The sequence below is a fragment of the Eucyclogobius newberryi genome, unplaced genomic scaffold, assembly GCF_026437365.1.
Source record: "Eucyclogobius newberryi isolate DKJ021-1_F unplaced genomic scaffold, fEucNew1.0.hap1 SCAF_22, whole genome shotgun sequence".
Classification (NCBI taxonomy): domain Eukaryota; kingdom Metazoa; phylum Chordata; class Actinopteri; order Gobiiformes; family Gobiidae; genus Eucyclogobius; species Eucyclogobius newberryi.
Genome location: NW_027315857.1, coordinates 7,626,474 through 7,770,652, shown reverse-complemented (window position 1 = coordinate 7,770,652; position 144,179 = coordinate 7,626,474). Strand labels below are relative to the sequence as shown.

Sequence of the window (144,179 nt, the reverse complement as noted above, 5' to 3'; positions counted from 1 at the left end):
TTCACTGTTTTTTGACACTATGAGTCAGAATTGATCATCTGTAATCATTGTAATTATAAGAAAGCAAGTGTCAAAGCGTTTAGCCACATATTATCTAAAAAGAGCTACTTCCAAAATAGATTCAAAGTTGGCTTTTTCCGTTTGGTTCTTCTGAATTGAAAATAAGCATTGATTAACTTTGAAGGACTCATTATATCACAACTCACACAATTTATGGAATCGAAGACACGGTCTGTGTTAACATGCACACCGAAATCTGATCTTCATCTGATTTGGGGGCATTTAGGATTATTTTAAATCCAATTATATGTAAACTGCAAAAACTGTGCTTCGTTTTCACTTGACTAAAGATATCTATCTATCTGTAACTCTTTTTGAACTGTAACTAAAATCAGATTATAACCAGATTTGTGTGCATGTAACCACAACAAGTGACAGAAGGACGCGATAAGATTTCCCTCTCCCCAGACACTTCTTCTGCTTGTTAATCCTCAATTTTAAACTTTTCTGACACAGTTTGCATTGATTGCTAGTTTGGTTTGTTCCCAGAATCCCAAGATGATTTCAAAAGTGAACTGTGCACCGAAACTCTCATTTGAATAAGTCATTTTATAATAATGAATTACAAGGTAGGATTTATTATTCCTGCTACAGTACTGTATATTCTCACAAAGGTCAGTGAAGTTTGGTTATGTAATTTACAAATGATCGGGGCTTGGATTGAATACATTTTGTGACTCATTTCATAGTTTTCTTGCTAAAAAGCTAAAATTCTGTTGATTCGTCATATTAACCTTTGGGTTGTTCATTTGTGACTGTTATACAACAAAGAGTTGAGATCAAATACCATGGACGTGTAATATGTGTAAAAGGCCTGTTTTTAAAAGCCATATCATATACTTGTATCATATCATATACTTAAAAGTCATATACTTGTGCACAATGTTATACAGGGCAGCGTGATGTCGATTACAGAGTCGTTGTTTTTGAGGGCCTTTTAGAGTGCATCTTTCCCTTTATGCAGTCTCTAAGTGTCTAAGCCATAATTAGCCCAGATTAATGAGTGGGCCACTTCAAAACGGAGTCCATGAATATTAAAGGTGCTGTTATGCAAACTCTGTTTCATCTGTTATTATACGCAGTGCTCATGTGGGAGCAAAAAAGAGGTAATGTCAAATTTAGTAGGTCATGCCTGCGGTTAGCATCAGTAAATATTGATGAATGCATGAATATACAACATATACATTTCTTTCTTCTTTTATCCAGCTGTGTGGAAGAATCTCTCCAACTTACATCTTACATTTAGAAATGAATAGCTCAATTGGAAGTGAAAATGCCTTTCAAAAAAAGTTAAGAAATGCAAAGAAAATTCCTACTACACCAGTTATACACTACACTTTCTTACCATTATCTTGTGTTATTTTTATGACTTCAAGGGTCCATAACTACCTTAAACTCCTTTGAAACGGCGGAATTATGCCTCAAATCGAAAATAAACATACCGTTTTCCATGTCCTCTTATGGCACAGAGTACATTTCTAAGACTGAACCGTTTTAGAATGAAATTGCATTCCTCGTGTATCTTCTCCTGACTGACACTGTGGGCTTGGATCACGATGCCTTCGCCTCAGTTCTGAACACTTACAGATAATTAAACCTGTGGGGAATCATTGTAATTCTTATGGGACGTCAAAGTAGCTTGGGGTAGTGGAAGTACTCAAAAGAAATCGTATGCAAACAGAAGAGGAGGCAGGACTCCCCAAACGACTGTCATCACCATTCTTTGTATTAATCATTTTCGAAGGAGGAATATTTAAGTAAGAGCACAGAATGCGTCTTGTGGGACATCAGTGTTGTTAATTGCCAAACATTTATATTCCCGAACGCCTTAACATGTCCAATTACTTAGGTACTTACGTCTTTATCCTACTTATCTAACTGTTTAACAAGAAGAAGAAGAAATAGGCAATTTGGGACGCACGCTTCCCCCACGTCTAAGGTCTAACTCAGACAGGACAGCAAATGAAAACCTCCTCATTTTAACGCTTTTAATACTTCGTTCTGAATCTGCAGAATTCCACAGTCATGTTGGTTTAAACTTAAAATAATCATACAGTCCACGGATTGGCTCCATCTGTCAATCACATCTGTCTTTATCTTTATAAGGCAAGGCAAGTTTATTTGTAGAGCACAATTTGTATACAAGGCAATTCAAAGTGCTTTACACAACAGGAAAAATGCATTAAAATCACAAAGACATGACAAAAATCACAAAACCTTAATTTCTATTCATCCAATTTAACAATTTTGCTGACGTGAATCAAACATGTTGTCCGTGCTTAGTGATCTGCCAGATGGAAAACCAAATCTATTGGACCACACTGGCAGTCACACCCTTTCCATATTTGTTTGACATTGCCAGCGTGGCAGGTGTCTCCGGAATGGGCATATCGCTTTTAGATACGTTCTTTCCCATATTTGACCGTCCCTAGACGTCAGCGCGCTATCTGCCTCTGCACACGTCTGTGCTGAGTGTATGTATCTTTTATGATTCTCTCGTCGACACGTCACCTTATATGTGGCTCTTTTGTAGCTTTAACGACTCATTGTATTGTATAGAAATCTTAATCTATTTGCCTGTATTTAAATGTTTACATTCTTTTATTAATGATGTTGAATGCTGTATGGCTGAATGCATGCATTTTGATACAGGTGTTTTGCTGCTTTGTTATTCTGAAAGTAGTACCAGTTTTACCTGACCAGCCAGTCCCTCCCACATAAAGTAGTCCGTCAAAATGTGTTGGGAATGGCTGGTCAGGCAATTACCAGGTCATGAGAGGGTCCACCAAAGATAACAAATTGAACACTAATAATAATTTTCAGCATTTCCTTTTCTTTTTCTAAGGATGTCTTGGCCCGCAGGCTTAATTAGCTGGAGGCTGGATATCTTTCTGTGGCCTGGGAAAGCCTTGTGATCCTCCCAGAAGAGCAGGAGGAAGTGTGTGCGGAGAGAGTCTTGACATCCCTGCTCAGACTGCTGCCTCTGCGACCTGGCCCAGATAAAGTGGCAGAAGATGGAGGGATGGAGCTCAAAATGCTGCCAATGACAGTTACGGTCATCGCTAGGCACTTGGGTCAGTGATGCAGAAATGGGTTTCGGAATTACCGCTTTGAAGTGCATTTGTGTTAAGCTTTCCAAAAAATGAGCAGGATCATCATTCATAAACTCCCCTTTTCCCCATCACGGGTGGCTTTGTACTGTGTTAAATTTAGTATGACGGCATGAAAGTTAATTTACACATTAAACAAATGTGCTGATCGCTGATACGGGAACAACAACACGCCCGGGGAGAGAGGCGGAGAGGAAAGTGCACGGAATAAACTTTCTGTGTAAATTTGGGCCAAAGCTTTAACTTCAGCGCCCCGGAACACCAGCAAAGCTATGATCGTTTGAAGTTAACCCACACTAATATTTTACTTTTAATTGAGACTTCTTAAAGAAATGTGTGCAATGGGGAGGAAGGAGATGGAACTCTTCAAAAACAAAGAACAAAGTGGAAAATTTGCTCTCAAGACAGCCAAAGCCCCTGGCAAGTGTATCCGAGTGGCAGAGGTGAGAAGATTTGCCAAAAGATATCCTCAAAAAGGCATAATCGGCTTTTACCACTTACTAAAAAAACACAATAACAATAATACTAATAACCACAGTGCTAAAGTGAAAAACAGATCAGTAATTGGCAGTTTCTCTGGTCTATGTAAATATGGGATTTGTTTATCCAAGGAACATAAAAGTACTGACTCTGACGAGGGTTTGAACCAGTTACCCTCTGGTTCATTGGTGAACATTCGACTCATTATGCCACAAGTGTCCAAAAGCAAAGTGTCACGGATCAATCATTACTCAGGTAATGTTTATTCCACTTCGACATACTAAAAATACATGGAATATACATAATGAACCTCTAGGTGCATGGACACAAACAAGTCATGTGTTTGGCAGTGTGCCCCTAGGGTCTTTGGCAGTGCACCACCAGGCCTGTTTGATCTATAGAGAACAGTCTGTATTTCGGATTTGGGGAAGCAGCCAACAGGGACGGCGCTGATCCAAGAGGCTAAAAATACATTTGTGGGCGACGGCTTCAGGTAGAAAGTCGGATGTATGTAGCAAGAGGCTTTGAAAATGTAAATTGTCTGTCAAGAGTGAACCTACATATTTCACCGTTTTACATCAGTTAGATAAGAAGCCATGATTATGTTCAATTATATAAGTATCATTTAGCATGATTGAAAAAGATGGGATTATTGTATCATATAATGCTAAAATGAAAGTTATTTTACTGTGACCAATTCCATGTGCTGCTTTCAGATGTACTTTCTTCCAAATGCCACAGAGTTACATGTCAAGTGAATGTAATGCTTAACGTAATCTAAAAAGCACCTAACAAATGGCTGAATGGGGCAGATCTTCTTTTAAGCAAAGACGCATACGTAAGGTAAGGAAAGTTTCATTGTAAAGCACATGAAGTCATTGAAAGAGCTTCACAGGTCAAGAAGGTCACGCTAAAATCACAATACAAACTGTTAGGTGAATGAACACGTAACAGAAGAGTGCTCGTTTCAATCATGGCACAGCAAAAAGGAGAGAGGTCCTTCTCACATCTTCAGGAAGACCGGTCCATGTTTAGTCCTGACTCTGGGCACCAGCAGGAGGCGGTCCATGTTTAGTTCTGACTCTGGGCACCAGCAGGAGGCCGGTCCATGTTTAGTTCTGACTCTGGGCACCAGCAGGAGGCCGGTCCATGTTTAGTTCTGACTCTGGGCACCAGCAGGAGGCCGGTCCATGTTTAGTTCTGACTCTGGGCACCAGCAGGAGGCCGGTCCATGTTTAGTTCTGACTCTGGGCACCAGCAGGAGGCCGGTCCATGTTTAGTCCTGACTCTGGGCACCAGCAGGAGGCTGGTCCATGTTTAATCCTGACTCTGGCACCAGCAGGAGGCTGGTCCATGTTTAGTCCTGACTCTGGCACCAGCAGGAGGCCGGTCCATGTTTAGTCCTGACTCTGGCACCAGCAGGAGGCCGGTCCATGTTTAGTCCTGACTCTGGCACCAGCAGTGTGCCCCTAGGGTCTTTGGCAGTGCACCACCAGGCCTGTTCGATCTATAGAGAACAGTCTGTATTTCGGATTTTGAATGGGTTTTTCTTTGGGGAAGCAGCCAACAGGGTCAAGAGTGAACCTACATATTTCACCGTTTTACATCAGTTAGATAAGAAGCCATGATTATGTTCAATTATATAAGTATCATTTAGCATGATTGAAAAATATGGGATTATTGTATCATATAGTGCTAAAATGAAAGTTATTTTACCGTGACCAATTCTATGTGCTGCTTTCAGATGTACTTTCTTCCAAATGCCTGACTCTAAGATGGTTCACCAGTGCTAACCAGACCTGACTGGCCTTTCCTCTATGACAAATTTAACATATTTGACTGAAAGTCAAAACATATTCTGGCTTCAACACTTCATTAGCAAAAAACTTGCATCATTTCACACATGAGTGTGCTGAGTGTGGGGAGGAAACAGATTGTTTTATTCTTAGACCTGTGAACACCTCGCCTGTCTTCTTTTATGCTATCTCACTTTACCTTTTTCAAAGTTTTTTCACCAACAATATCAGCAGCTATTGACTTCTTGCCAAGTTGTCTTCACAGTTTTACACCTCTTCTTTTCGCCTCCGAAAATAGTTATGGAGGGACTTGAAAAATAACATCTACGCAATTTACTTGAATCTGCAGACCGGTGACTTATGTAAGCACGAGACCTTGAATTGCATTTTGCAGCTCGCACATAATGCCACCCAAGGGAGATAAGTTATCTTTTAGTTCCTCCACCCACAAGGAGGGTTTTATCATCCACCATATTGACATGTTTTTGCCCTCTTTCCAATGACAAGTCACCGGAGTGATTCTTCTTCCGCCCTGATCCTGGTCAGATAAGAGTGTTTGGTCTTTTGTGTCCGGAGCCACTTCTGATCAACAAAAGGTGGGAAATGGGGAGAAGTTAGAAAGTCTCGCCAGATAAGATAAGAAAATACACGTTTACCTTTTCTGGTAACGTTACTCTCTCCGGAGACGAGGTGACAAATCGAACGTGTAAAACCTACGTCACCAAATGATGCACGCCAAAGTGCTCCGATTATTAAACACACATTTGGACAATGGCTTCACAACGCCCTGCCTAATAAAGAATTAATGAAGTGTTCCTCCAGCCTGATGCATATTAAAGCACGTTTAACAGTGTGTCAGCCGCACTCCTGACAGGCACTTGGTCGAGGTGATAGATTTCAAAGCTCCATGAGGCATCAATCACTGTCCACGCGTGATTGGTTGTTTGTGTGTGCGGCGAGAGGCCCTCCATCTTGGTGAAGGCGAAGGTTGGTGCTGATTGCCGACTCCTCATTCATTGTGGCCAACTGACAACATGTTATACACCCAATGCTGGAGCTTGGAAATTCTTATTTACACTTGGCCGGTCGAGCCTTCTCGTGCAATATCACATGCCAAATAGGTTGGTTGGTGCGCTATCGAGAAACGGTTTTGTGATCTGCCGGCTTTTGCCCATTTATTCCGAGATGGGTTATAGATGGAGGAGTGCTGGTTGTTTGTTTTGCCGGGCATGTTTCTCTTCTGGCACCGCGGCAACGGCGGCTGACTGACAAGTGGATGAGATGTCTCTTTGTGCTTATCAAAAAGTTAACACGTAGAGGTGGAAAGCGATTTGCTCTTTGTACTTCCAGGCTCAAGGGAAATAATATGTTAAACATGTTAAACTGCTGGCAAAATACTGCAAAATGTACTCAAATTAAATGCTAAATACATAATATATAACACACATCACATTTTATTTCAGGTTGAACCAAAACAAAGATTTTAAAGTTGATTAAAGGAGCACACTGTACACCACCACTGACTTGTCGCCACATAGATGTTAAAGCTTTGCCTGGAATATTCCACAGTATGGCATTATCTATCTCCATGGAGACAACAAGGCGACTACTCCAAGCCAAGTTACAGGTGAGATCTGTTGAGAGGCGAGCCCCCTCACATTTCCAGTACAATAACAATGCTTGAATTGAATATATATATATACGTTAATGCCATACTATGGAACATTCCATGAAATACTTTCACTTAACATTAAATATTTAGATGGAAACACACATATATAAACATGTCATTTGTTTGAATGTGTGGAATATTCACATCATATACTATAATTCTTGTTATTATGCATTAATTTAACCATATTTGAAACAATATTACACAAGAAGCGTGTTTTTATATTTTGGCCTGTAGAGTAGCTAATGTTCTTTTCCAAATTAATTATTCAACATAAAAACTTATGATGGAGTATTTCTCCTGGCTCTATGTCTTTCAGATTTCCCCCCCAGAATATTCTAAACTCTTCAAAGTGTGCAAACTCAGCGTGATATTGTCTTTGTATTGTTTCCCTGATGATTTTTTTTTTTTTTGTCATGCACAGAGGCAGTGGCAATGCCTTTGGTAGTAAAACAGCAGTAAAGGCAGTTGAAGTTGTTATCAAAGTAATATGAATGTATAGGAGGAGCAGCAAGCAGTCAACTGTAGCATCACGACTAGCAGAGGTTTTTTAAAAAGCAACAATGTCGAAAGTTGAAGCAGGTTCCTTATAGATTACTGATAGAATTTTCCAGTGTTTTAAACAGAACGTGCCCATTCTAAAGGCTGGAACTGGGGTTTTTTTGTTCTTTTTTTATTTTAAAATATATATATTGTAAAAAAAAACACAAAGAGAGCAAAAATACAAAATACAAAAGAAGCTCAAAGAAGAAAACAAGAACAAAAGGTCACTTACCGTATTTCCCGCACTATAAGGCGATTATAAGGGGCATTAAGCGAGACAAAACGAGTACCACACAAAATCGCTTTGAGGTCATTAAGCACAACCAGAATGAATCCATATATAAGAAGCTCTGGATTATAAGACGCACTATTGTTTTTTGAGAAAATTAAAGGCTTTTAAGTGTGCCTTATAGTGCAGAAAATACGGTACGTCCCTCTATGTATCTGTCCAAACTGTCTCAGTGTCGAATACATTTGTCCATATTCAAATTAACAATAAAGGATTATCTTATCTTATCTTATCTTATTTTGTAAATATCCAACGTTTTGTTTTGTCTTTCAGCCAAAAGTACTTTCTACAGGTATCCATCAAAATGTCCATTGTTGGGGTTATATGCCCCGTATACATGGTTTAAAAATCAATTGGAACGTCAATGTTGCAATGCCTCGCCAAGATTAGGGGGCGCTATTAGCCACCACACATTACAAACTATGAAAAACCACGGCTGTTTTGGTGACAACGACTCGATAACACATTAGAGCTTCATTGGAAAACATTATCACGTGCAGCAGTATTTATTTGACATCACGAGCAGCACAGATTTTTTCGTTCATCATTAATATTTCACAAATTTAACGTTATGCTAAACAAAATACACCATAAATATTGCAGCCCACCACAGATGAGACAGTTATTTCGGTTCAAGGCCGTGTGTGCAATTAAAAAAGTCTCTCCTGTAAGGTTCTATACATTATGGGTTACATCAGGGTATTCAAATCTGCTTATTTGTTTGCTCTTGATCTTTTTGATACCTTAAAAGCATAAAAGCATTAATGTGTTCATAAATACTTCTATAGGTGCTAATCTTCCGTATGTCTGAGTAGCTGGCTCTTGTCCAATGAGATGTGCACATTTGCTCTTCTGTTGTGAGGCCTTAGCTCTAATGCCTCGTCCAGATGGTCGTTTCCAGTGCTGATGATTTCCACCGTGAAACCATGCGGGTGTTCAGACCCTTGACACTACGGTAGTTTGGTGTAGCTTGTTTCCGTCGGTCTCTCACAGTATTAGTCATATCGCGGTCAAATTATCACCCCGCTGTGATGGAAAGCACTTAAAATGATGGAGGTATATGTAGCGATTGTTCAGAGGGATGTCATGGCAACCTGGAAATGTCTTATTCCTTAACTATTTTCTTACGATTTGTGTGCAATGTGGCAAGTGCTGTGGAAATTGATATTGATTTATTAGTGAAAATAAATCAAGGTTGTTGGGAGGTTTACTTTTATAACTATTTGGTCGCTTACTTTTAGATCTTTAGGCACTGCAGTAAGTATAATTTGTCTACTTTCATGTCCAGTTGAATTCAAGACTCACTTTAATGGTATTTTGGCTTGACGTTTTAATTCATCAAGTGGTTCAGAAGTCCATATTTGTGCTGTTTGTGTCAGTGAAACCCAAACCAGCCGAGAATACAAACAATCCCCTCCAATAGTGGTAAAATCACATACAAATCAAGTGATATACAGTGTTGTAATAAAAGTATCCACTGGAAAAATGACCAAAAAAATCTATAATTCCAATTAAAATGGATTATCATTACAAAAATGTCTTATTATTCACAGGATGCTTCTTTGTCAGCATTTGCTAAATCAAAATATCAATGTTGTTTGGTTGTGATCATTTTCCCAGACCTCGATTCCATTCAAGTAATCTAATTATTAACATTGACCCCTTAGTCAAAGAAAGGGCATCGCAATCGGGCCGGCATCACGCAGAGATGTAATTCCAGCCGATTGTCAATTCGGATGGAGATGGAAAAAGTGAATCTAACGGCCATAACGCGGCTCCCGCTGTGCTCTGCAGGTGGGCGCACGCTTGGGCAGATGTTAGTCAAGGTTTGTTTTCTCAGACTGGAACGGTGAAGAGACAAAGTAACATAGAACCGTCACTCAAATGCGTCATCGTTACTGCCATCAATACTGGCTTAATACTGGCTTATGGTCTTGTTAAAACTGAGTGTGACATAACGCTTCATTGTTAGGGACATTTTGACAATTGATAGACAAAACTCTTTAATGTATTCATTTTGTTTGGACTTCATACTACATACATTGCTGTTCTTAACACTGCTTTGTACATACATTATAATTACAACGCATAACCAAGTCAAGTACCGTATTTTCTGGACTATAAGTCGCACCAGAGTATAAGAAAAATGCATAATAGAGAACAAAAAAACATATATAAGTTGCACTGGAGGTTGAAATGCGGTTGCAAGTGTGAAAATAACAAAAAATATCACATATAAGTCGCTCCTGAGTATAAGTATATAAGTATTAGTCGCACCCCGGCCAAAACTATGAAAAAAGGTGCGACATATATGGTAAGCTCTCTGTCTGGTTACATAAATAGTGTAAATATAATTAGAGACCCACAACATGTGGTGGTACATGGTGGTTCCCAGAGGAATTTGAATTTGAACATACTCTGACGTATAGTAGAATAGTCATTACTTTTATCTCCTGCATCACCTTTTAGTTTGCCTCATTACGTGCCTTGATGTTTTATGCAGTTGGATAAAGACATTTCTCTTTGATCCAAAATGTTAAAGCTCCCTAAAAATTGACAGCACATCCAAGATGGAAAAACTCTGATGGTAAAAATGATGGTTTAAATAACTGTATGCTTTAGTCAGAGCTTTAGTCATAATTCAAAAATATAAAACAACGCGAGCTGTGTGTATTTCCGTACTGTGGGTAAAATTGGCCCATATCTGGCACCAATATTTATGTATAAATTGATATTCTCTGAATGCTGGTCTGCTGTTCCCAAGATACTTTTTTAGAGTAAAGTTACCTTACTTTTTTTCCTCCAGGACCAGACTTCTGGAACCTGCTCTCTGGGGCAATAAGTTTATTTGGATGCTGGCAAAATAGAATGTAAGAGCTTACGTCCAAAAACATCTCCAGAGCGTTTGCACAGAAGGAAAACGAGCAGAACATCAGCAATTCAGATTCATTTCAAGTCTGAGCTCTTTTGTAACTTTTCAACATTTTACTATCAACACTTGATTGCAAATTTCCTTTCCACTTGCTAGATAACTTTCCACTTGCAAGTAAAAAGATTCATTTTTAATACATTTCTGAAGGTTAAAACACACGTTCCAATTTAGTTTGAAAAATTTCAGCAAACTAATTAAACAATCATTCACAAAACACAAAGAAACGAGTTATACCTGATATTTTTCAACTGACTTCATTCATTTTAAACTCACTGATGTTTCTTACATCATGAAAAGTGCATGGCTCTGTTGTAATGACGGCCCATAACCTGCAGGGGCGCTAGACCAAGATGCCCCTGATTTTCCCATGACAAATCTGCTGTAGCTTCTGGATGTTGGGACCATTCAAATTCCTTAGATGAGTCTTGGCCTAAGCACAAAACACTTTAAAGTGCATGACGTGACACTTTTAAATCGAGACACGTGACTTCCTGTACAAATAATTTGTCGTATTTCGCTGGCTTACTTGTGTCCCTGCTGAGTGGAGCCACCTTTGAGCATATATTCACAGCTGGTAAAATATGCAGCTTTCAATTATACTTTGAATGGGTTATTGGCGGGGCGCCTGCTGGGAATGAGAATGAAAAGGTGATGTCTGAGTAATCATGTCAAGGCAAAAGTACACGTCTGAACACCTGCAGGGAAAGCAGTGGCTCTCAGTGGAATTGACTTTCAGTTGTTCAGGTCATCTGAGAACTGATGTAGTGCTCATTTCATTTCAATTTACTCGTTCTACCCAATTAATTGCCTCTGTAAGTCATGTATTGAACGTGGAACAACAAACTTTTCTCCAAAACAATCATGTGAATGGCAGTAGACATTGACGCTAAAGCTAGGTGAGGCATTTTGTCACGATGTAATCAGTTTAGGCACATTTTAATTTAACCATATTGGAAATAATGTGAATGTAATGAAAGATGAAGTCCTTCTGTGGAGTCTGCCAAGCAATAAAGGATTGTTTGATTCTGATTTTATTGTTTTTTGTAGCATTCTTTGGTAGAGTGCGACAATTTTGTGATAGTATTTTGGTCGCTCCTTTTTTTTATCAGTCCTGGACATATCTAACGTTTATGGATCCACATTTTTAACATGTTTTACCCCCTTTTTCTTAATAACTTTGTCTTTTTTGTACAAAAGGTTTTCTCAGAGTGTTAACAAGGGTCTAGTGTTGTAAATATAATGTTTGGTTTGTACGATATTTAGTTAATCACTCTGGTTTAGTCATTAGTTTACTCTTAGTTCTAGACATTTATATTTCTATTTTTTACTATCTGGAGCCTGAGCTCCACTTCAGCTACAATTCAGCCAATCACACCTTGAGAATGTAAGTCGATTTGTCCTCGTGCCTCGTCTTCGTTTGGTTTAATCGTGTCATTATGCGTCGTTACTAGGGGCGCTCTCTTTTCTTTCGTTATATCAATACATCACCAATAGCCAAATTGTGTTAAACCGTCATTGTGTACCGTAACCATCCATAATGTCCTAAACATATTGCACCCATATTTTGTCGTAATTAGTCCCATTATTCACCGCGCCCATCTCGGCAGTGTAACCTTCGCCCGTGATGCGTTCAAGGACGCTCGGAATTTCTAGTTTTTGACGAGATTGTGTCTTGAAGTCATCGCTAACTGTTGTGTTTTGTGAATGCTGTGATTTCATGCTTAAATACTGTTTTATTTGAACTATATAGATTATATTCATGTATTATTGAGTGTCTGCGTGATGTCACCCAGGCACTATATGTTCTTGTATTTCACGTATTTTTTATTAATATATTTTCCATGATTTTCCATTTAGACAGTTTCAACTCCTTAACGCTTCAACAACCGATTTCAACATGTTATACCTCATTATGATCTCTTTCACAGTAGTACGTGTGCTATTACTTTTGACATTTGAACAACTTGTAATTATTGCAGAATCTTCAAAAGTATTAGTACTTTTTCCCCATTTAAATGAATTTGGGCATTATGAGTGTCTGCGGAATTCTTTAGCCTTTAGTCTTCAGAATTTTGTAACGGAGCCAGTCGAGCGAGAGAGAGCGAGAGAGAGGGGGGAGGGAGAGAGGGAGGGAGTGAGAGAGAGGAAGGGAGGTAGGGAGAGAGGGAGAGAGAGAGAGAGAGAGAGGGCGGGAGGGAGGGAGGGAGAGAGGGAGAGAGGGAGAGAGGGAGGGAGGGAGGGAGGGAGAGAGAGAGAGAGAGATGGGGGGAGAGACGCAGACACTCCAGCAATGGAGATTTTCTAGTTTATACATTCTATGTGTCAATATTCATTCCATTATTGTGATTCAATTCATTTAATTTATACATTACTCACTGTACTTTATCTGTATTATAGAAACCAAATCCACCCACACGAACTTTAGGATGAATCCTCGTTAATAAAGAGTGGTAAAGTGTACACTAGCGTCCTTCTCTGGGGAGATTGAGGATTATCAAATCAGAAAATATATAGTACATTTTAATTTTATTTTTTTTAACCTTTTTTATTCATTTATTTATTCGTTTTTTGAATTAATGATTTAGTGTATTTATGTGTGTTATTATATTATATTATTTATGATTATTTATATATTTGTTTATTTTCTGTATAATTTGTATGTTGCTATTGTCATTATTTGTTTGTCTCACTAAAATGCAAAAATATATCAATATAAAATGTACAGTCCATTCATAGGTCCTAAGGTCTGGTCTCCTTCCCAATGGCTGAATTACACAGAAATTCATGCATTTATTGCTCATGTGCAGACGGATAAATGACTCCTGCTGAGCGTACGGGAACGTGTTATGGAACGAGTCACATATGCATCCTGAACTGTTTATCCTGTCTTCTGTTCCATTTGGATATTCATGCAGGAGAAGTACTAGTTCTCCCAAGGATATACTGCAAAGATGTAGGATCAAAACAAGCCTGGCTTAAAGCAGCTCAGTCTCAAAGAGGACTTAACCTTGTTTTTCCCCTTGATCTGATTCAAAGTGTTTCGAAACAAAGATGTGAAGGTTTGGAAACTTCCCTGTACAGTAAATCCTATTATTTTGTCCTTCACTTGAGAATTTGGAGTTGTTTCTTAAGTAATTTTGTTTATTTGGCTAATGAGTTTTCATCTACTAAATCCTGTCAATTAAACATGTCAATCTCACATTTTCATTGCAATTCAAGTTTTTATTGCCAAAAAACAGATACTAACATAATGAATGTTCTCCTCCCCACAGATCTGACCCATAATGCAGCCTCGTGGCACCGTCTTGTGTCATGGAGAAAGCTAAATTGAATATTGTGGTAGATTCTAGGCGAAAAGATCTGAATGGAAAAAGCACCAGAAAATACTTGGATAGCTTTGTTTGTTTAGAATACATTGATCAGATTCTGGAGTATTTGTTGGCTTTCAATATCAAAAATACATCGTCACATCACCGCTTCAAAGCCTGCCTTGTGTTCCTATTTGCTCTTCGCTCTAATAGCATAATATGGGGAGTCAAATGGAAAACCCACCTCAGAACAGAATTACCATATCCGAACGTGAACATGAATCGACATTTCCTCTTTGCGGCCGCTGTGTCCGTTTTTGTGTCATTTTCTTGTGTCTACTTTGGATGTTTGAGTATTAGCAGTATTTCAGCTAAATGTAAAAGAACTCACAAAAAAAATGTATGTATTTTGTTATTTCTATCATTTTTTTAACTCCAATTTAAAAAAAGATTGGAAAAATTCGATATAATGTGTACATTATTTAAAAATTCTTGTCTCGACTTGGCGGACTTGTGAATAATTTAAACGTACAATTAGAGCCCAGTCTTAATCAACGGGTGACAATAAACGGACCGAATACAAAAAGTACCTTCAAGATACTCTAATCAGGAACATCATGGCAACAATTATGAGGAGAAATACTACTACTTCCTACACTTGGCAGTTGGTATCCAAGTGTTACATTACTGCCATCTTATTGTACATCTTATTCTTTAGACTTAATTCATCAGACTTCACTCTTTAGACTTCACTCTTTAGACTTCATTCTTTAGACTTCACTCTTTAGACTTCACTCTTTAGACTTCACTCTTTAGACTTCATTCTTTAGACTTCACTCTTTAGACTTCACTCTTTAGACTTCACTCTTTAGACTTCATTCTTTAGACTTCACTCTTTAGACTTCACTCTTTAGACTTCACTCTTTAGACTTCATTCTTTAGACTTTACTCTTTAGACTTCATTCTTTAGAATTCACTCTTCAGACTTTACTCTTTAGACTTCACTCTTTAGACTTCATTCTTTAGACTTCACTCTTTAGACTTCACTCTTTAGACTTCATTCTTCAGACTTCACTCTTTAGACTTCACTCTTTAGACTTCACTCTTTAGACTTCATTCTTTAGACTTCACTCTTCAGACTTTACTCTTTAGACTTCACTCTTTAGACTTCATTCTTCAGACTTCACTCTTTAGACTTCACTCTTTAGACTTCACTCTTTAGACTTCATTCTTTAGACTTCACTCTTCAGACTTCACTCTTCAGACTTCACCCTTTAGACTTCATTCTTTAGACTTCACTCTTTAGACTTCACTCTTTAGACTTCATTCTTCAGACTTCACTCTGTAGACTTCACTCTTCAGACTTCACTCTTTAGACTTCATTCTTTAGACTTTACTCTTTAGACTTCATTCTTTAGAATTCACTCTTCAGACTTTACTCTTTAGACTTCACTCTTTAGACTTCATTCTTTAGACTTCACTCTTCAGACTTCACTCTTTAGACTTCACTCTTTAGACTTCATTCTTTAGACTTTACTCTTTAGACTTCACTCTTTAGACTTCATTCTTTAGACTTCACTCTTTAGACTTCATTCTTCAGACTTTACTCTTCAGACTTTACTCTTTAGACTTCACTCTTTAGACTTCACTCTTTAGACTTCATTCTTCAGACTTCACTCTTTAGACTTCACTCTTTAGACTTCACTCTTTAGACTTCATTCTTTAGACTTCACTCTTCAGACTTCACTCTTCAGACTTCACTCTTTAGACTTCATTCTTTAGACTTTACTCTTTAGACTTCATTCTTTAGAATTCACTCTTCAGACTTTACTCTTTAGACTTCACCCTTTAGACTTCATTCTTTAGACTTCATTCTTTAGACTTTACTCTTTAGACTTCATTCTTTAGAATTCACTCTTCAGACTTTACTCTTTAGACTTCACTCTTCAGACTTCACTCTTCAGACTTCACTCTTTAGACTTCACTCTTTAGACTTCATTCTTTAGACTTCACTCTTTAGACTTCACTCTTTAGACTTTACTCTTTAGACTTCATTCTTTAGAATTCACTCTTCAGACTTTACTCTTTAGACTTCACCCTTTAGACTTCATTCTTTAGACTTCACTCTTTAGACTTCACTCTTTAGACTTCATTCTTCAGACTTCACTCTGTAGACTCTAGTCACAAAGACATATCATGACCTCATGGGCTTTGTAACACCAAAGCAATGGAAGGAGTTCTTTTACGGACTACGACAGTCTGAGGAATAAAGTCTGGCGGTAATGCAACAATTGGATGCCAACCGCCATAAAACAACAACAACAACAACAACAACAACAACAACTCTGTAGACTTCACTCTTCAGACTTCACTCTTTAGACTTCATTCTTTAGACTTTACTCTTTAGACTTCATTCTTTAGAATTCACTCTTCAGACTTTACTCTTTAGACTTCACTCTTTAGACTTCATTCTTTAGACTTCACTCTTCAGACTTCACTCTTTAGACTTCACTCTTCAGACTTCACTCTTCAGACTTCACTCTTTAGACTTCACTCTTTAGACTTCATTCTTTAGACTTCACTCTTCAGACTTCACTCTTTAGACTTCACTCTTTAGACTTCATTCTTTAGACTTTACTCTTTAGACTTCACTCTTTAGACTTCATTCTTTAGACTTCACTCTTTAGACTTCACTCTTTAGACTTCATTCTTCAGACTTGGAGGCCCCACTACCCATTGCTTCAGTGCTGGACAGAACAAATTGATTATCAAAAATAGAGAAAATCGTACCAATATAGAAAAATAGCACAGCTAGTAATACATAGGTGTGTTTTTAGTGTGGATTGAGCCCTTTTGGCTGATCTAACGCTGCAGGGTCGAGCGGCAGCAGCAGTGACGGCCCTATTTCTTGTCCATTCACATCTGGACATGTTTTGTTTGTATAAAATGAATATAAATAGTCAAACAGAAGACGATTTTCAAACTTGGTGCATGAGTTGTGGGAATAAAACTGCTGTGTGTGAGTTGCAGCTGTGTGTCGCACCGGCCTCCACGAGTAGGGCAGCTGCCACCTACACTAAGTGCAAATGTGTGTAACTGTGAGACCCTGTCACGCTAAAACACGCTCTCAAACTCCCAGTAGACTTATGATTGAAGTGTGTTTTTCTAACTTATGAATTATTGCAAACCCTGGTTAGTTTGTCACATCCAATACATCCATCCATACTTTCAAACGAATGTCCCAAACCAGCAGTTTCTTTCAAAAATAACGTATACTTCCAAAAACCTTTCTCTGAAATCTTTCATGATTATAAGGAAAGTCAGAGCTGTTGCTGTACTTTGGGTCCGAAAATGCTGCCAATTGAGCAAGATAATGGTAGAAGTTGTGGCTGTCAATCCGCACCAACGACCATCGGAACTGCTCGGCAATCGCTCACACAAACATCACATTCATCGGCGAGTGAAGGACCAAACCGCGGTGTGCTTTGGCCGGGATCAAAGACCATGACGTGGGTTACGGCTCATGAACAAAACGCTTTAGACAGTCGGAGCGCGATTACAATCTGATGAAAGGCTGACGGGGGGAGAGTGCTAATAACACAACAATTTTCCAATCGCCATAATGTACTGAATACTTGTTCTTTGGTCAAATCTGCCCGGCAGTCTTCAAAGCCACGGTAATCAAGTCCTTTGTGAAGATGCCAGGAGACCAATTACACTTGCGAGCTGCTCTTCAGTTTTCTCATTTACCCAGACCCCGCTGCTCAAACGTTGTTACGGCCCAGATTTCGCTCTCCACACCGAAGCAATAGTTGACCTTGACAAACGGCAAAAAAACTGCGCGGAAACAGTATGCAGAGCAGCTTCTTGTAGGAAAAGAATAGAAATTGAAGCTATTGTTGTCAAATAAGATGGAGATTTTCTCAAGGTTTGCCTGTACGTTTTGAAAAATACATCACTTTGGCTGATTTAGCTTGTCAATGATGAATGAACGAGATGCCTTGAACTTTTGAGAACGCAAACAAAGCAGGTTAAGGATATAATGATGAAAACAACAGCTATTATCTTGTGTATTGACAAGGGAGTCGAACATTGCGTATTAGAAAAATACAGCTTTCGGTTTCGGAATAGCAGAGGAAATGGTTAAAAAGAAAGTTAGCAGATGCGGTGAGAAACTGGCCCCGCAATTAAGTCGAGTCAATAATCCATTTCCGCTGCTTGTACGTGATCCAAGTGCAAAATGTTCACTCCGAACGCCCGATAACTTTGTCAACAACCCAAGGTCACTTTGATCCTATCCGCCAACCGAGATGTGGAGGCGGGCGTGCCAGTGGTCCTTCAAAGGTGAACAGATGTGGCATGAGAGATGAGCCCTCAGTCCATGCAGCTGTTTCCTCATCTCACCTCTGGGCTGGAACTGAGAACCAAAGGAATCAGTCACTAGTGCGAGAAAAAAAAGAAAAGTGTGTTCCCAATTGGCATTCCGCAACCCCAGCTTTTGCCACATGCCTTAATCATCATCCGTCCATCCATCTGCCGCTAGATTGATGCGCCCCTGGATGTCTCGCAATGCCCCCGCGTAGCTCCTCGCTCGCGGTTTTTCCCCGTCCTTACCTCGACTGGCAGTGCATTCCGTTCACACCGGGATAAACTTGATTTGACCGGAGGGAGGCTCTTGTGATTGATGATTCAGCCACATATCTTCGGCCACGGCAATCTGGACCGGACTGACTGCTGAGCGAGGGCTGGAGAGAGTGTGGCCGGAGAGCGAGTGTGCGCGGCGCAGAAGGTGAGGGCTTTCATCAAGTTCTGCTCGCCGGCTTCAGAGCAGATTTGGGTCAGGTGTCGACAAGAGGCCTGGATTATGCGGCGGACAGTATTCAGATATTATGCATACCTCTAAAACATGAGCGAAAATGTGTCGGCAAATGTGTTGAATGTTTGGTTTCGATCACAAAAGCAACAACTGCCATTTGTCTTGATGACTTGTGGCGGTTTCTCTAAAGTATTTTGACTCTAAAGTGTGATCAACGCATTTCAATCTGGAAGGGTAGTGGTCCAGCAGCTAAAGGGGTCCCTCCACAGTTATTAAGTTATTTATTTTTTGGCTAATGCATGTAATATGGACATGCAAGGTTCAAATGCCAATAACTGCCAACTGCTAATAGCTTGGCAAAGGCGGTTAGCGCTCTTGCCTCCCAAGAAGGAGATCATGGGTTCAATTACCGGGCCAGACCAACATCACATGATCTCTCTGAGTGGAGTCTGCATGTCCTCCCCGTGTTACCGTGGGTTCTCTCCGGGTTCTCCGGCTCCTCCCACCGTCCAAAGACATGATGTGTTAGGCAAAATTGGCAACTCTAAATTGGCCCTAGTGAGTTGATGTGAGAGTGAATGTTTGCCTGTAACGTCTATGTCTCTGTGTTGACCCTGTGACGAGTTGGCCACTGTCCAGGGTGTACCCCGCCTAAGGCCCAAAGTCACTGGGATAGGCTCCAGTCACCCACGACCCTGAAAGGGAACAAGCGGTAGAAAATGGATGGATGAAAATCAAGCATCACATCGTTGCACTGGGGACAGTTTGAGAGTATATTTTGGACTGGTACAAACGTCCCTTCCTAAAAACTGTTTGCCAAGCTGTAATCTCCAATATCGCTCAAAATTCGACTGGCTTTTCTCTTTTTTATTGTCCATCTTCAGCCGGGGCGGTAATCAGCAGTGACAAATGCAACTCATGCACCGACCAGAATCTTTCCAAACTTTCTTCTTAAATGTCATCCCACTTTAAGCTCAGCCTTTCTGCAGCTCCTAACACTAACAAACACGGAGACATTAGCAGCTAATGACATTCTCTGCACAGCTCGTCGATTCCTGCTTTTTATGGTTCATGGATCTTCAGACATGAAAAGGATAAATAAAAACACCAAGCTCCAAAAGTAAGGTGTGACAGATGGTATTTTACAACACAACAGAACTTTGAGGCATTGTATTTGGATGTTAAATAGCATTATTTAAAGCATCTTCACACTGGCTAAGAAATTGTGCCTGAAAATAATGAAGTACACAGAAAGATTATTGTATTTCATTTATTGTTTGGTTTTATTTGGTGCACGTTATTGAACACGCTTGCTGTAAAGACGCTGGGTAATTTTTCACTGTCACTCTTACAAACACGCTCTCATTCATACACCAGCATACACGGACACAGGAGAAAAGGGGGGTGAAGTGTCTTGCCAGAGGACACAATGGCAATATGCAGTAGCGCCCCCCTGTGGCACCTGGCAGTCCAGTCTCCCATCCCAGTACTAACCAGGCCCATCCCTGCTTAGCTTCTGATGAGTTCTGGTATTGGCAAATTGGTAAAGGATATGTGACCGCAATACATTTTACTGATTAATCTCTCCATTTTCAATTACATCCGACAATTTTGCAAAACACTGACCATTGCTAAACCAGTTACTTTTTCACTTGTTTGTGTTACTTTGGTGACAGGGGGTTTATGTTAATAATGATGAACAAAAAAATACCTACATTTCTACTGTAGTAATAAATTGGACTGATTGGCTAATGATACAATAACAATAAGTAAAAGGGCAAAAGTTTCATGTTTTTGGGGAAATGGCAAAAAAAAAATTTAATTGTGTGTAGGTAAGTGATACATTTGTTCAATGTCAGTTACACAACAGCTTAAAGCAAACTTTCACGGAAGAATTTCTGTGCGTTTGGCTCACACACTTCTCCTGAAATGTGACATTTAAGGATGGGTCGAATGGAAAGGACAGTTTTCTATTTTTGGATTATTTATAAAAATCCCAGGACTAAACTTGGACTGGACGAGGACAAAGACAACAACAAACAAACAAACATCAGGACTAAACTGCTCAGTATAAACGCACCCTATACCTTGACTTTTATATGTTTCACTCTTTACAGTATAAGCTCTGGTAAATTAAGTTCAATGCAATGTCCACATGAAATAAACTAAACGAACAACCGCCATAATTAGTTGAGTTTTGCTAAACGAATCTTCTGCCCGTTCACATCCTTCTGTGGAGTTTGTGTGTGAAAACTCCCTCACACGCCGCCACACACAGCCACCTTAATGACATAAATGGCATGTAATTGTGATGACACAGAGCTGGGGGGGCTTGGGGGGAAAAAAATCACTGATGCAACGTTTCTGGCGGATGGGGCCGGCTCATGACGCCAGGGTGAACAGCTCCCTCTGCTGTTCACTCCGGCAAACGTCACATCTCACGCCGCTCCATCACACCTCCGAAGCAATTCAGCAATGAGTCTAAAAGGCTATATAATTTATGTCCCTGAATTATGAACGTAGCAGGCGAGCGAAGGCCAATATATGTTTTATACTACGTTCAATTCATTTATTTTGGCAGGCTTTCGAACATGATAGCTGGCAGTTCTATTATGATGGACTCCTTGATTTATCTGTATGACATGGATTGAGCTATCAATTAGAATGGCTTGCCAAGGAAGCGCTGTCACCTAAGTGTTATTTATAACCTCGTCGGGGCTCGGGCACCGGACTGCTTCTCCACTCCTTTTTGACGACACCGTAAAACCGTACAAATCGACTGGCTGCAATTTGTCTCGAGTCAATTTCTTGATTTTTCAATATAGAAATCAAAATGAGCATAAAAATGCAAGGGAAATCCTATCCGGTTTGTTTTATAACTTGCGGAGACGAAAGGGGGACGTATCATTTCTCACCAATGATAAATACACTACAGTCCGTTCCCCTTGAAGCCATCGCTTGCTATTTCCTTTCTCTTTCATCATTCTAAATGCGGCTAAATGGTTCGGGTGGGGTAGGTGCGCCAGCGAGAGGGGTAGAATCCAACTTCAATAACCACAACTTTGAGTCCGGAGAGGAATTTGGAATCTTTGATGCTCCCCCTGGCGTCAAATGTATTTACTAACAGCGAGGTGGGGGCCAATAAAAGGTTTAATATTTAATTAGGCCTAAGGGCATCTCTTCGGAGCAGGCACACAGCTGTGATCAATGGAGTGATGGAAGAGCCTTCGTTCACCGTCAGCCCGTGCGGAGAGAGAGGGGCAACCTTTAAACACTGCTTTCACCTTGATTGCACTGCGGGGGGGATGGCGTTATTAGACTTTGCCACAGAATTTAGCAAATTACAATCATGAAGGTTTTGGCCAGTCTCACATCTCTACGGAAAGTGTTAGCGTCGGCCTCATTTGGATGTGAATTCATATTTTTACAAAGCCCAAACTAGTATATATATTCCATAAACAAAATCTTACATTTCTACGGGATACACATCAACCTCAAGGTCTTATCATAATACAGACAGTTGGACTATGCAAAGTAAAGGCTGCATTCACACACTCCCCTTTAAAATGGGGACAAGCAAAAGGGTGCATTGCAACTTCATTTAAAAGTACTTGCACCCTCATTTCAGGCGCATTAAAAAATTACATTTAATGGGAGAGTATCCTCTTTGCACCCCTTTGACACTCGGTTGCATCCTCAGTTAGTTTGTTCTAGACCTGGGCCTGAACCAGTTCTGTGTCAGGTCTAAACTGGGATCAAACCATGAGCAAAGTGTGTTGGTCTGAATTCAGCTAAAACAATTAAAGTATTTGAACATGTACTTGCAAATAGTACATTTGAGACCAGCTCACAAAAATTCATGTCAATGCTTAAAAACAATACCAGCCTAAATGTGTCTTGAACCATATTCGAACGGGATAAGTTTTATCTATGGACGTCTGTCAAATCTAAATGAGTTTTTTGGGGGGGTTTTGTGGGCATTTGCGCAGAATGAGCCATGTCCGTGTTCAGGATCAGCAAAAACTGAGCAGATCCGATCAGCGCTGCGATTTCCGGTTGAACCCTATTGGTCTGCACAAGGCTGCTTTTCTACACTCTTATTGGACACTTCAACTTTCATCAAATTTCAAAACGAAGCACAGAAAAACACAAAGGACACTTGTTTTTACAGACTTTATTCCGGAAATGGCAGACTGGCTAACACATTGAAACCAGATACGAACCTTTTAATGTTTAATGTTACCAATGTTTCTTCTATTTTGAACAATTGTAGCTTTGTTTTTAGCTTTGTGTAGTGATATGCTACCTGTGCTGTAGTGCAAGACCATGTTGTTACGTCAAATTTCTCATGACAAGCTAACCCTCTCCTTTAATGCATTCATGTTGACACAGCCACTCGATCCAAAAGCAACCAAACTACCCCAAAAGAGCCTTTATACTGCTCAGCCCACGGTTGCTATGACAATGGGGTTGTACTTCCAGGTGTCAAGTTTTTACCGCAGTTTGTTTTGTGTCTTTTTTACTTTTTAATTGTAGGAAAAACTATGATTGGATTGGCGAAGGCTCCGTGCAAATTAATAATATTAATCTAGTTGAGATTCAGACGTAAACTGGATTTTGAATCAATATAAGCTTCAAAGCACAGACTAAAACAACCAGAATCACTGACATGAGCGTTCGCACGGGACTAGAATTATCTGAGGACCTTTAAGTTTGCTGAAATACAGTCGGTAAAAGCTAGGGGCATTTTTATGGACAATTTCATAGACAGGGACGATTCGCACAAGACTAGGAACACAGATGATGTTCGTAATTATTACCCGTGGTCTCTAATTAAAACTAACCCCGTCCGAAAAGGGCTTTTGTTGTTAGGAATGCTATAATCATTCCGGGTAGTGTACCTTTAAGGCAAACGACAAGATCTAGTTTGCGTTTGCACATGGATTGTTTTTAGTATTTGATGATTTGCATGAATGATGAATGGGGGAATGAAAAATGTATTTGGCATTGTCTTTGTGCCAGTGCTGATAAAAGTTGCATGATCCCTGTTGGGAGCCTGGGCATGTCACGGAGCGCGAACACAGGGCCTATGGCTGTTTTGAAAGTCAATTTTTTTGTTCTTTTCAAGCAGGATAATAAATACTTAAACAACTGAATCATACAATTATGCCATCCACAAGGTGTAGATAAAAACAAAGCATTAAGTTTGCTAAAGTTACTACATTTAACTAAGATATGAACACCGCTATAGTGCTGTAACACTGAGAAACAACACAAGCTCAGACATGGAGCGACTGCAGTGTGGCGGCCGCAAGAATTCCTAAGCATTAAAAGTAATAAGAGTCGCTCAGATTGCTTGCTTGACCAGTCAGTCCCTTCTACATTCTGTTCAAATGCAGAAGGTACTGGAATTGAACCATAGAAGGGTGTCAAAAAAGCCCTCCTAACTTGGGATGGTCCAAACACAGCCGCTAATTGGTAACATGTGTCTCTCAAATGTGGAAGACATCTCCTCTGAAATATTATACATTAACATTCAGAACAATAGAAGTATACAGCTTTACTGGTTGAGTCTGCAGAGATGTGCGCCGTTTCTCAACCCTCCGCGTTATCGTTTTTTTCCTCGTTAGCCGCCATGTTCGTTCAAACATGACCATGCGTTTCTCTGATGGCTCGATCCGCCTGTGAATCACACAAATACTACATTTGTATAGTATTTTCAAAGGGTGTGGTCTGGCCATCAGATCGCCCTCCGAACGCTGTGCAGGAGGCCGCGGAGATGCCACTGTGCTCCGGATGAATTTGGTTGGGAAAGCGTGGTCTGTGCAAGTGCAGCGTTCAACCCCCGTGACCTCAAGAGCGCAGCAGCTGTGTGTGCAGTCTGAGGTGCAACAAGACTGATCCAACACGGCAGTAGCAGTTGCACCGCATCCTGTTTGATCGTTTTTTATATCGTCTACGCACAAAATGTAAGCTCATTAAGAAAATATTTCAGACTATATCAGAATAGTTCATCGTCATCTAACATATATACATGTGTAGTTGACAATTCGCTAACTTGGGTTCGGGAGCAGGACCACGCCTCAACCTCTTCCACACCTGCACTCTTTAACCACACCTCTAACTACTCAGAAGCTCTCCTCTTATCAGTGCATAGGAACGCAACAAGTGACAGACAAGGGGGCGGCAACGTATGTGATCACGTGGTTTTGTGACGTCGGTGAATGAGCTCTATATACTGTAAATACAGGCCAATCACAGCATCTTTCGTCGTCTCTGCTCTCTTGACCCCACCCTCCCACCCCATGTCTCTATCATCTTCACTTTAACACATCACCATCTATGGAGGGGGGGTTCTGAGTCTCTACACACCCATCATTGAGCCATCATCGATCCTCGATCCATCATCGATCCATCATCGATCCTCGATCCATCATCGATCCATCATCGATCCTCGATCCATCATCGATCCTCGATCCATCATCGATCCTCAATCCATCATCGATCCTCGATCCATCCTCGATCCATCATCGATCCATCATCGATCCATCATCGATCCATCATCGATCCTCGATCCATCATCGATCCTCAATCCATCATCGATCCTCGATCCATCATCGATCCATCATCAATCCTCGATCAATGATCGATCCATCATCGATCCATCATCACTATTATCAATAAACATTCTTTCCTATTCCATTGTTGTGGCGTGGTCCTTGCTAGTGAAACACAGTTAGTGAAGGGGGCCAGTCCTGTAATTTTAAAAGCATCTAAAAATAATAGATACAATGTTACAATGCTTTTTACGCATAACCCTTTTACTGGCCCAATTACTCATACGAATTGTCGCAGTTCTAATTGTAATCTGCCCTATTAATCTTAACTTTTTTGAGACTTGTTATAGTTGCCTAACCTTGCCATTCCTTTTAAACAAAGCCATGTCACCATCACTCCACTTTTCAAGTATTCTCAGTTCCACCACTATTCCCCCTTCGGTACATTTTTAGACACTTGAGTTAATTTGGCAGCATTATCATGTCAGGGTAGAGGAGGCAGCTTCATACGAGCGTTATTGACTAACCCCGCACTGTAGTGTAAATTAGCCCACCTGCTCTTAGCCGTCGAAGTCTTCAATGTTGCGCTATCAGAAATACACAAAGCTTAACAACAGCAGGCTCTGTGGCACCTGTCAACAAGTCAACACATTTTTGCTCCACTTCTCCTCTTTGCCACAAGACTTTGGAAACTTTTTAAAAGGAAAATCGGGTGCGTCACATTTTGCGTTCCCCGCGGTAGATTGAATTCGGGTTTAATTTTAATCTGAAGGGATCCGCGCAAATGTGTGCTCAGCTTGGGATGTGGTTGTTTTTCTGCCATCAGCTAACGTCACAGAGCATTAGAGACACACATAAATACTCATTTAGAGCTGCTTCAAAGAAAGATGTGTTTAAAATTTTATAATGATGGGAGCGTTGCATAAGATCCATTGTTATGCAAGAGGCCTAAATAGAAGTGGTGTTCATTTGGGAGCTATCTCTTCAAACAAATATGGTAATTCATTCAGACATTTCTATTTCTGAAATGGGGCATTTTGCAAAAGGTGGGAATTTGGTCCCATTTGGCTCCTGGGGGTTGGTCTTTGTGCCAGAATCATACCTGCATTAGAAGGTTAGCGTTTTTGACGATTGAAAGTATATGATATGAATATTGTTACAGAAAAAAGAAACAAATATATCACTTGAACTATTACCAGCAAACTAAAGTATGCTCCATTTCAGGGCCAATTCTGTAAAAAGGTAAAACAGTTTCTTGCTAAGCCGTTCAAACAAACTACAGCTGAAACCACTATAATAATGTCTTTGTTTTTCTCTGACAAATCTTACAGCACAAACATCTTAAGAAAAAAGGTATAATGGCAAAATGTGGATTGAAGTGTTAATCCTAATTTGTATATGCTATTGTTTTATATTCAAGGTTCTTTTGGATTAGTCATGACTCTTACTTAAGTGACAAAGAGTCAAATTAAAGGTACACTACAATTGCTTTGCCTGAAATGTTCCCAAAAATGTGCATTCTTACTCTCACTTCACCCCAGAACTGACTTGCATCTTTTATTTACATCTATTTTATAAAACAAGTATATATTCTAAAACCTAGAGACCTTTGATGCCTCTGAAGCATGAGCAAGTGTGAGATGTAATAACTAATATCAGAAAATATAACGATAAACGATCATATTGAATAATACCACTTTATAACACTGAAACAACAACCCTAAAGCTAAAAAACATAAATAACGCAATTACACATGTAGTTAGTGTTGATAATGAGTCAAAAAATGTTACTACAAAAAGATTAGAAAAGTTGCCCCATAAATGCAAATTAAAGGGACGGACAAAAAATATAAAGCCTCAAAAAAACTGTTCCTTCTAATACCTGTGGGCGCTACGAAACTGTCCCTTCTAACACCTGTGGGAGATACGAAACTGTTCCTTCTAACACCTGTGGGAGATACGAAACTGTTCCTTCTAACACCTGTGGGAGATACGAAACTGTTCCTTCTAACACCTGTGGGCGCTACGAAACTGTCCCTTCTAACACCTGTGGGAGATACGAAACTGTTCCTTCTAACACCTGTGGGAGATACGAAACTGTTCCATCTAACACCTGTGGGAGATACGAAACTGTTCCTTCTAACACCTGTGGGAGATACGAAACTGTTCCTTCTAACACCTGTGGGAGATACGAAACTGTTCCTTCTAACACCTGTGGGAGCTACGAAACTGTTCCTTCTAACACCTGTGGGAGATATGAAACTGTTCCTTCTAACACCTGTGGGAGATACGAAACTGTTCCTTCTAACACCTGTGGGCGCTACGAAACTGTCCCTTCTAACACCTGTGGGAGATACGAAACTGTTCCTTCTAACACCTGTGGGAGATACGAAACTGTTCCATCTAACACCTGTGGGAGATACGAAACTGTTCCTTCTAACACCTGTGGGAGATACGAAACTGTTCCTTCTAACACCTGTGGGAGATACGAAACTGTTCCTTCTAACACCTGTGGGAGCTACGAAACTGTTCCTTCTAACACCTGTGGGAGATATGAAACTGTTCCTTCTAACACCTGTGGGAGATACGAAACTGTTCCTTCTAACACCTGTGGGCGCTACGAAACTGTCCCTTCTAACACCTGTGGGAGATACGAAACTGTTCCTTCTAACACCTGTGGGAGATACGAAACTGTCCCTTCTAACACCTGTGGGAGATACGAAACTGTTCCTTCTAACACCTGTGGGAGATACGAAACTGTTCCTTCTAACACCTGTGGGAGATACGAAACTGTTCCTTCTAACACCTGTGGGCGCTACGAAACTGTCCCTTCTAACACCTGTGGGAGATACGAAACTGTTCCTTCTAACACCTGTGGGAGATACGAAACTGTTCCATCTAACACCTGTGGGAGATACGAAACTGTTCCTTCTAACACCTGTGGGAGATACGAAACTGTTCCTTCTAACACCTGTGGGAGATACGAAACTGTTCCTTCTAACACCTGTGGGAGCTACGAAACTGTTCCTTCTAACACCTGTGGGAGATATGAAACTGTTCCTTCTAACACCTGTGGGAGATACGAAACTGTTCCTTCTAACACCTGTGGGCGCTACGAAACTGTCCCTTCTAACACCTGTGGGAGATACGAAACTGTTCCTTCTAACACCTGTGGGAGATACGAAACTGTTCCATCTAACACCTGTGGGAGATACGAAACTGTTCCTTCTAACACCTGTGGGAGATACGAAACTGTTCCTTCTAACACCTGTGGGAGATACGAAACTGTTCCTTCTAACACCTGTGGGAGCTACGAAACTGTTCCTTCTAACACCTTTGGGAGATACGAAACTGTTCCTTCTAACACCTGTGGGAGATACGAAACTGTTCCCTCTAACACCTGTGGGAGATACGAAACTGTTCCCTCTAACACCTGTGGGAGATACGAAACTGTTCCCTCTAACACCTGTGGGAGATACGAAACTGTTCCCTCTAACACCTGTGGGAGATACGAAACTGTTCCCTCTAACACCTGTGGGAGATACGAAACTGTTCCCTCTAACACCTGTGGGAGATACGAAACTGTTCCTTATAACACCTGTGGGAGATACGAAACTGTTCCCTCTAACACCTGTGGGAGATACGAAACTGTTCCTTATAACACCTGTGGGAGATATGAAACTGTTCCCTCTAACACCTGTGGGAGATACGAAACTGTTCTCTCTAACACCTGTGGGAGATACGAAACTGTTCCCTACAACACCTGTGGGAGATACGAAACTGTTCTCTCTAACACCTGTGGGAGATACGAAACTGTTCCCTCTAACACCTGTGGGAGATACGAAACTGTTCCATCTAACACCTGTGGGAGATACGAAACTGTTCCCTCTAACACCTGTGGGAGATACGAAACTGTTCCCTCCAACACCTGTGGGAGATACGAAACTGTTCCCTCCAACACCTGTGGGAGATACGAAACTGTTCCCTCCAACACCTGTGGGAGATACAAAACTGTTCCCTCCAACACCTGTGGGAGATACGAAACTGTTCCCTTCAACACCTGTGGGAGATACGAAACTGTTCCCTCTAACACTTGTGGGAGATACGAAACTGTTCCCTCTAACACTTGTGGGAGATACAAAACTGTTCCTTCTAACACCTGTGGGAGATACGAAACTGTTCCCTCTAACACCTGTGGGAGATACGAAACTGTTCCCTCCAACACCTGTGGGAGATACGAAACTGTTCCCTCCAACACCTGTGGGAGATACGAAACTGTTCCCTCCAACACCTGTGGGAGATACAAAACTGTTCCCTCCAACACCTGTGGGAGATACGAAACTGTTCCATCTAACACTTGTGGGAGATACGAAACTGTTCCATCTAACACCTGTGGGAGATACGAAACTGTTCCCTCTAACACCTGTGGGAGATACGAAACTGTTCCCTCCAACACCTGTGGGAGATACGAAACTGTTCCCTCCAACACCTGTGGGAGATACGAAACTGTTCCCTCCAACACCTGTGGGAGATACAAAACTGTTCCCTCCAACACCTGTGGGAGATACGAAACTGTTCCCTTCAACACCTGTGGGAGATACGAAACTGTTCCTTCCAACACCTGTGGGAGATACGAAACTGTTCCCTCTAACACTTGTGGGAGATACGAAACTGTTCCCTCTAACACTTGTGGGAGATACGAAACTGTTCCTTCTAACACCTGTGGGCGATACGTCGATATACAATCGTAAGTATTGTTGCAGGGCCAGAGATCATCAGAAGAACGAAAGGATCACCTGCCCCGGACCTCCACAGCGCAGCTCCTCCTTTGTCACGCTGCGTTCGTACATCGCTAACGTCTAACGTTATATCCTCTTAGCTATGCATGAGCCGCACTGAGATTTTGTTCTCTTTTTCGCCTTTGCTACGCCTGTCTGCCGCTTTTGTCCACTCCGCCACCAGCAAGTGGCGCTTTCTTAATATTCTGTCTCCTCCTGCCAAAAAAAAACGTACAGCACTAACTCATTTAAATCCTCTTGCTTGCAGAAATGATATATCCTTTTTCATGGTTGACTTTTTCCGAATACAATTGGGGCCTTCCCTGAGACACTCCTCCGTTAATCCCTGATGGCTGAGCAACCTCTTTACCTCCAGAGACCAACTACAATCCCAATTAAGAAGAACTGTGAGTGGGAGATAGGCAACTGTCACAGGTCCCGTGGAAATTTCGTTTTTAATTAATCTCTGGTAGAAATTGGTTGACACAGACGTTGTGACACTCATCTCGGCTCATCTCGGCTCCCCGAAGTAGATCCAATTTTCTGTCTCAATAGGCATTAAATTAGCAAGAACACTTTCACGTTCGTCACCCTGGCACGTAAAACAAATGAAATACATTTGGAGACGTGGTACGAGCGGCTGATGCGTGCGGAGCGGGGTACATCCAGGTGGTGTCAGGTGAGAAGTGTTCACAGATGGCTCCGAGGGGTCGACGTACTGTAACCGTAACCATGTCCACGGCTTTGTGCATGAGTCAGCAAGTATTCGGTGAGTCAGAGCCGGAGCCTGACTCAGTCCTGGAGGCTGATGTAATAACTAAAAGGTGTTACGGACCCACTACTGATAGCATGAAAGCCTGTCTAACATTTTGCTTTATCTTGGTAAATTCTTGCACAGTTACAAAAGAGAGCTTGTGATGTCCCTGTGTGTGGTTGGACTTTTCATCACAGTATGACAGTCAATAAAAAACTTCATAAAACACTATTATATGATGCAGTAGAGATGGGCAGTGAGCATGTTTTTTAAAGGTTGCAAATTTGTTACCAATATAAGTGAATTGTTTGGTGACCTTTTCGAACCAGAATGTATTTACCCATTTGTGAATCCCTGTTTGAAGGATGCACGTCATGCACCAGCTTTTTGGAGCTGTTGTTACAATGCTGACTCATCAAAAACATACATAAACAACTGTAGTTTGATTCACACTTGTTTTATTAATCCTGTTTATGAGCTTGTCTTCTCTGAACGCTCATAAATCACTCAGTTTGAATTTCCCCCCGATGGCAGCGTCACAGGTAAATTAATCTGCAGAGCATTCACCTTGCCTTATCAATACCAATATCAAGGTTTGTTTATAAAGCACACTTACAACTTTAAAAACCCAAAGTGCTGTACGGTAAAGTGCAATAATACATATGTTCAAACCATTAAAATACACACAAAGTTAAAAATGATATTTAAGTTAATGATAATACAAATTTAAACTGCTTTAGTGTCTCAGCAGCGCTAACATGCAGAGGCTGTTCCAGAGAAAGCTCGGCCCCCTCTGTTTTTCATCTTTGACCTGGGACATCCAGGAGGAGCCGAGAGGAGGACCGCATGGTACGGGCAGAAACATGGTGGGACAATAACTCCTGCAAATAACAGGGAGCCAGACCATTTAAAGGCTTACGTATCATGAAAAACATTTTAAATTGGATTCCGTGGATAACTGGACGCCTGCCTAAGTGCATAATCTATTCAAACAGCTGAATACATCTATAGAAACGGAAGTGTTCAAAATGCGTTTTCCAAATGTAGATATTACTTTAAGTTACAAAACATTACCACAAATTCTTATCCCAAGGTGACCAAAAGCATGTTCAGTTAAAAATCACATAGTTATTGACCTTTATATAGTCAGGAAAGTCCCACTGAGATTTAGCATGTTTTTCAGAGGGGGCGGAGCCTATTGTATACATTATTATTAGAAACCACCCGGAGGAAACCTACGCAGACACGGGGAGAACATGCACTTGTCAGGACCTTATTGCTTTGCATATGTCACACAGTGTGGCAATACACGTATTTATGTTCATGTAGACAAGCGGGCACCAGGTTTACGAGTCATAACTGTGTAGAGGCGAGCCCACTCAGTGCAGATGACCATCGTGCCCATGTGGGTTGGTGAGCTAGATTCATTTTCAGACATGAGTCAATAAAACGAATGAAAATGACATTAGATGTGATGATAATTATGTCATAACACAAATTAAGAGATGGAGAACATAGACACTGCTTTCATATTACAATACTGTCTTTTTGGGATATTTTTATCTCATTAGCCAATTTGTCCTTGTCCGATCTTACCTTGTGTTTGCACATGCCACACTGGGACATAATTAGCGCCTTTACCCTCTCTTTGAATTACCCGTTCCTACTTTTCCAAACGCTCCTCTTTATTCAAAAGTTGCTCAGAATTAATTTTCAAGTCAGAAACTCTTCACACCGCACTCGCGAGTTTATTCAGTGTTACTGCTGCACGTCCTTAATTTGCATTGAGGGGCTGTTGAAAAGTGCATCCAAACTTTTAGAACTCTATCTATCAATGCAAGTGGATTGGAGTATTTGTACATAAACATGCAGCATTAGTGCTGGTTGTATTAAACTGTTAAGAGTACCCTGTGCTGGCAGATGACACACTTGTGGAAGTCTCACCACATCATCATCGCTCCTCTCTTGTCCTCCCACGCCCAGTCGAACCACGAGGAATAACTTGGTATAAGCAGCGCCGCGCCACATCATTAGCAGACATTTTTTGGGTAAATCAGTGGAGCCGAGTCCTCGTGTCTACTCGCTGTTTAGTGCGCTCGGTGACTCACTGCTCTCGCGCACACTGTTGGTGAGCAGGATTCACAGTGACAAGTCTGGAGTAGTACTAGGCCTGTATATTGTCAAAAAAAGTCCGCAGAGCTCTGGGAGTAAGCATATTTGTATGTTTTTGTTAAAACGCTGGACCCTGTTGCAGCTACTGTGGGTGGGCTGCATTGTGGGTGAAATGGAGGGACAACAGGACATGGACATGGAAATTGGGCAGGGCAATAGTGACAAAAATTAACAAAAAAATGTTTTCATCATTTATTTTATTTTATTATTTTTGTTATTTATTTTTTTACTTTTTAAAAAAAATATTTATTTATTTTTCTTCTTTTTTACATTTAATAGAAAAGGGACCAGAGAGAACAAAAAAATAATAATATTTTTTTTAAATTACTATTATTCCTGCCAAATTGCCAATTGCCAAATCCATAAATCAAGTCTCATTTATTCCAGAGTCTGTCAAATGTGCCCTTTTCCAGATAAAGTCCACATGCATTTCCCCCTTTTCTGTACATCAATGATTATGTCAGTCCAGTGCCTGATTGTCAGCTCAGTTTGTGTCATCCATTTTTTTGTCATGGCCTTTTTACCATTCCACCAGGAGTATATTCCAAATATAAGCGCTGATTGTGTTCATGGTCGGAGTTTTGAGGCCTAAATACATTGAAATTGAGCGTGATTTCATGCCATAAATAATCTGTAGTACTTTATTGATCTCAGTCTTATGAAAATGTGCTAAATTATAAAATGTGCTGTAAATGCCTTGATTGGGGGTAAAATTAAAATGTCTTGCACACAGCTTTTTTTTTGTTTGTGCATGTTTTATTTAAAACAAGTTGTCGAAAAGACCTCATTCATCCAGGAAAAGTTTCAAAAGTTTTACTATGTTTTTGTTTTTAATTGAACTTCCATCCGAAAATAATGTTCAATCTGATGGAGCTGGTCTGAGAAGAGAGTTGCCAGATTGTCAGATTGTCAGAGCGCAACAAGCAACTAAAAAGCCCAAAACAAGCAACTCCTGGTCCACAAAAGTATTAAGTGTTGTGTGTTACCGCTGAACAAGTGCTACTGAGCTGAGCATATTTTAAAAGCATACTTAACATCAGTAATGGCTTTAAAAGATTAATTAACATTATTTATTAACCTTTATTTTACCAGGTGAGAACCCATTGAGGCCGAGACCTCTTTTTCAACCTAGAGCAAGTGAAAATATGACAGCACAGAAATGTAATGTCTCTTTAATGTACATTTAAGAAAACACAATGTACATTGTTACAATGTAAGACGAGAACTCTACCAGTAGCTCAGTGGTAGAGTGCTCGTCTTCTGATCCAAAGGTCGGCGGTTCAACTCCCCGCTCCCAGAGCGGTCAGATCCACTGGCCCGCAGGTTGGTGGTGCGATCGCAGCTGCCTCATGTGAATACTGCCGTTGTGTCCTTGGGCAAGACACTTAACCCCCCCCAGTGTCTGCGTATATCTGGGGTGTGAATGGGTGACTGGTTCCTTGATGTAAAGCGCTTTGAGTACCTTGACGGTAGAAAAGCGCTATATAAATGTGACCATTTACCATTTAAAAGCACTGAAAGTTCATAAGTCATGATCGGATATCATCTGATAAAGCGCTGATCATGGCTTTTGTTTTGTCTCAATTCAGATAATAATAATAAATATTTTATTTTTATAGCGCTTTTCAGGGACCCAAAGAAAAGTTCAGGGACCGCAATCGAGACTCCGACTGTACTGACTCAGTGGCTCGTTATGGAGAAGTAAAATACCATCATCTTTATAAAAATGATGAAATATATATGAAATTTGACATCTTAACAAAATCAAAAACTATGTCACCACATTCTGCCAAGCAAAAAACTGCAAAAACAGAGAAACTCCACACGGGATGAAAAGGGACCTAATTGAACATAATAATGAGATTATTTCTTTATTCCTGGTTTAACAGCTTCTATTAAAACCACACATCAAACCATGAGTGAACTTATGGACTCCTTACACCAAAACATGTGATGATTTTATAATAAAAGTCAAAGCAAAAGCATTTGCTGTGTTCACGTTAAATTATTCATTGATTAATATCATCCAGGGTTCTCCATGTTGGTTTTAGTCCCAAATAAATAACATACCCAGTATCATTCACACACACACAAACTCACAGACTCATTCTAAAAGGCATGGGGCTGAGTACAGATGAACCAGTTTGAGGAAGCACCATCAGAGGCACCAGGAGCAGACACGTTACTGACACAGTATCATTCTGGAAGTGACTTTGAGGATGTTAACCACAGGCTAGATGACAAAAACACCTCCTGGACATCTCAGTGGCACCTAATATAAAGATGGATTAGTTCTTGGGCTAGGCTGATGTCTACTGTAGGCAACGTTCCGGCGAAACTCTTATGACAACTGACACAAACAGCCAATTGAAATCAAAGTAGCTGACCCCGCCTTCAAACTACCGCCACACATAATTGACCTTTTAAACGTCACTCATCCATTTCTTCACTTGTTTGTCTCCTTTTACACAGGATTCAGCAGTCTTTGAGAGGCTATTTTTAGCTTTTCCGCGCAGGCTCCAGCATGCTAATAGCGAATGGGAGTTTAAACAGTAAAGCTACTAACGATATATCATCCCTAAACAACTATCACAATTATGCCCATTATTCTCCTCTCTCTCTAACACTGCCTCATGAAACGTTCTTTTAATAACAAGCCTCCATCTTTAACCTCTGTCACTGTCATAATGCAACTCTCCGCTATGCATTTTAATTGGTTTCGGGATGACAGCGGTGCTTCAACCGGCTGTGTTTTTCACCACATCCCGGCGTTTCCCCCGCTAATTACCTCCACTGTCTCTGGTTCTGACGCGCCTCACCACAAAGCTCCAGCACCGAACTCGCTTCCCCTGTATACCTGCCAATATCGCCCTCCATTTCGTACATCGGTGGGGGAAACCACCGGGGACACTTCCGGCGGGATGGAGTTGCACTGCGTAAACTTGGACTTGGAAAAGAGCGAGGGAGAGAAAGCGCGCACAAGACTAATGACTGTTAAAAAGCAATCAAGTGCTAGAGCGGCGGTCTGGGCCGTAGATCCGGGAGTTTTATTGGTTGCAACACCCCAAGCAGTTTTAAATGATCGCTATGTAAATTACTTGCAGTGCTCGGGTATCGGAGGAAAGCAGATTTAGGGATGCTGGCGCCGGCGCTAAGTAGACAGTATCCCGATATTTGTAGAAGGCTTCATTTGAGAGGTTAACTCCAGCTATTCATCAGCGTGTCAAGGCCACCACGGGCTGGCAGTAAAGCTCAGCCGGAACAAATGAAAAGCTCTTTTTGTCAAAGTTGGAAATGCTTATTCTGTGTTTTTTTGTCTGCAAAAACTGAGTGGAAATCTGGTTCATGGGCATAATTTATAATAACTGCACTTTCAATAGCCTCAAAGTATGAATAAAGACTCAATGCATAATGAACAAATTGTTTTCTAAGAATGATTCAGGCTTAGTAACTACTTAATTAAAACCATGGCCACTTACATTACAAAACCTGGATTTAATCATTGTTTCTTAACTCTAATTAAGGTGCATTCATTATGAAGTGAGACTCTTATAAGGTCACAAACATGAAAATGGCACCGCCTTTAATATTTGAAAACAATAGCATACATTAATACAAAAATGCATATAGCTTGACATTTCTTGCACACCGTAGTTCCAGTGTCTATTATTTATACTGATTAAAAAATTATAACTCAGATAAGGTCAGAAAACAACGACTGATTAGAGGTGACTGAAAAATAACCAGTTGTATTGAATTATTAGCACATAATCTTTGATCCTCTCTTGAGCCTTCACTGCCATCTGCTGGTAACATGAGGCGTTGCAGGTAAAGGCAGCTGCTTTGTCAAATTTCTTCACTGTTTTTAATGAAATTGGTTCATTGTTCGGTTTGAAAATTGAATTGATTTGACAGCGCAATTGTTGTCTCGGCCTGAATGAGCAAATGTACTTCTCTTATCACTGCAAAAGCACCACTGCGTTTTATAAATTGTGTAAAACCCTCATTTACAAAAACACAGAGAATACGACATTTATACAAACCCATGTTCCCTGCTTCCTCCTCGTCTCTGAAACAATTGGAAACTTAATTAACTTTTTCTATTCAAATGCATAATCTTCTTCTTCTCAATTCTCGGCAGCAGGAGTTCGTATAGAAGTCAGTTAGATTTAATCAAGATTTGAATTTTCCACGCATTTTACCCTGACGTTTAAAATAAGCACGCGGTTCTCATATGGAACGTTTGTAGAGACGCGGCGGTGAAAGGGAGAGCGGACGCTATTATTGAAAGGCCAAACTTCTTAATTAAAAACTGAACGACTTCTGAACTGAAACCAAGGTTATTTAAAGGTGCATTGTGTCACTTTTCTGGTGAAGGGTCAAGAATGAAGGATAAAATATGAAGATTAAAGTATAAAGTATGAAGAATAAAGTTTGAGACGCGCAACTACAGTAGGTGGCGGTAATGTAGAAGAAGAAGAAGAAGAAGAAGAAGAAGACTGAAGAAGAAGAAGAAGAAGAAGAAGAAGAAGAAGACAGAAGAAGAAGAAGAAGAAGACAAGAAGAAGAAGAAGAAGAAGAAGAAGAAGAAGAAGAAGAAGAAGAAGAAGAAGAAGAAGAAGAAGAAGAAGAAGAAGAAGAAGAAGAAGAAGAAGAAGAAGAAGAAGAAGAAGAAGAAGAAGAAGAAGAAGAAGAAGAAGAAGAAGAAGAAGAAGAAGAAGAAGAAGAAGAAGAAGAAGAAGAAGACAGAAGAAGAAGAAGAAGAAGTAGAAGAAGAAGACAGAAGAAGAAGAAGAAGAAGAAGAAGAAGAAGAAGAAGAAGAAGAAGAAGACAGAAGAAGAAGAAGAAGAAGAAGAAGAAGAAGAAGAAGAAGAAGAAGAAGAAGAAGAAGAAGAAGAAGAAGAAGAAGAAGAAGAAGAAGAAGCTCAAAAACATACCTGTATAAAAGTGCGGTGAAAGTTACAGATCTTACCTGTAACTTGGCCATTCTGAAACTGAGCGACAGCATCTCCATGGAGACAAGGAGAAGGTGTATTCTCCAGAAAACCAGAAAAGTTACACAGGGCAGTGTTAGTTTAATCTTACAACGTTCTTTCCCCTGCTCCTTGTTTTCGGTGTCGTGATGAGTTTAGAAACTACTGGATGTGCCAGTTAGTGAACCGCAAGCAGCGAGCGGAGGTCAGAGGTCATCGGTGTCAAGTACAAACTATCCCCATCATCACTCCTAATTTGGAACAGCCAACTTGAAACAACAACAAAAGATGATTTATCTTTGTATATTGTACTTTTTTCCCTTTTTCCTGTTTTTAATTGATCGGGACGGAGCATATGAACGAACATCTGTACGAGTTACAGTGTAATTATGCCAGATTATAGTCAAAAATGCTCATTTCCATCTGCCAGGAAACACTTTGACTTACAAAACAGTGAGTCCATGCAGAATTAAAAAATAAAATATGTGTTGTTAGGTTTTTCTTTGTTTGTGAGTCATATTTTCCATGTCTTGTATGTTTTATTGCCTTTTGTGTTGGTGTATTTTGTTACTTTGGGTCATTGTGGTGTTTTTAAATGTTGACAATGTTGAAAAATGAAAAATGTAATTGAATGTGCTTTATAAATAAACTTGACTTATTTTAAATGATCACACAGCTAAGACAAGACCCAGATATTTGATCTACATGAATTAAAAAAATAATAGTATGGTGAGAGCTTAATTTTAATTCCAGTATACCATATCTCCAGTTGAAGGGGTGTGTCCATATAATACTTTGTACTCACAGCAATACTACAATGTCACCACCACACCTTCTGCAAACATAAAATAAACCTTTTAAGCTTTTGTGTCAATGCTATCCACTTTTGTGCCGTAACTTACTTTCATGCTCTTATCAGGGAAACAGATAATATAAATTAACACGGATGTTGAGTGTAACAATACGTACGAAATGGGTTTTCAAAATGCCCCGGGGACGAGGAAGGCAGACAAGTCATGAGAGAAGCCGCTTTCTAACGACTCCAAACGTCTGTGTCATTTGTGTTGTTCTTTCTATCCAGAGGCAAAGGATTATCTGTGTAAGCTCCAGTCACATCTCTCCTCACATGATTCTGGCCTGCTCACACACACCTACACATACACACACACCTACACACACACACACACACACCTACACACACACACACACACCTACACACACACACACACACACCTACACACACACACACACCTACACACACACACACACACACACACAGACACACACACACACACACACACACACACAGACACACACACAGACACACACAGACACACACACACACACACACAGACACACACACACACACACAGACACACACACACAGACACACACAGACACACACACAGACACACACACAGACACACACACAGACACACACAGACACACACACACACACAGACACACACACACACACACAGACACACACACACAGACACACACAGACACACACACAGACACACACAGACACACACACACACACACACACACACACACACACACAGACACACACACACAGACACACACAGACACACACACACACACACACAGACACACACACACACACACAGACACACACACACAGACACACACAGACACACACACAGACACACACACAGACACACACACAGACACACACAGACACACACACACACACAGACACACACACACACACACAGACACACACACACAGACACACACAGACACACACACAGACACACACAGACACACACACACACACACACACACAGACACACACACACACACACACACACTCACACACACACAGACACACACACACACACACACACAGACAAACACACAGACACACACACAGACACACACACACACACAGACACACACACAGACACACACACACAGACACAGACACACACACACAGACACACACAGACACACACAGACACACACACACACACACACACACAGACACAGACACACACACAGACACACACACAGACACACACACACAGACACACACACACAGACACACACACACACAATCGTGAGCGCTCAGTCAGTGGCAACAGGAGTCACAGGATTTAGACCAGCCCTGATCTTTTGGTACCATTTTGCAAAATATCAGCAGTAATGCATTGTGGAGCTCACGTGGGATCTGTGACCTTTCAACTCTGTGAAACTATTTTTTTTTTTAATTATTAGTCAATGTTTTATTTTATTTTATTTTTCTATTTTACTCTTTTTCCATTTATTTATTTATTTAATTTATTGTATTTAATCCATATTACTTATTTTTTATTTATTTTATTTATTTTATTTATTTTATTTATTTTATTTATTTTATTTATTTTATTTATTTTATTTATTTTATTTATTTTATTTATTTATTTATTTATTTTATTGTATTGTTGTATTTTTTTGGTGTATGTCAATATAATTAATTTGGCTTTTGATCGGAAGTATTCAGCACAGTATCCGGTATCGTATATTAAATGGTGCAACATTTTTTGAGAAACTGTGAGACAAACTCTTGAGAAAACGTAACAATACTTCAAATCTATTGCAGTTTTTGGTATTATAACTTAAAACATTATAACAAAGCTGTAACGACATTGTACAGATTATACTTTACTTTCATTGTAGCGTTACATTGAATTACAAATATTAGAAATGTATCATTTTTACGTTATTCCACAAATTGAGAAGTATTTGCTATAGAAGGATTTATAAATACCCGAGTCGCACTGAATCCTGCAATAAAATCACACACAATATTCCACTGCACTTCCTTTTTGTAGCATAACGGAAACTACAATGACCTTTAAAGCAGAAGATGGAAAGTACATTATGTTATTGGGTTCCTGTGTCGTCCTAATAGCTTTTTATTAGCTCTAAATCACGTCATATCGATGTCGTGGCTTAAGTGAACATTACAGACTTTTGGGGCGAAACGTGGTGCACGTAAAAGCTCCCGCTGCAAACGGAGCCTAAAACCTGGAAAGCCCATTTAGAGCTCGATACCGTTGAATAATTAATGGGCTCATTCACAAAGTTAGTTTCCTGCTGTCTCTAAGGTCTCTGAGGTCTCTAAGGTCTCTGAGGTCTCTAAGGTATCTGAGGTCTCTAAGGTCTCTGAGGTCTCTAAGGTCTCTGAGGTATCTGAGGTCTCTGAGGTATCTGAGGTCTTTAAGGTCTCTAAGGTCTCTGAGGTCTCTAAGGTCTCTGAGGTATCTGAGGTCTCTAAGGTATCTGAGGTCTTTAAGGTCTCTAAGGTCTCTGAGGTCTCTAAGGTATCTAAGGTCTCTAAGGTCTCTGAGGTCTCTAAGGTCTCTGAGGTATCCGAGGTCTCTAAGGTATCTGAGGTCTTTAAGGTCTCTAAGGTCTCTGAGGTCTCTAAGGTCTCTGAGGTATCTAAGGTCTCTGAGGTCTCTGAGGTCTTTAAGGTCTCTGAGGTCTTTAAGGTCTCTAAGGTCTCTGAGGTCTCTAAGGTCTCTGAGGTCTCTAAGGTCTTTAAGGTATCTGAGGTCTTTAAGGTATCTAAGGTCTCTAAGGTCTCTAAGGTCTCTAAGGTCTTTAAGGTCTTTGAGGTCTCTGAAGTCTTTAAGGTCTCTGAGGTCTCTAAGGTCTCTAAGGTCTCTGAGGTCTCTAAGGTCTCTGAGGTCTTTAAGGTCTCTGAGGTCTCTAAGGTCTCAGAGGTGTCTGAGGTCTCTAAGGTATCTGAGGTCTCTAAGGTCTCTAAGGTATCTGAGGTATCTAAGGTCTCTAAGGTAACTGAGGTCTCTAAGGTCTTTAAGGTCTTTGAGGTCTCTGAGGTCTTTAAGGTCTCTGAGGTCTCTAAGGTCTCTAAGGTCTCTGAGGTCTTTAAGGTCTCTGAGGTCTCTAAGGTCTCTGAGGTGTCTGAGGTCTCTAAGGTATCTGAGGTCTCTAAGGTCTCTAAGGTATCTGAGGTCTCTAAGGTCTCTAAGGTCTCTGAGGTCTCTAAGGTCTCTGAGGTCTCTAAGGTCTCTAAGGTATCTGAGGTCTTTAAGGTATCTAAGGTATCTGAGGTCTCTAAGGTCTTTGAGGTCTCTGAGGTCTTTAAGGTCTCTGAGGTCTCTAAGGTCTCTGAGGTGTCTGAGGTCTCTAAGGTATCTGAGGTCTCTAAGGTCTCTAAGGTATCTGAGGTCTCTAAGGTCTCTAAGGTCTCTGAGGTCTCTAAGGTCTCTGAGGTCTCTAAGGTATCTGAGGTCTTTAAGGTATCTAAGGTATCTGAGGTCTCTAAGGTCTTTGAGGTCTCTGAGGTCTTTAAGGTCTCTGAGGTCTCTGAGGTCTCTAAGGTATTTAAGGTATCTAAGGTCTCTGAGGTCTCTAAGGTCTTTAAGGTCTCTGAGGTCTCTAAGGTCTCTGAGGTCTCTAAGGTCTCTAAGGTATCTGAGGTCTCTAAGGTATCTAAGGTATCTGAGGTCTCTAAGGTCTTTGAGGTCTCTGAGGTCTTTAAGGTCTCTGAGGTCTCTAAGGTATTTAAGGTCTCTAAGGTCTCTGAGGTCTCTAAGGTCTCTAAGGTCTCTAAGGTCTTTAAGGTCTCTGAGGTCTTTAAGGTCTCTGAGGTCTCTAAGGTATTTAAGGTCTCTGAGGTCTCTAAGGTCTCTAAGGTCTTTAAGGTCTCTAAGGTCTCTGAGGTCTCTAAGGTCTCTAAAGTCGTTGTAATTGATGATGATATTTCTTGGATCTGAAAAGCGAGCTCCAGTCAATGGCGTCGCTTACCGTGAGGAATGTACTTTTGAAGAAGAAGAAGAAGAAGAAGAAGAAGAAGAAGAAGAAGAAGAAGACGAAGAAGACGAAGAAGAAGAAGAAGAAGAAGAAGAAGAAGAAGAAGAAGAAGAAGAAGAAGAAGAAGAAGAAGAAGAAGAAGAAGAAGAAGAAAAAGGAGAAGAAGAAGAAAGACTCAAGAAGAAGAACAAGAAGAAGAACAAGAACAAGAAAGTTAGTCACAAAGTTAGTTTCCTGCGGTCTCTAAGGTCTCTAAGGTCTCTGAGGTCTCTAAGGTGATTGTAATTGATGATGATATTTCTTGGCTCTGAAAAGCGAGCTCCAGACAATGGCGTTTACATGGGAACTTTCCGGCGTGAGGAATGTACTTCTGAAGCGTACATGAGACTGAGCTTAGTGCTGGGCTTTGAGTAATCCTCGCAGTCACGCCCCAATTATGAAAAGGCTGTGCGGAGGCAGGCATCACGACGGCCAACGTGAACAGCATGTGATCGAGGGAAGAATCTGGGCCTTACAGACGGGACGGTCCCGCAAAGGCAAATCTGCTAACTCCAGTGTCTGTATTTGTCAGATTATTTTAAACATTCACTGGTAATGTGTGTATGTTATAAATAAAACCTATAAAATTAATAAAATGAAATAGATGAAATCAATTAACTTAAACAAATAAAATAGATATAATAGAAAAATAAAATAAATAAAATAAATAAAATAAATAAAATAAATAAAATAAATAAAATAAATACAATAAATAAAATAAATAAAATAAATAAATAATAAATAAATTTTTAACATATTATTAATCAAATCCATACCCCGGCTCAAACTATAAAACATTGAATTTACCCTGTCTAATTCATAATTGCGTCTCTTTCGAATGTCTTCAGGTCGTACAGCGGTGCACAGATTAATCCAGAGTTTGCCACGGGTGTTATTGTGAAATCTATTGAAACTGCGGTAATCAACTCTCATTGTAAACACAAGACACAAAAAACTGAAAATAAAACAACACTGGGAGCTTGTAAACAGACTGCTAGACAAATTAGTTTGAAATAATTGTTCCGAACTATATTATTTGGACTAAAGCGTTTGCCCTGGGCCCTGTTTTTAATTCACATTTCTACAATAAATCATATTTTCATGCATAAAACAACATAGAAAAGCTACTTTGTCTTTTCATTGTTCAGATGTCGCTCCTATTATAAACATATTGTGTCTTAATAGGTAATGTTACTGATGTGTCGTGCCCATGGACACAGTGGAAATATGAGCCTCTGCACTCTGCACCACAATAACTCAGTGGCTAGCAATCTCGCCTCACAACAAGAGGGTTCAGCACCCGTCTCTGTGTTTGTCTGTGGAGTTTGCATGTTTCCCTGGTTGTGGGTGGGTCTCTGAAAACATGCACCGCCAAGGTCCTGAATGAGACCGGTTCATGATCTGGAGATGTGTCCTGCTGGGTTTGGCTCACACTGCTCCTGACTCGCCCCTGACTCGCCCCTGACAGGGTGCTCCAGCGGCATTCAGGGACGGGTCAAATGCAAAGGACAATTTTGACACAGTAATTTGTGATGGTACATTTTTTGGAGATATTCTTTGCGAGATATTAGTGTTAAAGACACATGCTGCAGTATAAGCCTGGGTCGGTAGTACTCATTTACAGTTACAGTTACTTGAGTAACATTTCTAAGAATTTTTGTTTTCATTTTTCTGTCAATCCCTTGAAAATACCAGGTTTTGTGTTTAGTCCTTCCATAAACTTATAAATTATAAATCAGATGCACAGACAGTTATTCTTAAAGTGTCTGTTACTTGAGTAATATTATATATTTGGGGATTATTAATAATTCCCTGAAAACTGTTCAACTTGTACTTTCTATTACTAATTTCTTGGACCACTAATTTGCACTACACGAGTATGTTATTTTGAAATAACTTTACTACTTGAGTAAAATGTTTGGCTATTCTATCCCACCTCTGAATCTAAGTTATATTTTTTCATCATCATTTACAATATTTATTACTTGTTCTTCTTTGTTCATTTTTTATTTTGAGACTGTAGAAAATGTCTTTTATTTTTTATTTTTTAAATCAATGTATTAACAGCAGATGCCTCGAAGGGCAAATTTTATGAATAATGATCTTTATCATAACATCAACCCAGCTGGTAAAACCTGCACACACACACACACACCCTACACACACACGCCCTAGACACCCCCTACACACACAAACACACACACACACACACACACACACCCTACACACACCCTACACACACACACACACACACACACACACCCTACACACACACACCCTACACACACACACACACACACACAAACACCCTATACAAACACACACACACACACACACAAACACACACACACACACACACATACACACACACACACACATCTACACACACAGACAATGACACACACACACACACACACACATCCTGCACACACACACACACACATCCTGCACACACACACACACACACCCTACACACACTCACACACACACACACACACACACTCACACACACACTCACACACACACACACACACTCACACACACACACACTCACACACACACAGTACAAAGCGAATGGGCGATGAATGGAAAGGTTACTTATTTGGATGCCTGAGTCACACTAATGGCATAAAACAGTGTATTGTTAATAAAGCAGTCTTTGTGAAAATGGCGTCAGAGCAGAAGAGTCTGCAGTGGGCCTCACATGCTCAGCCTGGAGGTTAAAGACTGTGAGGGGGATGTGTGGGTGATGTGTGGGAGATGTGTGGGTGATGGTGGCATTCTGAGAAGTCAAGTGACTGGAAAAGAGTCTGTAATGCACATATAATGCTTTTATATATTTTTACATAAATACAATTCAGACAATTCTCAACTTAACCAATTCCCCAAGTAAAGAATTTGTATTTGGTGTAATTAATTGTATTTATTTATGTAGTAATTTATTTGATTGGGATAAATTTGCACATACATTTCAGTACATGTCTCTTTAAATCCGGCATAGGTTTATGTTTAAAAGCCATAAGTGCATAAAGCATTTGCCTTACAACGTTTTTTTTTAAACACATAGAAATGTGTTTTACTACTTTATTTTTCTTACAATCTACAATCAAACCTGACTTTCGAAAAATAAAGTCCATAAGTTGGCCTATTTGATTCTTTTCACTTTCACTGGCCATCAATTTGGTGCTAAATTTTGCCAATGTTTGTCCTTTTCTACCCCTTATTTTGTCCTGATTTTGCAGATTTTGTTTGGGGTTTAGTCCTGCTTTAGTTCCAATTTCGATGTGTTGAAAGGAGGAGTGAGTCCAGAGTTTTGAAAGCTTTGACTGTACATGTTATAGGATTTTTAAATACATGTTCATAATCAATACCTTGACAATATTTTAGTGCGCTTTTTGGTTTATGACTAAGTTTGTGAGGGAGAATAATGGTGTGCATGACCGGATCAGCCTGCCTGCTTCTGAGCCTCATCCTCAAGAGGAAATATGATGTTATGTGAGGGGGTCACGCGGGAATGAAAATCCTGGGAGTCATGCGCTAATCCGCTATAAAAGACTCTGCTTGGGGGGGACACTGCGCAAAACGAACTCACATTCTGTTTGTTATGCCTGTTCATTAACTATTTTGTGAAAGTGAATAAGTGTGTCTAATTGTCTTGTTTGGGTCATGTTGCGGTGCGTTTTTTTTCTGATTTTGGGGAGCTGCTTGCTGCTGGTGAGCGCGCAGTTCCCCAGAGAATGCGTCACACCGGAGGGCCTGCGGAGCGGCCAGTGCTGCCCCACACCTCCAGGACTGGAAAATGACCCTTGTGGTGCCGGTGCGGGCCGCGGACAGTGCGTGTCGATAGCGGCTGACGCGCGTCCACACGGCCCGCAGTATCCTCACGACGGACGCGACGACAGAGAGAGATGGCCCGTGCGCTTTCTCAACAGAACGTGTCAGTGCAACGGAAACTTCAGCGGCTTCAGCTGCGGGAGATGCAGACATGGATTTACGGGAGCAAACTGTGACGAGCGGGTGACTGTTGGTAAGCTTAGAATACGTGTGGGATGCCAATTAACCGCGTTATCAGCCGTTTACGCGTGGACAAGGCTTTTAGCGGCCATGCGTAAAGATTGGATAAACGTTTTTGCAATGGGCATTTATACATCAAAAATTAAACTAGTCATATACAACATTTCTGATAATTTAAGCTTAGTGTATTGTCCTTGTCCTAATTTTTTTCATTTTTTTTTTGGTAGACTTGGGCCTATATTTCCGCTAAATATTCTTACATTTCAACTGTCTTTTCACGTCTGCTTTCTTTGGGTTAATTTAGTTTGTTGAATTATTGTGTTTCGTTACGCTATAATGACCTGGTTAATCTGATAATCCCCAGTCAGAAGAAACGTGATGCAGCTCAGTGCGGAGGAGAAGCGCGCGTTTGTGAGCGCTTTGGACCAGGCCAAACGCACCGTGCACCCGGATTTGGTCATCACCACGCGGCGCTACGAGGAGGTGTTTGGGCCTGATGGAAACACCATGCAGTTTGAGAACATCACAATATACAACTACTTTGTGTGGACCCACTACTACTCTGTCAGCAAGACGTTTCTCGGCGCTGGACAGGCCAGTTTTGGAGGAGTGGACTTTTCCCACGAGGGCCCCGGGTTTCTCACGTGGCACAGGTTCCACCTTCTTCAGCTGGAGCGGGACATGCAGGTGACAAGCCCTTTCCTTCCACTGTGTGATTAAGTGAAAATGCCATGGGGTAATTGGTGTGGATAATGTAATTGGTTATGGCGTGTGCGTAAATGGGAATGTGAAGTGCAACCACGAGCCACAGAAAGTTATGCCAATCAGGGCGCGTAATGCGTAATGAATGCGTAAAGCAACGCAATTAGATACATCGTTTACGCGCAGATTAGATTTAATCCGTGTATTTTTTTAGTCATTTTAAGAGTAATGAGGCTGTGTGGATACTAACAGCAAGACTTAACGTATTTAATTTGCTATATGTCTACACAATATTGAATAGATGCTATACTTACACGTACATTTGTGCACAAGTCGTAGTTTACAACCATTTTTGGCAATCTCAAACGGTTAAATATAATGTATAGATATTTTGGAGAGTTAAAATAAAATAACCTATACACTAATGAACCAAATCTTCTCACCAGGACATGCTGCAGGACCCCTCCTTTGCCCTGCCCTACTGGGACTTCGCCATTGGGGGCAGCACATGTGACATTTGCACGGATGATCTGATGGGGGCTCGCAGCAGTTTTGACCTGAATTCCCTGAGCACAAACTCTGTGTTCTCGTCGTGGAGGGTGATCTGTGAGAGCGTGGAGGATTATGACACACTGGGAACTATATGTAACAGTAAGTCTAAATTCCTGCCCAGCCAAAAACATTTATTCTCAGTGTTTTTAATCCACCAATACGATTTATTATGTTGACCATTAAAATAAACCTGATTCTGCATTCACCATTTAAAAATACTTGGCCCAAAATGTTGTGCTGTAATTAAAAGATGACCAAAATGTTCTTACACTATTACTTCCATTCCTTCCAGCGTGACTGATGTTAAAGAATGTTACTTTCCTGTCCAGGCACAGAGTCCGCTCCCATCAGGAGGAACCCAGCAGGAAATGTGAACCGTCCCATGGTGCAGCGCCTCCCAGAGCCCCAGGACGTGGCCGCTTGTCTCCAGGTCAACACTTTTGACACAGCCCCCTTCTACTCCACCTCCGATGAGAGCTTCAGGAACTCCATTGAAGGTGCTTTGCTTTTTCTTTATCTCTCCATCATGAAGCTCATATTTGCAGTGAGGGATGTTAGTTTTAATACGTTTTATATGATGTGTTTTGCAGGCTACAGCGCCCCCCAAGGAAACTACGACCCAGCGGTAAGGAGTCTTCACAACCTGGCCCATCTGTTCCTGAACGGGACAGGGGGGCAGACCCACCTCTCGCCAAATGACCCCATCTTTGTCCTGCTGCACACATACACAGACGCCATCTTTGACGAGTGGTTGAGGAGACACAGTCCAGGTGTGTTTGTGGAAAATAATCATTATTATTTACTTACTTGTCTGTCATTATCTGAGTGAAAAGCCAACAACATACTATTGTATTATATCTACAATGACATCATTGTGTAGTATTGTATGGATTGTTTGTGTTTCTTCACAGATACAACTGTGTATCCAGATCAGAACGCTCCCATTGGCCACAACAGAGGCTACAACATGGTGCCTTTCTGGCCTCCTGTGACCAACGTCGAGATGTTTGTCACGGCTCCAGAAAATCTGGGCTACACTTATGAAGCTGCATGGCCAGGTAGATATTTTAAAACTTTAATAACAAAAAAAGGATATAAAAGCAGTGGTTGATTTTCTTTTTAATTTGTGCAGCTCAACCCTTTACCGTGACTGAAATCATCACGATGACCATTGTCACCGCCCTAGTGGTGGTTGCTGTTGTCTTTGCTGCCACTACGTGTGCAGTCCGGGCCAAGTCCAGGAGGGAAGGCCACCAGCCTCTGCTTTCGGATCATTACCAGAGATATGATGATGACAAAAGCCAATCTGTTGTTTAAAACGGCTGTTTAATTATCACATTTACCGTAAAATACATATTTTGTCAGATTAATGTTATTTATACAGATGCAAAATCGTTCTGTATCTTTAGGTTATCTGGTGGATAATAATGCAAGTTAAAAGTACGTTTTGCATTGCGTGGCCACCAGGTGGTGCTAATGTTACACTGTATGAGTTCAGTGCCTGGACGTGTGTTTGAGCTTTTACGCAATTATCTCTGAAATGAGGTAGATGATTCAGAGATATAATGGTGTAAAATGCAGTATTAGGAAGTAGAAGTGGAAATCACTTAGCAAAAAACATTCTGACAGAGCCTTAGCAGCCTCTTGGGGGCGCACTAATCCAACCTTTGAAGCTGGGTGCAGCATCACGGAGACAGACGCTACATTTCCCTTTTAACTTGCTCATCTTTGTCATATTATTTAACGTTTTTGGACAAACTGAAATGCTTATAAAATGTTTTTGGACTTTATATGGCTTGGATGCTACTTTTTACACAAATTCCTTTATTGTCTCGATTCTTGTTTGGAAAAAACTCCCCCAAATGTCATGCACTTTTACACCTCACAAATTCAACTGTAACCATGCATTGCCTTCGTGTTATTAAATGCTTTGCTATTAAATAAACGATGTCTTGATGTGCACCTCTCTCATACGGAGCGCCCTGCCGGCTCCTTGTGCGTCAGGTGTCTGGTTTCAGAGGGACGTCGCTCGTGGGGCGCGGCCTGGAGGCAGCGCGTGGTGGTTAAACAGTAGAGCTACTGGTCTAAAGCTCCGGTGGGAGGTCTGGGATGAGGTAATGCCAAATGGTTAAGTGTTTTGACTCGCAGTTACGCATTGTTCTGTCAGATGCTCGAATGAAAAGGACCGGAGCGCACTGGCCACTCCTGAGCGCGTCTTCTGCTACTGACGCGCCTCCTTCTATCCCAAGACCCTCCATCCACGTTTTTGGGCTTGGCACGTCTGCTACTGTGACTTTTTTAGACCCCTGTGCGTAAAACCATGGACGAGGACAGCAGCGTTATGCCCGAGTTGAAAGATTTGGAGACAAAGTTGGGACGGAAAGCGCCGGATAGTCTCGTGCGCTCGCTGGTTGGGGGGAAACCGCACGACAAGGCGCCGCGTTCAGCCAAGTTCTGTGCCAAATCCGCGGACTTTAAACGCCTGGAGAGCAGAATGTTACTTCTTAAACAAGAAATGGTAAGCAATCATTACATCATTAAGTAATCAGTTATGACATTTCACTTGGAAAAGAACATTATGCGCGTAATGCGTCCGTGCGTAATAGTAACAGTGGCGCAGATGCAACCGTTTTGGGACATTCTTGCTTAATTAATTAGCAAGTTGTAACGCGTTGGTTAAATACACAGGAAATGTCTGTCGTTTCTCTTTTTTTTTGTTTTTGTCAAAAGCAGAATACACGTTGCAGGTAGTTGTTAATTGCAGAAGTAGTGTATTTGGCGTCTGCGTAAAGCATGAAACTTGGGTCAGAAGTAGGTGACATTCATTCACACCTGCCCCTCACAGACAAACAGAGAGACAAGTCGCCTCCTTTCCTCATCCATCCTAACCACCAGGAGCATGCATCCTCCTTTGCCATTCAAAAACACAGCGGGATCCAATTGTCTCTGTGTTAATTGCCGTCACGCGACTGTTTGGTCTGTGGAATGGAATTACCTTAACGTAAAGTGCTTATTTTTAGCTCAAGCGAGGTATTAGGATGAGATGACTGAGCAGATGGCAGAGTTGACCGAGTTTCTCAAGCACCATTATCCCTTTTCTGGTCACTAAGTTCAAAGGTAATGAGGGCTTCTTCATGTCAATGTGTCAATTTGTTTGTTATTGAACGATAAGTCGATATATCGTAATAATCGTGACATGCAGACTTGTGTTGTCCTAATCTTGCATTAAAACACCTCCAATTAAATGTATATAGTTAATTTGCAAAAACAGCTAAGTGTCATTTAAGAAGAAAAACAACTTTACTTTATTTTATTTACCGTTTTTGTTTAGTAGTGTTTTCAAAGCCAGCTCTATTTGGCCTAGTGTGATAAAACATGCGACCGCGACCCCGAAAGGGAACAAGCGGTAGAAAATGGATGGATGGATGGATGGATGGTGATAAAACATTATTCCATCTCGTCTGGTTGGCTGAATAATTTGTGTAGAAGATGGTATCAAAAACAACTTTATGACAACTGTGTCTTGGTATTGTACTTGCCAGCCAAGAAAACACCCTTCTGTAATATACAGGTAGGATCAGTCTGGATCCTAAGCAAATACTGTGCATCATTGGTCAAATATTTGCATGCTCGCCTTAAGAAGCACATGACAAAGAGAAAGCTGCAGTAATTGTGTTTACGGTACTCAATTACATTTACAGTTAGTTTGGTGTCATTTCAACACTGCGTAGCAATTTGGGCTAATGCTCTCTCCTTCTGCTCCCATGTGTGTCTACAGCAGGCGGGTCGACTGTACACAAACGCACTGTCCAGTCCAAAAGAAAAGCTATAGCCAGCTGTCTGGAACAACACACCATTTGAATGTCATTTGACAACAACAGGTTGCTGCAGCTGTTCATTTGGTCATTTTTCACCCCGACTAAGCGTTTGTCAGCTTCTTGGAGATCGGGGAATCCCTTTGATGGACTCTAAGCCGGTCATTTCCTCCTCCTAAATGCAACAGTTGTCATGGCAGACTTGAGTCAATGGCTGTACTGTGTGGATGGTCCACAAATCATTCAGAATACTGAACGCATGCTTCCTGACGGCTCTATTACTGGGATAATACAAGTTCCTGTTTCCTTTGTTCACTTTGGGAGAAGAAGTCCATTGTGCAGTGGCCATGTGAAAAGAATGCTAACATTTGTTGAGTTGTCATTAGCATTTTTGTTTGCGTATTACATACTTCATGCTCATAGAATGTATGAATACTTATGAGGCACAGTGACCCAAATCCATTATATTTTTCATCAATGGTGGTAATGCTTGTAATTGCTGGGAGGAGCCGTTGCAGTAGTAGTAGTAGTAGTAGTAGTAGTAGTATAGTAATAGTAGATCTTTTCAACATCCTACTACGTAATCAAAATGTGTGATCAAGTAAGAGTATCGCTACTTTAATATATTACTCAAGTAGAAGTAAAAAGTAGTGTCTCAAGAAATGAGAATAAAAAGTATTAGGAGAATACTAATTTCTAAATATAATGGTTGAGTACTGGGTAACAGTTTAGACATTTTGAATATTTAGTAATTTGAATATTTAAACAGATTAACAAGTTAGTGTGATCAGAATGACAACAATTATGCATATATTATTATTATTTCCAAAGAATAGAGACAAAAAATACAAATTTAAATCCTATCTGAATGTAAGGTGTGAGAAGTGCAAATGTTGGAATAATTTGATGTTGGTCATGTCATAAACTTTTACTCAAAAATATAACTCAAATAGAATTAAAAGCATTGAGTCAGAAAACGTAAACTACCCTAAAAAGTAACTAAACTAAACTAAAAAGTAAACTACCCACCTCTGCCACCAAAAACAATCACCTCTTATCAAAATGTACCGTACTTAACAACCCATTCACCCAACCCCTCTCTTTTCTACTTCCCAGGCGAACTTGCGAGCCATCGACGTCAAACTGATGCAGCAGCTTATGACCATCAACGAGGGCATCGAGTCGATCCGCTGGATGATGGAGGACAAGGGCGGCACTGCCAGTCAGGACGGCAGCCTGTCGGGGAGCCTGTACAGCCTGTCCGACAGCCAGGACGGCAGCTCGTTCCGGGGCAGCGCCAACAGTCTGAACGACGCCAACAGTGACAATTTGGACGGCCTCTCCGTGGGCTCGTATCTGGACACTTTGGAGGATCTCCCCGACGACCCTTCGCCGACGGACCTCAGCTCTTACGTGGACAAAGCTGTGATCAATGGAGACTTGTTCAGCAAAACGCCGTTGAAACTCAGGGTGGAGTCGGATGAGTACTACTGTTTTGGATAGTGTGGTCGCCCAAAAAGGACGGGTTTGATACCGTTTTGTGTGACAGTTTTCACGTTGTTTTACCATGAAAGTAGGGCTGTGCAGTATATGCCCAAAAAAGTCATTTTCAATCATTAATAAGGAATAAATTCAATGGTAATTACAATAAAGGACGTAAAAGTGGATTGTTCCTTCCATAAAAGAAGTAAAATTTGCTGCTCATTCTGAATAAAAACAAAACCAGTTTAAATTGTATGCAAAGAATGCTCTAGTGCAGAATTTCTCAAGCCTTTTACGCTAAATACAACCAAGGGAAAGATTTAGCCTTCCGAGTACCACTAGATCTAAATCGGGTTAATAACAGGACAGTTTCAGGTCTAAATTAGGGCTGAACCAGGTCTTAAGTAGGAATAAACCCTTACCACAGAAAATACTGAAGGAAGAGCAAAAGAGTGAATAAAGTGTACTCTAAATCAGTGGTTCTCAACATGGGTGTCGCGAAATGCTGGATGAAATGGGAAACAGTTGAAAAGTTAAGCAATAATCTTAAACAAGGCTTGACACCCTTTGCACGCAGTGGTTAGAAAAAAAATTAAACATAAGACACATATAATGTTGCAATTAAGCTACGTTTTTGTTTCTGTGGGTTGCGAATGCCAACGATTGTAATTTTGGGGCCATGACTGAAATGGGTTGAGAACCACCGCTCTAAATGAAGTAAACACAAGAACTGAAGCTGTGACCACCAGAGGACAGTTTGAGAAACTCTGCGCTGGTCCATTTTCACAGTATTTCATTATATCAAGTTAAGCTAATTGTACATCTAAAGAATGTCATACAAATATAAGGTAAAACTCAAAGATAAAAGCATGAATAACATGACACAAAATAACGTAACCCACAAAAATGACTCATATATTGTGCAGCCCTACTTGAAACGGCCATTTAATCGTCAACACAGTACTTCCTTCCGCATTACTGTTCAGTTTAGTAAAAATCCATAACGCCTTTTTTCAATGCAAATACTGAAACCAAAATGGTACTTTTTTTTAACGCATTGTATTTATTTTTGAAGTAACTGCCTGGACAATGTTTGAGCTGCTCAGAAACCTCAGCACGATGGAAAATACAGTTTGAACTTTACCAAAGAGGTCGAACCACAATCTGCCGTTCTGAGGGAGTGGATTAGCAACCGTTTGGGGAAAGTAGACATTTTCTGTGCTGAGCGATCCGAACTCGACTGTTTGAAGTGGCCAAGCGGCTCGTTTTTTTAGTGTTACAGCAAGTGCAATCCTCCTCCATGCCAAATTCTGCGTACCACTGTGTCTGTAATGATTTTTTTTTTATTGACTGAAGCTAAGCCGTCTTTAGCAATAGTCTTAAATGCAAGAGATTAGCTGCACATTGAACGACACATATGCTTGACTGAATTAATTTGATGGTCTTGGGTCTTAAGAATTGACTAAAACGGATCGTTGACTGTGGACACGTATGCGAGTGGGCATATTCAAGTTAATACTCTACTGTATTGTCAACACCTTTAAACAATGACATCATTTTCACCCCTGTGACTTATGTTTGAAAGGTTTTATTGATGTTTCGTGATTTTGTTTTGTGTGAAAATTAAAATAATATATGGACATTTCTTCTTCTGTCATTTTTCATCTACAAATTGATTGTTATACATGTGTTTTCTGGATTATAAGTCGCACCTTTTTTCATAGTTTTGGCCGGGGTGCGACTCATACTTATATACTTATACTCCGGAGCGACTTATATGTGATAATATGTGTTATTTTCACACTTGCAACCGCATTTCATACTCTGTGTTCTTTTCTTCTCTATTATGCATTTTTTGGCTGGTGCGACTTATACTCCAGCGCGACTTATAGTCCGGAAAATATGGTACTTGCAAAATTTGACACACACAAAAATACAAACCCAAAAACTATAGTATCCCTCAACAGTACTTTTGACTTATACTCCAGTGCGACTTATAGTCCAGAAAATACTAAAATATTTGAAGACTTGAACACTATTCCTTTTGAGTGGCAAACCGGACCTGATACATCCTGTTTAAATGTATTATGCCATCATTTAATTACTTGATGCAGATCCAAGGCAAATAGTTTACATTTGAACATGTCTGTTTATCTTTTTAAAATATATTGACTTAACATTAAATGATTAAATAATGTTTTAACTGCAGTTGCAAACCAGACTTGATTGTTTTATGGCCACAGTCACGTTCAACAGGTTCATAACGACATATTGGCTTCTGTTCCTATGTTGGCATAACAAAGCTTTTCAAATTAAATGTCGGTTAAAAAATAGTCATCACTGTTTACACTTAATAATGGTTTGACTAATGAAAATATTAACCGCTGACTCATCGATCATTACTAAAATAATCGTTATTTGCAGCCATGCGTGCACAAAACCTCATGGCCTTGTGGTATTTATGTAACAGTAGTAGTCTTATCTTCCCTGTGTAATTGTGCTTCCAGACCGGAAAAGTCATCATGGGAAAGATGACACTGTTTGGTTTGGAAATTAATGGTGGCCACAGGGCGCTGCATTGTTGTTCCTCAATGGTAGACTTTAAGTGCATCTTTGCTATAACTATAATACCGGTAGTTGTAGGTGTGGGTACTAGTAGTTACATGCAGAAGTCTACAGAGAGTGTAGTAGTAAAATGTGTATCGTAACGGCTGCATGGTTGTTCAGTCATTAAAGTATTTCACTGATAAACATACATTGTGTCATACTTGTGCCTACTTTGTGATGCAACACTGGAATTTCCCCATTGCGGGACAAATAAAGGCTTATCTTATCTTGACAAAAATGAAAAATAATTGTATCAAGTTCACTATAAATTAACATATATGTGTGGGCAAGATTAAAAAGTCAGAAAATACAACTTACTGGTATAGTCCTTACTGGTATAGTACTTACTGGTACAGTACTTATCCAACTAACCGTAAAATGATGTTGTGCATTGCTCATTGATTATGTTATGATAATGTTTCTTTATGTGCTCAGTATGTCACCTTGAGTATTTTTGATACATAGTTTATGTTTATACTCAGCTAATCTCTCTCGTGTCCTTTTGAACTCTTTTACTTTTTTTTTTTCAAGGATTCCAAGGATTTTTGCGCCCAAAGGCTTCATTGGACAGGACAGTTTCAGCGTGAAATGAGGATGAGAGAAGGGTGGGACATGCAGCAAATTGTCAGAGCCGGGATTCGAACACACAATGCAAACGTCAGTGCCGACTGCACACGGAGCCTGGCACGGAACCTTCACAAATACTACATGAAGTACATTCCACGGGCTATTACTTGAATTAGCGCCAGTTTGGATATAATACGATCACTATATTCAGTCGCGTTAAGAGCGTATGCAACTTTGGCCCACTCCAAGTGCAAATCAGCTTTATTTGGTTTGCACTGCTGTTCCTTATCTCTACCCCCACAGGCTTTAGGCAGCTTAGCCCCTCGTCAGCCTCAACCAGACAAGAGCCAATAAAACTAATGAAAGAGAAGCACTACTATGTCAGCACTTCATGTTTAACTATGCGGACTACACTGTATAAGAGTACGCATAGGAGTAATGTCAGTAGTAGTAGAAAATGTACTGGTACGGAGGAGGTAGTATGACAAAAGTACTGTTGAAGGATACTATAGTTTTTGGGTTTGTATTTTTGTGTGTCAAATTTTGCAAGTACCGTATTTTCCGGACTATAAGTCGCGCTGGAGTATAAGTCGCACCAGCCAAAAAATGCACTGTAGAGAAGAAAAAAACATATATAAGTCGCACTGGAGTATGAAATGCGGTTGCAAGTGTGAAAATAACGAATAATATCACATATAAGTCGCTCCGGAGTATAAGTATACAAGTATAAATATAAGAATAAGTCGCACCCCGGCCAAAACTATGAAAAATACGGTATGTTTTTTATATTGGTGGTACAGTTGGGTGTAGTTGTAGTAGTAGAAGTAACATAAGTAGCACCATGGTTAAACAAAACAAAGAATCTCCACTTTTGATGCAATTTTAAGACCCAATATAACTGTGAATTAGAAACACAACAAACAACAACTAAATCGATAAAAGACATAGAGGACTACACAACTGACAATAACGGCAACAAAACAATGTTGCACTTTGGTATTTAACTGCTATTTTCCCACCACACGTCGTGACAGCTTTCAGCATGTCAAGACTAACCGCGGCGTGATGTTTCTTTAAGGTGAAAATGTTAAGTCTGTCGTCCTACCGCTTGTGGCCTCGGTAATTGGACGCACTGAACAGGTTTTGTGAGCGGATGGCGTAATGAGTCAAAATTCCAGGGACTTACATGGTACACTACGCTTGAACAGAGGTTGCCTTTTGCCTTATAAGTATACATTTCAACATGAAAGAGGGGCAGAGTTGATACTGGCTTCGTGCCCGAGACAAGTGGTGTTTTGCACTGCCTTCCCTCATGTGGGACAAGTTAATTTAGATTTAAGTAGAAGGGGATCGGAGCTTTTTTTAAACTCATATCCGCCGTATTATGTAACGCGGGACAGAAAGTTGACGTTTTACTTTTGTGAGTTTCCCTGCAGCGGGGTGAATGACACAGAGGGATGTCAACAAGAAACTTACTCTGAGTTTGATGCAGAAAGGAAATGCCCAGACCACCATGATTACTGCTACTACTACTACTACTACTACTACTACTACTACTGCATTATCTCCCCTGCTGCATTCCATATAAACTGCCCATTCATTTACCCCTGTTCATAATCTAATTGACACCGCTTCTGGAGGATGAAATGTGGTTGTAAGTGTGAAAATAACCAATAATATCACATATAAGTCGCTCCGGAGTATAAGTATATAAGTATAAATAGAAGTATAAGTTGCATCCCGGCCAAAACTATGAAAAAAGGTGAAACTTAGAGTCCGGAAATTACGGTACATTATTTAGAGAAACAGCCATGACGCTTCATTTTTAGTGTTGATCCTAATCACTAAAACACCAAACATTCCATGTCAAGCATTGGTTTCCTTCTTTGTTCAACTCGAGACTAAATCCACATTAAGAATTTACACTTGTGGCTAAGGCCCATGTTCCAAGACAAAAGTATAGGGTCCAATATCGGAAACTCAACTACAAAAGAAAATTGGATACATGATACCGGCGTTTGCAGTGGACCTCTCATTTAGAAACCCACAGAATGAAATGTCCTGGGCACGTTTAGTACTGCATTATCCCATAAAACACAGGAAAATATGTCTGATCGTCTCGTCCCACAGTCAATCATGTCTAACGATATCACTGTTGTGGCCTTAATATTATATCGTTGATGGATGAATTACATGGCATATCCGATGTTCCGGTCTTATTACATTTCCAGACATGCTGTGCGCCATGTTGGGAGGTTTATGAAGCCGCGGAAAACCTAATAAGTCTCGTCCGCAAATATCTCATTTCGTCTGGGGAAAAACGCGTAGTGGTTTTTCAATGGGGATCGTAACTTTATGCTTTAAGTAATTTACTAGGCAAGGTGGATTTTAGGTTGGGAACTGACTTGGAAGCGTCAATAAAGGTTGGATCAACATTACTCTTCACGATGAGTGTTAGTAATAGTGTTTGGTTGGAGTAGGAGCAGATTACTATTTTAAGTATAGTCCTGGAGGTACTGCAGTAGTAGTAGCAGTTCATTAAGACAAATTGCAGTCAGATATTCAGATAATCAGATATTGCTTACAGTGATGAAAGTAGCTCGATGAAGTATGAGTGGAATGTTGTCCGTCGAGTCTGAGGGGCACAATGTTCTCCGTCTGGCCTCTTTCTGTGTTTGGGTTTCTTATGGTTTTAGTGCCGGCCGAGCGCACTAAAGACCAGCGAATATCTGCACGGACGTTACTGCAACTTAAAGCAGCGATGCAATACCAGCAGTAGAAGCAGTAGTCTATTATTGTATGGCCTGCCATGTGGGTTTGAGTTATGTAATGATGTCATCATGTGGCACATAGGGGAAGAAGTGGGGAAGTACTGCAGTATAAATACGCAACAGCACAACGTTTTCGAAGCAAAGTTGAATCCCTATTGTAGCTGAATACATTATCATCATGTTTGCACGCTGAATATTCACAACAAAAGGATGTAGAGCTTCTCGTGTCCTTTTTGTGTCCGTATTGTGCAGAGATAAAAGATAAACAGACTTGTACAGCCTGTTCTGCTCATGTGCCAGTTGCTAATGTCAATATGTACACGAGCTTACAGCGTTAAACCACGGGACGCGTCTGCTTTTAATAACCTCTTTACTTTAACAAGGCCGCAGGTTTTTTCTATACAAATTTGCAGTCAGCGGCACAATCATTCGTCGCGCTGCACACCATCTGTTTTTCGGAGGTCTGGATGAGGTTCCGTCGATAAGATGTCAGAGGTCTATAGCAGCCAGGAACTGAGCAGAGATAGAGAAGAGAACAAAGCGAAGCTCAATCCCACTTGATCCTCTGCCTTTTCACTCCTGTCTGCCGTTCCAGCCCGAGTCAGGAAGCGTTTTCGAATCAAAGAAATCCCAGCTAGGTTGTTTGGACTTGTAATTTACATGGTACAGCCTCTATACATGCATGTGCTGGCTACTGGTTTAATTGTGACACGTCCGGGATTCCCCAAGACATTAAAATGGTTATATTAGAGGGCTAAAAGCAATATACAATTCTTCTATATTTCTTGAATTGCAATATATTCTTTCTTATCAACAATATTCCAGCCAGTAAATGCTATTAAATGCCAATGCACCACATTCACATGGCTGGAAAAAGAGTAATCAGATAACACAATAATCACTTGCACATGTAAAATCGGATAATCCCACGTGTCTGGTCATTACGTTTTATTTTTAATTTTTTATATATAGTTACAGTGATATTTGAAGGTTAACGTATCAGTTTTTAATTTTTATATATTTTGTTCTTGATTTTTCAACCTTTCTACTGTATTTTCAAGTGTGAAATCTGCTTTGAAATTAAGTTTGGATGTTTACATGTTTACGTCTCCCATCAAGCTTTTCCACGCTCTGATTTAAACAACTACGTCCCTCAATCCTCTTCTCTTCTCCTCTTGAACAGTAGAATCATGAGCCACCTCAGCCTTTCCTTTTCCTCTTCTCTACTGTGTTTTTTATAGCTGATGTATGATATATGTTGAAATCTGATCACAAAAAAAATCTTCACTACACTTCATAACAAATTATATAACAAATATAAAAAAAGCCTAAAGACATTTTTATTTAAAAAAGCCTTTTAAAATTCTCATGTTTTATCTGTGTGTATGCTTTATTGTTTTAACTTGTTTTAACTGTAACTTGCTTGTTGTTTTTAGCCTCTGTTAGCACTTTTAGGTTCCATTGGAATGCATAGTGCGTTATAAATAAAATGTATTATTATTATTATTAAATTCTAAAGATCATATTTATTAAGAATTAAGTTTCACATTTAACAACTTCATTTTCACGTTTTAATGAGGTTTTTTTACATTTCAACCACTTCCTTTTCACACTTTGACAACTTTCACTTCACATTTTAATGACTGTAAAATTTAAACGCCCTTATGGCGCATAACTTAACTTGTTATATTGTGCATATATTCTCGTTTCAAATTATCTAAAGAAAAAGCCTGAAACACCACACTTTACCATGCTTTTTTGATCAAATGTTTTTAGTGAAAATATTTGCCTAAATTTGAATTATATATTGGTTTGCATTAAAAAAATGCTGAAAAACTGTCCCTAAAGCGTCTCTGCTCTCCAGTTCAAACTGATGCTAAGACTGTAAGGTCATGCTGTTAATGTTGATTTCAAGCCTGAATTGCTCCGTGTGAAACCTTCCCAGCGGAGTGTCCAAAAGGTCAAAACGGCCTCTTTAAGTGTTTCCTGGCAACCACATGTTACTCAGGGGGGAAACGGGTAAAGGCAGTGTCATTTTGCAAACACGCTGCAGTTTAGTGTCCCCTCGACGGCGGCGCCTTGTGGACCTCTGCTTAGTGACTCCCTGGATACTCACTCAGGTCAAACAGGGCCAAGCTCAGGTCAACAGAGAGGAAATACAATGGACTGACCTGCACCGTGGCTCTGAAGAGGATTATGACGATTAATGGGTGTTACTAATGCTTCCACTGCCACGGAAACACACTATTTTACTATAACTACTTACTAATATAATCGTTTACCGCAATAACTACTGCTCCTACTGGTACAACCCCCAGGAATTATGGTACGTGTACTACCATTTTTGATGAAGGATGCGTTCACATTTTCACATAGTCTACATAAAAAACGCAAATTAAGTCGGACTTAATTCTAAACCTATCCTGGACTTGACTAAGACTAAACCAGGACTAGAACAGGACCATCCCAAGTTAACATTTGGACTAAATTGGACTCAAATCAGGATCAAACCAGAATAAGAGTGAATGTATTCTAAAAATAAAAAGGAAAATAATAACAGGTACTTAAAATAAAAAGAAACGATGCAAACAAACAACAAAAAAACACTCACTACAATTACATGTTTGACAAACGCACCAGCTCGTTATTTCAGACTCATCTTTCAGCATTCCTCCTTTCACAAATGGGTGGCTTTCAGTTGTATTTTCTCCTTTCATCTCTCTGAATAATATGTCTTCCCTCAAAGACCGCCACCCTTTCTTGTCAATACCAGACTTCCCCAGCCTTTCTGCCGTTCGCACCCTCATAAATTCTCCCCTTTATGTGAATGAGACACGATCCTCTTGGGAAAACCAAGAATCCCCCTTTTCTGTCATTGTCAGGCCAGACCGCTGTGGCGAGCTGTTGACTGATGCACATAATATTACTGAAAAACTATAGCCTTCATCTGGCTATCTTGATATACTCATCTTTCTATATCCTTGTTTCATCAACAACAGCGTATAATCTCCTTTTCTCTTTATTTGACCAGTTCATGAATAAAAAAACATCTGGTCTTGTCTGTGATATTATCCTAAAATTGCAGCTCTTGGTTCATTCTTTTTTTATGCAAGCTTGTTTTAACTAAGAAACAATAAATGTGACAAAATAATAAGTTAAAGCTACAAGATGCAATATGTATTTGCTGATACAGTGGTATTAGTATAGGATGAAGAACCATGGCACAAGAGGAGAAAAAGAGACTCATCCCTTCACATACTGGATTCAGACTACTACCCAAATCGCGCTGAATGCCTCTAGTTCAGGCATGTCCAAACTATGGCCCGGGGGCCAAATGCGGCCCTCAGACTCTTTTTTTGTTGGCCCTCCGGCTTCCTGCTGTTGGTCCAAACAACAAAAAGTAGTATTTTTACTGTAAAAGTTGGAAACATTCAAGCATTGTGATGTTATACCAACCTAATATTAAAGTTCCAAGTCTTATTAAAGGTGTGGAGGCGCATCGAAACAAAACTTCACTATAATAAGTAATTCGACATTGTCATGTTGTTTGTGGCTCTCTGCTCCGTATAAGTTTTAAAATGCGGCCCTCGGTGAAAAAGGTTTGAACATCCCTGCTCTAGTTGGATGTAGACAGAAGTTCCAGTTGTTCAACGCCGCGGCAGATGTGTGAAAGCTCAAGAAACATCGTGGAAACGCTGGACGGCCTGCACGCACGTCCACATTGACTTTGCATGTAAACTCGCCTTAACACCACGGCACATCAGGCAAAGCCATAAACATCCTCATGGAGAGTCATTCACAATAACAACAGGTTTGAAATAATTTGCACGTTTACTATAACAGAATGTTCTTGCGATATATAGTGCGGCTCAGACTCATCTCCAAGTGCGTGCTCATTCTTTGCGGTTAGCGCTGTGATTCATGCTGCGCTCCCTGGAGATGACACATTCAGGGCCACAGAATTACAGCTTAGGCCATAACCTGCATTTAAACCGGGGTTAACTTTGTATTGACTTTTGCCGGTGGTGACTAATCTTCAGGTGTCAACAGTCTTTATCCGTCAAAAGGCTTACTGATATTAAACAAATAGAAATAATTTGGCTATGTACTGAACGCATGATGTAATGACAGAAAATCGCTCCTTTTTAATTTTTATAACTGTTTGTAACAAAGAAAAGCCATTTTACTCTTTAGGGCTTTGTTGCTAACATTTACTATAAAAAAGTCAAGTTGCAACAGCTGACTTTGCACATACAATAGAACATTTTAAAGTTAACTTTAACAATCGTACAAAAAATGACAGTAGCCAGTGGCGTACAAGGAAACAAATCCATGTCTCGACGCATTACATTGCCTTGCACACCACTTTTTACCTGACACAAATCTCATGTTTCCCGGCTGCAGTTCTGATTTATAGGATGTCCCGCAGGGTGAGGCAGTTAGGGCGTCTAACTCGCAACCACAACCACAGCATGCTGAGTGCAAGCCTCAGCAATGCTTTAAGACCTGTTTACACGTCTCTGGCCAGGAGAATGTCTTGGACGTTTGCTACGGGGCTGGTCACACGTAAAATATATTTATAACTAGTATTTACAACCAGAAACAAAACACAACTAAAAACATACTGCATAATGTAAGAGTTTGTAAGTGTAAAAAACTAAAAATGGCATATCCAATACAGAAAAGTACCTTTAAAAAGCTGTGATGAAGCTAAAATAAGTTAGAAAACAGAATGTAAGATAAAAAAAAAAGTTGTAAAACAGAAAATTGCCTCTACAGGAAAGAAAGAAAGACAGAAGAAAAAATATAGAGACAAACAGAGACAAAGAAAGACATACAAAGAAAAAGACAAAGACAAAAAGAAAGAAAGAAAAGACATCCATGAAAGAAAAAAAAAGCATATTTCTTCCTGTTTATTTATTTTTTCTTCTATTTATTCCTTTATTTATGTTGTATCTCTACATGTTAGCGTATTTTCAAAGCGGTATTCCAGTTTCATTTAATGTCTCTATTTTGCTTGACACAGTTCGATATTGTTCATCAGTTTCCCGTCTTCACGAGATGGAGTGGAGTCCTCGAGCCGTTATAAAAGCATCTTTCCACAATCTGTTATCTGCTCTGCCGTCACCTTGGAACAACTGCCAAACATGCACCAGATTCTACTGAAGGTAATCTCAGAACACATGATGTAAATGTCAGAACAACAGGCAGATGTTTATAGCAAAGAACATAATTCAAGGATGGTTGTTCTGCCAATGAACCTGAATGGACGATTTTGGAGTTCATAAATAATGGCCTGGGCAAAGTCGGTGTATTTTAGTCTTTTTCTTTGCAACCGGACTCAAATAGATGAACTTTATTGACAAATGAGGCCAGAATTACAAATGATCCCACTTTTGCAACAGTTCTTCACCATTGCAGGACAGGATCATTACATTTACAAATCCACTATTTTCTTAACAACCACTGCACAAAACACTGCATCAACTCGTCTGAGAGCTAATTACTCTTTTTCGGACAGTGCGGTTTAAATTATGACCAGGGACAAGGGGTGGTTTAAAAGTGGAGTGAAGGAGGCTGTTTTATTCCCTTCCTTGAAAAAGAAATGGAGGCCTGAGATATAACCTCCCAGCAGTGCACAGCAAACTTTTATTACCTTGGCAGAAAACCAACCAGTCAAATGCTAATGAGGTATTTGACTGCTCAGACCACAGACCCTAACGACACACGCTGCAGGGTGAAACTGGCTGACCAGTAAACAAGGCTCCTCCCAATTGGGCAGGACCAATTTGAGCTCAGGAGAGTATAAATATTAGCTTCTCAGACCATTTTCTCCAGATTGAAAATTACTTTGGGTAGGACGTACCCCGCCTAAGGCCCGAAGTCACTGGGGTAGGCTCCAGTCACCGCGACTCTGAAAGGGAACAAGCGGTAGAAAATGGATGGATGGATGGATGGATGGAAGTTAAAATGTCTTGTGTCCAGATGACGAGCTTTGAAACCGTGGACCCCTCCTGGACAAATGAGGCATTACATCCACAGGCCCACAGCAGATACAAATCACCAAATATGTTCAATTTAGAATTGCATTTATTTTTAAGATTAGATAAAATAATCCTTTATTGTCCACACATGAAGAAATTCCATTGTTGCAACGCAGGTAGATACAGGGGAAAAGGACAGATAACTTAATAGAGAATTAAATATAAAGAACTCTTATAAACAAAAACTCCTATAGACAAAACTCCCATTTTCCAACAAGGGATGGAGGGGGGAAATAAAGATAAAATAAAAATAAATAAATAAAATGTGACACCATTGCATGTGAGCACGACAGTAATTGCACATGAATATGACGGTATTGCACATGGTTAGGTCAGTGTTCAGGACTAGCAGTGTTTGTTATAAAGTCTGACAGCAGCAGGAAGGAAAGGGAAATGGGGAACACCTAAACAAATGTACAGTAAATATTCCAGATTATAGATTTAGGCTTATTTCCATGTATCCCCTGGCAGGTTGCCAGAAAGATAAAATATACACACTATGTACACAGACTATGTACAGCTGGACAGAAACAGGCAAAAAGGATTGATCATGTTAGTACAAAAATTCAACAATAAATAACAGAGAGTGACAGATCACTATTAGAACAAAGGTCATCTGTATCACACATACCCCACAGTGCACTAATTCTTACAGAACAAATCTACATTGCACTATAATCCGGAGATTTGTTTGATAATATTGCATATTTGTAACTTAATCATACTGTTTTTAAGCTCACATGTTTGCATCTCTCTCAACCACAGTTTGAAATGTTTCTTAAAGAGGGAAACCCGTGCTCATGTCGTATGATAGTGCTTTTCTGTACCACATTTACAAAAACTGCCCTTCAGCTACACACTCCTTTCTGCTGGATCAGGAGATGATTCACTGAGGATGCCTGAGAAAGTATCTGAACGAAAAAAAGAAAAACTTAATGCAACATTTTGAAGAGCCCCCGAGCAGACACATAAGCCGCTAAGTATTCAGACGAGCACAAACATGTCACTCTACAGCTCTTGATTTATGCAATCTCCTCGTGCTTTTCTAATCTACCTCATTTCCTTTAGAAGTATGTCATTATTAATTGTTGTTTAATATAATCAAGCCTGATGTGTTTTGCTGTCCTTTAATAACCCTGATGACAAATTCTATAATTAGCGCCATGTTTTGATGTGGGAAAAGTAATAAAGTCAACTCAAATGGACGCGCTGACAGCTGTTTAACATGATTTTGGACGATGGGATGATGTGCTCCAGATGAGGAAGAAGACAACCGAGAACTCTTGTCACAAAACTAGAATTTCACACAAAATGTTGGTACTAACACATATTTATCGTGACTTTTATAGTATTGATACTGGGTTTACTTGTTTTGATCTTAGTTTTAGTATCGATTAATCTGATTTTCAAAACTAATAATTGAGTTAGGTAGTTGTTTATTTCAATAATCAGTATTTAGCTATTTTACGTTTTTCACTCATTCTTTCATGTTACACTATATCACCAAGGCAAGCTCCTAGTTTGTGAATCTTGTTCAATGACAATGAGATCACTTGCAGATCACTCGCAGATCACATGCAGATCACATGCAGATCACTCGCAGATCACATGCAGATCACATGCAGATCACTCGCAGATCACATGCAAATCACTTGCAGATCACTCGCAGATACTCACAGATCACTTGCAGATCACTTGCAGATCACTCACAGGTCATTAGCAGATCACTCGCAGATCACATGCAGATCACATGCAGATCACTCGCAGGTCACTTGCAGATCATTCGCAGATCACATGCAGATCACTTGCAGATCACTTGCACATCACTCACAGGTCATTAGCAGATCACTCGCAGATCACTTGCAGATCACTTGCAGATCACTCGCAGATCGCATGCAGATCACTTGCAGATCACATGCAGATCATTCGCAGATCACTCGCAGATCACTTGCAGATCACTTGCAGATCACTCGCGATCGCATGCAGATCACTTGCAGATCACTCGCAGATCACTCACAGGTCATTAGTAGATCACTTGCAGATCACATGCAGATCACTCGCAGATCACTTGCAGATCACTTGCAGATCACTCGCAGATCACTCACAGGTCATTAGTAGATCACTTGCAGATCACTTGCAGATCACTCGCAGATCACTTGCAGATCACTTGCAGATCACATGCAGATCACATGCAGATCACTCGCAGATCACTTGCAGATCACTTGCAGATCACTTGCAGATCACTCGCTGATCACTCACAGGTCATTAGCAGATCACTTGCAGATCACTTGCAGATCACTCGCAGATCACTCACAGGTCATTAGCAGATCACTTGCAGATCACTTGCAGATCACTCGCAGATCACTCACAGGTCATTAGCAGATCACTTGCAGATCACTTGCAGATCACTCGCAGATCACTCACAGGTCATTAGCAGATCACTTGCAGATCACTTGCAGATCACTCGCAGGTCATTAGCAGATCACTTGCAGATCACTTGCAGATCACTCACAGATCACATGCAGATCACTCGCAGATCACTAACTCCAGCCCATTGTGGTCCGTGTTTGACAAACGTAGTTCCCAGTTTCACATGGTTTCGCTCACAAACACTGGTGGAATGACCTGGAGCTGCACCACTGAGGTGTCCGGCAAAGACAAACTTCTTGCGGATTCTTCCCGCTGACCCGTGGCCACAGAGCTCGACAGTCAGTCTGACCGAGCGCATTGATTTTAAGCCCTTTCTAAGTCTGAACCACACCCTGATTGTAGTCTGTGTGCACCCGCAGTTAACCACAGGATCAGGCGAACACCAACGAGCTGAGAGAAGAAATGTTTTAGTATTGACAAAACAGCTTTGTGATGTTTTAGCCCAGAAGATTGGACGATAACCAAGGTTTTTGGTGCTACAGTGTTTTGTCTGAACAGTGAAGGCTGGAGATAAAATGCCTTTGAAAAGTTGTTACACCAAACATCTATCCTCCTACTAGCTTCTGACGTGGATTGGAGTGGAATCCCAGCTATTTTGTTCTTGCTGCCAGACAAAGACAATAAAATATGTGAGACTATATACAGTTATCATTATACAGCAAAGTTTGAAATCCATGGAAACAACTGTTGCTTTTGCTTATGAATCAGTTGCCAATTTGGATTGTTAGTGATGAGTAACTACAACTTTAATAACCTTAATAAAGCGTGAGCAAATTTTTAATCCATAATGAACATATAGTTTATGAAGAATGATTCAGGACTAGTTACAATTAAATACCATAACACTTAATTATTTCAAACAAGTGATTCCTAAATTATCCTTTGCTACGTGAGAAGAATCAATAGTGTCGTATATTTTTTTACTTAAATTATTTGTAAAATGTGACTGGAGCCAGCAACTATGGTCCATAATGATTTACTTGATAAAAGCAGGCCTAAACACGACCTAATTAAGATAAGATAAGATAAGATATTCCTTTATTGTCCCACATGGGGAAATTTCATTGGTGCAACGCAGGTAGATACAGAGGTAGATACAGAAGAACAAATTATTAAACTATTTTAATATAGTGGCAACATAAAATAAAAAAAGGTGAAAATAAGTATGTTTGTACAAGTAAATAAAAATATATATCTAAATGTCCCACTGTAACTTGCCCTATATCTCTCTTTCAATAACGCATGTCCTCTTTGTGTCCAGCCACAGCCCCCCACAGAGAGGCCCTATTATCCCACTGCAGACAGAGTCGGTGAGGGGGGCCCCAGACTGTTCCATAATGTTTCAGTATCAAGCTAATCATTAACTGCTAGAGGCTAATGTCCTACTGGGTCATACCAGGCTGGTCAAAACTGGGATACTTTCCATTATGTGCGCTGCATTGCTAAGTCACAGCTAACAGCAGCCTACATTAGCCTCATGAGTGCGGATCTGACAAGGGCAACAAGATAGAACAATTAGAAGAACATATTTTGTTTACCTATATTTAAAATATTGTTAAAAATGATACAAATTTTGTCCCAGGATGGCTAATATTTATTATTTTACTTCCTGTTTGTGATTGATGACGTCACACTAGAAATCACCTAGCAACCACTGGGCGAATAAAAATATATAAGAGAACAACTTTATTTAATTTAATTAATGTTTAGAGGGTAAAGGATATCTTAACAGGATGTGATGTCACTACATATGTCTTCACCGTTTGCATCTACAGAAATGTTCAATAAATAAATATGCCAAAGAAACTATTCAAACATCATTATTTTACATGTGAAGAGTTACATACCCTACATAACTTTATTTAGCTTTAAGTCATGAACAAAGACTTTCTGATTAACAAATAGTTTATTAAAAGACAGGCCACAACCGGCGTGCCCTCCGGGCTCTCTTGGCCCGAGCGCGCCGCACGAGGCGCAGTGTGTTCTCTTTGTTTTTCTGGAGCTGACTCCAGATTCACTTCCTCTGTTGTCCTGCAGTTTCCTAACAGGTTTTCCCGCTGTAGATCGAGAGTGCACACTCACCTGCTGCTCTAGTCGCTCGCGTCCGGTTCAGTGGGACATACATCCATGGGGCAAACCTATGGATCTATTATCATATCGGGCAAACCTGAGCCAATTCCTGGTCTTTCCATATAACGTAGATTGGCGCGCTCCCGTACATGTCACGTGACTAGAGTTGATTTAGCATTATATGTCCTGGCCCTTTAGGAATGATTCAGGCTTAGGGATAGGAGTTTGAATGAATTACTAATTAAACCTGAATCATTCTTGATAAACAACTTATTAATTATCAATTAAGTCTTGTTCATGCTTTATTAAGGCTATTAAAAGAGTATTTACCAATGTTTTTTGTATAATATAGCAAAGATACAAAAAGTTTATTGCCTCGTGATCCTTTGTAAGTAAGTACCCTATATACATTGGGAAACTTTGATCATTTTGCACACATTATCTGATTTGATTCCAGCCTCACTTGAAGCCCAAATCTCTCAGGTCCAGGCCGGCTGCTCCGAGGCATCAGCCCCTCCTCCCGGCACAAAGGCCCCTCTGAGTCCACACAGGCATCCAGGGAGGCAGCCTGGACAGGTGCTATCCCCACAGGGCGTCCGTGTGTGTGCGTGCGTGCGTTCGTGCGTGTGTGTGTGTGTGTGTGTTCAGGCAGAGAGTCGGAGACAGAGGGAGGGAGCAGTGTCGTAATCAGAGACAAGTCAAGACAAAAGCGCGGTGTTATTTCAGCACTGCCTTTTCCAGCGTGTCAGCAGAGTCTGGGTTATTTGCTGCGTGCAGATGCTGCTCATTGCACAACAATTAGGATAGGACTTACATTTTTTTCGAAAATGAAAACAGCTCTGGTTGTGTTGTTCATAATCTGGTTGTGTTGTTCATAATTCCTTTCTGTGCATTTTAATTATATATCCATTATAGCTACACCCAATTTGCTCATTTTATTCCAAATCATAAATGAAGAATATATTAAGAAAATACCTAGTTATCAACATTGAAAATATTGATGGGTTTAAAAGCACCAGAGTCATACTGACTTTTTTTTTCCAGTTATTAATCTTTTTACAAGCAAATCAGTTAATTAAATAATCTTGAGTGAGTAATCGTTCTATATGACTACATCAAATCAGTTTTGTCTATAACACGATCAAGATTTCCTCAAGTGGCATCACAGTAGATGTATTTGGGTAAAAAGATTAATTGAGAAGTGAAATAATTGCTCTCAACTCTGTAAATTATGCATCCATCGTTAACATTTGCACATAAAATTGTATTGTATATACTAACAAAAGTGTATTTCATCATCATTGCCTCTTCATATAAAGCCAGATAACAGTCAGGACTTAACTGCAGTCACCCTTAAGTAGAACTGAGGTATGAGAGTTATTTGACTTTGTCCTTACTTAGCACTGGGTTTAAAAAGCACATTATTTGTCTGAAGAATGTTTCCATGAACGCTGGCTCCGGCAGACAACCCCGAGGCCGCGTCCTTACAAGGTCGGATCTGCCAATCACGTCTCCACACTTGCAAACACGCGCATTACGTTACCCGGGCGATCATAAAACTACACCTCTGATTAGACTGGGGTTATCGGCCCTGAGTGGAGGTGATGTAATGTGGCATTGAACCATGGGCAAACATACCAGGAAGTACACGCCATGCGGTTGTCAGGCAACATATGGGCTCATTATGGGATGGCTGAAGGGTGATTGGGTAATGCTTTAGCAACAAACATAGTCAGCATTTGGAGTTGTCTATGGAGCAGGTGCTTTGTGGATAGTAAACAACAGTGTGAAAAAGTGCTTACAGCATGTTCTAATTAATAATACTAAATATGAGTCACATTAGTGTATAAATATATTTGTATATATTACATAGAATTACATCATTTGCAAGATTTGTTACAAGCAGCAAGCAATGATAATAATTTCATATTCTACCATCATTGTAACTGCTACGGTACTACTAAAACATTACTGCTACTGTAATTGTCACATCACTACTGATTAGTGGATTGGTGTTACTTTCTGCTACTTAGTATTTAATAGAATCTTGAGTATTAAATCTTTGTGTTCAAATGCATTAAAAACATCTCTACTATTAAGAATTTTACTTTGTCACAGAGTTATTTAGTTATTTCCTCTCCACCACAGATTTAACTGGGAAAATAAGTATATGCACTGAGCAACTAAAATATGAACAATGTATTCCAAAAATCACTTTCATTATCACTTACTATTCATATTGTTCTATCTAAATCTCTACTAAATTTAGGGTTTGTTCACACCTGCACAAACACTTTATTAAAATTGGGACTGAACTTTGACTAAACTTGGATTATGATGGGATCTTTGTGCAAGTGTAGACTGAATTCCTATCATTTGATGCCATTTAAAACCAAGTTGAAAGCCTCGATAGTGCCTATTTGTTTTTATGTGCTTCATCATGTTATTTTTACGTTTGTTTGTTTGTTTGTTTGTTTGTTGTGCCTGTGTGTCAAACTTTGCTGCCTCTTACCCTGGACTCCCTTAATAAAGAGGATGTTTTAATCTCAATGGGACTCTCCTGGTTAAATAATTAGAATTTTCTAAATGTATGAAACGCCCTCAATCAAAATCAAACTTGACTCAAACCTGAAGTAGTGAACACACCCTGTAATTACATAATTCTTCTGTTACCATGCATGTAATAAATCCACTGCCTTTCCTTCTACTCAGTGCAATTCAATAATGCACTAGAGTAGCACAATATGAGAATAAGTGTGCAGTTACTTCCCACTTGGTTTACAGATCTGAAATACTATCTGAGGTGATGTCAGCGTGTGTCCACTCTCTGCTTTGTGCTGCAGCGTCAGGAAAACCTCACCGTAAATCATCTGATCACGGTGGGTTTGGAGATGACGCAAAGTACACGTTTGAATGTGCAAGAATATCATAGTGCCGTCTATAAAAGGGATGCGCTTTTGTTTGTCTCCAACAGAAGGAAAAATGTTAAGTGCAATGTAAAACCAATCCGATCATGCCCATTTGACATGCAAAATCTATTTTCTGAACTCTGTACTTTCAGAGCACTTTTAGAGAAGTAGAAGTATCCACTGTAACATGCAGTACAGTACTTTTACTTATGTACTTTGTTGCTTTCAACCACTGTATACACACAACTACTGCAGTACAAGTTAAGTACGTTAATGATATATAGTGAAAGCTCAATTAAATTATTCTGCAGTAGTGAATAGTAATCGTACAATGTTGTTTCTAGTATTAAATAGTGTTCATAGTAGTACTTTTGTTTCTTCAGAGGGGATATTAGCCATAAAGTACAAAGTTATAAGTATGTTGACCTTTGTAGTACACACATCATCCGCAGTAGGCATTGTATTTCGAAGTAAGTCACTTGACCATGTTAACTGTAATGGTAGAAGAAGGTAATGGATTACTTTCTTTAGTCACATATAAATACTTTAAATGAGGTACTAATAAGCCACTTTACGTTGATGTTGATACAACTGTAGTGACATTATCAGCCGTTTTGTGACGCACGTTTTGATTTCAACATAATTTCCTTCACACCGTTTCATCTGATCCTCACCCATCGTCAACCAGCACACGGCCATTTCAAACATTCCGATCTTTATTAGTCTGGTAAATGGCAGAGTTTAGAAACGCCTCGAGATCACCACAAGATTATGATGATGATGAACAGTGTTGACACATGACACAGTTGACTCGACCGCGTTGTCACCAGCCCACACCCAGTTTGAACACAATTACCTGCATTGTCTGCAGCGCGACAGCAAGTGCACTGCTATTTCAAGCATGAGTGTAAAATGTGATGGTTTCAACTGATAAAAGGAAGTGTGTTGTAAATACTGTACGTTGTGTTACAAGGGAAGAGCTTTAAGTTCTTGTCATGTTACTCTTTTGAACCGTTCACTTGTTTATATAATAGTTTATGGGTGTGAAACAAGAAAGGTGTATCACAAATGGATGAAATAAAATGATAGAAGTAGAGAACAAAATAAATAGTGTTGTATTTTAACTGTACTCTTTATATTAGATGTTCAAACTGTGGCTTTGGGGCAAAGTACAGTTCTCAAACAAATCATTCTTGGGCTTCAAGCATTTTTAAAACTGTTTTTTTTTTTTTTTTTACCCATTATCAAACATTTAGAATGCTTTTGAGCAGGGGTGCCCAACGTTTTTTCACCGAGGGCCGCATTTTGAAACTTGTATGGAGCACAAACAACCCAATCGAATTTGAAAGTGAATCCTTCAAAATTTTGCACTTGACATAGTTTCGATGAGCCTCCACACCTTTAATACTACTTGGAACACTAATAATAGGTTGTTATAACATCAAAATGCTTGAATTTGTCCAATTTTACAGTAAAAAAGTACTACTGTTTGTTGTTTGAACCAAGCTGGAGGGCCGCCAAAAATTGGTCTGAGGGCCACTTTTGGCCCGCGGGCCGTAGTTTGGGTAGCTTTTGAGGATCCAAGCCAGAATAAAAGTCTAATGGCTCGGTTTAACCTGTGGTAAATGCAAGTATTTGAATTATTGACTGTATTTCTCTGGAATATCTCTATTGGTCTATGTCATACAGAAGAACCTCCCTACAACACATATGTACATACAACCTAATCTTAAACCTCACTAAGCTGATAACTGTTGTTACAGATAAGTACGTGTTGACACATAGTAAAATATGTAAAGAAAATACTGTAAACTAAAGTGTTACCAACAGGCTCGACACAATAACACAAGTGCAATACATTTCTACATCAAAAGATCATGATATACAGTCAACTTTATTTCTAAAGCCAGTAAACCCTTTTCTAAATGTAAACATGTTGTTGTAAATGTACAATATCTTGAGCTGTAACTAAAATGTATATTTGTCATAGAAGTTACTCGACTCTCTAAAGCTCAGCTCTTATTGTACTACATAAAAATCACATCAGCAAATCTCACTATAGTGCAAAGAAATGTACACTAAAATATTGAGCACCCAAAAATATATTTCCAGCCTTTATTTATTGAACGATAAGTTGATAAGTTGTAATTGTCGTGACAGGCCTAGTGACCAACTTTGCAAATGTTTTGATTTTAGATGCTGTATAGTCATGGTTACAGCTACAACTACACATCTTAAACGTTTGGCAAATTATAACACATGAACAGATTATACACGCATAAATCCTTCTCATGACTTGTTGAGCGAGATGACCCTTGACCTTTGGCGCAAAACAAAGATGGTTGTCACTGATCATTTCAATGAGACATGACCGCGTTGGACAGGTGCTACAAAGACACTATGTTCTTTTCCTCATTCCTCCAGACGTGGAAACTTTCATGAGAAAACGGACTCTGTGGCGTCTCTGAACTATGCTGGTGCCGGGCCGGCATTTGAAGTCTGCTATCGAGCCATGCTAACTTGTGTGATCAAATTCCTTCTCTTGGTTCAAAGGAGACAAAATATTTCAACTTAAATTAACCTCTAAGAACTCAAAAAGCCTATTAAAAAGTTCAAATCCAGTGGCAAGAAGATTAGATAATACTGCAGTAATGGAGGTAGTTGCACTGTTTTGTGGTGTTGCAAATGATATGCCCATGCCAGGAATAAGTAGGTTGTGGTAAGTATTAGCTAGTAGAAGGTAGCAAGTAGGTGTTAGTGTATTAGTGGTCGTTTATATAGGTTATATAGAAAAAGGTGGGAATAAGATACACAGAAGTAGTGGTAGTAAGACAAGCAAAATGTGTTTGTAGAGCACAATTTGTACAGTGTAAGTAATTCAAAGTGCTTTACACACCAAGAAAATATGCACAATACAAATGAATAGATAAATAAATAAATGCATAAATACCAATAAACCATTTCTGATTCTGAAACAAAAATGTCTAAACAGAGCACTTTTGAGCCTAGATTTGAACGTTGTCATAGATTTTCTCACACCTTCAGGAAGACTGTTCAAGATTTGTGCTGCATAAAACTGAAACGCGTATTCCCTTAGTACTAACTCTGGGGACCAGCAGGACCCGGTTGTACAAGTAGTAGCAGTGGCAGCCGGTAGAAAGTACAGTATAGGTAGTAGTAAAACGTGGTGTCAATCATTCAATCTTTCTTTATAAAACATCTTTCATCCAATGATTGTATTACAAAATGCCTTGTTTTGTCACACAAAAACAATCTTTACCCAGCCAACCACAACCCGCAACTCCCCATGTATACACCGTCACGACCCCAGGAGGTGCCGTGGTTATTTCATTGTTGCCTGACTTTCCCGGTTCATCCTCATGTCCACAAAACTGGTTCATTTGTGTTTTGTGTTTTCTTGAGTCTGGTTATTGTCACGTCCTCACAGATTAAAATAGTGCGCATGAGGCTGAGTACGGATGAACCAGTTGAGAAAGCACCATCAAATGAGCCATCAATGCAACAGGTCCTAATCATATAAAATACCATAAACTATATAAAATGCTGTAAGTACAAATACCAGTTGGTCATTTCTCACTGTAAGAAAAGATCTGTGGCACCATTCTACAGGAAACACTACACCATGTTCCTTTTATTGTTAAGCGTTTGTCGTGACTGAGGGGCAACATATAATCTTACATGAGACGGGCAGGTTCAGACAGGCCCCGCGCTTATAGCAGTACCGCCCCCTCGGCCCCCGGAACCCCACCGAGACCATTAAAGCAACAGGTGCGCTGCTGCTGGTTGTCATGTGCCACGGCAGCTGCAGGTAACCGTCACCTCTGACCTCTCTGCAGCACCGGCGGCCGAATCACCGAATTGGAACCAAACTATTATATAGGAATTCGGTTGCCATAACTCCCCAATGTTTGGAATAAACGGAAGAATGACATGAATCGAGACAGCTGCGCTTGTCGGACAGCTGAGACGCCACATTGAACAGAGCACGTGCTCCAAACAGGCTTTAGTTTCAACACAGAGCCCTATTCAAGTAAAGAATACAGCCTTTTCTGAATGCATCTTGATTATTACCCTTCATGCAGTTTGGTGTTGCTAGGGATTTTTTTGTGAGAATCATCACAATTTTATATTTATTGACAGCAGGACAAAAGAAGGAAATCCGTGATTCTTTCATTGGTTCATTTGTGTTTTGTGTTTTCTTGTTATCTGGCTATTGTCACGTCAGTGCATAAAGCTGAGTACGGATGAACCAGTTGAGAAAGCACCATCAAATGAGACATCAATGCAACAGGTCCTAATCATATAAAATTTCATCAACTATATAAAATGTGTTAAGTACAAATACCAGTTGGTCATTTCTCACTTTAAGAAAAGATCTGCGGAACCATTCTACAGGAAACACTACACCATGTTCCTATTATTGTTAAGCGTTTGTCGTGACAGAGGGTTCATCCAGTTTGGTGTTGGTAGGGATTTTTTGACAAAAGAAGGAAATCCATGATTCTTTCATTCACACTGTCTAATAGAGAACCATTCGTCTGTGCGACAAACTTTATGATATGAAACTTTCTGAAGCATAAAGCAACGTTATTGTGATGCAAACAGCAAAGGAGTTTTTTGGAGTACTACAGTTGGGACTCAAAATAATTTTTTGTTGTTCTAAAATGGTCACAATTCTGCTTTAATTCTCATGATTATTGTGTGACATGAATAATCAGGTATTGATAGCTTTGTTTCTTTGTTTCACCAGCAACAGTGAACAGACAGAGACACAAAAGGCTCAATTCAAAGGTCACTTTTATTTCTTACGTGTGGAAAAAAACACCATTGACAGCGTTTCCATCACGTTACAATGTACAGCAATGTTTCTATAGGTAGACTCCCACCTTGTGACATCTACACACACATTGATCAGCTTTGTTTTCACACATAGTCAGGTCAAAATGAGCTCACCGCCGTTACATAATCCTTCTGACAACTTCAACCTTTGTTCTTTCTTTTCTACAGGAAAGATCGTTTCACTGTGTTCTTTTTAAACAAGTGAGTAATACTTAGCAAAATCCAAATACTGTGACATTTCATCTTTAGCAGCATTATTGAAGAAAATCACAACTATATCCCTTTAAAACACTTATAAACAATATCACACCAAGCTTTCAGAAAGGAAAAGACTTTTAAAATATGAGTGTAACATATCAGCAGCAGTACAAACTACTGCCATTTGTTGATTTAGCCCTTCTGCTGACCTGCTGCTGGCATTATACTCACTGCTGCTTAAGGATATTTAAAAGTACTGACAGCAACATGTCCATATATATCCATACACACACAGCCTTTAAAACAAACTGATAATTACACAGCATTTCAAAATAATAGTGTAAAGAAGTCGCAGCAGTGCAATTCTCCCATTAGCTGTACTGACTGACTGCTATTGGTGTGTCACTGTTTTTAAGACTTAAATATCCATGTAGTATGTCTGAAAGATACAAAAAGTACAAAATCAAAAGTAAAAATATATTGTTTTCCAGTGTAATTAGCAGATGTGGAACACTTAATACTCAACTTCAATTGTTTATGTACATATGTATTTTGTACTTTTTTCTGGTTCTTAGTAGTCAACTGTGCCATATTTTTTAAACATTTGTTCATTCTAACATTTGTATAAAATGGCTTATAGAACTGGGACTGTTCCTGTGAAATAATGCAGGATTAAGTATCCCGGCCTCTTTATAGTTCCATTTCACTCTAGAAAGTTGTGGATTGGAGCCTCAGATGTATGACATATATATCCTACTCAAACATCTCTGAATCAATCAAAATACTGACTTTGAGAAAAAAGAATGAAGAGAGAACATTGCGATAATATGGTTAAAAGCTCAAGTTGATTGAAGTTTACTTAAGTACTTTACTTATATTATGTTCACCTAGCATCACACTCTGCAAACCAGGTCACTGTGAATTAAAATAGTATTGTTCTGTATTTACTTTGCTTTTCTTTCATAAAAGTTCACCTCTTCTAACTAAAATGAGAATATATATGAACACTATCTCTATATAAAGTGGAAGGCCTGATATTTGCATACATCAAAGTGATCAAAGCTACATTGTGTAAAAAACAAACACAGTTCCTCATTCTAACGTGGGTGTCATTTACAGGCGTTTCCTCTTCTTTAAACTACCGTATGCCGATTTGAATACAAAAATAGTGCCATCAGTCCCATGTTCCATCCTTAAACCTTTACGAGAGCACGGTGAGCGTGACGGTTCCTTTGGTCCTCTTCAGAATCCCCACGGCCTCTTCGTGCGTGACTCCGTCCAAACTCTGCCCGTTCACGGCCATGATCTGGTCCCCTCTCTTCAGGCGCCCGTCCTCCGCCGCTGCGCCCTGAGCAAACACAAGCGCCTTGTTAATGACTGTCCCGACGACACACGTTTCCTGGAAAGTAGTAAAGATACGACGGGACGTGCCTTTCCGAATACTGTCTTCACGTAGATGGGCAGGTCTCCGTGTGGGCTGCCGTGACCTCCCACGATGCTGAAACCAAGTCCGTCAGGGCCTCGTTCTAAGTTGATGGACTTGAACTGAGGCGGGCTGAAAAGACAGAGGAGGTGAATCAAAGGTGTGGGACGGGGCTTGAAATGCGTGCCATGGACACAATGAATGGAAAAAAGGCCATTACAAAAAACAATGGATGACACAAACCAATATAATAATCAAGGACTGGGCGGGGTGTATAGTGGACATACAGAAAATGGAGGAAAAAAATCAACATTTGGACTCAATTTGGAACTGGACAAATTTAACAGACTTTGTACAAGGTGGAACCACTATTTGGTCTTTAATGTGTCATGATTTTGATTCTATAAAGTTTTGTGCTACTTGTATTTTTTTATTCTGTCTATTGATCTCTGGTTCGACCGTATTTTCCAGACTATAAGTCGCACCGGCCAAAAAATGCAAAATAGAGAAGAAAAATGTGTAAGTTAATGCGGTTGCAAGTGTGAAAATAACAAATAATATCACAAATAAGTCGTTCCGGAATATAAGTATAAGTATATAAGTATGAATATAAGTATATAGATAAGTCGCACCCCGGCCAAAATATGAAAAAAGGTGCTACATATAGTCTGGAAAATACTATAATATATGTCATATATATATATTTTTTTTACTATATATTAAAAAAAAAGAAAATCAAAGGTAATTAAGTAAGCTAATTTTATATTTTCTAAGTAGTTCTCATATATCATATCTCTGAAAAGCATTACAGTCGGTCTTTATTCACGCCACAATTTTCTTATGAATTCAAATACTCATTATAAAAAAGTTTGTATTTGTTTGTACCCGATGTCGTCCTGGAAGATGGAGCTGGGAGTGAGACCTCCGGCGGCCTGCTCCTGAGACGAGGGCCCCGTCACTGTCGTGTCGCCCCCGGCAACCACCTGCAATCCAACACACACCATTTTTATTACGACTGAAAGGATTTTTCTTTGCACTCTTCTCTTTTATTTCTTAAACTGTTGTGTGATTTCTGTCATTTCTTTGTGATTTGAATGCATGTTTTGCCTGTTGTGTGAAGCACCTTGAATTGCATTGTGTATGAAATGTGCTCTACAAATAAACTTGCCTTTCCATTTACACACTTCACAATCATTTATAAGGGCAATTTGTTTACTTCAAAGGCTGCGGAAGATTTGAAGTAAAGGTGCAGATTATGAAGTCCATCTATAAAGTATTATCTAGTCTGCTGGTTATCTAAGTAGAGCAGAGACAGTGATGTGAGTAGTGACCTCCAGTTGTATCGAGCCCGTGGCGTTCTTCAGCAGAGAAACGGCCTGTGCGTGGGTCATGCCTTCAGCAGACGTCCCGCAGATACTGAGGATCCGGTCCCCGATCTGGGCGGACACAAATGTGGAATGCAAAAACAACTTGAAGTGATTAAACTCATAATTTGACTTATGTTTTTGCTGTCTTCACTTTCTGATTATAGACATAGTTTGGCCAGGGTGCGACTTATACTCCGGAGTGACTTATACGTGATATTATTAACACATTATGATATCATTTTGTTTGTTATTTTCACACTGGCAACCGCATTTCACATGTTGATTATTTTCACATTGACAACCACAAGAGGGCGCTCTAGGCTCTAAGCGACGCAGAAGAAGAATCTGCACTTCCTCTTCCTCTGGAGTTTGTGGAGTTGTTTAGAAGTGACACAGAGGAAGAAGAATTCAATGGATTTAGTGATTTGGGGTAAAACTGATGCTTTGGTAAACTTGTTAGCATGTTCTTTATGCTATAGTTATCTGAATAACTGTTCATATGTTACATTAACATACCAGACACTTACCACAGTTCTGTCTGTGCGTCATGTAGCTGAAGGTGTTAGCGTTAGCATACGTACACTTATTCACCATGTTCTTTAATCTGTTATTTTAAATTGCATTTCAAGATGAAATGTCTGTTCTTGGTCTTAAATTTTATCAATTGCATTTCCCAAAAAACGCGACTTATACTCCAGTGCTGTTTTTTTCTTCCCTACTATGCATTTTTTGGCTGGTGCAACTTATGCTCTTATACTATTGGAAAAGAAAACTTGCAGCAGAGTTATGCTAATTCTATGTGAAAAGTCTTACGATTATGACAATAAATTCCAAGTATAATACAAGTGTTGTTTTGGATTTGACGCAAAACACTATGTCTGAAATAACTGTCCAAAATAACAGCTTTTTCTCACACGTGAACAAATGAAAAGCGGTCTTCTCTATTGAATCCTTGGTTTGTCTCATTCTTTTGTACGAGGCTGTGGTCTGACTGATTTAGTAGGAGATTTATTATCCACGTCAGCGGCGGGGATTGTCTTCTCACAATGGGGTCATATTGTCAATTGTCATTTTAGCGTGAAAGGTCACTGCCAACATTCGTAGGCTCTTGACCTTATCCTGGGGTCGCAATCCGGTCAAGTAAACTGAATAGGACAATCTGCTGATCAGTCCTGTGTTTAAAATATCACCTTGAGTTTTTGGGTTTGCGCTGCGAGGCCAACGGGATTCATCATTGCGATAAATATAGGGATGTCTCCGAGAGGGCTGCCCACTCCCCCAGCAATACTGATGCCCAGAGTGTCCGTGGGACCTTTGGTGAACTCCACGGTTCTGGTGTCAGGCTGGTCCAAAGCTACGAAACAAAAAAATGAAGACAAAAAAACAATTTCTATAGAGAATTAGCAGTAAAATGCGTAATAAGTGCGGACATATTTGCGTCATAAATATTGCCCTATCAATACAATTTCAACTAATTTAAAGGTGGTATGGAAAGGTGGGATTTTTTTCAGCAAATTTTTTATCATATTTCCTCGTGGCGTGGATAAATCATTTGTCCTGCCACGTATCAATCGTAAAACGCACCTACCGCTCACCTGCAGCCGCGTCAGGCTCGTCCCCACGTTTCCGCGTGCCTAAGCGCATGGATCTATCATAATATAGTTCCCTCAGTGTACGGGGCAAAATGAAGACGGAGAAAGACAGTTCGAGCTGACGCAGAAGTGGACAGAAATCTACGGAAGACGAGCGATGCGATGCGCTCCGTTGCGCTAATAAACAAACGCATGTGTGTGTTGTATCAGTCCACACGGGGGAGTGTGCATGCGCACTTCCGCCTGCGTTCTCAAATCGCCGAAAAATCGTCCATACCGCCTTTAAAGGGGCTGAACCCAAATCCTTTCCTATAATTAAGTAAAATTTGTTTAGGGTCAAAATAGGACCGCTGTTTGCTGTTTGCATCCAATTATAAAGCGTAGTTTTCGTCCACAAACCAGGAAGTAACACAATGGTGCACTGTTGGCATGCTAGCTGTTGTTACTGATGGCAAAACTCTGCTTTGGCCTTTGGAAGTTGTGAAAAGCACCAATAAACTATTTATATAATTAGAATGCTAAAAATGTGTAAGGCAAGTTTGGACCGCTGTTAATTTTTTAGAAAATTATTTAATACAGCGTTAATAATTTAAATAACATAAAAAATCACAGAGCGTGTTTCACAACGTTACTGTATATACTGCTGTAAAAATGACTTTTTTTCTTTTCAAATAGTGCTATATCATGGGTTTTCATACTTTGATACTGTCGATGTTGTAAATCCTATTGTACTTTTGTATTTTATTGCTCTAAATCAGGCATGTCCAAACTAGGGCCCGGGGGCCAAATGCAGCCCTCAGACCAATTTTTGTTGGCCCTCCAGCTTCCTGCTATGTTGGCCCAACAACAAAAGGTAGTACTTTTTACAGTGAAATTGGGAAAATTCAGGCATATTGATGTTATACCGACCTAATATGAAAAGTTCTAGGTCTAATTAAAGGTGTGGAGGCTCATCGCAATTACCTCAAATGCAATATTTCTAAAGATTCACTTTGACAACTTGACAAATTCGACATTGTCAAGTTGTTTGTGGCCCTCTGCCCCGTTTAAGTTTCAAAAATGGTGAAAAAAGTTTGGACACCCCTGCTCTAACTGATGATACTTACATTCCAGACTCCTACTGGGTTTGTCGGTGTCGCTGGGGAAAATGCCCGGCTCCAAACCAGATTGCGGGCCCACTTTGGCGCTTGCTTCATTCTGCAGCAATGAAGGACATGTTGTTAGTTGCCAGGAGATTACATTTTAACAAGTAGAATAACGTAGAATTATTCAAATTTTCCGCGTCTAACTACCTGACTGGTCTGAGAGAGTCTTCTTTCAGAGTGGAATGGACCAGCTTTGAATCTTCCTACTTCCATTTTCAACGTCCCGACGCAGCACTGAAAAAAAGCACACAGTGGGACAGTTACGCGTCACTTCTTGTAGTCGTTTTATGCATCCGTTTAGTTAGTAACGCATGGTTGTCAAAAACAGTTACTTTGAGCAGAGCAGCCACAGCTTCCTGGGTGGCAGAGCGCACATCGTCCCCGTTCACCGACAGAATCTGATCCCCCTGCATCAGCCGACCGTCGCTTTCCGCCAAACCGCCTTTCACGATATCGGACACAAAGACTCCCGTGTCGTTCCTGGGAAAAGACGAAGGGAAATTGTTTAAAAGCTGATTTACAATTGAATTCGCAATGGATTTTAATATGGATGCTGGATGTGTAACTCATTTCCACGTGTTTCGACATTAACCCCCCAAAAAAGCTTTGACTTAATGCAACGTGTCAGAATGAGGGATTTTTTTGGCTGTCACACCTCACCACTAATTACCAGTCTGCACTTTCCCACTTTTACCACTAGTTTTCAGTTTCCCTTGTATATTTGTTCCTCCACGTGTGCAGCAAGTGTAAGAAGATAGGTTTTTTTTATAGCTTTCTACACCTAAAACCAAAACCGGTTCTAGTTTATATCAAGCCAAATGCAAGTCCTTTTTGACTTTCCTACAAAGGCTGAAATCAAAAGAGCACTCTGCAACTTTTCTGGCAGGAGATCTGGCTCTGGAGCTGTTATTATTGTGTCTGGAATGTTCCACAGTATGGCATTAAACATGTCTTTCTTGCCTTTTTAATTACTGGGGTTTTTCATGCTCAAAAATGCATTTAAAAACTTTTTACGCCTTCATGGGACACATCACTCCACCGATCTGGCCTGTAACTTGACCTGTCATCTGCCTCAACAACCACCCTACACCAGAAAAGTTACATAGTGCACCTTTAATTCAAATTGACTACATCAATTCAGCTTTCAAGGCGGCAACTGCAAATTCCATACATTTAAGACCAAGCAAATCACACTTTTTTTTTTGTTCTTTACCTGTGTTCCCGCGATCTGCATTAAAGAAAAACAAGTTTAACAGTTAACATATGTTTCCTTATTGAAAACATATTAAACATACTGACGCTACACCTACACTACTCTCTAACGCTACGTCAAACCCAAACCCAAAGCGGAACGTGGCTGACCTCCGGCCCACGATGCTCAGACCCAGGCCCTGTCCCGGTCTCTTCTGCAGCTCCACAGAGAAGGAGTCCCACAAGTCTTCCTCTTTGTACTGGGCCTCGTCCCTGTAGACCGAGAGCCGGACCTTCTGCGGGGTCTGGCGCAGGACGTTTATGGCTTCGTCGTGCGTGGCCGCTCGCAAGTCGATGCCGTTCACCTGGAAGCGCAAAGGAACATTAAAAAAAACGGTGTGTGAATGTGGAATTTAAATGGAAATCGTAATTTGAATGGGCACAATTAAGAGATTGTAAGTGAGAGCTGTTATTCAACAAGTTCTCTGCGCCTTCTAATTACAAAATATAAAATGATAAAGATCTCTACAAACATGTTCTTCTTGTGTTAGCTTAGCAGTTCATATTTCAGACTATTTCAGCAAATATTAAGGCTCCAGGACATGTTTGTGTCACTTTAAAGCAGAAATAATCACAAATCTAATCACAAATTGTAATACTGGTCAAATAGATAATTTGATTGGCAATTAAATAATTTTCCTAAATTGTTCATCCCCATATGGATTAATATGTCAATATGACACGTGATTAGTGTGCTCTTTATAAGACTTGGCTGTGTTTAAATCTAAGCTAAAGACCTATGACTGAAATACTTTTACCTGATTTTTAATATTTTAAATACCATGTCAATTTGTTTTTATGTTTTTATTCATTCATTTTGACATAGACTGATTTATATTTTTTTACAAACTATTTTTTTTATTGAATGTGTTTTTAACATTGTAAAGCACTTTGTACTCTATAAATACATTTAATTGATTGATATAAGAAGGTCCATAGTTTGTGGGAAGACTCATGCATTCATAGAAAAATACAGAGCAAAACTGAAAAAGCAAATGTACAATGTGTGTTGCCAAAGTACAAGTCCTGATGTGTTTAAAATGTACTCCCGTCTTTATTTTAAAAACTAAATCTAATGGGCATCCACGTCAGAAAAATCACTATTTCATCTTCATTCAGCCCAGACCAATGACGTGTTTAATATTTCGTCTACTTAACTGGAACATTCTCTTCCCACAGAACACTCACGTACACAATTAGCATGTTTTTTTCTGCCTACTTCAGGCAAAAGGAAATAGCCCATTAAGCCATGCACATTTAAAGTATTTTTCCCTGTAGTCGCAAATAATGCAATGGGAAAGTTCTTTTTTTCCGCAAACTTTTCTTTCACAGCAGATGGGCTTTGGCACATAAATGAATCGCAAAGGGCAATAAAGTCAGGAGTTTGAGTGTGCATGCATGCGTGTGTGTGCCCTTCAGTTCACATCTCCACCCATCGCCTCCCAGCCTGGCGAGGACAGGTCAGAGCAAGGTCAAAACCCTCATACATAACTCACACACAAGCTCTTCGCAACAATTACCCCGGCATTCCTTTCAGTTTTAAAAGTGGGTTAAAAGAACACTGCGCAATCACTAAAATGTCTCTGATTCGTTTGAACGTGGAAAGCCAAGTCCTCGGGCGCTTAATTAAACACTGGCGTATCTAGGTCGTATCCAGTGGTTATTACGCCGGCACGGTACCTCCAGAATTTGGTCCCCGGCCCACAGCCTGCCGTCCTTGGAGGCAGCCCCTTCTTCATAAACCTCGTGGATAATGATGGCCCCCTGCGGAGACACAAAACAACACGAGTCAATAAAGTCGAGGAGAGGTGGAGAATGGGGTGAAGAGGTAATAAAAGACTGCGTTATTCAAGTGTCTCGAGTTAGCTTTTTAGCCATTTCAATGCTGAATGAGTGTTTCTGACGGATACAAGGATGTTAAGCATTTCATTTTCATTAATTTTTACCCGTTTATTTATAAAAAAAAGGCTGCATAGAAACAAAATGGTGTATTTTTTTGCTTTAAGAGGATGTTGTTTGACTTAAAGGAGCACTATGTAACTCATTTATCTTGTATTAACTGCATTACAGGTGCTTTATCAAAATGAAAAACGTGAAAATACTTTAAATGCGTTAAGTGCCACACTGTGGAATATTCTATCTCCCTTTAGACAAGCAGATGGCGTAATCTCCAGAAAGGTTACACAGCGCATCTTTAAGTACACAATAGGGATGCCACGAATATTCGGTTAATTGATCATCGGGATTATTCAGGTCACAGAATCAAAAAACAATAATGCTGTCAAATTAAGAAGCAAAATTACGTATTTTTAGTTCAATCTCTCGTCCAAAAAATAGACCTAAATGTGAAGAACTGCATTTTATCTGGCCGTTTTTGTCAAATTAAACTTTTTGAAAGACGGAATAAAGTTAAATTTGACAAAAAACAGCTAGATAAAATGCAGTTTCTTCACAAACTTGAGGAACAGTAATGAAAGGAAATTAAAGATTTAAACTGTTGTTTAGTTACAGTCTCAAAAATCACAAATGATGTTAAAAATCGTGACGCTTTTTCTCACAATAACCATTACGACATCTACTTTATCTCCGCTTGTGATAACAGTTTCAGCACCACACAGAATCCCAGAGTAGGAAGTATCAGTGGCTGTTTGTTTTGGCCTGTATTTATGCGCCTCCCACCGCTGCGTGCGCACCGGGGTTCAGAGGGGACATTCCAGAGGTAGATATTGTCTGCTGCGGCGAGGCTGGACAATGCAGCGCTCACCCAGGCCTGACTGAGCAGACGGAATGGACGGGCCCAGAGGAGGAGCGCGGCCTGTGACAACATCATTTCCTACATTCCTGAGTTTCCACGGCTATTTCGAACCTATCTCGTGCCGCCAAAGAATCCAAGTGGGTGGCATTAGTGAGTAGCAGCCATGGACCTGAAGAATAATTAAAGACTAATCTAATTAAGTTGAAATTTACTGTAGGAACTGTATTATTGTGTAGCAGCATCACATTCAATACAGAAGTTGCTGATATGTTAGTAGGAGATGTGATGGAAAATATATGAAGCCTCAATTTCACTTTTAATTACTGAAAAAGCATTCCAGTATCAAGTGAAATAGAGATTTTGTATTTATTTTTTTAGATTTATGTTACCACCTGATGCCTATCCAAAGTTTACTCGGGCTTGGGACTGGCCTGAAACTGTGGTATGGAATTTATACATAAATCTACATTAAAAAAATGCAGTTTCGACCACAAAACGTGTCCGGCTTATAGTATAGTTTGGCCTAATAGTTTATTTTTGCAGTTTTGTCGTGTTAGAAGAACGTTTCAAATGTAAATCTGACCCATTGCACAATAAATAACCAAAGGAACAATCGTTTTTTGGAGGTTAATATTTATTGAGGCTGCCTTTTCTTTGCACTTGTTAGATTAGTTTGTACGTTTTGAAGTAAGATAAGATTTGAGCTGTGCAGGGTCACACAAGTTCCACTGCTCACTATAGTTATAAGTGTTTCATTCTGCTTTTTATCTAATTAAGCACATGTTTTGAATGATTTTGTACTTTTAGAAAAGACTTTACCAGGATTATCAAGATTTAGCATTATTGTGTCATGAAGTAGTTGCTATATTATCTATATTAAACCTAGCACTTAACTTTTCTGGCGCAGGGAATGTTTTTTTTCATTCAGATGTCATTGCTTTTTCTGTAATGTTCCACAGTTTTGCTTTTATTTGTCAATCTGTCTATGAATAAAAGCAAGATAGACAACTTTAACCTTTAACTTTACCCCCTCCTACTTTTACATTGACTTCTACACAAGATTTATGCTCCGTTCAGTTGTTTGTTCACGTGTCTTTAGGTTCTTACCAGCAGGGTGTCGCAGCCCCCCACAATACTCAGGCCCAGGCCAGTGCGCCCTTTGGAGATGTCGATGGTGGTCTCGCAGCCCGGGATGATGGGGCAGGTTGTGGGGTCGCAGGCTAACGTGGAGGGAGTGGACGAGCGACTCACGCCTGGGAAAAGACGAACAAATGTAAAAAATTATGAGTAAAAGCGGTTTTGAAATTGGCATTGTTGTTTTGAAGTTAAACTCACTTGTTACGGTTTCCGCCTCTGGTTGACTGTAGGTGCAGGTGATGCTGGGGAAACTGGGGAAACTGGGAAAGCCTTCTGAGTCCAAGACTTCCAGGTCAGAGGTCTGATAACACACAGGGAAGAAAAAAAAAAGAGTTAAAGAAGTTAGACGGATACATTTTTGACTACTTCACAACAAACTTTTGAAACAATGTGTCATTTAAAGGCATAAATATCATTAAAGAAGCAAAAAATAGTAATATTTAACAATATATTGCAATAATAGACAGATCTACATGGGATTTAAGTTGCCTGTTGATGTATTTTGTACCCGATCTTGGTTTATGCCATGGAAAAAAGGCTGTGAATCATTGATCTGCAGTATCAAAAGTACTACCGTATTTTCCGGACTATAAGTCGCACTGGAGTATGAAATGCGGTTGCAAGTGTGAAAATAACAAATAATATCACATAGAAGTTGCTCCGGAGTATAAGTATTTAAGTATAAATATAAGTATAAGTCGCACCTCGGTCAAAACTATGAAAAAAGGTGCAACTTATAGTCTGGAAAATACGGTATTTCCTGCCCAGTGCTAACATTCGATACCTAGCTTTACACACATCCGCAGAATAAATACTACACGTTCTTGTACAAAAACTCTAAAAGTATTCCCAAGTCTTGTGTCTTCAGATTTGAGAACCATAAACAAATCACGACAGAATACTACATCTTTTGAATGGGCAAAAGTACTCGAAAAGTCCTTCAAAACAGGAAAAACACTTTAATAATGTGTCGAGTTGAGGACGACCGGTGAGTCAAACTCGAATGCAAATAACCTAATTATAAAAGTGAATTAACTCAGCGGAGGAGGATTATTCTACTGTTTATTGAGAGTACCTTCCCAGTGTGTCCCATCGCTTCATCGCCACTTTCCGAGTTAGCTTCTTCAAACACATAGGCAGGTTCATTGTCCTCCTGTTATAGAAAAACAAACATCTTTTCTCTTCATTTCCCATATCTGTTTAAAGATATAACACCCGGGACTAGTGTGTTTGAATTAGGGCGCTGCACAGATGGTCCTCTATTTCAAATGTCGGCCCCTGATGCTCTTTCTACCGTATGGGCGATGCTAAAAGGTGCTTTCCAGTAATAATAAACCTTTCATGCTCTTCAGGCGTTGATATTTTGGACTCTTGTAATTCATTTTGATTGATGGTTATCATAAATCTACACCAGCTTTTCCTACTGTTTTTCGTTTTCAATTTTGGCCAAATAAAAGTGAATTAAATTGTGGCAAATTTCGATTAAACCAGGATAATACCAAGTGTAAAAGAAGACAGAATGGAACCAAGACCTTTCCCAAAGCTACTGTACCTAAAACCTAAACTAAGAAGTGGTCAAAACGTGTAATTTGACCTTTAAAAATAGCCGGCCATCTGCGCCTTCACCACAGTTTGAGAACCACTTGTGTAAACTAAGCCTTTTTTTGTCCTTTTCTATTCATTCTACACTGTTTACTTTCTTTCTTTTTTTTTAACAATTTTATTTTTTCATTGGAACATAGAACAACAAAAACGGGAACAACAGAAGAGGGAATAAAACAGAAACAAAAGCAAAAATAAATAAATACAAAAAATAAATAAATAGTGAAAAAAAAAATGAAAAAAAAGAAGAAAAAAAAAGAAAAAGTGCTAAAATAGTTGTAAAAATTTGAAAATAAGGTAGAGGAATTATATATATATTTACACACATATCAAGTTCAGGATAATTGTCCCATTTTGTCCATTGTCTTTTAAACGTGTCTATTTTTAAGTTGCGTCCTGAGGTTATTTTTTTCCATTGTTTACTTTCTTTTTAAGGCTATTTCCTGTCTTCTTTCTCCGTCTTGTCAACTTGTCCTTCTTGAGTGCCCTTTTCAGTCGTCGTTGGTGGTTATTGCCGTGTCGACTTTGGTTTTAAGTGACAGCCACAGTCAATAGTCTGTAGTGAAGAGCTTACTCGCCTGCGCGCTCGCGGCAACGACACTCACCTTTAAGTCGATGATGTCACCGTTAGTGGCCGCGAGTTCAACCTGTAATGAAACAAGTAACAGCCCATTTGTGAACGTCTACACCGCCGTTTGTGGTGTTAGGAGAGACGCAGAGGCCTCGGGCTACACAAACTGTTATTAAGTAAGTCACATAGGACGCTCGGGACAGGTTTTCAGAGAAGTTTAAGGCCTTTTTATTTACTTTTTCTGCACTGCCCTGGTCTCTGTCATTACCTGTTTGTCCTCAGTGCATCAGATTTGTCTTTTTGAACAGACTAATGAGTGAAAAAGGAAATAAAGAAAGAGTGCTAAGCCTAAATATGTATGTTTGCACAATTATGCAACATTATTTTATACTCCAGATAACCGTGTTTTCCGGACTATAAGTCGCACCAGCCAAAAAATGCATAATAGGGATGAAAAAAACATATATAAGTCGCACTGGAGTATGAAATGTGGTTACAAGTGTGAAAATAACAAATAATATCACATATAAGTCGCTCTGGAGTATATAAGTATAAATATAAGTGTAAGTCGCACCCTGGCCAAAACTATGAAAAAGGGTGCGACTTATAGTCCGGAAAATACGGTAAATACATTTAGTCATTCTTTTACATAAATGTTAGTTTGCAAACTTTGCTATAACTTCAAATAAATGAACGTAGCCTTAAAGTCCCCTAAAAGCAAAAACAATATATATTTTTCCTCTAATTATCTAATTATCTTATCAATGTGTGGAACTTATTATGGATCTTTAAATCAATATTCATAACAGCAAATATAATGTATTGACCACAACAGCATGACAAATACTGGATGTGGGTACCGGCCCAAAACATACTCATCATCTTGAATTAGAATCGCTAGTAAAATCATTTGTAGTATTTGTATTACTATAACCGCTACTAACCAGGACTAATCCAGCACAACGTTATCTTTGTTGTAAAGTCATCGCCTTAATGCATTTTCATCATGATCGGTGTGGGATGTACCTGCCTGTGTGCAGTCCGCCACAATACCTGGTTTTGGGGCTCCTCGGTGTCGTCCTCGCTCTCTCTCACTGGCCCCACAGCCATCTGCTGGAGCGCCTCTGTGTTCCTGTACACAAGAGTCATCTCAACTTAATTGTTGCGCTGTTTACACCAAAAGAGATTTATGTTCGCTGATCATAGCGTTGTCTAAAGGATTTGAGTTAAGTACAAGATTCACTAGTGCCATTATGTCGATGCCAGCCTGGAGACAAAGTGCAGATATGTCTCTTTTAGCACAGAGTTCGAAACAAAGTAAACACACTAAATACAAGGGTGTATCTTAATGTAATTCAATGAACAACTCAGAGGAAAAACATTGGGAAAATTTCATGTAAAGTTGCCCAAAAATGCATGACATCTCCAGCACAGTGGCTTTATTACTATGAGATAAGGTTTCTGTTACATATTACTATGGCGCCCTCTGGTGGATCTGATCATACAGTACACTTCATTCAAAAGAACAGAAATTAAATTGGCTTCTATCATAAACCCTTTTAAACCACATTGCACAAGAAATTATTCAAGATTAGAATTAGGACAGTGTTGTTCCCAGAGGCTTGTCTCACCTGATGAAAATTATCTTGGCTTTTGAAGGAGAGCTCTTGATAATAGATGAAGCGTTCTGGTGACTGTGGCCATACAGGACTTGTCCATTTATCTACAATCAGATCAAAAACAATACTATCATAAAAACAGGAGAATTGTGCCATTGTTGAGACATATCTAAATCATTTCTTTAATCATTCTATTAAGAAATTATATTAAATGTTAACTTAAAAGGCACATTAGCTCTATACATTGAAATTAAACAAATACCTTTTTATTAAACGTGCAGGTATGTTTAATATTTAATGTAATGTAATATTTTCTGAATCCTTCTCGACTTTACATTGACTCTGATCCCAAATCTGAAGTGCAAAAGGGAACAACATTTGACAACACGTGTGCAGCGTTCCATTAGCTTTGTGCTTTTTGTGAACAAACATTTAAGACTAGTTTTGTCATGATATTAATATTACAAATCAAGGAAAAAGCTTAAAACCTAGTACTGATTTAGAGACCAAGATAACAATTTAATACATCATTTTTAGGCAATGTAATGTAATTTTCCATACACGTAGTCGTACCGTATTTTCCGGACTATAAGTTGCACTTTTTTCATAGTTTTGACCAGTGTGCGACTTATACTTATATTTATACTTATATACTTACACTCCGGAGCAACTTATATGTGATATTATTTGTTATTTTCACACTTGCAACCTTATTTCATACTCCAGTGCAACTTCTTTATGTTTTTTTCTTCTCTATTATGCATTTTTTTGGCTGGTGCAACTTATACTCCAGAAAATATGGTCGTTTCTTTCATTTTTCTGTGTCAGTCTTATACTTATACTAACACAGCTTTAATACCATTTCAAAACTATTCAGGAAAAGGTCAGTTTTGTTCATTTATGTGACGTGACAATCCTGAAACCTCAAAAGTCTAATCAAACAGTTCTTTCCTGTACATCTTCTCATAAACTCTCTAGATTCCGTGAGTGCGCACACACCTCTAACAGCTCGTCTCCCACCACCAGCCGCCCATCTCTGCCCGCCGCGCCGCTGGGCTCGATCCCCACCACGAACACGCTCATGCGGGCGCGGTCCCTGTTTCCCGCCAGGCTCAGGCCCAGCCCCGTCTTGCCTTTCTCCAGCTCGATCATGTGGAGGACTCCCGGGAGGCTGCCATAGCGCTGGATTACCTTCTCTAAAGGGGACGAGGGAAGCCACGGTAAACAGATGTGAGATGACAACGCTGCCAAACGGGGCCAACTCCGTCTCAAAAGCCTTTTATTTTCACGCGTAACCTTTGTGTTGTTTAACTTCCTATTACTCACCAACAACATCAAAAGGTATATTTGTTTGTTACTCTATTTTGAACTTGCATGAAACATAGGTATCACATTTAAACTAATGAAGACATAACATAATTTGTTTTAGGTGGTCTTTTTCTCCAATATAGCACTTAAAACAACCACAACCAACATTATGACTGAATAATACGAGCGTTCCTGTTTATATGGACCATTTTCAGTCAATAGTCAAAGGAAAAACATGCCCAAAAAGTAACATTTTACATTTTCAAATGGGTTTAGGCTGAAGTTTAACACTTATTTTGTATTTCCTAACCCTATTAACAGAAATATATTACTTGTAAGATGGCAACACATCAGCAACTAATGATTTAAACTAAACTATCACTATTGTCACACGGCTTAAATAGTTTTGATCCATATACACAAGCACACACTTTTCCATGTACAGGATGCATACGGTTACTAACATTCAGTTACTATACACTCAATTTCTCTATATTTCCTATTGCATTGACTTACATTTTCTTTTAAAGGTGTAAATTGTTCGTTTTGAAGTGTTAATTACTATGACGATGGTGCTAATTTCAACTATCTTTCTAAAACTGGTGGATACAGAACCTTAACTTTGATATTAGTTTCGACAAAGGCTGCAAGAGTAATCGCAACCAAATAAAAATTGTAGTTTGAATTGTTTATTATCATTTGAAACCCATGATGTATTATATCATTATGTTAAACTATAAGACAAAATGTGGTTTGACCTTGTTAAAGTTCTGAAATGCATCTCAGTCTTCTCTCAATGAACTGAACTTTGATTTGAATATAACAATGGCCAAATCAATCATAATTCCAATACTTTTTGCAAACTTTTGAAAAATTACAACCGCATATATACATTTTTAAATTCTCCAACCCAAGTTCAAACCAACAGAAACTTAAAACAATCTCAAAAGCGCGTTATCTTCCCTGTCACTGGATAAAACTCTCCTTTCTCAGATTGCATCTCTTCATTGAGTCATACCATGAAAAGTGAAAGTTTGAAATGTCACGCTGCTAAGTTTGTTTTAATGCTAACCTTTTGTCTCCCCGCTTCAATCTTGTCTCTATTCTTATCCCTCCCGTTCTCACAATCCCCACGTTTTTTTTGTCTCTCTGGCTGCTCCTCGGCTGTCCCTGGCGTGTTAGATAGCCTCGCTTCAGACCAATGAGCTCCTGTTGTTCTGGGCTGCCTGCCACTGTTGAACCATCAGTCCTGTACTAATCTCCACAACTCACCTCCACTGCTCCAACCTCATCAATCTCACCCTCCAACACGCACACGCAGTACATTGACTAAAGTCCCGGGAGTGCAGCGGCTGGAAGTCTGTCCTTTATGCCGGTTGCCTAAGTTGAATGTGAGTGAATGTGACCTGTTCTACTTGAAGCCGGGAGTGTGTTGGACAGTCTGCTTTACTTCGCCCGCAGGCTGCGCGTAGATTAATTGGGACATCGGGTCCTTCAGGTTTTTCGCTGAAATGTAGCCACCCAAAGAAGATTGCTCACTTTCTCTTCGTGTCAGAACTGAAGAAGTCGTCCAAATATAGTGCTAGATATGAGAATGTGTCTGAAACTTCTACTGTTCGCCTGTTTCAAGGGCCAAAATGTTGCCCTGTCGTAAATAAATCCATAGGTTAATGCCAAAAAGTTTTAAAAGTGACATGGATTTCTTAAGAATGAGCTAAATTTAAAATAATATGTACGTAAATAAAGCTTGCTAAAAAAGTACATATTTTGAATTACTTGATTTGATGGATTTTGAGCAGCTTGGAGAGCCTCTAGTGGTCAACTAGTGTAAAAGCAAGTGTGTTTAGATGAGTGGTGGAGCTCTATCACATTTAGAAATATTGAAGGCTCTTTGTTTGTTTGAATTGTCACTTACTCCAGCTGTATCCAAACTCATCCTCTGCCTCCTCCTCCTCCTCCTCTTTCTCCTCCCTCCTCTCCTCCTCCTCCTCCTCCTCCTCGGCTCTGGGGGAGGCCTCTGTCAGGGTGTCTGTATCTGTCTCTCCCACATGGGGCACCACTGGCAGCAGCAGCAGCGAGCAGCCGGGGGACGTCTTCACTTTCTCATGCTTCACTGGCTGTCGCAGACGGAGTTAGAAAGTGTCATTAGTCATAGGTAAAAGCCGGCTTTGTATGAGCAACACAACAGTCGGCTGCTTTAAACTGTTGTGGAATCAATTATTTCAATAATTAGCCACGCTACACTATCAGCCTGTTAGGGATGATTTACATTTACCAAATGAACAAACAATACATATTGTTTGTTAAACGTTACAAGCCGTTTTATGTCATATGAATCACTTCATATGATCAGCAATAGCATTAGAGCTACATGCTTTGAACTAGAAGCCCTTTGTAAGCGCAGACCTCTGCAAACGCACTGGACCTTTAAGTATTAAAGATACACAACCACCTATAATGGTCTGTTAAAGGTCCATTGCTAAGATAATATTGGACGTATTTATTTAGTGACAAATTACAGGTTAAATGTGTTTTTGGTATTTAATGTAGATCCATGCAGTTATTTTTTTGTGTTTTAATTATGAGAGTATGTTTTATCTTGCCAAAATGTGTTTGATTGGACAAGAAACAATCCACAAAAACAACCATCCAACAAACAAACATATGAAGGCAGAAACCTCTTGGCAGAGATAACAGTCATATATTGTTCAGCTCATCCATTGGATAAACTTACCTGGGTGGTCTAATATACCATTTAAATCAATACTGACGTTATTATTTATGCAATATTCTGTGCAAAGCGAAGCAAGAGAAGCCATGATTCCACAGACAAACACAGAGTTACGTAAAGATAAAGAGTTTTTGGCTGTTTCCGCATGGCGCCACGGCTCCATGCGCAAACGCAAAGGGACAGAACGAGGACACAACACAGAGACGCACAAACCTTAAACGGGGTAGGAATAAAAGGGTTAGTTGGGGAGAGACGGAGGAAAAGTCTACATTGACCGTCACCTCCCTACAGAGAAGAGACAAACAGTGACATCTTTAGACAACAACACAGAAACGTACGAGTGGTGTCATTTATTTAGCTATTCAAACGCCAAATAAGGTCAAAAACGACAGATTTCAACATACGTGGATCCGGAAACACACAACAAGACACTTTTCAAGGGCATTTTCTTTAACGCTGTACATTTGCCGTATGTTTTGTGTCACCGAAAGCCGTTTGAGAACAATTCGAAGCATAAACGCACTTAATATTAAACGTTCAATGCTAGATGTATGATTGAAAGAACTGACCTTGTTCTTGCCGTCCCTTGTTCCAGCTGCGGCTCTGTCCTCGCCCGGATCTGTTATCAATGACTACAAGACAGACAAGGTAAATAAATCCTCTATACAAAAGCCACTGTGGCGTCTGAAACGAGAGGCCACAGATTTACCATAAGCTTCAATGTCGGCCTCCTTCAGCATAGTGTAGGGACAGTCTCATAAATATTAATACAAGTACAAGTTTCTCTGAAAGAAACTACTATTGCAAAGCACACAATCCCATCTGTTTCGATACTTGTTTGTGTACATTTCTTTTGCCAGAGGAACTTGAAGCTTTGATAGGTGCACTAATGCGGGCCCAAATATTGAAGAATCAAGTAAATGCCTTGTCCAGGCTCTTATGCCGTTCCAAAAATGACCACGTCAAAGCAGACTTTAAGAGGTTTTGCCAGAAAGGCTGGGATTGTGAAAAATGATACTGCACTTTCTAGTTGTTCACATAATTGCAATGGTCTTATCAAATTGTCTTCTCTTGCACTGGCAGCCAGAAAATTGGGGCACAGACAAAATTGGATTTTCAAAACTGAAACATGGCAAAAAAAAAACACTTTGAATAAACTAAGCTCTGTGGTACGTATTTTTATTTATATTTATATTATTATATGTATAATTATGACTGTTTTATTTTTATTTTTGGCACAATAAGAACATGTTAAACTTGATTCTAAGATATATACAATATATATCAATTCTCAATACTGATTCCAATACCATAAAGTAATAGTAATTTGTTTTTTTTTAATCCTTTTAGATAAAGGTTTTAAACAGTTGTAACACAAAATAATAGCACTTTCTTCATTTAACATTGTGGCCTTATTCTATTTCTCATAAATTGTGATTTTTTTTGTATTGATACTTCAAATAAGTATCTAGTTTTGATACTAGTTTTAGCATTGATTAGTATTATTATTAACACTGCTGTGTCTGGAACAGAATGGTTCCATCAGACTGACGACCTTTTTACACATTAGCTAATAGTAGCTAATAGGCCGATATAGTTTAAGTGCTTTGACTTTGAGATTTATAGTTTTTATGTAGAAAAATCAAACATCTTCAAATTTTTAACCAGATATGTTTAGTTCCGCAAACACTTTTGACTTTTACCAGCTGGTTGAATATTGCATTCTCACCAGATGTTCCATAAGCAAAAAACATGATGATTGTGATGATAAAAAACCACATGCAGGAGACGTACAAGTCTAAAGGAGACTAAAACATCCCACAGAGACAGGTCTAACCTGGGGAGGCGCTGGCGCTAGGGGGCTTTGATTAGTGGAACAAAGGGCTGACCCGCGCTGGCTACGAGACAGTGGAAAGGCCAGGCCCGGCAAACACAAGCACAAACAGGAGCAACACGGCAGACATTTAGTGACATTTGAAGCTTTGTGAAAAAATTGAATCAGGATTTGACAGAAAAGACGATCTGGAAGAAAGCAGATAAGAACTCCTGCGGTTTTATTCAAATGAGAGCCATAAAGCAAAATGTTCCTCGAGGATGAGTATTTTTCCATTAGAAAATTGCAAGGAGAGCCTCGTTCTCAGAAACAATTTAACAAAATGTTTCAAAGATACCTCTGGGCTTCTTTCAGAGTACGTACTGATTGCAAAGGAAGGATTTGAAACTGAAGTGAAGAAAGTCTATTAAGCTTCCCTGGCTGTCCCGCAGAGACTGTACAATAAAACAGGATTCGCTGACAGAGACGAACCGGCGCTTTGCAGATACACCGATCCAGCATTACATAATGACCACTGAATCAGGAACTCGGGGGGGGGAATGCTAAATTTGACGGAGCAAGGGTCAAATTGTTATTGACAACTCTTTAAAAACCCTTCGAAGCAGAAATGGATGGTCCAAAGTACAGTAGCTGAATAATACATGCGTTCGCACATCCGGGAATTTGTGCAGTGGCGACCGAGTCCGCCATTTTGAAAGGGGCACAACAGCACGTCTGCTACACACGAAATCCAGGAAATATGAGGCCAAAATGCCAAAAACTTGCTTAATCTGTTAGGACATTGCTCTGTTGACTGACCAAGAAATGATAACTTTGTCGTGTTTAGTTTGCCGTTCTCGTCTAAAGAATCAAAGTATTTGTTGCTCATTATGCCGTAGAAAAGGATGCAGTCGTGTTGGTTTTTATATATCGCGTGCCCCTTTTAAAATGGCCGCTATGGGGAAGTCCCGGCTGTATGACGTCACCGCGAACGCATGTATAATTATTATTCTTGTTGTCTCCAGATGAGATGTTATGGCTTTGCTTAAGAATGTTCCAAACAAGAGCAGAGTAAAGCCGAGATCTCACTCACTGATACGATCTGTTATTTTGGTCATATCGCCATGTAGTGAGTCTCTTTATATATATTTACTTAATATAGCCGTCTGCTCGAACACAAGCACATTCTCACGCCCATTTCTCCCATTGTTTAGCCTCTGTGCGGCTCTGAGCGAGTGAGTGACAGCTGGGACATGTGAACTCTCAGCAGATTATGTTCTTTACTTCTTAAAAGCAATAGAAAAATGAAAAGTGGAGGTGATCAAATCCAAACCGTGATAGGGCACCGAGAAAATCGTGATGTACGTGTTTTGCCATGTCGCCAACCCCTATTCCAAAGTATGCGTTAAACTTTTCTGTCATCATTGAGACGAGCAGATGATGTCACCGGGCTGAGGTCAGATCTGTGGAGAGGCGACCCTGCCCGCTGTAGAATGCATGTGTCTCAAAGTATTTCCAAAAAACACTTAAAAAACACCCTAAAAATAGAGTCCAGATGACTACAAGTGAATATTTTTCTACAATTGTAATTAAATAAATGCTAATTAGATATGTTTAATTCAAATTTGGAACACTAAAGGCAAAGCAATAACATTTCCATTGAGAAAAGCAGTTGGTGTATCTTCCACCATTAAACCTTAACTTCCAAAACATTTAGGAATTGCCATTTGTTTCAATATAAGTCCTGTGTTATAGGTCTTATAGTGAAGTCCTATTCTGCCGGATGGGTGTATCATCAAACTAAACTGCCGACTTGAGCTGAGTCAATCAAAGTGATGAGACAAGCCTTTTTAGCCGAGCGTATTGTTGAAGCGGCTTTTATTATGTGAACGCCAACATTTATAAACTAACAACGAACGCTTTCTTGACAGAATAGATCGCCGTCGCTGCTGCCATTAACTTCCCCTCTGGCAGAAAGCCGAATAGAAACGTCGCGATACAAAATAACCTACTCTTTTTTTTTCAACTCCCAGAAGGAAATCTCCAATTCCATTTTGTCTTTATTTCAAAGTCAAAGGAGCACTTTAAAGGCAGATAGAGAAAGAATGGGCAGGCTGGAAGAACGGAGAAGGGGAAGCCAGATAATGCGAAAAAGATTAAGCGTGATGGATAGCTGATGCAACAGAAATAAAGACACAAAAAAGGAGGGAAAGACAGATTACCTGGCGTGTGCGATGTGGCATGCATGTGAGAGCAGTGGTGTGTTTGTCTGCAGCAGACGCTGGGGTTGGCTTATATACTGACTCAGGCTGAGAAGGCAGCGTGAAGAAGCACAGGCATTTTGAAGCCACATGACAAGACTAACGCTACAGTTACATCACATTAAAGGTTAACTGAATTCACAGGCTGTATGTATGCAGGGAAATACGTGAGGAAGAAGACGTTATGACCTTATGCTTATAATGACTAAATAAGATGTATATCAGATCATTTCTGTGTAAAAATATCTATATATCTATTGCAATTTCTTGTTCGATGTTAGAAATCTGTTTAAAAATGAATTGTTAAGGTGAGGCATGCAGGTGAATAGGAAAATAACTTACATTTAGAGATTTAAAACTGTTCCTGTAGTTTAATTTCATGAGATATTGATGTGAGAAAAGGGCATTTAAAGGACAAATATGATGCATTATTTATATTGTTCCTGGCCTTTAAACATACTCTTGAGTACCTTTGGTTTGGCATCTCATGTTTTAGAACTAGAAAAAAAGTTTATAACAAACAGTTACATTTGGATCTCTGTTGCTTCCCCTTGCGACTAAGAGTTTTGGCACCATCTACTGGCTGCAGAGGGAATTACACACATAGGGCTTATCACGCTCGGAGGGGAGAAGATTTTATAGCCAGGATTGGTCAAACTAATGCTGCTCCAGTTATGTTTTTGGTGAAAGAGAAGCTCAAAAAAGTACAGTTTGCATCATATGTGTCCTTCAAATAAATGCACACAAATCTATGGATGAAAGTTTACTATGCAAAAATAGCAAAACACTTAGATTAGCATATCTACAGTATTTTGAAAGCAAACAGACCAAAAAACTAAATAGAATGATACATTTGTTTTGCCTGCAGTGTCTTCCCGTAAATGTATGGAATATGTTCTATAAAACACATGTATTAACAAACTAAAAGTGGGTTATTTCATATATTTACCCGTGGCCTGTTGATGAAGCTCTGAACCACGAAGAGCACTGGGTTTCCTGCTCTGCGTATGGCCTCCACCGCCTCCTCGTGACTCGCATCCCTCAGGTCCACTTCGTCCACCTGAAAAATCCCAAGCGCGTTTCATTCAACACCGCCAAACTCGCACTTACCCGGCGATATATCAAGTACTGTCCTGAAACGCTCCCTTCTCACCTCCACGATCCGGTCGCCCGTCTTCAGCGTCCCGTTCTGGCCGGCGGGACTGTCCTCCAGGATGTGTTTGATAAAAATGCCCCTCATCACTTCTCCGTTGCTAAGCCGACTGCCCATGCCGCGGCCCCCGACGATACTGATCCCCAGGGACTTGCCCGCCTCGCGGTAAAGCTCCACTCTGGGGAAAGGGGCACGCGTCAGACATCTTTTTCTACACTTCAGCTAAAAGTACTGCGGTAGTGTAACTGTGAGAATGAAAAGCGGTTTGGCTTTTTATGTATTTCTACATTATTTAATTCTTGGTGGGGAAAAATACCACAGGATAGTCTAAGAACAAATAGAATCATGATTTAGTATAAAAAATAAAATAAAAAACGTATTAAAAGTAGAAACAAATGTACTAATATATTTTTTATTTTATTTATTTAATGATGTTTGGCATACATACATCATTTTAAGTATTACCAGTGGTTTGGGAGTAATATAATCTGTGTTAATGATAATAGAGTATTTTGTAGTTGATTGTGCGGTCAGGATTTATCTAGAATAAAATGTAAAATATACTGTTCTGTACAAATGTTAAAAGTAGAAACAAATGTACTAATATATTTTTTATTTTATTTATTTAATGATGTTTGGCATACATACATAATTTAAAGTATTACAAGTGAGCGGTTTAGGAGTAATATAATCAGTGTTAATGATAAAATTATGATAGTATTTTGTAGTTGATTGTGCAGTCAGGATTTATCTAGAATAAAATGTAAAATATACTGTTCTGTACAAATGTTAAAAGTAGAAACAAATGTACTAATATATTTTACATTTTATTTATTTAATGATGTTTGGCATACATACATCATTTTAAGTATTACCAGTGGTTTGGGAGTGATATAATCTGTGTTAATGATAATTGAGTATTTTGTAGTTGATTGTGCAGTCAGGATTTATCTAGAATAAAATGTAAAATATACTGTTCTGTACAAATGTTAAAAGTAGAAACAAATGTACTAATATATTTTACATTTTATTTATTTAATGATGTTTGGCATACATACATCATTTTAAGTATTACCAGTGGTTTGGGAGTGATATAATCTGTGTTAATGATAATTGAGTATTTTGTAGTTGATTGTGCAGTCAGGATTTATCTAGAATAAAATGTAAAATATACTGTTCTGTACAAAATGTTAAAGTTGAAACAAACTGCATTGTAACAAATCTCATTTAATTTAATGATGTTTGTATATTTGACACACATACATGATTTAAAGTATTACAAGTGAGACGTTTAAGTTTGTATACTTCTAATGATAGTTTGTAGTTGTGGAAAAAGTTTCTCACATACATATTTTTACACACTTTGGAGAATTAAATTAGATGTTGCGATGCTGCCTAATAAGATTGATGATCACTTACTTTCTTGGTTGGTTCCAGCTGCTGTACGCACTCTCTTCTCCCTCTCCGTCCTCACGCTCGGGAAGATTAGGAACACTTCTGGAATGGGGCAATCGTACTAAAGTCTCTACATTTGTTTTTCACACATTTACAACCCAAAAAAAAGTCCAAAATGAGGATTACCTTGAAGGAGGAGGTGGGATGTCCTCAGACACATGGCCATGTTTAGCCTGCTCAAGATTTGCTTTGTATTCTTCTAAATAGTCAGCCGGGACATACGTGATGCTGAAAACGCAGGTAAATACAGTTTGTGTTAGAATCTCTTCATCTACTATTCCTACAACGCCGTACTTAGACGTTTAGTGTGTCCCTGTTGCTATAAACACGAGCGATTCAAACAGCGTTTCAGAGACTACAAAGAGAAATACTTCTTTTTAACTTTTAATATTACACTTTGCCTACTCCATACATGTAGCATTTTGTACTGGATTATCTTTCTAGTAAAGTCATCTCAATTTATCCAGGCTTTTGTGCTGATTTATATCTACGGTAAATGAAGAAATCCTAGATAATTCTAAATAATTGTTTCAGTAGTCGATCAATTAAAAATAACTGCTGACTATTTGACTAAAAAATAATTAGTTGCTGCCGCCATCTTTAATCTATTGACAAATTTTTTAATGAATTTTAGATTAGCACATGTTGCATAAATACATTTTTAACCAGATAAAGGTAAAAATATATAATATGGCGGTTGGCATGGAAAGTAACACAACAACAAGATGGAGAAATATATTTATTCTTTGGAGAAAGGTTTGTAACATTTGGAGAAACATTTGTATTATTTGGAGAAATGTTTGTAATATTTGGAGAAATATTTGTATTATTTGGAGAAATGTTTGTAATATTTGGAGAAACATTTGTATTATTTGGAGAAATGTTTGTAATATTTGGAGAAACATTTGTATTATTTGGAGAAATGTTTGTAATATTTGGAGAAATATTTGTATTATTTGGAGAAATGTTTGTAATATTTCGAGAAATGTTTGTAATATTTGGAGAAATATTTGTACTATTTCGAGAATTATTTGTAATAATTCTCCATCTTGGCTGATGACTTCAATATGGAAAAATGTTTGTAATATTTAAGAGTTTTTTGACATTTTGATTCGATAATGTTTGAGAGTTTGTATAGTCCAGATCACAATTAACAATTACTAAAATAGTTGACGATTATGAGTTGATACAGTCACCATTAATCTGATGTACTGTGAGTGACCTTCCTACACATCTTAAACAATAAAGCGCAGAGTAAGACCTTGATCTAGGCTTGGTGAGGACTCGTAACTATCTAGCGAGAACTTTTAGCCTTACGTCTTTTACATTTACCAAATAACTTTATGTATCCTATCCTATCATATCTCCTTCCCTCATTTCCGTCTCGAGTGGCATCAAATCCTGTCGCCAGATTCTGATATCCACTTAGAGCGTGATTTCCGAGCGTTTCGCAGTAAAGCCGATGGCGCGGGGCACATCAGCACATGGGAACGGAGCCGCTGACAGATCCTCCGGCAGATGGGTTGATTCGGTTTGGAAAGACGGCGGCGTGCGGACGGAGAAGGGAAATGAATCCCGCAGAAACAACGAAGCAGATGAGGCGTCCCATTCGGAACAACAACAACAACAACAACAACAACATGCAGAGAGCGACATGATGTAGACGTGAGTCCGAGTGAGTTAGAAGCAGGACCGACAAACACTGATGTTAGAAGTGACGTGCGATGCAGAGAACAAATGCAACAGAGGCGCGTGCAGTCATGATCTATACAGAACAGTATATCTTTATTTAAATATATATATATAGTTCTGTGCAAAAGTAAAGATGTTCAGAGCTGATTTAGATTTAGACTAGAGACAATCAATCAACAAAAGAGGGCTTAATCAGTTTTAAATCAGGTCTAAACCAGGACTGATCGATGCCAAAGAAAACCATAAAGTGTCTTTGAAGGGACGGATCAGAGAAGAAACGTATACTTCATGAACCAGAACTAAACCCACTATTTAACAAGAACTATGGCTGAACCAGGATGAAACACATACTAAACCTGGAATAAATAAGATCCAAACCAATGCTTAACCAGGACTAAACCAATGGAAACCTAAACTTGGACTAAACCAATACTAACCAGGACTAAATCAGAACTAAACTAATACTAAACCAGGTCTGAACTGGAAATAAACAATAATAATAAACTAGGACTAAACCAGGACTGAATCAAAACTAAACCAATACTAAACCAGGACTAAATCAGAACTAAACTAATACTAAACCAGGACTAAACCAATGGAAACCTAAACTTGGACTAAACCAATACTAACCAGAACTAAATCAGAACTAAACTAATACTAAACCAGGTCTGAACTGGAAATAAACAATAATAATAAACTAGGACTAAACCAGGACTAACAACTACTAAACCAGGACTGAATCAAAACTAAACCAATACTAAATCAGAACTAAACCAATACTAAACCAGGGCTAAATCAGACCTAAACTAATACTGAACCAGGGCTAAATCAGAACTAAACTAATACTAAACCAGGGCTAAATCAGAACTAAACTAATACTGAACCAGGGCTAAATCAGAACTAAACTAATACTAAACCAGGGCTAAATCAGAACTAAACTAATACTAAACCAACTAAACCAGGAAGAGACCAAAAGGTCCTGGACTAACCCAATACTAAGCTGATACTGAACCAGCCCTGAACCAGAACTGAACTAGAACTGAACCAGAACTGAACCAGAACTGAACAGGGACTAAACCAGGAGTAAAATGTGTTGATGAATTCAAACTGAAATCAACCACGGCCTTGACTCATTTGTAATTCAATGTACGAAATGTGTCCAGTTTTTTTTCTTTTTTTCCCACCAGCTTTTGCACAGCACTATAAATATGAATAAATCCAAATTTGGCATGTGTAGTTAGTCTTCTGAATAGATCTAAAGCTGCATAAGCCCAGCCACCGGTAAAAGAAGAAGAAGAAAAAGGAGGATGGCAGTCGAAGGCCAGATGACCACCAGCGTGGAAGTTAGTCATACTCACACATAAAACGGGCACAGATCGTCCTCAGGTGCACAAGCAGATCTAGAATGTGAAGAGTTGCCTTTTTATGCACCAAAGCTAACAAACTGCCCAGCTCAGGTCACAGCAAGCACAATTTGAAAACACGCCATTCAATTAATCAAGTGAAATACCTCCCTTTAAAACGGCTGTAGCCTTCAAATAAATGCATCGTATAAATGAAGGGGAAAATCAAAGAAATCTGGTTCACAACCCTGTCAAACTAAGATTTATTATGAACTGAGAAATAACTGTTACTCAAAGTACCAAAAAATGCCATATGCGTTGACTCTTTTGTTGTTTAGAATCCATTAACTGTGATGTATCTCATTTTATTGTGTCGCTTAAGTGGGAATCTGGCACAGAATAAAGATGAATTAAGCCAGAGAGACCTACAGAAGTTAGATGACGATGACTATTTTGATTTATAATGACAGTATTATCAAAAATTCAACATGATTACTGCTATAGTCTTTCACTAATGAGTTGAAGTTAGTCATTAGAAGGCATAAATAATCATAAATAATGAGACGTTTGAGGCGGCGTACGATGCGTCTCTTCCCGCCGTTGCCATCTTGCCTTACCCCATGTCTAGACCAATCAGAGAGTGCCTTCGGAGCATGGCGCGGGCCTCTGCGTTGGTCCGGTTGGCGGTGGGCTCGCCGTTGATGGCGAGGATGAGGTCGCCGACACCCAGGCGGCCGTCGCGGCTGATGGAGCCACCGTGAATGATGCTGCGGATCAGCATTCCCAAACCGTCCTTCACGGCGCTTACTGTCATGCCTGGACACGTCAATTTATAAATGTATGATCGTGCAATTTGTAAATGTACGATCGTGCAATTTGTAAATGTACGATCGTGCAATTTGTAAATGTGCAATTTGTAAATGTAAGATTGTGCAATTTGTAAACGTACGATTGTGCAATTTGTAAAGGAAAGATTGTGCAATTTGTAAATGTAAGATCGTGCAATGTGTAATGTAAGATCGTGCAATTTGTAAACGTAAGATTGTGCAATTTGTAAAAGTAAGATCGTGCAATTTGTAAACGTAAGATCGTGCAATTTGTAAACGTAAAATTGTGCAATGTGTAAAAGTACAATCGTGCAATTTGTAAACGTAAGATTGTGCAATGTGTAAAAGTAAGACTGTGCAATTTGTAAACGCAAGATTGTGCAATTTGTAAACGTAAGATTGTGCAATTTGTAAATGTAAGATTGTGCAATTTGTAAACAGAAGATCGTGCAATACGGATGTAAATGGTCATTCCCTAGCAAAGTGCTTATTTTTGTATTAAAGTATTATTAGTATTAAGAAGTAAGTTAAATGAATAAAATACAAAAATGAACTTTGCTACCAGCCAGATACTTAGGGTTAGGGTTAGGGAAGTACCGTAATTACTACTACAGTGCACTCACAAGAAGTATTTCACAAGTTATAGTTAATTTCCCTTTGAGCAGGTTTTGAAGTGCGAATAAATAGTCCCCATTTATCCTGTTTTTTAGACTCCTTTTCACCATGAAGAGAGAGTACTGGTGTACAGTATAATAGTGAAATTACACAAACCTAAGCTCGAAGTGCCCTTGACAACCGTGATGGTCCTTTCAAAATTGCTCCCGGAGGTCAGCGCTTCCTTGTCTTCATCTTCTGCCGTTTCTTTTTCAGCGTCGTCCTCGTCCTTGAGAGAGATTTATTAGCAGAGGCATTCATGAAAGAGAGAAATACGTGAAACCAAATTCATAACATTGCAAGGTCTGAAGAGAAAGGTAAATGGATAGTGGGAACAATTTGAAACACAAATTGGCTTATAATTGTATTTATCTAATATTTTAAAAGGCAAGAATCAGAGAAAGATCAAGGATAATATATTAGCTAATTTTAGTAGTTGTTAGTTACTCTCCAAACTTAAAGTAACAGGATTTAAGAGTGCTTGGTAGAGGTAGTAACAGTAATAATAGCAGTAGCAGAAATAGAAGTAGTAAAAGTAGTTGCAGTAGCAGTGATGTATCTATCTATTTGCAATATATATATACTACTATAGATGCCTTCTGAAGTAACAATATTTGTTCTGGAAGTGCTGTCCAGTGTTTCGAAATCAACCGTTTTTAATTGACTTATTTAATGTTTTATTGCACGCTTTTGACAGACAATATGATTTCCACCAATCAATTTACAATAACTAGAGATATTGTTTGTTGTTACCTTCTTCGCATTATACTGAATTAGTTTTAGTCTTAAAATAAATTGTTGTTCTTATCAAGATCTTGTAAAATAGGTCTTTTAAGTTTTCTTGTAGTTTTAGTCAAGAAAAATGTCAGTTAACTATATTCAAGATGTATTTAGCAATTGTTTTTGAATTCCAAATCACGCTTTAGCACTTTGTGGGACATTGTGGGAGTTGTGGTAAGTATTTTTAGTCATCAATGATTACTTTTAATATACGGCTCACCTTCAACGACACCTTCACGTCCTCCACGTCGGCGAAGGCCATGGGCGCCTCGGTGAAGGGAATCGCCTGCTCCTCATTCAGTTTGTTCCTGTTTTGGATCATTTCGGCAAACGGGCTGTACAAGCGCAGGCCGTCCACCGGATCCTCTCTGCCGCCGTGGGCCGCCGTGTACTGGTCCGAACTGGTCATGATGGAGTCGAAATCTGGGTACGCGGCTGAGAAAGGAGGCGGTGGCATGTCGTCTTCCGGGCCGCTCGAGGCGAAGTGCGGGTCCAACGAGTCGAGGTGCGGCGGGAGCTGCAGTAAAACACAGCGGAGTCACCCATTATAGAAATAGAGCTTGTTCTTTTCTGTTTAATTGGGGTTTTCACAAGTGCCCAATAGAGAGTTGCTATTTAAACAAGCAACAAGGGGACATAATACGATAATAAGGATAAGACTTATTTTGTAAACGGGGTAAAAAACACTCGAAAAAAGCAGAACTAATGCAGATTTTAGTACACACACAAATCCATTAAAGCTACACGATGTAACTTTTATTACCTGGATGGAGATGTATATGGAGAGTTTTAAGAGTTCTTCTATTATGAGTGTTTTTTTGTTTTTTTTAACTTCCTATATAAGTTATCTGTCCTTTTCCTCTGTATCTACCTGCGTTGCAACAATGAAATTTCCCCATGTGTGAACAATAAAGGAATATCTTATCTTATGTTATGGCTTTACCTGGAATGGTTATCGTATACAACAGCTGTATCTCCATGGAGACAAGCTGACGCCACCAGTCCAAGTATTTCATTTGTTTTAATCAATACAATTGCCTGTACTTGATTAGATTGAAAGATAGACAAATAGCAGGAAGGCAAAGCAATAATATCTCCATGAGACAAGCAAATGATGGATTTTTTTCATATTGCAAATAAAATGTGACAAATCAGTTTTTATGTGTGAACCTAACAGCCCTGAAGTGGCCTGATGTGCAGAAAAGGACAGGACAAAATGTTGAGCTGATAAAAAAAAATTGTCGTCTTTATCTTTTACCTTAAATGTTTCTTTCCCAAAATAATAAATTTTATGTCTTTCCGGCACTGCTGTTGTCTGCCAGGGATGTAATTGTTTAAGTGTGTATCGTTCCTGCCCTTTCCAGTGAAAAACACGTCACTTGTAGCATTCCAGATGTAGACGTCAGAATAATGTGATCTGGATGTACTGTACTTTGCAAAAGATAAGATTTGTATCTGATTTTGCACCACATAAGAAAGAGGCCTGGGTTGCGTTAAAAAAAAAAAAAATCTGATTCGGGCTGTTCACACTGTAATGAAAAAGATACAGGTCACATTTGGGGTCAAAATGTCTTTCCTTCCTGCTGCTGTCAGACTTTATAACAAACATTTTTAGCCCTGAACACGTGTAATACTGACTTAATCATGTGCAATACCGTTATATTCATGTGCAATTACTGTCGTACTCACACGCAATAATGTCACATTCATGTGCATATAACTGATGTAAATAGAGTGTTTATTTTACCAATATTATTAGTATAATTTTGTCTTACGCTAGCTGTTTTTATTTTATTTTATCTTTATTTTTCCCCTCCATTCCTTATTAGGAAATGAGAGGTTTTGTCTATAGGAGTTTTTGTTTATAAGAGTTTTGTTTATAAGAGTTCTTCTATTAAGTTATCTGTCCTTTTCCTCTGTATCTACCTGTGTTGCAACAATTAAATTTCCCCATGTGTGGACAATAAAGGAATATCTTATCTTATCTTATCTCAAAAACCATCAGTGTGAACCTTTAAATCAACTGTTTCTTCAACGACGCCCACAGTGTCTGAGGAACTTCCGATGGTACTGATACAGAGCGTAACAGATACTTATTATCCAATACTGGCCCATTTAAATGTCACGGTCTTTTTAGCAACTGAGTAACTGTTTGCATGAATGAGTGTTAAAAATGTCCTGTTTAGTTCACTGGGCACCCTCTTATCGGTCATACTTTTTAGCGTGATCCTGCAAATGAGAGTTAGCGTGACCTTTCAGACAAAATGAAAACACTGAAATATTATTAAGAAAACAGTTTACGTGCCCTTTGTTCTTCATTGTTTGTTTTTCTTAGTGGAATATAACTGCAGACTGCGGACAATAGGCCGCCGGGGTCGTAATCCTCATAAAACACTCACTATTGTTGTTACTCAATTAAAGACATTTCTCATGACATTTTGTCTCGGAGCGGCAGATTCAACACGTAATGGCTCAGCGGCAGCAAAGGGCAGCGGCGTTTAATGAAAAGGCAGATTTATTTTTATTTGCAGTGCTATCCTCGCTGTTTGGATTGAATTACCTGAGGCGTGGGAGCGAGCGGGAAGTCCGGGTCGGCGCTGCAGCTGCTGCCGTGGAGAGCCATCATGGAGGCTCGGAAAGTGTCATCGTCGATACTGGAGTAAGAACGCTCCAGCGCTTTTTCATCAGGCAGATCTGCATCGCTGGCATCAATCTGAGACAATAGATGCAAGCTCTGTGACAGCGATCAAGGGTAATACTAATTAAATCACAACAGAGTCAATAGTCAAGCATTAAAGTGCACCTCATACACACATGAAAGCTAAGAATGTGTATTAAAATAAACTTGGGTTGTCAATCAATATTCAGCACTAAAATTAGAATCAAAACTAGCAGGTTTTGCAGGTATTGATACTAAAAAAACACACATAGAGGACAAATTTGGACATTTCTTGAATAGTTTTTACAATGTATCGTTACAAGAATTGGTATTAAACTACATTGTAATATTAAGGAAGCTCCTTTTACAAACCTTTTACTTTATACTAAAATCAGTTGGGAGATTATCACTACATTGCATTCAATTTAAGCACATTTCTCAAACAATTGACTTGAATAAAAAATATTACAATTGACTAGAAATGTGTTTATCATTGTCAGAATTTTAGAAAATATTCATAAATTTGCCTGCAAGTAATAAGATGTGAGGGCAGGTTATTCTTAAACATAATATCTACAGTACAAAAATAAACTGAAAAATGTAAGTGTTGATTAAGTGCTACTAAATCACCTCTCCAAAGACAATCTCAAACAGCAGCATAATCATATATCACAAACTTTCATCTGTTCATTCCTGGTTGATTCCTTAGTTTTGCACCCATAACGCTAACTGACCAATGCCGGCTCTGCTCGGTAAAGGGTGCCCTCAGAAGCCAGTCCTTCTTCCTCTCCTTCGTCAACCATAATACTGTTGAAGTCAAATGAATGGACGGCGCTTGATGATGGTGTAATTTGCTGGTGACCGTATGGATATGGAGAGTGGGAATATCCACATATTCCCTGGGGAAAGTGGAGAGAAGCTTTCAGTGCCTCCAGCTTTAGGTTATGTCAATGGGTTATGACCAAATCAGGAAGAGATATGTTAATATTGGGATTAGTAGAAAGAGTTGTGGATTATAGAGGAAAAATAGGCAATGATCTACACTTTTAATAGCCTTAATAAAGCGTGAACAGTGACTCCTCACCAGTTACTAAACCTGAATCAATCCATTTGTTCATTTTGAATTGAGTCTTTGTTCGTGACGTGCATTATTAAGGCTATTTAAGGCATAGTTAATATAAAGTGGTACAGAAAATGAATTTTAAAGGTCTATTAGCTGAAAATAATGTATGTGTCTCAGTTAGTTGGCATGAAATTTGCTATAACAGTGCTGCCCAGTGGTCGAGTGATTATGTCATGTCTTCCCCTCTCTCTCATCCCCCATTTCACCCTGTCCTCTCCTGTCTAATAAAGCCTTCGGGGGAACAAAATCTTAAATTCTTCTGTATAAAGACAGAAAAAGAGGGGGATTGTACTGCATCTGCTGGCGTATTGAAAAGTGGAGTAGTCCGCGTGAAGCCGAAAACAATTGTATGATGAGGAACAATTAATGTGTGTGGGCTTTAAAAACATGGAGTAGCTTCAATGGATTACAACTGGTTGACATATACAGCCAGAAATGAATCAAACACACCTCCCTATAGGTTTTTACGATAAGGATGACAAATGATACGGTTAAAAGCCAAAACAGACAGACTATTGACTGTTTTTTTAGGATAAAGTGAGTGGAAAAAACATTTCTGAACTGTGCACCATCAACAACAAGGACACAAGAAAAGCAATCATGCACATTCAACTTGTTGGCACAACTATTATTCAAGGTAGTATAACTGTGTACAACTGCAACAAAATACCTCTCCAAATGCAACAAAATACCTCTCCAAATGCAACAAAATACCTCTCCGAAATAATTCAACATCTCACAGCGCAGATATAGAAAAATCCATATATCCTTTCTACAGCTCTATAATCCTGCTAACCTTGTCTCCGCGAAAGGTCTCGCTGTGTAATCCAAAAGTGGTTTCGATATAAGAAAAATGCACAAAAATACATACGGGGCGAATAAATACGGGAGCTGAGATTGACAAACATGACATATTCCAGACACTATTTTGACAAGTGCCCCCAATGTATTTAAAAGCAGGTCTTAGCACTTTGCAAAATTCCATGACATTATCTTATGAAACAAAAGGGCATAGTGCATTCTGGGTAGCTCGCCTGCTTTCAGAGAACAGTGGGTGGAATGCTAAACCGCGGCGTCGACATCCGCTCTTTTCCCTGCATGAAAAATTCAAGCGCGTGTAAGCTGATACCTCATGACTGTGTGCTAAGTATTCAAAAGCCTCTCCGACTCACTCACAAATACATACATTATCTTCACGTTGATTCGAGAGAAGGTAAAAAACAACACATTTTAACATCTACAAGGCTGAAAGTGACAACGCACTCTTAAAAGTTACTTACAGGGAGCGGTTTGGAGACTCCGATCTGGACTATGCCGAGTGTAGCCCCCTTCAGGGCCTGGACAGCATCCTCTAAACTGGCATTTTCCAGATTAGTGGCATTCACATACATAAGGCGGTCTCCTGGCAACAGTCCGCCGTCCTGCTCAGCCACGCCATCGGGGACAAGAGAGCGGATTACAATCACAGTCTTGGTGGGATCCATGGGGTCCTGAAAGAAAAACATTTAGATACAGATAAAAGTGTTAAGTAGAACAAGTCAAACAATTCAAAATGTTTGTTTTGCTCGTAGGAGTCCAAAAGTGAAAAGTAAACTGAAATCTGAAGTGCTAAACTACGACAAGAATTACATGCATTTTCAAACATGTTTATAGAGGTCTAAACGACTACTTTTTACAGAATAAAACAGGATCATTTGTTGTTTGCAAAGAAAATTACATTGGTTAATAATGGGCAAAGCTTTAAAATATTGTTTTTTACTACATTATTTATACGGTATTAATAAGCACTAGTTATTTGTTTACTAGCATTTGTGAGTGGCTAATGAAACCTTATAAATCTTAATAAGCAATTAACAAAATGGGTTACTTATGAAACTATTTTCAATAACCAATTGATAAATGCTTGTACTTTAACACCTAATAAATAGTAAGTAAATAAATAGTAAATAGAATCGTAAATAAATAAGTGAATAAATAGTTGACTAAGCAGCCTTATTTTAAAGAGCTAGCAATAATAGCAATCCATTTAATTTGCTCTTTGTGACTATTCAAATTGTGATTTTGATTCAAAATATCTTACAGCTCAATTTTATTATTCATCTATTACATTTTGTTGTATTAAAGTGTACATATAACTTAACTATTGTATTATCTCGGATGATTAAAAACACAAGTCCAAATACCCCAGAAAAAGCTATATACTGCATTAGTGCTCACCTGCCCAGGGACTCTAGATTGAAAGTACCATTAGCTAAATCTGGCTCAAATCAACAATTCTTTTCTAAGATGAATGAATTTGCACATGATCCGAGGACCTTCGACTAATACATTTGACCGTTCTCACCTGGTAGTCTAAAATGCTGAACCCCAGTCCTCTCTCTCCCTTCTCCAGCTCGATATTCTGGACCTCAAGTTCCCACATGGCCAGAGCGGATCCAGTCGTTTCCTCGGCCGCATTATCTCGCGTCGCTTCCACTGCATTCACTTCAACCTCCTCAGACACCAATACGTTATTCAGGTCGATTTGTTTCTGGGTAAAAATGGGTGACAGAAATCTCAATATCAAGCTTACTTTGACTTTAACACATCCAAAAGTTGCCAGGCTGTAGTCGTGTTTCTGGCTCAGCTTTCTGGCAGCGGATGAAAGTGAAATCTCTTTGGGATAGCAATGCTTTGGTACAATATCACAGATACGGCTGGAGACATGAAACCTATTTCCAAGAGGCTTTTGATGTCTTTACTCGTAGCTATGACTCAACTTATCAAGATGACGCCTGGTCCATAAAGAATGAAACGTAATGTATTTGACAGGTTAAAAAAATCCTTGAGGAAAGTAAAAAAGTCTATAGTGAATGATGACTGCATTCATTTTTCCCTTCACAAAATCGCTCACCTGACTAACAACGTAATGAGTGAATTAATGTTAACTTTAAATAAATGTATTATATCAGCTTTTCTCATTTAAATAAAGCATTGCAAATAACTGTGTCAATTATAATGAAAACCAAAATATTTGCTTTGGGTGAGCATAAAATAATGGGAAAAACTGGCATAATCCAACATTTTAATTTGTAAATGACGTAAAATAAAATTCTTCATATATTACATACAAAAATTAAAGGGGAGTGGCTATATTAGTTTCAAGTCAAATAGCTTTCGAACAGGGATTTGAACACAAATATACAAAATTACAGATTTATGCTCATTAAAGGAACTATTTATAGAAGTGTGTTTGATTTACGAAGTGTGTATGCCCCACCGAGAATTAACATAACTTTGTATATTAATGTCCTAGACCTGATTGCAAACCACTCTGAGGGAACCCGTACTCACATGCAGCCTACATAAGATCCCAAAAGCACTGGTAAAAATCTAAAATTCTGTATTTTGCAAATGAACATACTAAATTAAATCAAATTACATTACATTGTTAGTACCTGGAATTTAGTGATCAAATCCTCTGATTCAGGTACAATAGAGTCCATGTCTGTCTGCAGATGTGGAGCCGGTCTGCAGCACGTCATGTACACACCGAGAGGCAGCTCTTTCAGGATCCTCACCACTTCTTTGTGCGATTCGCCAATTAGAGAGATCTCATTGACCTGTCGAATTGTATTAAATCAATTAAACAACATGAATCGCCAGGAGGATTGCCTGATTATAATTGCATCGCGTCTCTGTACCTCAAGCAGCTCATCTCCACTGAACAGCTTACCGCAGCGGCCCACCGGTCCCTCGGGCAGCACTGAGCGGATGTAATGGTGCCCGCTGTTCACCTCCAAACTGATGCCCAGGCCACTGCTCTCACTAAACTTCTCCACCTGCGCCACCTGCCAGACACAAGCACATCTCATTCAGTTCAGTCACTGTTGGAGACGGGCAACATATCAAAATTTGGATAATATTGTGAATGTTGTTTCGACGAAATGCTTAAATTTGAATATTGAGTCTATTGTTTATTGTAAAAAATGCTACAAAAAGAGCTGATTAAAACAATGATAATTTGTGATGTTTCTACACTTTTGTGATTAATTTTTTACAGACATTTCACATTGATAATTAAACCTTAAATAATAAGTTTAAAGAATTGTTTTAACACATTTCTATTGGATTTACAATAATCTGACTATCGTTATCAGGATATTCCAAGAAATATCAAGCTGTACATTTATGTCAATATCACCCACCCTTACTTGCAAATATATAATATCTAGAACATTATATAGTAACTGAGATTGACAACTATTGAGCTAAAATATATCATCATATCTAACAGTATAAATATTAATGAATACATGTATTGGCTGGAAAAATAACTTACAACAACTTCATTATTTGGTCCCAAAATCTCCAGCCACTTCTTGACAAGCTCTTCCTCTTCAAACGATGCAAGTTTCATTCCTTCAAGACATCAAAAGCAAAAATCATTCTAAATTAATAAGCACTCACAATCATTCATTCAGCTTAGAAGACTAAAAAAAAAACATCTGACATGCTTGTGCAGAAGACATTTCAACCACCACCGGGCTGCTGTGAATACTCGGCCCCGCGCGTCCCGGTGGTCCTGACACCAGTGGCTCTTATCAGCCAAACGCATGCCCACTATCTGTGCTCGTGCATTTAAGGAGGGCTCCCGGGCTCCTACCGTGATTGTCTTGTGTTAGGTGATCCGCCTGTCTGCTGACATCGGATCCTTCAGTCTTTGTGTGGGGCTGCTTTTCATCTGGGGCCACTGTAAACACACACAATGAGCGCTACGACAGACAGACGCGAGCATCGGAGCAGGCAGCCGACAAACACGCCGCCGGCAACAAAGCGGCGGGGAAAAAAGACACCTTTGCGGCATCAGCGCTACGCAGGACGGAAAAAAAAGATAAAAACTGCTTCACTTCCATTCAAGGGACCGTTATTTTTCAAACTCTAAACTACCGTACATGAGGTTTAAAGTCAATTTGACAACACATTTTGAGTTTATTTGCCAAAATCTGGTGTCATTTTTGTAATACATTGTCAAAAGTCTGGCTTGGGATGGTACCGTATTTTTCGGACTATAAGTCATAGTCATAGTTTTGGCCGGGGTGCGACTTATACTTATATTTATACTTATATACTTATACTCCGGAGCGACTTATATGTGATATGATTTGTTATTTTCACACTTGCAACCGCATTTCATACTCCAGTGCAACTTATATATGTTTTTATTTCTTCTCTATTATGCATTTTTTAGCTGGTGCGACTTATACTCCGGTGCGACTTATAGTCCTGAAAATACGGTACAGTGCATCTGGTTACCGTTTAAAGGTACAAATACATGATCGAATAAAAACGTTTAGGTACTAATAGTATCAGGATGGAAAAATGGAACCAAAAACTGGTAAAAGCTGATTTTTTTTCTTTAAATGACAAGTTTTGATGCCTGGTCAGTCCTGGAAGACAAATGAATGATGAAAACGACTTACTCGAAAGAGCATTTACGGGAATTTATGCACGTTGTAGTCTTGCTTTGTCATTCTACAGATTATTACAGGAACAGGCACTGATAAAGTAGCACCGAAAATCAGGTATTGAAAGCTACCCATGCCTTAATCTATAGTCACAACTGTCCTGAACTGACGTGGCTGCCATTATGTGCCAGTGGCCTCTCTGATCACCACCGTTCTCTCATTGAAACAGGCAAGGTGTGTGCAGAATTTTAGGACAAGAGAAGGTCCATACAGAGAAGGTACTAGACTAGAGAAGGTACTAGACTAGAGAAGACTACTAGACTAAAGAAGACTACTAAGGTACTAGACTATAGAAGGTACTAGACTAGAGAAGACTACTAGACTAGAGAAGACTACTAAGGTACTAGACTAGTGAAGGTACTAGACTAGAGAAGGTACATACAGAGACTAGAGAATGTACTAGACTAGTGAAGGTACTAGACTAGAGAAGGTACTAGACTAGAGAAGGTACATACGGAGACTAGAGAAGGTACTAGACTAGAGAAGGTACTAGACTAGAGAAGGTACTAGACTAGAGAAGGTACTAGACTAGAGAAGGTACTAGACTAGAGAAGGTACTAGACTAGAGAAGGTACATACGGAGACTAGAGAATGTACTAGACTAGTGAAGGTACTAGACTAGAGAAGGTACTAGACTAGAGAAGGTACATACGGAGACTAGAGAAGGTACTAGACTAGAGAAGGTACTAGACTAGAGAAGGTACTAGACTAGAGAAGGTACTAGACTAGAGAAGGTAATAGACTAGAGAAGGTACATACGGAGACTAGAGAAGGTACTAGACTAGAGAAGGTACTAGACTAGAGAAGGTACTAGACTAGAGAAGGTAATAGACTAGAGAAGGTACATACGGAGACTAGAGAAGGTACTAGACTAGAGAAGGTAATAGACTAGAGAAGGTACATACGGAGACTAGAGAAGGTACTAGACTAGAGAAGGTACTAGACTAGAGAAGGTACATACGGAGACTAGAGAAGGTAATAGACTAGAGAAGGTACATACGGAGACTAGAGAAGGTACTAGACTAGAGAAGGTACATACGGAGACTAGAGAAGGTACTAGACTAGAGAAGGTACTAGACTAGAGAAGGTACTAGACTAGAGAAGGTAATAGACTAGAGAAGGTACATACGGAGACTAGAGAAGGTACTAGACTAGAGAAGGTACTAGACTAGAGAAGGTACTAGACTAGAGAAGGTAATAGACTAGAGAAGGTACTAGACTAGAGAGGGTACACACAGTGAAGGTACTAGACTAGAGAAGGTACATACAGAGAAGGTACTAGACTAGAGAAGGTACTAGACTAGAGAAGGTACTAGACTAGAGAAAGTATATACAGAGACTAGAGAAGGTACATTTTAAAACGTCCAGCACCACCTAAATGTTTCCTTTTGACAGTCTCCTGGAGACTGTCTCCGTTGCGTTACTGGGTGTTGACACATCTAATTAAAATTTAGCTCCATCAATCACTAGCGGCGCTAAATAACTCAGGACCGTCGGTTTCATGCCTCTCTTATAGCCTGCAGCTCCTGTCAGTTCATCAGTGCTTCAGAATTTCTCATCCTGCAACTTGGATATAAATTCTTTAAAAAGCTGAGGAAACACATCTGTCAAAGCTGAGTTGTTTTTATTTTATAGTCGTTAATTAAAAAAAATAAAAAGTCACAATTCTTAGTGAAAATCATTGTTTAGTTTAGGATTAGCATTGGCAGATAGTAGATTTAGTAAACACTTGGTTTTGTTTCTTCCATGCTTATTTCATCATTTTGGATCTTTTATAAGAATTCAGAAAATATCAAATCTTACCCATGGTCCCATTTCACTCCATTTCACTGCTATTGCGTTTAAAATGAGTGATTTATGTTATAAAAGGTGGGCTGTGTTCAAAATTTACACTTTAAACATGTCTAGGGGCATCAACATTTGAGAGAAGATTGCTAAAATATTCAAACAATCGCGCACAGTTTGTAGAAGTTTGAAATACAGGGTTAGCAGGTTTTGTACAGAATGAGACAGGATATTTTATTATTTGCAAATTACCTAAATACGGCGGTTAAAGACTGGACGGACATCATAGCTGACAGACGCAACATGGAAAAAATAACCGCCAGACTTAACTTGAAAAAGGACAAATTCAACAAGCAATGGACAAAATGGGACTCATAATTCTCGCCATAAGATGCTTTAACCTCTTTTTTCCATTAGATGCTAGTTCACTACCTGCTAACCCTTATCCTTTACATATTTTGAATTTGTCCTACTCAGCCCTACCCTCCTTTTTTCTTTTTTCTTTTTTTTCTTTCTTATTTTTTTCTTATTTTATTTAATGTAATTTATTTTTTTCTTATTCATATTATTTGTTTTATTTATTTGTATTATTTATTATTCTAATATAAGCATAAGAGAAAATGTATGTGTGTGTGTGTATGCATAAGTGAACTTAAATTTGTACATCCATGTATGTATAAATATTTTTTTTCCTCTCATTATTTAATTTTCTTCCCTAAATCTTTAAATAGGTCATTTTGTGTTATGTATTTTTTGTTGCTGTGTGTTCAAAAACACATAAAAAAAACAATAAATAGTAAAAAAAAATTACCTAAATAATTGCTAGTCTCAGTATGCATCTGGGTGTCTACGCGTGACAACCTTACCTTGCACATACTCCTCTTCCCTGTCCCCCTCCAGCTCGAGCTCCCCCACGGTGGCGCCGGTTGTGGGCGGGACGGCAGCGGCGGCGGGGGGCAGGATGGCGACACCGGGAGCCACAGCGGTCGGCATCTCCTCGGGCCTAAATCCGCGGCGGATGAGCTGAAGGTGCACCGTCTGCCCCGTGTGCCTGAGGACTTCCACTGCCTGCTGATTGGTGTATCCCTGAATGTTTACACCGTCCACCTGCAGGGGGCGACGCAACGTGAGCTCGGGGATTAAAACGAGGGGCGTAGGACATTTTGCCCAGTTGAATGTGACACGACGTTACAGGCTAGTTTTGTCTCGACTTTCTGAATGTGGTTTTAGATCCGACAAGAGCAAGATTATTATAAAACTGTTCAGAAAGTGTTCAATTTTGTCCTGTTAATGGGATTTTCAAATTAGCAGCTGGTTTATATCACATGGAGATGGAGGCAAGAAGGTGTCGGACCGTTCAGAATAGAATTACTGAAACCAAAATAATTATAATAACAGCCATTAGAATTGTCATTGTTGTCGGAATTCCATATTAATAACACAGAGCAAAACTAAATGGTTTATCTCACGTCTCAACGATGCGAGAAATAGCCCACAGTTCAACATTGTCTGCCTGTGTAATGAAATAAAGAATCTAATTGCCTAGTATGTTAATTCCAGACACATTAATACCAGTTTTGAATTATTCAACGGGATCTATCTCTTTTTTAATTTCTCCACTGGATGAAGAATGTGATGATTACGTGGATAATATAAAACATCCACTGCTCATTTTACCACAAAGAGCATAATTGAGATACTTACGGCAATGATCTGGTCCCCCACGAGAATTCGTCCATCTTGATCGACTGCGCTGTCTTTGGTTATGCTCTTGACAAATATACCAGACGGCTCTGAGAAGTCAATACATGTCAGGAATGATGAGGAGTTAAGCATTTTGGTTGTGAGATTTGTATTCCCATGACAGCGTTTGATCTTGCCATTGGCCGTATGTAAATGTATACTGTTTGTTTAACTTCAGAGGAACTATACAGTAGTGGGAACACTCACTGAAAAATGATATACCTGCATTTTTATCGGCAACATAGCCAGCGATAGTTATGCCAAGTCCTTGGGCATTTTTTGTGAGGCTGACATCAAACGCATCCGTCTCATCTTCCTCATAACCCTGCAGAAAGAAAGAGAGAGAGTTGGTCAAATCAACTCTTAGTCACATCAAATAATATCAATCAATCAAATCAATCACAATTCTTACAAAAATGCAGTTCAAAGTCCTTTACAGCGTTAAAAAAACATAAAAAAAAAACCACATTACAGAGTAAGTAACAATAAATCAATAAAACACATTGAAATAGTAAAATATAAAAAATCTGATAAAAGTATTTCAGTCATATGCGCGGCAAAAAATATAAATACAATAGAATAAATGTTATGATGTCAATTAAAATAATGAAACACAGTTATGTTTTACCCAGGTAAAACATAGTAACTGTGACAAACTTTAGACCTTAAACTTTTTATTCAATGCATTTTGGTAACATTTTCATTCTAAACAAGAAGTTATTTTGCATTTTAATATACCGGTATATGGTAAAATTACATTTAAGGGTGATTTTATTGTTTCATAGTATTATTATATTATGGTAGTAATTAATTCTAAAGCAGCAATTTGAGCAGGTATTGATACTGAAAAAATGACTAAATCGGACATTTCCTGAATAGTTTTAGAATTGTCTTGAGCTGTATCGGGATTAACATAAAATAACATGGAAATATTAAAAGAATATACGATTAAATTGGAAGCCTTCTTCTTGGCATTGACATTGCTTTTGAAAGGTTTGTTTTGAGACATTATTATATTTATATGGCAGTACTGCATTAGGTATGTAATCTAAGTTATTTCGTAGTGACCTCTCTGAAAAGTAGCGCTTGTACCTGTTGCTCGTTGACAGTGGGCAGCACCACGGGCATGACCGCAGAGGGATTCTCCTCCACTGGACCTCTGGTGACCACCAGCTTCACCCTGTTCCCACACTGCCTCAGGACCTGGGCCACCTGCTCACTGCCCATGCCAAACAAGTCTGTGTCTCCAATCCGCAGAATGTGATCCCCGCTGCGCAGGCGGCCATCCTAGAACGTCATGAAAGGTTTCCATGTCAATAGACACAATCATTATTGATTATTGCAGCTGCAGATATTATTATGCATTTTTGTGGTATTTAGTGATAAACTATCACTTGTGTGAGCATGACTTTACATTTTTATTGTTCTATGTAAACTGTAATATTGATATTGAATGATATCAGCAATAGCTGCATTGGCAAGTTTTTATTTTCAAAAATGTTCCTATTGACATTTTTTAATCCTATGTGTATGAGCTGGAGTTAAAATGATTCTAAGACAGGGCTGCAGAGTCAAAAAAAATGCTTTTGCTCCGACCCATTTGATTAAAATAGTGTAATTAGTTTGGTAATTGAATGGAAACTTAATTGTAATCAATCACAATAACCATGTGACCAACTGCACATAAAATGAATGTACTACAAGCCATTTTGCATGAACAATTCCTGAACATTGAGGATCTCACCTGATCAGCTATGCCTCCAGGAAGGATAGTTTTAACAATAACTCCAGTAGTCTTCCCTCCGACTATCCCGAAGCCCAGGCCGGTCCCATCATTGACCAGTTCAATGGTCTCCACATGCTGCAGCTGGAGCCCAACAAAGACAAAGAAGCTAATTAGTTGTGTCATATAATGCTTTGAAAAGGACCAGACCGAAGCCCCGCTGTGCCAGCGTATCTGCTCCAACACATTGTACATACTTTTATTAAAGTCAGCTATTTAAGTGGTTATAATGCCTTGGAGCTATAATCTATACACATTCATAAAACAAGGTGACAGGAAGAGCAACTTAGTGCACTGTTGGCACTTTTTGTTCTAGTTAAAAGGGCAACACCCACTTTTTCTCAAACCACATTTGATTTATTTATTTATTTAAGGACATAGCATTTACATTGGATGAACCAGATGCAATGTTGTAAGTGTTATAGCAGAATATGCTAATTTTCAACACCTGTCCATTGGGCCAATTTAGAGTTGCCAATTTTACCTAACACATGCATGTCTTTGGACGGTGGGGAGGAGCCGGAGAACCCAGAGAGAACCCACGGTAACACGGGGAGAACATGCAGACTCCACCCAGAGCGGTTATGTGATGTTGGTCTGGTCCGGGAATCTCAAGCAACGCCAAAAAATCAAATGCTGCTTTAATGTGTTTCTGGAGTCTTTTTTAAAAAAACAGTAATTATTTTAAGTATTTCCACTATCTTACCGCGCTTGACTTGGCCGACAGCGTGCTGGCAGAGGACGGCGTGCGGGACACCACAGGACTGGTCAGCCTGGGGATGGGGCCTCTGGCTACAGTGAGCTGCACTCTCTCGGACGCACTCTGCAGGATCCCTATGGCCTGCTGGTGGGTCACAGACTGGTCCAGGGGCTGACCATTTATGGACAAAATCTGGTCGGCTTCTCTGAGTTTCCCATCACTGCATGAGCAAAAGAATAACAGCAAATTAAACCGTCTGAAGGCAGCTTTCTGAAGTTAAAATGTGAAGCGGGTTTCAATTCTGTTCACTTTCTCCTTGACTCCTCGATTCCTCCGCAGTCAATCACAGATACAGCCAATAGGAATCGACCTGCTACTGTCCTGTACGGTCCTCTATCTACAGTGCTCTTACAATGAGAAGGAATCGAGGAGTCAAAGAGGCGAGTGAACAGAACTGAGGAGCAGCTGAGCTCTTGATCCGTACCAGTGGGCCACGCTTCCCGGTTGGATTTCCTGAATGAAGATTCCGAGCTCTCCTCTGTTCTCGCTCTTCAGGCCGACCACGCTGAAACCGAGACCTCCCGACACCGGCTTCTCCAGCTCGGCGTGCAGAACGTAGCGACCCTGCATCAAACGCGTACTTAATAACTTAATAACCCTTTGGTCTTTGCTTTCACAGTATCACATCAAAGCTAGCGGAAAGTCTTAGAAGACTTTCTGGAGAGCCGTGAGGGGAAACGTTTTTGTACACGATGTAACTTTTCTAGTGGAGGATGCGTGGAGATGTTATTGCTTTGCCTGGAATGCTCCTCGGTATGCAAATGAACTAGCAAGGTAAAGTTACAGGTTAGATCTGTGGAGAGGCGAGCACGATCACAGAAAAAATGCATGTTTTTCGTGTTCCGGTGAGTTTGAATTCGCTGCATGTCCTTCCCTCTCTCATCCCCATTACACATCACACTGCCCTGTCTAATAGAGTTTGTGGGCCAAAAAATCCTTCAAATAAATAAATAAAAAGAATGCATGTTTTTTTAAAGCATTTTTTTCTTTTCTTTTTGCAATTAATGACATTTTAGATACGTTTACTATAAGTCAGTGAAAATTGACAGTATGTAAACAGAAATATGGTGTGACTTTAAATAGACTAGTGATCCTAAAGAGTACATTATCCAGCAGCTTTACCCAAAACCAGCAGCTACGTTTTAGTTTATGTTTCACCTGAGCCATGGACTGCATGATAAGCTCAAATTCTTCTGCTGCTCGGCCATTGATGTTAGCGGAGAGTTCAGGGATGGAGACGTGTCCCCCATTGGGTGTGACTGCTGCAACTTTATCACCAAAATCACTCGCTCGTGTAGACGGGGCATTCTCCTGTAGATGTTATAAAGAAAAAGAACAATTATTGATATTTTTGTGGATAGTCAAGGGATGAAGTACATTGAAAAGTCAGAAAACTTCATGTCTGGGTTTTCTCATTCTGACATAGAGCTGTAGTTGAAATTCTAGGGCAACTAAAGACATGACCCGTACATCGATTAATCGACCAAAAAAAGGACGGCCAAAATAACCATGTACATATACAAAGAAGTACAAATCCATTTTTACCAAAACTCCAGCTAACTCACTCATACTTTCACCTTTTTACCGTTGCACGTATAAATCATTCTAATTTAAAGAAACGCATTAGTCGACATAAGACATCGTCAACTGATTCATCGACAAAACGACTTAAGAACCCTATTTACATCAGATTTCACCAATGAGCAAAGCAGCAACTATTCCCACTTCAATTAGTTAGAAGTACCTGCTAATTCTACAGTCTTGGAGCGACCACTGGGAAGCTCGCTAGTGCGTTATCCCACCATGATTAGCTGGATCGATAGCAGCCTAATCCTTCAGAGATAATGGCCCTTAGCTGATGTTCCAACTACCTACAATAACAGGGCTCCAAATACAATATCTCTAGCGCAATGGAGGGAGAGCATCACTGGCCATCTGGAAGCTCTAATTTACTCTGGGTTTAATTAGTGCGCCGACTTTAGTTATGTGGCAGACGAATTACATAAATTGGACGAGTGCTAAACATAAAACATTTTTCTGACTGCATTAGCCGGAGGGTGCGATGTTTATGCCTGCCTGAATTGGATATAAGAGGACAAGGATAATGCCCTGCTATTTCATAAACACTCGGTTGGGCATATGGCATCGCTAAAGCTGTCCTTGTGAACTCGCATTAGAAAGTTGACAGCACGGGTTGGACCGAAAGTGTCTGTTTGCATATCGAACTGTCCAAAAAACATGTTAAGAGGAACGCCTCATTTGACAGGCCTCATTAGCGCAAACAAAAGCCTACGCATGGGGCTAAGTTAGCGTAGCATGCTGCTAAGTTGCCGTCCTCATGCATGAGCTTTGTTAGCCGGGGCCTGGCTAAGAGGATTAAAGTTCCAGTTTGGTTCTTGCACATTTAAGAAATTGTTTCTGCCCCACTTCACACAGTCGGCGCGGCCTCTTTGGCGTTGGAGAGGAGGGCCCGGTTGCCATGGTAACCGTGGCTAGACAAGGCCTAACGAGCAGAGCCGCATGGACGGTGTTTGTGTCTGGCAACGACATACACCCTCTCCAAATTGGTGGAGCTTGCAGAAGGGGGCATCTGGGTCTCTGGATGTTGTACAAAATGGCAACGTGGATTAGTATTTGTTTGATTTTTCCCTCTATTTATCTTTATATATGAGGGAAAACATTGAGAGCATTTATTTATCTATTTCCCATGGAGTTCTGCTAGAATTAATGTCGGTTTATGTTTGATTTTCTAACTTTCTGTTGGTGAAATCAACTATTTTGAAGCCCTGCAAGCTGACTGCTATTGTGAAGTTTTGCCTCTACAAAATTAATCAAACTGAACATTTTTTTTAGCATCTTTTTCATCTTTATGGCTATTTTTACAGGTTCATAAAGAAGCAGAAAGTATATTTTGTTGTGTTGATTGTTCAGCTTTTTCATGTCGGTTTGGTGGGATAATACCTAAATATCTTTTCTATTTTTCATATAGATGTGTGAAGTGGCAGTCAAATATTACAAAACAGAAATCGGAAATCCGAAATGTAGGAACAATTTGTGTCAAAGGAACACATTTTTCCGACACAAATTAACAAAATAAAACACTATATTTACCATGGCACCTACTAGTTGGTTAAAATGTGGTGTGTTACAAGCAGAAAAAAGAGAAGAACAGACAAACAAGGCATCTAAAATCTCCAAAAATATTCATTAAAGTCAATATAATCCATTTCATTTATGCTGGATAAGAGTTCTCCAGTGTCCTTTTGATCTCTGTTTCTGTTTATACAGCATTAAACCGAACATACTTTTACATTGAGCAATATTTCCTTTGCTAAAACCGACATAGCTTTAGAATGTACCTCTTTGAAACCTGACGAATTGCCTGCACGCAAAGAAATGCATTCCTTTTTTATAATCTAAATTCCACCAGAGGTAAAGGGAGAGTCTTAGCATCCCAGCCTCCCTCGGCATACCTCGCATACTTTCATTGCCATTTCTCAAATACACCCTGGCCCCTTTCCACTGCGACTTAAGAGCACTTTTCCTCCACTCAAATCCTCCAGTCTCAATGGGCCTGAAAGAGGAACAAACTGACATAGACCAAGTAGCTCCGCTCGTTTGGGGCATTTTACCTTGGGACATGACGGCTATTTAACCACGGCAGAGAAAAACGACAATAGCATGATAAGTTTGTGTGTAAATATACGGAAAAGTAGGATGCGAGCAAGATAAACTACCAAGTATTCAATTGTCTAAACACTGTTAGCCCTGAACATGTGCAATACTGACTTAACCATGTGCAATACTGTCATATTCATTGTGCAATTACTGTCGTACTCACATGCAATAGTGTCACATTCATGTGCATATAACTGATGAAAATAGAGCGTTTCTTTTACCATTATTATTAGTATTATCTTGTCTTAAGCTAGCTGTTTTTATTTTATTTCATTTTTATTTTATTTTGTTTTTATTTTTATTTTATTTTATTTTATTTTTATTTTTATTTTTATTTTTATTTTTATTTTTATTTTTATTTTTATTATATTTTTATTTTATTTTTATCTTTATTTATTTTTCCCCTCCATTCCTCATTAGGGAATGAGAGGTTTTGTCTATAGGAGTTTTTGTTTATAAGTGTTTTTGTTTATAAGAGTTCGTCTATTAAGAGTGTTTTTTTAAACTTCCTATAAGTTATCTGTCCTTTTCCTCTGTATCTACCTGCGTTGCAACAATGAAATTTCCCCATGTGTGGACAATAAATGAATATCTTATCTTATCTTAAAATACAACGTTGCTCAAGCTCAACATTTCTCATTAATAACACACTGCATTTGGGTCTCTATTTGCTGTTGAGGTCTTTATTTTCTGTTTAAAATTAGCTTCAGTATTGCAAGAAACAAACAAATAACTCATTCTTCCTCGAGCGACCTGCTGTGTTCCCAACATGATCTGAAATTCTCTTTGCGGTTCACAGAAACATTCCCGTCTCCAGCTCTGCAGCACTTCTCATGCAGGTTGTCAGTTTATGCTTTCACTGCAGTTGCACTATCTCCATGAGCTCAGGGCATCTTCAAAGTCTTTAAAGATGTTTTCAGTCTATATTGGAGTGAACGTAAAGAATAGATGAGTCATGCCTGCTGGCTTTAGACCTACTCCAACATTGAAATCGATGGCTCGTTATTGATTTTTGTGAGTAACTTTGCACAGCGCGGTGGCTCGACTGCATGCAAATGAATGCATTTAGGAGTTTTGTACAAAAGTGGGAGAAGGACTTACTAGAATAACTTTAAACATAAACCGTGTTAGAATTGCTTTGAAACATTTGTTATTCCAGCGTCTTGACTTTGAAAGGACGTGATCGTCTTTGGCATTTTACGGTTTAATCATATTTTTCACCCGATTTAAGAGGAGATTCTAATTCCACCGTTCCGCCGCACTGTCCGTGACTTTTAAAAGCATCTTGAAATCTTTAGAGAAGTGCATAGTTAAAATGCATTCTTCATTCATTACATTCTTTATGTAATTAAAAATATTTGATTTAACCTAAAATTGACCTTTTTTATGTGGAAAAACTGTGGAAAACTACAGACCGTCTAATGAAAGAAGTAATTTGCACTTAAAATAATCGAATCAAGCTCAAGTCGCTGGATATTACTGTATTTTCCGGACTATAAATCGCACTGGAGTATAAGTCGCCAAGCCAAAAAATGTATAATAGAGAAGAAAAAAAACATATATAAGTTTGCACTGGAGTATGAAATGCGGTTGCAAGTGTGAAAATAACAAATAATATCACACATTAGTCGCTCCGGAGTATAAGTATAAGTATATAAGTATAAATATAAGTATAAGTTGCACCCCGGCCAAAACTATTAATACTATAGTCCGGAAAATACGTTATATGTAATGATCTTGTTCTATTGGTAGATAATTTCTCTTGACATCTACATCAATCAAGATGGCATGTTCTCATTGGTTACATCTTTTTGCAGTGCGCTTGACCCCGCGGTGACCCTTACCTGTTCTTTGAGGTGCTGGACAGACTTCTGCAGGGCCAGGATCTGGTGGAACAGGGGGCTCTGGAGCACCGACTTGAGCAGGCTGAGCTTCTCCTCGGTGGGCACCTCTCCCCGCTCTTTGAGTTTGGCCTGGAGACGCTCCACCGCCTGCAAGGCACGCTGGGTATCTGCGAGTCGCCCACATATTTCAGTGACAGCGCCCGGCAGATTGGGGTGGCAGGGGACGCAGCGCCGCCGAGACGAGGAGAGAGTGGAGGGCGGGGGAGAGATGATGACAGATCAGTACTTGGGCAAGAACAAAGAATGCAAATAAGTGTTTTGACTGAGATTTATTTGGCTTGGAGGTATTTTTGCCGGCAGAGCTCCATGACGAGCATTATTTTAGGAAAGCATTTGAATGAAAAATGTATTGTATTAATAGCAAAATTGTTGTAGTAGCGGCAGCAGCTGTGTAGCAAATTATTTAGATGATTTACTGCATGTCTTCCCCTCGCTCTCATTCCCCATTTCACCCTGTCCACTCCTGTCTAATAAAGCCTACGGGCAACAAAATCTATTTTTTTAAATGAAAAGAAAAGCCCTGTATAAATCAAAGGCTGCAATGTTTATTGTAATAGCCAGTCAACTAGTAGTCAAACAATTATTTCTATGGTACAATGACACATTTTAAGCACATTATCGACCAAATAAACATTGAAATATAGATAGAAAATATTATCAAAGAAATCTGTTTATTTTTCCTCACATTTTGATTATGTGCTTTAGAGTCTGTATCTAGTCCAGATATCTATTATGATTATCATTAGTCGGCTCGTCACAATTAGTGAATTCATCATTGCAGGGTTATAATCCAATGCAGTGTTTTATTTTGGAGGCGCTTTGTAACTGTTGCTGGGTCTGCCACCTGCTTGCTTTGCCTGTAATGTTCCACAGAATGGCATTAAACTTAACTCATAGTAGAATGCATGTTTTTTTTAGCAACACCTGTGATTGAATAAATGCAGGGTCGACCACAGTACTGCAGAACATTCCAGGCATTGTAATAACATGTCCATGGAGACGAGCAGAAAAAGTTACTAAGTGCACTTTTGAAAGCTAAAAAAAAGGGGGTAAAGAGCTCCAAATTCATTTAATCAAGTGTTTCTTGAATCTATGTTTAAATGTGAAAAACAATTAGGAATATACTATTATACTCGAGTTTGCATGCACACATTTAAAAGTTCTGTTGTGAATATATAGCAAAACATTGTTCTATTACAGAAAAACTACAACAAACATTTTGCCAATAGATTGCTCCGGCAGAAAGATATAGCTTTGTGTTTAAGGTGGATTTGTATGCAAATGAAAATGATTAAAGCCAGACATTACAACTTGCAGACTTAGGCAAGGCTGGCTGGCACTCGACAGACCTTGCTATATTGGGATCACATACTTGCTTCGGGACTGAATGGGAGAAACACACACACACACACACTCACACACACAATCCTCAATACGTTTTCAGAATAACAATTCCTGGTAAACCACATAGGAGCTCAAAATAGGTATCAAGAGGAGGAAAAGATAAAGGAACAGTGGGTCTGCCTGCTGGACCCTGCCTAAGCTGCCCAATCGTACAACTCCGAGGTGGCTTGTTAGCGAGGACGGGCCAACTCGCCATCATCTGGACAGAAATGAAGCAATTTTCAAAACTCACCAACTGTGACTAACACCTAATAGGGCGTGCACGGGGTCCGAAGCGCTTTTTATGTGCTGACAAGTGCTGTTTGGACAAAGGCTGTAAACAAGCCCATCGCCTTAACATAGGGCTTTCTCAATGGGCCGCTCGTGTACTGTGAGCTTATGCCAGAAGCACAACACTCCCAGCAACATGCCTAGTACAACCTGATGTAGAGGTGTGCATTGTATTGGAATTTGGAGTTTTGTTTTGAAGATTTACAACATTTTATCAGTGAGTATCGTACGTAACTTATAGTAAATCTAAAAAAAAGCTGATACATTTTCAAATAAAGTGATATTTTTGCAATTTTTTGTGAATAAAGTAAAAATATTTCACATTTGTCTGATCATCAAACCTCAAATAATATGTTTGAATACATGTTTGAACACATTTCTGTCAGATTGACATCTTTGACAAAGTATCTTGAACCTGTTTCAGAGAATAAGCTATTAGCACTTAGCATTGACAAATAATAACAATGAAAACTTTACTTTACTCAGGGGTAAATGCTTTATTTTATTTTATTTTTTGTCATAAGGCCCAATCATGCTAAGATGGTGAAGAATGTGTTCAGTATTTAAATAATTACTGCTATTTTTTAGAAATAAAGTAGTTAAGATTCACACTTGTGGTATTTGATTATTTATTGTGCCAGCAGAGACATTCCTATACATCTCAAAATGCAAATTAAGTACCGTATTCTCCGGACTATAAGTCGCACCGGAGTATAAGTTGCACCAGCCAAGAAATGCATAATAAAGACGAAAAAACATATATAAGTCACATTAGAGGATGAATTGCGGTTGCAAGTGTGAAAATAACAAATAATATCACATATAAGTCGCTCCGGAGTATAAGTATATAAGTATAAATATAAGTATAAGTCGCACCCTGGCCAAAACTATGAAAAAAGGTGCAACTTATAGTCCGGAAAATACGGTATACAAATTCTTGCATTGTTTCTCAGGATGGACCGACACAATATGGATTTTTTGAGTTGTTACAATAGCTGACATTTGTCTCGCTGTTGTGGCCGATAACCAATATTTGCTGATTTTGAAGTGCAAAAAGTACTTTTCACGTTGGTAAAAATGAGAACAAAATGCATTTAACTAGGATATAAATGAATTAGTTGCATGATTGAGCAATGGCAATCATCAGTTTAATTACTCATACATTTTTACACACTAGCTTGTTCAAAAATACACATCTGGGAGTTACACACACAGATACTGAAGCAGCTTAGAAAAAATATTGGTGTCATCTGAATTTACAATACAGGACCAATACAATATCGCCACAACCAATTTTCTTTCTTGTTTCATTCTTACTTATAATCCTATAATTTCCTATGAGACAAGTAAAGCCCTTTCTAATTCTACATTTTCACAACTCATTAGCAGTTTTTTATTGCCCCTCAACACTCGACTACAGACTGTCGATCAAAACAAAGAGGCAAAAAAAAGAAGAAAAAACACGGGGTTATTTGGCGCCACGCGTGACAGTCTGGACAAATACATCTCTATGGGGACAAACAGACAATCAAAATATATGGCAACGTGATCAGATATGGCAACACTGGCAAGCACACAAGCCTTGAGCTACATCCAGGGCCTCTTACTCTGGTTGAGAACACTCACAGCGGGAGCCAAACAAAGAGCCAGCAAAGACGGATGTCCAGCTGACAAGGGAAAACTCCGACAGGAAAACGGATTCATTCACAACGGAACGATAAAATACAAAACGCGCAGCATGTGTTTGCGGCCTGTGATGTGTACCATTGAAGTAAAGTGCGAGTGGCTGTGGAAATATGCAAACATTTAGTCTAATTATGATAGAAAATACAAATGTGTAATGTTTTTTTTTGTTTTCCTCGACTAGTATTTTGAATGACTTACCCATTGTTTCTATCATTGTCTATTGTTCATCAGAGAAACAGTTCAGTCCAGTGTCGTCCCGGGGTTTATCAATCTTCATGTCTTCTCAGGTTCTGCAAGGTAAGTACAAAAGGATTTTTAAAAATGTGTTTTCTCTTACCACTTGTGTGTCTTACTACTGTATTTCTGGACTACAAGTCGCCAAAAAATGTATAATAGAGAAGAAAAAAACATATATAAGTCGCACTGGAGTATGAAATGCGGTTGCAAGTGGGAAAATAACGAATAATATCACATATAGGTTGCGCCAGAGAATAAGTATATAAGTATAAATGTAAGTATATGTCGCACCCCGGCCAAAACTATGAAAAAATTTGCAACTTATAGTGAAACATGACCAAGCTGAATTTATTTACAAATGCTTTTCCACTCCATTTCTTCTGTTCCTTTTTATATAAACAAGCTACTTCATGACATTTTTCTATATTTATTTAGGTATTTGTGACATTAATATTTAATCAACCTGCCACTGGCTACTTCAATCTGAGGAATGTCATATGTATTTTGGTATGAACATGACATGACTGATGAAAAACCATTCAGAAGCAGCTTTTGAAAGCATATATCCTGTAATAATAGAGTTATTTCTGCGAGTCTGTGGCACAGTGGCTGAAATGTTCGCGCTCAAGGCCAGAGTTGCATGTTTTCCCCATGTCAGTGTAGAAGTGGGCAATATTTGGAAATGTAGATTATTGCGAATGTTGTTTTGAAGATGTGCAAAAAGTTCATATTGAGTCTATCGTTTAGAGTAAAACAATGCAACCAAAAGAAAAAAGTTATGTCATAAACTGTCATAAAAGGGTATAAGTAGGAATGTCATGTTTATTTGGTTAATAAATAATCTATTATTTTGCTCACTTTATAATTGTAAGAAATACAAAATAATAACTGTGACTGTTATAGAAACGTAAGTAAGGTTTTAATTAAATCTATTGTTCGAAAACGTTTTAATCTGACTGATTTTTGTCATATTTACATTATTTTGACATTCAGACAGTTCTACTTCATAAAGCTTGTCACAAACTTGAGAAATAGAGTGATATTTTTTGCACTTAATTAAATTGACAGACATTTCACATTTGTTTGATAATTAAAACTCAACTAAAATGTTAAAACTAACAGTATTTTAACACATTATAATATTGCCTGTCTATCGTTATTGGAATAATTTGTTTTAAAATAGTCCCCTGGCTCCTGACATTTCCCCCAGGGGACAATAAAGTGTAAATAATAAACTATAACCTTCTAGCAACAATAAAGTTTGAGGGGAAAATAAACATACCATTTTGAGTAAAGCCTGACGATTATATTTCTATAGCATATTTAGACTTTTTAAATGTATCATCGGCCAAATAAATGTGGAAATATGGTGACTGACAGCTTCTAGATACAGAATATTTATCAGCAAAAATCAGCAAACATGTATTATTTTTCAACATTTTGAAGTAATAGTGTTGCCGTCTTGGTTATAAAAGCTCCTGTATAGTCCAGTAAATGATCACCAGTTACAATATTATAGTCAATTATTTTTTACAGTCAGCTAGTCATGATTAGCCCTGAAGATAATACGCCGATTCCTCCACGGTTTGAATATTTGCTGAATTAATTTTAACCCATAATTTTGTCCAACTTTGTATCAGTCCTTGTTTAGAACTAGTAGCAAATGTCTAGTCCAATTTAGACCTGGTTTAGCCCTAATCTAAACCTAGACTAGTCCTGTGGTACTTGGACAGCCAAAACGTGCTATTGTTTGGTGTAAAATCGAAATATTCCATGTTTATAATTTGTTAATTACATACACTATTTGAAATTAAAGGCTACAAAGAGTGCATCGTTATATGTACATTGTTAGTATGGCTGGTTCTAACTTATGTGGCATGCAACAGTCCAATATTCATTTAAACCCATAATTTTGTCCAACTTTGTGTCAGTCTTTGTTTAGCACTAGTAGTCCCATTTTGGACCTGGTTTAGCCCTTATCTAGACCCAGAATAGTCCTGTTTCAAATCTGGTGGTACTTGGACAGCCAAAACATGTCATTGTTCAGTGTAAATCTAAATAGTCCATGTTTATAATTTGCTAATTACATATACTATTGTAATTAAAGGCTACAAAGAGCGCATCATAACATGTACATTGTTAGTGTAGCTGGCTCTAACTTCTATGACGTGCAACAGGACAAGTCCGGTCCAATGTACAATTCAACCAATGCACAGTTTTATGCTCATCCACAACAACAAGTGAGTAATAATTCACAGAGCAAAGCACAGACAGTAACGCGTTACTAATAAACCCAGAGCGCGGTGTTAAGCGAGCCACTTCAGAATGCTAAGGCTAAGCTATCCCCAAAACAATCCTGCCTGGCATTATGTGTCCAGCTCACATTACACATTATTATAACAACAGCCTTCTCCTCCGACTCGGGCGCGCGCTCCTGATAATTACCCGTTAGTTGCCCATGACTACGAGCCGCGGGACGCTAAACGCGCCCTGTACTTTGCCATTGTTTTTGGAACAGTCGCGGCGGCGCTCGGGACAATCCGCTTTTCTCTCCACTCCTCCTCCTCCCTCACCTCCTCCTCCTCTTCTTCTTCAACACTGTGAGAAGCAACAGGCTGCGGACGACGAGAACTTCAGAGATACTGTCAAACGTTTAGCACTTTTACACACGCACATCCAAACGCCAGTAACCGCGAAAACGGATCACGTCAGAACCGTTATTCGGAGGATCGCGCGCGCATAATAATAATTTAAAAAAGCGCAGTTCTTTAGATGCAACAGCGACGCAACGGGGACAAGGGAATGTTTTCCATCTCTTTTTGCGGCTTCCGTTTGACTAGATGAAACGTTACTCACGTGAAACGCACATTATGACGTGTCGGGATAGTTAGAAGTGACGCGCGCGCGGTCCGCCGGCGTCCAGAGCCGTGTCCGGGGGCCGTGTCTCCTCCGCGGCGGCGCCTGAGCTGCTAGCGGCGGACTGACCGGGGCTTAAACATGGGGCGTCGTGTAACTCGATCCGGGCTGGACATGTTCACGGGCAGCGCGGCGCTCGGAGCTTCGGAGAGAGCCGCCGGGGCTGAAGCGCCGCTTGGTGGTTGACCTGTGCCAAGCGCGGGGGGCCGGCGCGGGGACGCGGACGGGACAGTGGGAGACGGTGTTCAGATAAGATAAGAAGGAGGAGTGGAAGAGCTTTCAGGCATCACGTTTGATTTGTGTTTTATTTTGCCCAAGACAACTATTGTGGGCTTTTTGATGTGAAATACTGGGCGTAGAAGCAACACAAGACAATGATCCTTGTTTTTTTATAAAGAGAATTTCCCCCTTTTTATTGATGCCACTTGATTGTTTAAAACGTTACAACTTAATACAGGGGAGTTCATACTTTATTCACTAAGGGAAGTGTTTTGAAACTTATGTGGGGCAGAGGGCCACAACAACAAGACAAAAGAAGTGAACTGTTCAAAATTATGCATTTGACATAGTTTTAATGCCTCCAGATGCCTCCTTTAATAAGACTTGTAACATTAATATTACGATGGTATAGCATATATATAGTAAGTAAGTAAGTACATTTTATTTGTATAGCACCTTTCACAGACAGAAGTCACAAAGTGCTTCACAAAACACAGAATAAAACGATAAAAACACACAAAAAAACTTACAGTGAGCAATACATATACAACAATATTGAGTCAAATCAGTCCGTGAAACAAAAGCAATTAAAAGGCTTGACTAAATAAAAAGGTTTTAAGATGACCCTTAAAAGCAATCACTTTTAATATGATCAAATTTTACAATAAAAAGTACTATTTTTTGTTGTTTGGACCAACTACGCAGGAGAAAAAATTGGTCTGAGGGCCACATTTGGCCCCCGGGCCACAGTTTGGACAACCCTAACATAATACATAACGCAAACACATGTTTGGTTTGGTTTTCTGACATAAAAAAGGCTTTATGGCTTGTCATATGTAGGTACTTTGACTATTACATTTCCAATTTATCTCACATGGTGCTGTTCCGGTTATAATCTATGGTCTTACATATGCAATATTTTCTGTCCATATAACAGCTCTAAATAAGAGTGTTATTTTTATCAAGAGGATAAGAGTTATCTGTTTTTTTGTTCTTGCCTAATCTGTGTTGCAACATTGGAATTCCCCACTGTGGGACAAATAAAGGTTATCTTATCTCAGCCCGGTGCTGACATCTTTGTGTGGTTAGACATGTTCTTATTGAGAAGGAAGACAGTCGGCAAAGGAACAGCTGAAGTCTTGTTCGCTCAAATATGTAGCTCCAATATAATCATTTTATTTTATGAAATATATAGACTTTGTAGCTCTGATGTGTGTTAGAACTAATAGTAAAAAGTCTATTACAGTGTTTCCCCCACGTTTATACTAAGACTATCGTGACACAGGCAATCCTTATCTGATGTATGAATATGTTATGCCTCTATATTACTATAAATAAAGTTACTTCTATATATTTCTGAAAATACATCAAGCAAAAACTATAGCTCAGGTTTATTTATTTATAGAGAACTTATAACGTGAAACATAACTCATTGAATGTTCTTGTTTCAGTTTTTAAAAAAAAAACTATTCTACAATTCTGTATGAATAAAACTCACATTTCAAACAACATAGAGTCAATTTTTGTCTGAACAGTAACTTTATAATAAGATATCACGTTCTGTACTCAATGTGTTCAATGTTTGTGGACATGATGAGATATGAGGAGGTTAAAAAAACACAATACGCTCCTGAGCCTCCATCGTAAGTACTCGTCAGAGAGAGCAGTGTGTTCTTTTCATCGTGATTGTGATGTTAAACTACAGCAAATATAAGGAAACTCAACTCCCCTTCAACACTCTATTCTAACAGGAGTAAAAAAAAAGCATAGAAATACTCAGTTACTATTGAAGTTGTTGTATTTGACAAGTAAAATTATATGAGAGCACCTTTATTTTGTTGAATTATCTTTATAAAGTCCAAGAAGGTCACCCTATATAATACACTTTGTCTGGAATGTGTGTACCTAGTGTGATGTCACTTCCTGTCATTTTCTACAGATCTTTCAACGTTTTCTCCACAAATACCTTCCTGATTGGTGCAAAACTATAATCTATATGTACAATACGCACTTTAATTCAACTGAACTAGAACCAGGAAGTACCATCACATTAGTCCTGACTAGAACCAGGAAGTACCATCACATTAGTCCTGACTAGAACCAGGAAGTACCATCACATTAGTCCTGACTAGAACCAGGAAGTACCATCACATTAGTCCTGACTAGAACCAGGAAGTACCATCACATTAGTCCTGTTCTCAGGTCAACATGGACCGGCCTCCTGCTGGTGCCCGGAGTCAGGACTAAACATGGACCGGCCTCCTGCTGGTGCCAGAGTCAGGACTAAACATGGACCGGCCTCCTGCTGGTGCCAGAGTCAGGGCTAAACATGGACCGGCCTCCTGCTGGTGCCAGAGTCAGGACTAAACATGGACCGGCCTCCTGCTGGTGCCCAGAGTCAGGAGTAAACATGTACCGGCCTCCTGCTGGTGCCAGAGTCAGGACTAAACAGGGACCGGCCTCCTGCTGGTGCCAGAGTCAGGACTAAACATGGACCAGCCTCCTGCTGGTGCCAGAGTCAGGAGTAAACATGGACCGACCTCCTGCTGGTGCCCAAAGTCAGGACTAAACATGGACCGGCCTCCTGCTGGTGCCCAGAGTCAGGAGTAAACATGGACCGGCCTCCTGCTGGTGCCAGAGTCAGGACTAAACATGGGCCGGCCTCCTGCTGGTGCCCAGAGTCAGGACTAAACATGGACCGGCCTCCTGCTGGTGCCCAGAGTCAGGACAAAACATGGACCGACCTCCTGCTGGTGCCCAGAGTCAGGACTAAACATGGACCGGCCTCCTGCTGGTGCCAGAGTCAGGACTAAACATGGACTAGCCTCCTGCTGGTGCCAGAGTCAGGACTAAACATAGACCGGCCTCCTGCTGGTGCCAGAGTCAGGACTAAACATGGACTAGCCTCCTGCTGGTGCCAGAGTCAGGACTAAACATAGACCGGCCTCCTGCTGGTGCCCAGAGTCAGGACTAAACATGGACCGGCCTCCTGCTGGTGCCAGAGTCAGGACTAAACATAGACCGGCCTCCTGCTGGTGCCCAGAGTCAGGACTAAACATGGAGAATCTGTGCTTGAGTTTTATTCAGCTAAAATCTGGAACAATCTTCCTGAAGATGTGAGACAGGTTCTACTGTGACAATGTTCAAATCTAAGCTATAAAACTGTTATGTTTAGCTGTGCAAATGACTAAAATGATTTTCTTTGCACTCGTCTCTTTGTGATTTTAGTGCATTTTTTCCTGTTGTGTGAAGCACTTTGAATTGCCTTGTGTACTAATTGTGCTCTACATATAAACTTGCCTTGCCTTACAACTAACACTAATAAACTACATCTATTACTACAAATGTTATTATATGTCATTCAGTTCTATACTTTCAAAACTTTTCAAACAGTGCCACACAAAGCCTTTCTCAGCGTGTTTTTAATCTTCTTCCGCCCGGTCACTCTCATCTCACTGTGACAATAAGACACCTTCATGTGGGAGGTCTGACTCAGCCTAATGCCCGGAAAGACAAGAGACAGAGCAGAATAAAAAACATCTGAGACTTTTCAGCATTTCATATTGTTACAGAGAGAACGGTCACAGGCTGGAGTCATTGTGCAAACACAGAAGATGATTCACTGTATCTTAAAGCAACATCAGCATGCTCTTTGTTTTATTGTACTTTACGGTATCAGCATTTGGGAGGTGAATTGTTCCTTCCAATTACCTCGCGTATTATAGTTTCAGTTTTTGTTCCCAAAGAATGTGTTTAATTTCATGTTGTAGATATATTTTACACTCTTCTTTATCTTTCCTGCACCTGTTTGTCTCCATGGAGGTTGGTTTTCTAACATTTTGAGCGCATTAAACTCATCTGTAAGGCCTGGAAAAAAGCAAAAATACCTTAAATTCTATACTGTAGCACAGGTAAAGCAACAAAATATCCACTAGAAAAGTTATAGTGCACCTTTAAAATGTGTTACTAGCCAAAATCAACAGATGGGCTTCCACTAAACAACATTTTTACAGACTTATGACTACTACTTATCTCTGTTGTTGCGCATGTTCATGTTATACGAACACTAATTAGACGCTAATCGATAAAATACAGTCTAATATCTGCTAACTTTACTGACAAAATCACAGAAGTGCATTTTGTGCCTGGTTTGTCTCCATGGAGGTTGGTTTTCTCACATTTTTAGAGCATTAAAATCACCTGTAAGGCCTGGAATAATGCAAAAAAACTTAAATTCTATACTGTAGCATAGGTTAAGCAACAAAATCTCCACTAGAAAAGTTATAGTGCACCTTTAAAATGTGTTATTAGCCAAAATCAACAGATGGGCTTCCACTAAACAATCATTTTTACAGATTTATGACTACTACTTATCTCGGTTGTTACGCATGTTCATATTATACGAACGCTAATTAGACGCTAATCGATAAAATACAGTCTAATGGGGGGGGGGGGAAGTGCATTTTGTGCCTGGATAAACCGAAAACGTAATAAATCCTCAAAGCCAAAGAACTAGAAACGGCGCTATTGAAATGAAATGTCGATGCGATTTGTCACAAAATAAAGGCGTCGGCTTAGCGGAAACGCTTTGGAAATGACTCTGCCCGCCTCGCACTTTCAAACACACCCAAAAAAAGACACATTTGCAAATAAGGCCAATCTAATACAGTCATGAAAATGTTAATTCTGGCCCTAAACTGTGAAACTTTCAGAAGTGGAAGGTGTGGCGAGCGCGAATGTGCTTAGACTCGATTGCGTTTAATGACAGAGAGTTGGCAGCTCTTCGATATAGGTCGCTGATTGCCGGCCCGGCGTGGTTGCTTATTACCAACAATTTATCGGCCCCGTTTTCCTTTTTTCCGAGCTCTTGTGACGTTACGCTCACGGAAAATTACAGGCTGCATCACTTTAAGAGCTTTCGGGGGCAGTTAACGCCACCCATGTCTCCTGGATGCGTGACCTTTCACCTCTGCACCTCGCCATGTGTTGTCTGACGGCTCGAATCAATGCCCCAAAATTGAACAATGCGGAGCGGAGGACGTCTGGCTCGTTTTGGGCTCAATTTGAATGCGCAAAGAGTCAAGGGCTCATTCACAGTTTGAATACCGCTGCAGATTATAGCGCTGGTTGCCATAGTTTTGTGGAATTTCTTCTGCAGCTCGTGGAGGGTTTTACATTAAAGCCCGGAGGTTTGTGCTTTAACTATAACCCTTCAAACTGTGGCTCACACTTGTGCCGAGCTTTCACAAACCTTTCAGCACATCACTGGTGTTTACATGCATTCATTTTACGGCACATTCGCACTGGTCTAAGTTTGCGCTTTTGTGAGGCTTTTTATTTATAGAGAACCATTGAAAGCTTTCTTGAAATGGATGTTATGCCAGAGAAAACACAATGTACTAGCTCCAGTATACATTTATTTAAAACACAAACCAGTGGAGTGGGCACCAATGTTAAAAATCTAAACATTGGTTGTTTTTTTATTATAAAAAGAGAAAAAAGAGAGAAAAACTGAAAATCAGTAATCAAAACAGTGTAGGCCCTACCCACTCGCGGTGTCATGATGTAAGGCAGGGGTGTCCAAACTTTTTTCACCAAGGGCCCATTTTGAAACGTATACGGGGCAGAGAGCCACAAACAACTTGACAAGGTCGAATTTGTTGAATGACAGTGAATTGTTAAAAATTTTGCATTTGACATAATTGCGATGAGCCTCCACACCTTCAAATAGAACTAGAATATTAATATTAGTTTGGAATAACATCAATATGCCTGAATTTTCCCAATTGCGCAGTAAAAAGTACTACCTTTTGTTGTTTGGGCCGACATAGCAGGAAGCTGGAGGGCCAACAAAAATTGGTCTGAGTGCTGCATTTGGCCCCCGGGCCCTAGTTTGGACATGCCTGATTTAAGGTGTTGCACATCTTATTCTCGCTTTTGTCCTAAACCGTTTGCCAAATGTCTCTACACACTCTTTCCCCATTTCACGCTACGATTGTCCTTATGGTCGGATTTTTTTTCCCGACAGAAAAGAAAGAAATTAATCCAAACCGTAACATTAAAACCTGTGAGAGTTTGGACTATTCATTTCACTAAAATGCAGTTTAGATATAACCTGGTCAGTCAGATGAATTCACAGAGCTGCCCAAATCCACAGATCGACGTTGATCTGAGCGCGGTGCACCCTGGGTAGGTTTGCATTCCACTTGCTCTGAGTTGAAAGCTCGTGAAATCCAAACGGGATCAACCTGTGGATCAACCAGTTGTAGCAGCCGCTGCAACTCCCCTGCATTGTTATAACTATAATTAAAAGCTTCTTTATGTATTTACAAGGCAATGGTTTCATCTTTTTTTACTTACGCTTAAGAATCGAACAGTCTGAAACCTCTTCTTTTTTTTTTTATTGTTCCTTTTCTCCAACCTTTTTCTGTGGCTCAAATACCTGACCTTCAAGACTCATAATTATCTTCATTAATTTGTCTTTTCCAGCAGGCGTTTAGCTCCGCCTCTACTCTTGTCAATCATCCAGAAGAGGCGCAGCTAAACTCGAACACGCCTCATATGGTCGAGCCGGGCCGCTGAGGGGCTGACCAATCACAGTGCAGCATTGGAATTTGGGTGGATGTCAAAAAGAACAAACCTCGAAGCGCTTTGGGGATTTGAGGACGGGGAAGAAGTCTGTGCTTTTCTCTGACTGGATTTAACAATAGTTTGGATTCTCGGCTTGTTCCTGTTGTTTTGACCAATTTGACGCATTGACCAATCAGATTCACATATAACCTTTTCCCGACTGCTGACTGATACACATATCGGCAAGCCAGATTAGTTTAACATATTGAAAATAGTGCAAAAGTACATTAAATAAAAAATAATACTAATTTAATCCCGGTTTCGGTTTCTAATTTTACTCGATTAAGTTTATTGTATTTTTTTAAAAATAAATATCAAAATAAAAAAGATATCTGAGCACCTTTATTTTGTTGAATCAATGTGTTAGAGCAGGGGTGGGCAAACTACGGCCCGCGGGCCACATGTGGCCCGTTTGTCTGTATAATCCGGCCCGCCAAACATGCCAAGTAATATTAATTTATTTTTATTTTTTTAAATGGTTGTGTTTTGTTTTCCTTTTTTGCCCTCAGGCATCTGTCTGCATTTGTATCCTTAATAAATATGACGTGAAATTAATTAAATAATAAATTCAATAGCCCATATTTGACAGAAAAGTGATATTTTATTTGATATTTAATCTGATTTGATTTATTTTTTTTTTTCTCACCAATGATGGCGGGCCGGCCCTCCGCTACTTGCCTGGATTCGAATATGGCCCTCGGAGGAAAATAATTGCCCACCCCTGTGTTTGAGGATATGAGTATTACTATTCTAATGTGAAGTCATCAGGTTGTTTCATGTACCGAAATATTCAGCAGATTTTTTAACTTTTGTCCACAATTAGCTACTTGATTGGTGTAAATGTTAATTATTTACAACTGTTTTTAATACGCCAAATAAAATCAAAATGAGAAAATCATAAAAACCCATCATATGCGCTTTAACTGAAAGAATTCACACAAGAACTAAACCAAATCCAACAAATTATTTTCTACTATTCAATTCAAGGTCTACAAAGGATTAATCTAGCCAAACCTATTCCACAATTTAACCAGCTCTTTATTAAAACAATTAGCATTTTACCCGCTGAAAACACAACACACAAACTTCCACTTTTGTTTCATTCACAAAACATTGATTCCAACTTTTGACAACTTGCTTCACCTCAAACTTTTAAGTGTTGTTGCGCCTGTCGCGGGCTGCTGTCATGAGGATAAATGACTGTACATAGCCGTGTTTATGAAAATGGCTTTTAATTGGTGAACAAGTGAGTGCGCTGCTGTGAGTGTGACAGAGTGGAAAAGTGAGAAACTGTCAAATTTTTTTTT

At 39.4% G+C, this 144,179-nt stretch overlaps 3 protein-coding genes across 6 annotated transcripts; 2 read left to right on the top strand and 1 right to left on the bottom strand.

The window, feature by feature from the left end:
• The first annotated feature begins 46,640 nt into the window (after positions 1-46,640).
• LOC140371863 (5,6-dihydroxyindole-2-carboxylic acid oxidase-like) lies at positions 46,641-50,281 on the top strand. Its single transcript, XM_072459093.1, has 7 exons — positions 46,641-47,095; positions 47,447-47,769; positions 48,231-48,435; positions 48,666-48,833; positions 48,927-49,106; positions 49,248-49,394; positions 49,469-50,281. Exons 1-7 carry the CDS (start codon positions 46,735-46,737, stop codon positions 49,651-49,653), a joined length of 1,569 nt encoding a protein of 522 aa, XP_072315194.1. The 5' UTR covers positions 46,641-46,734; the 3' UTR covers positions 49,654-50,281.
• A 337-nt stretch (positions 50,282-50,618) lies between these two features.
• LOC140371973 (leucine rich adaptor protein 1-like) lies at positions 50,619-55,273 on the top strand. Its single transcript, XM_072459212.1, has 2 exons — positions 50,619-50,854; positions 53,268-55,273. The coding sequence occupies exons 1-2, from the start codon at positions 50,657-50,659 to the stop codon at positions 53,652-53,654; spliced, it is 585 nt and encodes a 194-aa protein (XP_072315313.1). The 5' UTR covers positions 50,619-50,656; the 3' UTR covers positions 53,655-55,273.
• Positions 55,274-77,832: 22,559 nt separating this feature from the next.
• Positions 77,833-133,160, bottom strand: LOC140372062 (multiple PDZ domain protein). 4 transcript variants are annotated; one of them, XM_072459330.1, is made up of 47 exons: positions 133,069-133,160; positions 129,451-129,617; positions 125,087-125,239; positions 124,353-124,492; positions 123,875-124,088; positions 123,130-123,252; positions 122,478-122,672; positions 121,608-121,710; positions 121,347-121,435; positions 120,509-120,749; positions 116,996-117,082; positions 116,672-116,751; positions 116,034-116,180; positions 115,788-115,952; positions 114,695-114,880; positions 113,631-113,840; positions 111,962-112,126; positions 111,129-111,281; positions 108,789-109,085; positions 107,906-108,017; positions 106,925-107,123; positions 106,323-106,364; positions 103,399-103,500; positions 103,237-103,314; positions 101,818-101,995; positions 101,614-101,724; positions 97,160-97,222; positions 96,804-96,875; positions 95,775-95,976; positions 93,551-93,747; positions 92,564-92,655; positions 91,986-92,064; positions 90,967-91,008; positions 89,835-89,912; positions 88,958-89,060; positions 88,730-88,875; positions 86,548-86,631; positions 84,979-85,172; positions 84,830-84,844; positions 83,949-84,096; positions 83,764-83,850; positions 83,578-83,668; positions 82,070-82,233; positions 80,844-80,948; positions 80,398-80,495; positions 79,521-79,644; positions 77,833-79,437 (listed from the first exon to the last, which is right to left on the bottom strand). In XM_072459330.1, exons 1-47 carry the CDS (start codon positions 133,082-133,084, stop codon positions 79,291-79,293), a joined length of 6,084 nt encoding a protein of 2,027 aa, XP_072315431.1. In that variant the 5' UTR covers positions 133,085-133,160; the 3' UTR covers positions 77,833-79,290. The 4 variants fall into 4 exon arrangements, with proteins under 4 accessions (XP_072315431.1, XP_072315432.1, XP_072315433.1 ...); XM_072459331.1 differs by lacking the exon at positions 106,323-106,364; XM_072459332.1 differs by lacking the exon at positions 111,962-112,126.
• Between the last annotated feature and the right edge of the window lie 11,019 nt (positions 133,161-144,179).

Bases quoted from the DNA above. Each gene is read 5' to 3' on its own strand.
- LOC140372062 (XM_072459330.1), bottom strand. The intron at 116,181-116,671 runs GTAAGTTATTTT...TGTGTCTGGCAG, and splicing joins GACCAAATAATGAAGTTGTT to GTGGCGCAGGTGGAGAAGTT. The intron at 88,876-88,957 runs GTGAGTTTAACT...GTCTTTTCCCAG, and splicing joins AGAGGCGGAAACCGTAACAA to GCGTGAGTCGCTCGTCCACT.
- LOC140371973 (XM_072459212.1), top strand. From the start codon at position 50,657: ATGGACGAGGACAGCAGCGTTATGCCCGAGTTGAAAGATTTGGAGACA. The intron at 50,855-53,267 runs GTAAGCAATCAT...TCTACTTCCCAG, and splicing joins TACTTCTTAAACAAGAAATG to GCGAACTTGCGAGCCATCGA.
- LOC140371863 (XM_072459093.1), top strand. From the start codon at position 46,735: ATGTTGCGGTGCGTTTTTTTTCTGATTTTGGGGAGCTGCTTGCTGCTG. The intron at 48,834-48,926 runs GTGCTTTGCTTT...TGTGTTTTGCAG, and splicing joins CTTCAGGAACTCCATTGAAG to GCTACAGCGCCCCCCAAGGA. The intron at 49,395-49,468 runs GTAGATATTTTA...TAATTTGTGCAG, and splicing joins TTATGAAGCTGCATGGCCAG to CTCAACCCTTTACCGTGACT.